General features: G+C 35.4%; 6 protein-coding genes across 9 annotated transcripts; 4 read left to right on the top strand and 2 right to left on the bottom strand.

Annotated features, from left to right (window-relative positions):
- Positions 1 to 5,948: 5,948 nt before the first annotated feature.
- On the top strand, positions 5,949 to 15,141 carry LOC131160265 (pentatricopeptide repeat-containing protein CRP1, chloroplastic). 3 transcript variants are annotated; one of them, XR_009137977.1, is made up of 7 exons: positions 5,949 to 7,254; positions 12,248 to 12,400; positions 12,541 to 12,612; positions 12,856 to 12,958; positions 13,072 to 13,100; positions 13,360 to 13,527; positions 14,382 to 14,570. XR_009137977.1 is itself a non-coding variant. In XM_058115725.1 (5 exons), exons 1-5 carry the CDS (start codon positions 6,010 to 6,012, stop codon positions 14,731 to 14,733), a joined length of 1,632 nt encoding a protein of 543 aa, XP_057971708.1. In that variant the 5' UTR covers positions 5,949 to 6,009; the 3' UTR covers positions 14,734 to 15,141. The 3 variants fall into 3 exon arrangements, 2 of the variants coding, with proteins under 2 accessions (XP_057971708.1, XP_057971709.1); XM_058115725.1 differs by lacking the exons at positions 13,072 to 13,100; positions 13,360 to 13,527; positions 14,382 to 14,570 and adding an exon at positions 14,675 to 15,141; XM_058115726.1 differs by lacking the exons at positions 13,072 to 13,100; positions 14,382 to 14,570 and having other exon boundaries at positions 13,360 to 13,791.
- Positions 15,142 to 19,564: 4,423 nt separating this feature from the next.
- On the bottom strand, positions 19,565 to 22,908 carry LOC131160266 (late embryogenesis abundant protein At5g17165). Its single transcript, XM_058115728.1, has 2 exons — positions 22,463 to 22,908; positions 19,565 to 20,210 (listed from the first exon to the last, which is right to left on the bottom strand). Exons 1-2 carry the CDS (start codon positions 22,594 to 22,596, stop codon positions 19,916 to 19,918), a joined length of 429 nt encoding a protein of 142 aa, XP_057971711.1. The 5' UTR covers positions 22,597 to 22,908; the 3' UTR covers positions 19,565 to 19,915.
- Positions 22,909 to 55,149: 32,241 nt separating this feature from the next.
- Positions 55,150 to 58,573, top strand: LOC131160264 (protein MET1, chloroplastic). Its single transcript, XM_058115724.1, has 6 exons — positions 55,150 to 55,391; positions 55,529 to 55,744; positions 56,134 to 56,300; positions 57,876 to 57,957; positions 58,043 to 58,111; positions 58,247 to 58,573. The coding sequence occupies exons 1-6, from the start codon at positions 55,266 to 55,268 to the stop codon at positions 58,415 to 58,417; spliced, it is 831 nt and encodes a 276-aa protein (XP_057971707.1). The 5' UTR covers positions 55,150 to 55,265; the 3' UTR covers positions 58,418 to 58,573.
- Positions 58,574 to 83,822: 25,249 nt separating this feature from the next.
- LOC131160263 (uncharacterized) lies at positions 83,823 to 102,399 on the top strand. Its single transcript, XM_058115723.1, has 3 exons — positions 83,823 to 84,150; positions 95,402 to 95,604; positions 101,773 to 102,399. The coding sequence occupies exons 1-3, from the start codon at positions 84,055 to 84,057 to the stop codon at positions 102,110 to 102,112; spliced, it is 639 nt and encodes a 212-aa protein (XP_057971706.1). The 5' UTR covers positions 83,823 to 84,054; the 3' UTR covers positions 102,113 to 102,399.
- A 1,507-nt stretch (positions 102,400 to 103,906) lies between these two features.
- LOC131160262 (cell division cycle 20.2, cofactor of APC complex-like) lies at positions 103,907 to 107,180 on the bottom strand. Its single transcript, XM_058115722.1, has 6 exons — positions 106,821 to 107,180; positions 106,321 to 106,605; positions 105,413 to 105,682; positions 104,748 to 105,329; positions 104,437 to 104,650; positions 103,907 to 104,335 (listed from the first exon to the last, which is right to left on the bottom strand). The coding sequence occupies exons 1-5, from the start codon at positions 106,911 to 106,913 to the stop codon at positions 104,519 to 104,521; spliced, it is 1,362 nt and encodes a 453-aa protein (XP_057971705.1). The 5' UTR covers positions 106,914 to 107,180; the 3' UTR covers positions 103,907 to 104,335; positions 104,437 to 104,518.
- Positions 107,181 to 115,933: 8,753 nt separating this feature from the next.
- LOC131160261 (altered inheritance rate of mitochondria protein 25) lies at positions 115,934 to 143,851 on the top strand. 2 transcript variants are annotated; one of them, XM_058115721.1, is made up of 11 exons: positions 115,934 to 116,676; positions 118,037 to 118,123; positions 119,696 to 119,737; positions 120,140 to 120,184; positions 122,817 to 122,882; positions 123,159 to 123,215; positions 123,312 to 123,373; positions 138,115 to 138,235; positions 142,776 to 142,850; positions 142,953 to 143,059; positions 143,574 to 143,851. In XM_058115721.1, exons 1-11 carry the CDS (start codon positions 116,158 to 116,160, stop codon positions 143,602 to 143,604), a joined length of 1,212 nt encoding a protein of 403 aa, XP_057971704.1. In that variant the 5' UTR covers positions 115,934 to 116,157; the 3' UTR covers positions 143,605 to 143,851. The 2 variants fall into 2 exon arrangements, 1 of the variants encoding a protein (XP_057971704.1); XR_009137976.1 differs by lacking the exons at positions 142,953 to 143,059; positions 143,574 to 143,851 and having other exon boundaries at positions 115,940 to 116,676; positions 122,817 to 122,995.
- Positions 143,852 to 144,179: the final 328 nt, after the last annotated feature.

Here is a 144,179-nt window from a genome sequence, read left to right as displayed (position 1 = left end):
GAATAGAGAAAAGAGAAAGAGAGCAAAGTAGAATTTAAAAGAACAAAAAAAAACAAACTAAAGAAGAAGAAGGACAAGAGGAGAATGGAGAAGAGGAGAATGGGGAGCCCTAGGGGCTGCATCCTCAGAAAGAGGAAGAGAAGGGTTAAATAGGATAGGGGGGAAAGCCCTAGACCCGGATAGGAGACCCGACCCGGCAACTTGACCAATTGGAGTTGACCCGAATTGCTATATTTTTTTATTTTTTTTATTTTCTGTTCATCGCAAATCTGACTCTTCTGGAGCTCATAGCTCAAAAAACTCAAAACACAAAAGTTGTAGATAATCCTTTCCTCTTTCTCCAAAAATTTGAATCGTCTCAATCGGAGCTCCGACGGAAAAGTTATTCATGAAATACGAACAGGTGTCGGTTTTGATTCCCGGGAATTTTCCTATGACAACAAATTACCAAAACTTCATAAATAGTGCAATAAAGTTCAAGAATGATGATTTTGGCACTTTATTAAAATATTGGACAATTTTGGATATTTAATTAAAAATAAAAACCGTAAAGTCCGGGTTAAACATCCAATTACGCAGTTTCGGCGCATAATCAATAGTGCTTGGGCTCTTTCGAGGGAGTGTCCTTTTGATCTTTCCTACTCGACATCTACTCAGTCCAATCTTTTCCTTTGATCCAGTACTTCATGTATTCATCCCTTGAACTTGTACTAAACATGATCTGCAAAGATGGAACGCACTGGCAACAATAAATAGGTTAATATCTTCAAAACACATTAAACATGATTATGTAGCCACCAAGGCCAATCAAAACAAGCAAAACAACAATATTTGTTATGTTTATGGCAAAAGTGGGCATACTACTTGAATTTACAAATTTCGAAAACGTCGACCTATTCCTTAATCTAATATAGTTGAGGAACCATTTGTGGCTATGCTTACTGATATAAATATGGTCTACAATATTGAGGGGTGGCGGGCAAACTCAAATTCTAATGGACATGTTTGTTATGATAAATCTTGGTTCAAAATGTACACTCCTCTTAAAGAATCCAAAACGATTATACTTGGTGATTCACATACCACTCATGCACTTGGTAGTGGTTTGGGATTAATTCCAAATGTTGATAAGGATTTTGATAAGTGTGAATCATGTAGTAAAGCTAAAATAATAAAAGGGCCTCATAAAAGCATTGAAATAAATATCAAATTATTAGATTTAATTCACATAGATTTGTGTAAATTTGAAGGAATTTTAATTCATGGAGAAAATAGATATTTATCACTTTTATTGGCATTTTTTTTCAAAATTTACGCATGTTTATTTGTTGAAAAATAAAAGTGATGCTTTTGTAAAATTTAAAACCTTTTGCCTCGAGGTTGGAAATCAGTTCGGTAGAAAAATTAAGAGAGTTAGAAGTGACAGAAGTCGTGAGTATGAATCTTTAGAATTCAACTCATTTGTAGAATCCTTGGGAATTATCCATGAAGTTACTCAACCTTATTTGCCCACTTCAAATTAGTATATTTACCATCGGGTTGTAAAACCAGAGGGTACAAATAGATCCTTAAAAAGAAACTCAAACCGGATGGGTCAATATACAAGTATAAGGCTTGTCTTGTAGCTGAAGGCTATAAACAAAAAGAAGATCTTGATGTTTTTGATACCTTTTCTCCAGTTTTCAAAAGTACATCCATTAGATTGTTAATTGCGATTGCTACAAGTTATAATCTACAAATGCATTAAATGGATGTGAAAGCTACTTTTTTATATGGGGGCCTAGATGAAGAAATTTATATGGACCAACCCGAAGGCTTTATGGAGTCTGGCCAAGAAAACAAAGTGTGTAAGTTAAATAAGTCTCTTTATGGCTTAAAATAAGCACCAAAATATTGACATGAAAAATTTGACTCCTACATGATTGAGAATGGATATAAAATAAATGAATCTAACAAGTGTGTCTACCATAATCTTGGGAAGATTCACATGTTATTATTAGTCTCTATGTAAATGACTTGCTCATTTTTTGTTCAAATTTGCATGTCATAAATAAAACAAAAACTATGCTCAAAAAATATTTTGAGTTGAAAGATTTAAGTGAGGCTCATGTTATTGTATGCATGAAAATTACAAGATCTTACGATGGTATATTTCTTGATTAGTCTCATTAGTTGAAATTTTTTTGAATAAATATGACTATGATAAGTGCAAGCATGTTACTACACCTTTTGATTCAAGTAATCACTTATCTTCTATTGAGAATGAAAATGGAGTGGTTAATCAAAAGACATATAATAGCATTGTTGGTAGCCTGAGATATGCAACTGATTTAACTAGACCTGACATTATATATGCAGTAGGAATACTTAGTAGATCTTTGATCAAGCCAGGTAGAGAACATTGGAATTCTCTTGAAAGTGTAATGAAATATTTAGTTGATATCAAAAATTATGACTTGTTTTTTACTAAGTATCCTACTGTACTTGAAGGTTTTTGTGATGCTAATTAGAATGCTTTGTGAGGTGATTCTCTCTTTACCTTTGGTTATATTTTTACTTTAGGTGATGGTGTTATTTGCTAAAAATCTAAGAAAAAAAAAACAATAATAGCTAACTCAACTATGTAAGCTGAGTTTATTACTTTAGCGTTAGCTAGTGAGGAAGCAAGTTGGTTGAGAGATATATTGCATGAAATTTCTTTTTTGGGAAAAATCAATACCACCTATCATAATTAATTGTGATAATACTGCTGCAACTGGTAGAGTGAATATTCGTAATTATAACAGTAAATCTAGATCCATAATAAGAAAACACGATACTATGAGATCATATTTGAGTTGTGATATCATTAATGTGAGTTATATAAAATCTTCTGAGAATCTTGCAGATCCATTAACTAAGGCCTTAGTAAAAGATAGAATGTAGAATACATCGAAGGGGATAAAATTAAAGCCCGTAAAATTATGAACCATGCATGAGGATACCCAACCCAAGGACCATGGATCCTGTAATTAGGTTCAATGGGAAGAACGAATCATATGGTGGTTGTAAGAAATGCACTATTATTTTTAAACTCATCCCTATAGTGTAAGTGCATTTATCTTGTAACGGAGGACACTGAGTTTTTAAAACTCTTAATGTTAATATGTGCCTCTTATGAGTGGGGTGTTAGAGTTACAAGAGCATCTTTAACAAATTTCACTTATATGAGCATAAGAATGGGCCGCTCTTTATTAGAATTGGGCTTATTCTCAAATATGCTCATGAAACCAGGATTAACACAAGGTCGAAACGTGTTGACTGTTAAAGCTCATGTCAACACCTATATGATTTTGTGTGAGTTGTAATACTTATTTCCCTTAAGCGATCATTGTTCAAGTCTGAGGCCACTACTAGCTCTGGAGTAAAGGTTATTGTTCATTGAGTGAAAGTTTAATGTAAAGCACACCTTCATTATGCATAATTATTCATCTTGAATTGTTAAATTCTCTACGTGCATGGTACATACATAATATTAAAATGAGGGGGGAACTGTTAGTATATTTTGATATTATTATTTTATATATTATCTTGGAAAAGATTATGTATATTGGAATGGGTTATGTATTTACATTTAATTAGGTCATTCATTTATGTATCTTATAAATTCATAAGATTAATTATGAGAGTATATCTTAAAATTAGGTGTGTACTTATTTAATATTTATACATCTTATTTATTAAGTGCAAGGAGAATGAAAAGTCATTTTATGTCTATAAATAGAATCTTAAGGCATTAGAATTGCACACCACTCTCTTTACATCATTCATCATGTCATCATTCTTTCAATTTTAGAGAGTTTGACAAGTGAAGAAAAGTGTTTTTTTGTGTAGCTTTGAACTCCTCCATTTGTGCAAAATTGGAAAGAATCATACAATTCAAATCGGGTTACTGTATCTTAGGGGAGATAAGTCTTGAGGAGTTCTCCTGCACCGATTCATGGGTTGAGTTAAAAAATTACAGAGGGCTTGAATTTCCTTAAAGAGAGCGAGATATTCGTATCTCAGCCTATTTGTAAATCGTGTTTATATTTTATTTTTATTTGTGTTTAAATTTTATTATTTTTATTTTATTAAATTTCCTAACATTTGGTTATCAAAGAAAGTGAAAAATAAAAAATATATATATATTAAATTAATAAACATAAATTAAATTATTTGCACCATTAATATTTTTTAAAAAAATTTATCTTATTAGAATAAATTTCATTTTTTTAGTAATATTTGATATAGAGAGAAAATTTAACAAAAAATGAATTTTCTTTTATTTTTTTCTTTTCTTTTCCTAACCAAAATTTTTAATTTTAAATGGACCCTTAAAGTTAATTTATAGGATAAATATGCATTTATTATAGTTTTCACATTTCATAACCCACATATTGTATTCATTTAAAAATATATGTGTGAATCAACACTTATCAAATCACTATCTAATTAAGTTGGTCAAAAAATCAATGGCTGGAAACTAGAATTTGTTTTTTAACCAAAAAAAAATTATATTTTACTTATGTATTTTCAATTATTAGCATTTGCTTAGAAGAATGAAATCGAATTTATCACTTGATTTCATCATTCACTTTATTCAACTTTTTATTTTGTTCATCCGTTGTCTCATTCCAATTCACAAACAAAACATTACTTTAAGTGACTATATTTCTTTTAAGGCAAAATTATTGACTTCCTTTTAAATATGACAAAAAAATAAAATATGTCCTAAAGTTTTAAAAATCTCATTAATCTTACTTGATATTTTAAAAATGTCACAAACCTCCAATGAGATTTACCAAAAAAATACAAATCTTCCCTCAGAATATTTATCTTTTTGCAAAATATAAAGAGAGATTTATATTTTTTTTTTTTTTCAACAAATCTCAGGAAAGGTTTTTAGAATTCTCGAAGCTCTGGAGAGGTATGATTTTTGAAATCTTAAGGAAGATCAACATTTTGTTTTTTTTTTGTCAAATCTCAAGAAATGTTAGTATCTTTTACCTTTCTTGTTACAATTTGTTGTTGCCAAAAATTGAACCACTTTAGTAAACGGTCATTCAACCGCAATCGCCTAAAAAGAGCCAAATGAGGATGACTTGGACGACTTGGGGTATACTCCGAGGAATCACTCCGATGCCAAAGTTAGGGGATGGGAGGTACATATTACAACAGTAAGTAAAGAGTAAGTGAGAATGAAATCCTTACCTCCCCGTGAGATCACCTTTTTACAATGGTGGAGACAGATCCTCCTTCAACTTAGAATTTATGAGAGTGTCATTATGCTTAGTAGAGTTATGAGTAACTTAAAGGCGATTATGCATGATATCAATAGTAGCTCTTATAACCGTACCAAGGGTTACAGATAACTTAAGGGCAATTATGCGATGCATCAAATTGTGTTCTTATAGTTGTTTAACCTATGAGCGTATTTATCAATTTTTGGTGTATTAGTTGCCCCCTACACTCTCAAATATTCGAAATAAATTTATTTCATTTGAGAGTTATAATTTGAACCGAACCCTAGGTATTTTAGCTCTATCGAAGTCAGCTATAGGCTTTCATAGCCCTCCCCCAAAACCTATCGGCCTAACCTGAGCCGATGAAGGGGTCACTTTGGCTCAACTGAGCTGATTGCAAAATAATATGACTTATACCGAGCCGATACTCACACTGTTTAACTTTATCTGAGCCAACTTCCTCATTATTTGGCTTGATCTGAGCCAACATGCTCACTATTCAACTCAATTCAACTTTCAGCTCAATTTGAGTCATATGTCAAATCGGGAAATATAAAATTAAAAATTATTAAAGTATACAATATAATTAGGTTTTTATTTTGAACAATCAATTATGTTTATGAATTTTAAATAATATAAAAAAATAAGTTATATGAATCAATTTTCGCCTACATTGGTATAATCCATTTTAACGTTTGCTATACTCCATATTTTCTGCTGCAGCGAAAGCGAAACAGGGGAGACCATGGAGATTCCACTCAAGCATCCTGATAAATCTCCTTTAATTCCTTTCCTTCACGCCATCTCTCCGCTTCCCACCTTCTGTTTCCAATCTCTTGGAAGTCCGGTGAAATGCAAGATCTTCAATGCCCTGCATCATCAGATGCAGCGCAGCAGAGAACTCGTTGCGGTAGCAAAAGAGAACATTAACGTTTCAATTTCAACCAGCATAAACAACTCGAATGATTTCCCAAACAAGACTAGAATCGGAGAGGAGCCTTCTTACGATTTCTATAACAACTCAATTAGCAATTCTTGCAAAGCAGGGGACATTGATAGTGCTATGGCGTGTCTTGCTCGAATGGAGGCTCTGGGGTTTCATCCCAACCCTGTATCTTACGCTTGCTTGATTGATGCTCTTGGGGTTGCGGGCAGGACTTGGGAAGCTGAAGCAATCTTTCAAGAAATGAATTCTTCTGGGATTATGCCAACGCAGAGAGTGTGTAATGCCTTGCTCAGAGGGTATTTGAGAAAAGGCCTCTTAGGGCTTGCGGACAGGGTTTTGACTGTAATGGCTGATTTGGGTATTAGAAGGAATCAGGAAACATATGAGATACTGCTGAATTACCACGTCCATGCTGGGCGGTTGAAAGATACATGGTCTACTATCAGTAGTATGAAGCGGGAAGGGTTTCCGATGAACTCATTTGTGTATGGTAAGGTTATTGGTCTTTATAGGGATCATGGGATGTGGAAGAAAGCGATTGGGATAATAAAAGAGATAAAGGAGATGGGGGTTTCACTGGACAATCGGATTTATAACAGTATAATTGATACATATGGGAAGTATGGTGAATTAGGTCAAGCCTTACAAGTGTTTGAGAAAATGCAGCAAGAAGGTATAAAGCCTGATATAACAACATGGAATTCTTTGATTCGGTGGCATTGTCAGGCTGGGGATCTATCTAAAGCTCTAGAGTTGTTTACTGAGATGCTAGAACAAGGATTATATCCTGACCCAAAAGTTTTCGTTACCATCATTAGCCGTTTGGGCGAGCAAGGGAAGTGGGCTATGATAAATGAGAATTTTGAGAAAATGAAACGTAAAGGGCACCGAGTAAGTGGGGCGATTTATGCAGTTTTGGTTGATATTTATGGGCAATATGGGAGTTTTCAGGATGCTGAAGAGTGTGTACGTGCTTTAAAGGTGGAGGGTCTTCAACCCTCAGCTAGCATGTTTTGTGTGTTAGCAAATGCTTATGCTCAACAGGTGTGCTACTGTGCTCTCCCTTCATTTCTACCTCTTGAGTCCACATCTCTCTCAATATGCTTAAAGAAAGTGCTTGGCGTGTTTATGGCAGTCGGTGGTATGAGTCCAATAATTGTTTACTCTTAGTATTTTTTGTTGTTGTTAATTGCCCACACCAACAATCACCTAGGTTTGGTACCAATTGTTGATCACCAACAATTAGCCCTCAGAAACCAATTGTCGGTGCGAGTGTGCACAGCGGAAAATCTCACACGAACTCTCACAAACAATCAATTGAACAAGCAAACAAACACTCGATGATGAACTATACAAACCTAGCAATCACTCAACAATAAAAGTCAATGAAAGCAATAACCAAAGAACACAAGAATTTACATGGTTCGGTGATTTGCCTACGTCCACGGGAGCAACTGCTATTTTCACTATCTCAATAAAGCTTACAAGCCCTAATCAATCTAGGGTTACATAATAATGAATATATAATGATCTAATGCATATAGAAGATCTATAGTTAATCTAAAACACTTCCGTAGCGATCCTCTGAAGGAAATTCTTCCGAAAAACTCCCAATCTACTGATCTCGAATTCGAAAATCTGTGACATCCAGGAGTGAAACCGTCGACAATTTGAAGCCGATAAGAACACCTTGCAACACTGCCTGAAACCGTCGACGGTTACACCCCAAATCATCGATGGTTTGCCCTCCAGGCTGCATCCTGTATCTCTCTTTTGGTCCCTCGCTTCACGGTTCTTTCCCCGGTACATGCGTTACACTCAGAATATGAGCCACATCTCCAACAATTTCCACCTTGGCGAATATTCACTACTTAGGAGAAATCTGAAAACATAATCCCCACTGCTCTACTCAGGCTAGTAGATTGGGACTCGTCTCTCGTCTAACACCTGGAGACGTAAACCAAGTCCAAGTTTGGGCGTTGTAGTAGGAACTCCACCTAGTTGAACACCCAACTCCTTGAATGATCCTCTAAACCACAATGCTACCTTGGCAACCTCAGCCACTGCCAAGAACTCCAATCTAGTTGTAACCAGTGTGACCTGAGACTGTACCCTGGACTTCCAACAAGTAGGTTTCCCACAACGTACCCCGTTGTAAGCCTCCCGTCATCCAAGTCTCCTGTGTAGCCTCCATCCACGAACCTCGCAACAAACGGATCACTTTGTTATTTGCCAAAGTACCCCATTGGATTGGCATTGGAAACCTTTGACACGTTCCAAACATCACTGTCCGTCCTCGAGTACTGAGCGGTACATTGTTTACTTAGATTCACCAACGGTGTTTTGGTGACCAATTTAATATCAACCATGCTAAATCTCTCCAACACCTGATCCCTAAAACCATACTGAGATAATCACAATCTCCCTATAGTTTTGTCCACACAGCCACCCTGAGATAACCCCAATTTCTTTGCAGCTTTATCCTTGAGAATCTCCAACCCAGGAACACTCTTAGTAGTACCTAAAACCTTCATGTCAACTTCCTTTCTCAATAGAATCCCTTAATGATTTACCTTGATCGGAACCTTCCCAACAATCGGCATGTCGCTCACATAAAACAATAGAATACTTGCCCACTTGCAGACTATCTCCTTCTCACCCTCTGGGAGCTCCATCAACCCCCTCGTCTGATTCTTATACAATAACTTCATCTCCTCCACCATGGCACCTATCCACCTACCCTTCCCTTGGCCGTGCACTGCCTCCTGAAAGGTAATGGGATCCTTTCTAATAGTGATGGTTGAATAAAACATCAGATCAACCTGGGCGGTGGCCTAATAGTGCCTCTAAGCCCATTGTGATCTTGTTGCTCTCCTGAGCTTGAACTCCCTACATCATGACCAATGTCATCTTTGCCCTAAGTCTGAAACTCTACCTGCATCACAATCTCTTTTTTGCTCCAGTTTATCATGTGATACTGCAAGTCTCCTAAGTTAGAACTTCTTGCACTTCTGCCCTAAGTCTCCAACTCTACCTGCACAACATGCTTGTTGCTACTACTGCAGCTTTCTGGCACCCGTTTCTCTTCATCTACCTGAGTTTGCTGTCCCATGAGTTTAACACCGAAAATCATGTCCTGACCAATTGCCTCCCCATTTGTGATTGGATCACCCAACTTGAACCCAACTTTCTTTTATACTAGAAAGATGCACTGTCTAGACATCACACCAAACCTAGATCCCACCTCACTAGAATCGTGCATGGCTTGACCTCCAAACTCTCTCAAATCAGAGAAGTCTACCACACGACCTGTCCAAGCCTCCCCTGCAACTCTCTCATCTACTGATACCTTTGGCGATCGATTAATCGAGAATAATGTCATACTCAATGACTTTACCTAGAAGTCTCTTGCAAGTCCTACAAACACCATGTCCTGCTCACAAAATTCCTTGAACACCAGTGTACTCAACACCAATATCTGACCTGAAGAACTCTCTCCCAGTCTGGTACTCCACCTCAACCACAAGTTACACCTAGCAAACATCTCCAACTTGTGCCGCATGAGATACCCCCAAACATTTCGTGATTACTTTACGAAATACCCATGTCCAACCCATGATGCTACCCTCACTGGTCCCCAAACATCCATATTAATGTAGTTAAGAATACCCTCCATTTTGTGTGTGGTTGTATTACACAAAACGGTATTATCTGACTCAGAACTCTCAGCTGCAGCTCCACCTACAACTGTGTTACCCTAAAGTGTATAGAGATTCCTTGCTATCCTCTGTCCCTTCATCTCTATCAATACGCTATCACACACCATCATCATCCCGCCTTTAGACTTGTAACTATACCCGTTACAATCCAAAGCACCTAATGATATCACATTCTTTCATAGATCGAGTACATGTCTTACCCCACACAATGTCTTTACCACATCATCATACATCTTGATCTTGATATCCCCCATTCCGACAACTTTACAGACTGCACCGTTTCCCATCAGAACGGAACCAGGACTCACCAATCTATAAGTGGTGAATCGGGCTTTGTTGGGTGTCATGTGAAAAAAATATCTCAATTCTAGGATCCAAGAACCCGTGAGGCATTCTAAACCCAATAAAATAGAAAGCATCTAACAATCACTGCTCCCTGAATCCCCTTCTTCAACTACATTCGCAGATTTTGACAAACCCTCTTGAGTTTTTCCTTTTCCCTTCTCCCACTCCAGACATTCCGGTTTTATGTGCCATAGTTTTCCTCACTTAAAACAACAAACATCCTTCCTCCTTGTGGACTGAGTTTTATTACCACTCGATCCACTCTAGGACTTGCCTCTCCCACGATCTTGATTAACCTTCGCCACGAGCCCTTCACCATGTGAACCCTCATCGCTGGCCTTTTTTACTTTGATGGAACCCCAGCAATACACTCATGATGTCCTCTAACTCCAGGGTTTCTTTCCTCCAAGTCAGCGTCGTAACTAGTTCTCGTATGTAGGCAACGTAGGTAGGGAATTCAGTAGCATTAACGTTTTGTCCTCTTCCTCGAACTTCACATTAACTCGCCCCAGATCACTAATGATCTAATTAAATGTGTTGATGTGTTGAGTTAAGTCCGAATCCTCTGCCATCTTAAGGCAATATAATTTTTACTTAAGATACAGCTTGTTCGTCAGTGACTTGGACATGTAACGGCGCTCTAGTTTCAACCAAACCGCTGCAGGTGAGTCCTCATCCATGATGTGATACAACACATCATCAGCCAGACATAACCACACGAACTCTCACGAACAATTAATGGAACAAGCAAGCAAACACTCGATGATGAACTATATGAACCTAGCAATCACTTAACAATGAGAATCAATGAAAGTAATAACCAAAGAACACAAGAATTTACGTGGTTCGGAAATTCGCCTACGTCCATAAGAGCAGCGGCTGTTTTCACTATCTCAATGAAGCTCACAAGCCCTAATCAATCTAGGGTTATATAATAATGAATATATAATGATCTAATGTGTATAGAAGATCTATAATTAATCTAAAACACTTCTGTAGCGATCCCCCGGAGGAAATTCCTCCAAAAACTCTCAATCTACTGATCTCGCATTCAAAAATCCATGACATCCGCGAGTGAAACCGTCAACGGTTTGAAGCCGAGAAGAACACCTTGCAACACTGCCTGAAACCGTCGACGGTTACACCCCAAACGGTCGACGGTTTGCCCTCAAGGCTGCTCCTTGCATCTCTCTCTTGGTCCCTCACTTCACGGTGCTTTCCCCGGTACATGCGTTCCACTCAGAATATGAGCCACGTCCCCAACATTTTTCTAATAAAGGGTCACTTGTTAAGGAACTATAAAAGTTATTTACATAGCAATAAGTGAAAACTGCTTAAAGTGGTAATGCTAAAGGTAATGGACATCTGTTAACAGGACTCTTAATGTTAAACTAATTTATGATGAGACTGCTTACGCAATGATATTTCTCTGTAGAACATCCAATCATCTTTCAGATTATGATTATCATCATCATTATTTAAGAAATCCGAATAAGGTAAAAATATGACGTGGAAAATAGCATTATTTTGTGTTACATCTCAGCATCTATGATCATGGTACCTAGAAGTTTGGGATGGTGGGGGTCATGGGTTGTATGTGTGTGCTTCAAAACTGAAGAATGGAGTATGCATGTTGGAAAACTAACCCGATGAAATATGATAATGCCAAACATCTAAAATAATAGTAGATGAACCTCCTTTCATTATTTATTTATTTTTATTTTATTTGAGCCTCATCTGGCTAGTTGATAACTTGTGCTTGAAACAATTGTCAGATTTCCTGAATTAATGAATACAACAACAATGACGGTTTTTTCCTTTGGACGTCATAGTCTGGCCAACCAATGTACACGTAGTTAAGATTGATTCTGTTATATGCAAATAATTATGCTTCCATTCAGATGTTTGTAGCTATCTACTGTAGGAACACATAAAACTTCCAATAATGGTTTGTAATTATGTATCCCATGCAGGGATTCTGTGAGCAGACAGTGAAGGTTCTTCAGCTCATGGAAGCAGAAGGTATTGAACCAAACCTTGTAATTCTGAATGTTTTGATCAATGCGTTTGGCATTGCTGGAAGGCATTTGGAGGCAATATCAATCTATCACCATATGAAAGAAAGTGTAAGCATTTTCCACTTGGATTTTATGTATATGACTAAGCAAGGAAGGTTGAGTTGTAGGACCTTTGGACTTTTTGTTCCATTCTTTCTTTAGATACTTCTATTTCTATGTTTTTAACAAGGATCTTGTTACTTCCAAAGGGTATAACTCCTGATGTAGTTACCTACACTACACTTATGAAGGCACTTATGAGAGCAAAGAAGTTTGATCAGGTATATATACCCTCTACTCTCAAGCCATTGTTCATTTTTTCATTTATGCTTTGAATGCTGAGAACACAGAAAAAGGAAAAGTGAAAAGTTGGACTATTATAACAGACAGTTGGTTTTCTAATTCCAAGTTTCTTTTCCTATTACTTTTTAGCAGTCAAGTGAAACATTGATCAATGATAAATCAAAGCCAAATATTTCATGTAGCCATTTGACTCTATATCATTCATATGTTTTGTTGACCAGGTACAAGGGATTTACGAGGAAATGGAATCCACAGGATGTACTCCTGATAGGAAGGCTCGGGAGTTGCTGCAAACTGCATTAATGATTCTGCAACAGAGATCTTGTAAGTACTACCCAGTCTGCAGCATGCCTATCTTTGATTTTCATCTGTCATGTCTGTAAGTATTACATAGTCTAGAATCCATCTAACACTCGCAATAATTATGATCTTTGTAGGAGTTCATTGTTATGATGATACAGCTCATGTATGCATTTTGTCCTTCCCTCTAATTGTTTATTGATTTGTAGGTGTTGCTTATGATATATTCCCTCTTCTGATGTGTTTCTGTACATTTTGTCCCTTCACATTCCCCATATGCTTGAATAGCCTCATTTATTTATTTATTTGGAAAATTTGGCCTTCATGTTCTTGCATGGCCACCCTCTGATACCTCAGATTTAGGGAAAGATGCTTTGGTAATTGATATGAATATGATATATTTTATAAAGATGGGGTTTTTACAGGAGTAATTGTAATGCAAGGTGGAGACTTCTGACATGTACGAGTGTATACTTTGAAGCATTCAAGCATTGGCTCACTTGCAGAAGCTTCACTTAGTTCAAAGCATCCAAGGATATGATGCTGATTATTACGATCACAAAGTGATGTGGAGTATGAAGCAATGTTTTTGGGTAAAATATTTTCGTTTTTCTGGATAATTTTGATAGAAGAACTTGCCTTCAAAAGTAAAATTCAGAGTCATTTGTTCTGAATTTATTTTACCTTTTACAGTATTTTGGTTCAAGATATTCAAGCATAAATTGTATATATATGCTTAGGGCATATGTGAAAGATGTGCATGCATGCATCTTATGGGTATGTGTGTATCATATTCATAGTTGTTTTCCATATTAAAAAAATTTAGTAAAATAGTAGTTTGTTTGGGGCTTCATTTTAGCGTCGCCTTTTCTCTGTTGAAAAAGAAATAAAGTTGAAAAAAGGAGGGACACTAATCCAATGTTTTAGTAAGTTCCCATTGTTTTTATGTTAATAACATTATGTTTTAGAACATTTCCATTGCTTTTATGTTATAAGCATGCAAATTTGACACAGTTCAAAAATTGTGCAATCTATAATGACAAAGGAGAACAATTAGCTTTATTTTTCCATAAAATGTTGCAATGACATAACTTAACTGCCATGTTTGATCGAATGACATTCCAAGCGCTTGCATAATTTTATTGCGACCATAATGTATGCACACCATATCCAATAGCACCTCCATGCATATTTCTTGACTATTTCAGTTCGAATCTTGGAAGCGTGTAACACTTGGAAAATCTATATTTTTTCCATGCATGTAGGCCAATGCAATTGGGACCTTTTCAAATTTAATTTATTATTTTGTTATTTTATTTCTATTTCTATTTTTTGCCTGTATTGGTCATTCCCATTCATTAATCTACATTCCTTAAATGAGATAACCCTTCCAAGGTTTATAGTTTTCCACCTTTAGATGAATGCTGAATCTCTCTTGCTCCATCAGATGTGGGGGAAATGGGAAATTAGTGCTGTTGTCTCATAAGGGGGTGCCAAAAGAAACAGGTCATTTACCTCCGTGCCATCAGGGAAAGAGGAAAAAGAAAAAAACCGACAAGGGTAATAATAGTAGAAATAAAAATGCAGTCATCCTTTGAAATTAAAAAGTAGGGAGTTCAGAGCACTTGTCTGCTAGTATTCGATCTGAAATCCATACATTAATTCCCACACATAAGATATGCGTGTTTAGGAAGGAGCGTTCATTTATTAATTTATTTTTTACCTTTCTTTGTGGCACAGGGTGGCACCAACACCATGTTATTTCCCTAATTCTGCTGTCAAGTAAACGCCAGAGTTGATGGACAACAGAGATTTTTTGTGCTAAAGCTTAGATTAAGCAGGCGGGGACCTGAGGAACATTCGAGTTATGAAGTACAAACACTTAGCTTAGCTGGATTCTCAGTTCATGTAAAGGAAGAAGTTGAGAGATCGACTTCTATTGATCGACCCATTGATTCCTTGCCCAGACTTGCAAGCCCTTCAAGAGGTGGTATGAGACCATCAACTTGTTTGACTATATTTAGAATTGCATTGCTCAAGTCTGCAGAATGAAGGAAAACAAGACAAAGAAAGGCAGTAGAAGGAGAATGGGAGGAGGAGGAAGAAGAAAGGGTGTGTATATATACATCAAGGCTATTTTTTTAGCTCCTGGCTGTAATATGTACTCTCGATATTTTGAAAAACAGATGCATTTCAAATTTGTGCTGTTATATGTTTTGTTTCTAAAGATTATTTCTTTCGATAATGTGTCCAAGAACTTGAGTGAGTTGCCTCAATTCCTGATTGGTATAGGTTTTTGCCCTACCATTTTGATTATGAAAAAATTGTGCTTGGAGTCCAAAGTTTTAAGGAATAAAGGAGGACATTATGAATCATGCCATGGACTGGCTTTAGTGTATTGCACAGCCCAATGCCTTCTACCCAAAAACCAACCCTCTCCGAATCGAGTTGACGCGATATTATAATACACCATCAATTTAAAACTTGTACCGAAGTAGGTCAATCTTATTATAATTGTTCTCAAGGTTGACTTAATGGGGTTTGAATTAGTTATAAAAGAAATATATGTATAATACATGTATATAGAACGAAATCTATGTATCGCAGAAAATAATATTATCATAAAACTTAAATTAGGTTGAATTAAATTTGCAACTAGTATTGTAAAATTTATATTGACTTGTCAAACCATTTGAAAATTTATTTATATTTTGATTTGTCAGATGAAAGATAGATTTGAGCTAGCAAAGTAGAATAGTTATAGAACAATAATAAAAAATACAATAAGGAAGTAAGGGACGGGGAGGGTGGGGTTTTGCTTTTGTCACTGGCAGTGGCTGCCACCCAATGAAGGAAATGTGGAGATAAGGGGATAAGGTTTGTTGATAGATTTTGACACTCTGTTTTGTTTTGCTGAAACATTGTCCCTTCAATGCTTCTTTCACACTTTCTTCTCTAGCAATGGCATTCGTTATATTTTAAAATAATAAAAATATGTTGTGTTATCATATGATGTTATCCTTCAAGAGTTTCAACACAGAGGCATAATTTACATTTTTTTTTTGAAAAGTACTTATCAATAAGAATTTTTAGACAAAAAATAGTTATTATAATTGAATTTTTTTTTTAATTTTAAATGTTATAAAATGACAATTTTTTTTTACATAAAATAACTACAAAAAATAAAATTTAAATTTAATAAAAACATACTATGTTAAGAGACTCATAAATAACATATTAATTAAGAGGATAAGTTCAAGAAGTATGAGTTAAACTACGTTTCATCACTAGTAAAAGTGCAAATTGGCCCCCACAGGCATGACGCAATGAAAAGGCATCAGCACGTAAGAAGGAGTATTAGAGGTTCAATTTCAGGTAAATACACTTACGGAGCCAGCGGTACCCATGGATGGTGAGAATTTACTCTGTGAGCCAGCGGGGACCATGAATGGTTAGAATTCGTTCTGTGAGCCAGCGGGGGACCGTATATGGTGAGAGTTTTCTGTGAGCTAGCGGGCACCGTAGATGATAATGGAGATGTGTCCCGAGGGTCGAGTTGGCCGAACGTCAAACTGATGTATAGAAGTCGTATCCGCATTCCGAACTTTACCTGATCAGCGAGACCTAGGGGGAGAACGCCGATCCGTAGGTTTGGTACCGCACCAGGGGATCCGAAGGGTTTGTTGGTGGCTGGAGTTCCAATGTAATAAAAAAAAAAAGTGCAAATCGAATTTGTTGGCTTGGTTTTCATTTTTTTTTCTTTAATTGTCCTTTAGCCAATTCCTTGATCAAGCTCGGGATAGTTTTATAGCATATTTGTGGAAAGAAAATATGAGCTAAACCTAGCCATAGAAAAGAAAACCCTAAAAAGAATTTGAGAAGTATGAATTAACAAAGTTTGAGCAAGTAAACTACCAAATCTAAGTCATTGGTTTGGTTTTAGCTAGGCCGATCCTTCATTCAAGCTTGGAATAGTTATATAACATATTTGAAAAATAAAATGAGCTAAACAAAGAAAAAAATGAGAAAAATACAAGCTAAACAAAATTTGAACAAGTGCAAAATCAAATCGAGTTCAAATCTTTAGTTTTGGTTCTATTGTTGTTCCCATTTGCTAAGTCAATCCCTAACTTATCACTAAGAAATAATTTTTGTGAAATATTTAACTATTTGTAATAAAAATAATTCGTAGCGTCCATTCTCATATAAAATATAAACTCATGGGGATGTGTCAATATAATTAATCTTTTCTCTTTATAGGAGATAAAGTTATAAAGTTGAATCTAACAAAACACTACATTCTATAAAATAAAGAAAGATAGGAGAAAGAAGAGAACGTAAAATGTGGATGGTGAAATTCTTCCTACTCGACTAAAAAACTTATGAAGAAAATGAAAGTATTTTTTTATTTTCACCAAATCAATATTTAGAAATAGAGAAAATGGATGCTTGTACACTAATTTAAGCAATACTTATTCCTAAATTTTCTTTATATTCTTTTTATTTAACTAGGCCATAAAAGGAAAAGAAAAGCAAACTTCCTTTCCCCTTTTCTTCCCCACACGTACTTTTTTTTCCCTCTCTTTTATTTCCTAAAAAAGCACTTTTTTTTCCCTCTCTTTTATTTCCTAAAAAAGCACAACGTCAACATTTAAAAGTTCCGTATGGAGTTTTTCACTGTTCAAATAAATTTAAATACCTTTCAATACCTGATTACTTTTTTTCATAGTTATTTTTTAAAATAAATATAAAATTTTATAAAAAAAAAAAATACGCACGTAGTACCTGCTCATCGCTAGTAAAAGTTTAAGGGAAAAGAAAAAATACAACAGACACAAAGTCTTTGAAATATTTTTCTAAAATTTAAAGAAAAAGAAAAAAAATGTTCAAATAAAATCTCATTTATGTATATTATATTTTTTAGAAAAATTATAAATATCTTAATATAACAACTTAAGCTTTTAAATGAAACAAAAATTTAACATAATATGTATCCATTCGTTGTCAAGACATCATAAAAGTTCAATTATTATTGCTCGCATTTATAACCTACCTATGAAAGTTTCATATTTTGATTTACATTTCCACGTTAAATTAATCAAGCTACATGTATATATATGATTAGAACTTGATCCATATTGTAAGACCACAATTTAACAAGAAGTCATAAACTTTTAATTACATAAAAGAAATAATGGAAGTAAGTAGAAAGCTTGAACTTTTTTTTAAAAAAAATCTTAATATGATTTAACTAAACAGTATTTTTCTTCCCATACATCCAACCATTAAGACTGATATTAAGATCTTATTTATTTACTTTGAAAAGGCAACGTCATTGGAAGAAAAGAGACAAGTAAGCAAGTTGAAACTTCTAAAAGGGAATACAAGAAAAAGAAAAGAAGAGCTAGAATGGAAGAGAGCAAGCATCACCTGTTAGAACCGGAAGAGCCCATGGGTGGGGTTGATACACATGTGTGAACACCAACTTGACCTAAAAGTTTAAGCATATTGGATCTTGAGACCAGTCATGTATATAAGCACCCATCATCCACTCAAATTTTCCAATATCGGACAAACTCGCAAGTAAAATTTTCAATAATCTCCCCCTCGCTTGTGAGTTTCAAAGACTCCCCCTTGAACGGAAACTATAGGATTGCATTGCACGTGCTTCCAAACCAATCCTACCTCTCACGTTTTGACCCAATTCGGATTCATCCTCAGCCTAGATAATTTTTATTGATCTCGACCACACACTTGATCCTCCGACTATTAGCACGTCAGTAGAATTAGTTTCATATCTCAACTTTTTACGATGTTGCTAACCTAGAATTATGAACCGTTAACTCTAATACCACTTGTTAACACCAAAAGAGCCCATGGGTGGGCTTGATATACATGGGTAAACACCAACTTGACCCAAAAGCTTAAACCTATTAAATTTTCGGTCCAACTATGTATATAAGCATCTATTATCTACTCAAAATTTTCAATGCAAAACAAACTCACAAATGAAATTCTCAACATTACCCTCCCATCTCGAGAAAAATATAAAAGAACTCCTCCCAATTTAGATTAGACAGAGAAATATTAGATCTAATCCAATAGAACGGATTTAATAAACATACATCACACATAATTAAGACCGTGAAATATTTCTCCTGAAGATTCTCTCATTCCTCTCTTTCCATATCTGCAAACAAATAGCTGTCGAAATTATTACTTTCAATCTTCTAAAAAAACCCCTTAAAATAGAGATTAATTATTCAATTGTTAAATATAAAAGGTGTTCAACTGCTCACAAAAAATAGAATAGAAAGGGACGAAATGAAATAAAAATATTTTATCAGATTTCTTAATGGTCTATAAACTACATTCCATTCTCTAAACCAAACACGACCTAATAGGAAAAAATGAAGGGATGGAAGGGCAGACTACATCATCCCAATTGACATGGAGTGGTCAAATGCAAAAAAAATCCCGAACACCATCCTACCAAAAAAAAAAAAAACATTTAAAAAAACATCTATATCTACCAAAGCTAGCCCAATGAAAGAGAACATGCAGTGCACACTCAAGAACTCACCAACTTCCCAATATTAAAACAAGAGGAAGAATCACAAATGAACCAACTTACCAAAACGTACATACGCATTACCATAGTTGAGCAACTCATCATGAGAAGCACAAAATACAGCCATACATACACAATGACCAGACCACCTGATCTCAGCTCCTCGCATAATACATTCAAGACCCAGCTAAATTCCATATACATGCCATACATATACTTGACCCAATAGTACTCGGTACGAGCAGACCAGGTTCATACAGAATACGTGCATTCGTACATACAGAATTAAGTGTTTATTTAATTAGCACTGCTCTGCTCTAAACTAGCTAATTAACCGTTGATCTCCTCAAAATCGTAAGTTCTATAGTAGTCGATCTTGTTGAGAAACGGTTTATACCTTAAAAATATTCTCAGGGTTGCTGAGGCTTTTCCAAATCCTCGAGGGGGCGGAACCAGGCACTCTGCTCCAGCACCGAGTCCTCGCCACCTTTTGCCTTCCCCAGAGAGCTGTGGATGCCACGCTCACTGCTGCCCCCACCCGCCACCGGAACCTGCTCGGTGTGGGCAGGGCCAAAGACCCCGGTCTGAGGGTGCGGGGCCCAGTACTTTTCAGGTTGCCCAGGCTGGATCACATCATCCGGGACGATGGTTGGGCGGATTTGATCGTCCAGGTTCTTGTCGTAGGCAGAGAAGTGGACAGTCCTCCTGCATGCACAGGGTTTTAGTATCACCCCTATGTAAGTATGATCCTTGCTGGCTGGCGGGCCATTCAACTATCAACCATTAATATGATCAATGAGCGAACAATGTGAACGTAATGGAATGAAAATTTTTTGAGAAATAATCAAAGAATATATAGTCGAGAGAACCAACAAAGGATCCAAGAGAAATTTGACAATTTAATCATTACACATTTACCATTCAGAAATTTTGAATTTTCCTTAACCAAAATACTCAACACAGCCATTTTTCTTAACCATCACTTGGTGCTGTAACTGTGCTCATTTTCTACTGCTTAAACTACTAACATGGGAGATAACTCATCCTTCATCTCATACCTCTTCTCACCTACTATACCAAGGTTTGGATTCAGGATCTAATTTCTAGCATAATATGCAAACTTAAAAGCAGATAAAATATGTACTTTTCCGAGTACTTTCATTGAATGTTGAGAAGTAGAAAACACACTGCACTTTTTTAGTAATTTTACAGAAATAAAAATTGGAAATGAAATGAAAACGGGCTTCTACAACTAAACCGACCCTAAATTCCAGAAGGTGGCAATTAAGGCTCTTCTAAAGAAAGGATGACTCTTTGGATTTAACCATCTAAAGAAAACAAGAACTTTATGAAATTTGGGAACTCAAGCCTTTCATGTTCAATGAAGCCCTAGCTAGGTCTATTAATGCCCATCATCACCTCCTTTAAAATGGCAAAGGCCCACCATGTTCTGCCTGTCCCCTTCCTCCAACAATCACATGAATGTTGCAACAAAGAACAATAATGCTTTCATTCTGAAAGCCCAAAGAGATTGACTAGCTAGCTAGGGTTAGGTGTGAAGCATGTGACATGAGGTGGGTAGATATTCAACCCACCCACCGGCGACCGATGGTCATGTGATTGGCATGTGTTACTTAGATCGGTCGCACACCAAATGAAATATTAAGAAACAATGATACGATTTTGATTTTTGAAAGCAGTCAAAACAAAACAATAAAAACATTCTGTTTCGTGTTCTAGAGTGAACATTTGCCAATGGATCAACTTAACCAGACATGGTGGGGTGGCCCTGTCTAGGTCCTCTTTTGGGATGACTTCTGATAGATTTACAGTTCAGCTCCATCGAATTAATGCAACCACACAAAAACAAACAGAAGTATGGAGTGAAAAGAAAGAATAGAGAATGTTTGACCGAATATGATCATGAGTGGAGTCGAGAATGATTTTGAATTATGAGAATTGCGTCCCTCTAGATTCTTCCTCCTCCTTCTCTTTCAAGTTTTTCAAAATATTCTCTTTCCAAATCCTTATTCCATTTTCCCCCAAACAAAGGAATCACAAATTGAAAGGAAAGCTAATTCACATCAGCAAGCAGCAGAGACTTGTTCAAAGCTAACAACACTTGGGGTCCAGCTTAAAGCCTAGAATAGTCTATTAAGAAAACCCAATTTTAAAAATATATATATATAAATAGTTGAAAATTGCAGCCTTAAATTACGGGAATACCCCTGACGGACAGCTGTCCGTGGGGGGGCAACCGGGAATTTGCGCTTTGCTTTCTCGTGAACCTGTCCTAATCCTGTTATCCAGGCACCACCAAGTACGGTACCGGGTACCGAGTACCGTGTACGAAATTATAATAACAAAAAAAAAAAGTGTTTTTTTAATTCCAAAAAACAAATAAAAATAAAAATAAAAATAAAGATAAAGGGTACCAGAGAAAGCAAGCGCAGACCCATCTTCTGGATTACAAAAATGGAAAGGCTCAAAGGCGTTCAGAAGTTCAGATCGCCATTGATATGACTGTCTCGAAACAACCATCTTCCCAGCCCCTGTTTGGCGGCTGAGAAAAAGGAGGAAATTGAAGAGAGGGGAAAATCACCCTTTTGGGCTTTTCCTCAGCAATCAACCATAATATCTTACCCAAATAATCTTAGATATTTTTTCCTTAGATATAGCGAAGTGATGTCTTAAATTCCGCTGAGAAAGGCGTTAAGACCCTAGAAAAATACCATTTACCATTGAACACGGCAGGAGGTGGAACAGAGATTTCCTTTCCCAGGAAAATTCAGTCGAATTCCAGAAAAATTAGCTCAAAAAAATCACCTGATTAAGCAAATTAGAAACCCATAAAAGCTCAAGTGTCCGCAGGAAAAACCGCAGCACAGGCAGCAAAATTCCCCAAGGAAACAGGAATTAATTCGCATTAATTAACCAAAAAGCTGAGCTGATTTTACCTAACAGTGGTACTATGAGCAGAGGCGGAGACGGGGGCAAGCCGAGTCGGATCGCGCGAGTTGCCGCTCCGGATCTGGTTCACGAATCGCTTCCCGAAACTCGCCAGTCCCCGACTCTGCGAATTGGCGGCCATGCAATATCTGTGGAAGGAGAAAGTAGCGGGCGAAAGTAGAGTGAGAGAGAAGTAGGAGTAAGAAATGGGCGTGGTTTCTTCCGTGTCGCCAAAGCCAACTTATATACAGAGAAAGCGAGAGAAGAGAGGGAGAGGGAGAGGGAGAGGGAGAGGGAGGTTCGCGTTTAGCCTGCCGAGGTGCGCACCTACCCCCCCACTGGGCAGTCCGTGGTCCGTCCCGACGGAACCGTGCGGTCTAGACGTTTACCGTTGTGGGTAACACGAGGACCGGACCCTGTTGTTATTATTATTTATTTATTTAAAAAAAATTGTGAAAAATGATACGGGCTTCCAAATTCCTTTTCTTCTAATTTTTTAAGTGCACGAGGAAGGCACGTATTTAAAATAATTGTTTTTTTTTTTTTACAATTCTCAAGCTTGAAAGGGTTTGAGAATTTGTGAAATTCATCCTTAAATTTTATCCTTTAATTCAACCATTAATATGGGTCAACTTTGTGTATGTTTTTCTGGAAGGTATTATTGTAAATTTCATGTTTTACAAATTATATTTAATTTGTATTTTTACTTTTTTTCAGGACAACAGATACTTTTTGTAACGACCTACTTAATTTACTACATAATCAACCACATAAAATACCCTGATACCATTAACTTATAATATAACAAAGTCAACCTGAACTCGTGGGTAACGGAGACACATTTGTCATACACAGTGGACACCTCAGCAGCAGTAAATATAAATTTCATCCACCCAACCATAAAATGTAATATCAAAGTTACTTACATTCCACCATATTTATGTAGATATATATACAATCCTCAAAAACACCAAGAAATAAAACTAGGATCTTACATCAAAAATCTACTAACCCTAATTCAAAACTTACCCTTCTAGCAGGGTAGAACAACTGCCTCAACAGCGCGGAGCTCGGTCCGTCTGTCTTTCTGGGTTCCCTGAAATGGTTTAAAATTAGGGTGAGACACCTCTTAGTAAGGGAAATAAACTAAAAACAGTTGTGTGATAGCAATAATATTTGCATGATGTAATAAATATACAGTACATATTACATGTCTCAAAACACTGATAATATCATAATTGAATAAACATACAATTTCATAGTCATACTAAATCATACTGTATCTCAATGTTCATAAAATCATCTGTTATAAATAATAGTTCTGAAATATACCCGAGATGAATAACTAGTTAGTGTCATGTATTACCCCCCATGACGAGTTGTGTAGCCCAAAGGTGGGACCCGATAATGGCTGGCTGACCACTGCCAATTTAAAAATGTCTGTAAGTACGATGAGTTCGCCACACCCTGGTCTTGACTGTTAGGTGGATGTCTACAACTCTACACTGAAAGTCACATTGACTATCTATCTCCCACCCCCTCTACTAGTAAGGGTAGTTAGCATAAATCTGAACTGAACCGTATAGCTATGGTACCGTGCTCTTGAAAACTAATCTGAACTATCATCTGGGTTCTAATAACATATAGTACATGATCATATACTGTTTTAATATAAATATATTGATAGCATTTTCTGAATTCTGTTATAACATAAATAATCATGACCTTGCGCCGAATAACATACATAACTGTGGCCTTATGCTGGCTATCAATCACATAGATATTGAACTGAGCATATGTATTGTTTATCATATATTCTGAAATCATAATTTCTTGTATTATTCATGTTATTTCTGAAAATAACTGTAAACATGTTTTTTCTGTAAATCGGACTTAACATAATACAATATACATGAAATAATATTCATACCACACAAATTGAATAAAATCATGAATTCTGTTCTGAAATCACATTTTCTGACATTTTTACACTAAAAACATATTCCTGTGTAACAACAATATTTTCCCAAATATACTCATACATAATACGTGCTTTCTGAAAATTAATCTGCTATTAATTAATAATAATTTTTATAAAAAATTACTACTTTAGTTTACTCTCTTACCTAACTACTGGAAAGCCCATAAAACAACTAGTCTTGCACCTGCAGGCTTCTCCACTGAACACCCTGAAAACAATATTGCCCCAAATAAAACTTCAGTATTTCTTCAAATGCTACCTTTTTTACAATTGTAGGAATGTCAAATACTCAATGAAAAACCTTATCCTGAACCTGGGATGGAGTCCAAGTTAGCCCCACCAACGATCTACTCCAGCAGACTTGAAGAGAACTTCCCCAAGAGTAGCGTGGCGGTTTTAGATCGTCGATCCGGCAAAGAACGGACCCAAAATCTTATAGAGAAGGAAGGAGAACCGAAGAGGAAAGAGAGAGAGAGAGAAGTTTTTCGCATGAGTTCTACGGTGAAAATCGAGTTCAAGCTATTTATACACTTGCACTCGTCGATGAGACACGTCACCTCGTCGACGAGACCACGAAGCGAGTTTGTCGACGAACACTTATTCCTCATTAACGAAATTCAGAACTGAAAATAGCCCCTCGATAACTTCTCATCGACGAGACACGTGTCCACATCGACGATCCCATCAAGCGTGTTCGTCGACAAACGCAGCCCAAATTTACAATTTCATTTTCTTTCCTCCTCATATTATTTAATTAATATAATTCACTAGGTCTCTACATTCTCCCCTCCTTATAAAAATTTCGTTCTCGAAATTTACTATTCATGTGGTTCACCATCCCCTAAAGTCAAACAGTTTTCTTATTTATTACGTACCTACACTTGTGGCGGAGGAATACCGTAGTTACATTCAGAGTTCTAGGAGATTACATATATAAAATAAAATTCCCCTAAAACTAAAATACTACTTACTAACTAAATTACTACATGTACTGACTAACTTGCAAAAGAAACATTTCATAACCACTTACACTTTTCTGATTATAATTGAACCCCACTGAATAAATGTGGATATTTCTGTCTTATCTGTTCCTTGAGCTCCCAAGAAGCTTCTTTTATTGCGTGATTTCTCCACAGGGTTTTACTAGAGAAATCTTCTTATTACTCAATTCCTGCTCTTTCCTGTCCATAATCTGTATTGGTACGTCCTCATAAACTAGTGAATCAATGAACTCTAATTCACTATAACTGATTACATGAGAAGGGTCTGTGACGTATTTCCTCAACATGGAGACATGGAATACGTCGTGTATCCTGGACAACACAGGTAGTAAAGCTAACTTGTAGGCAACCGGCTCCACCTTCTCTAGAATCTCGAATGGGGTAATGAACCTAGGGTTAAGTTTACCTTTTCATCCAAATCTCATAACCCATTTTAACGGAACTATTTTCAAAAACACATGATCACCAATATCAAACTTCAATTTCTTGCGGCGGGTATCGGCGTAACTCTTCTGTCGACTCTAAACTGCACTGATTCTATCTTTAATGAGACGAACCTTATCATACGCTTGCTATACTAACTCTGGTCCCACAACTAGTCGTTCTCCTATTTCATCCCAATATAGAGGAGAACGACACCTTCTACCATAGAGCGCTTCAAAGGGTGTCATGCCAATGCTAGCCTAATAACTGTTATTGTGCGCAAATTCCACCAGCAGCATGAATTGAGTCCAACTACCCCCAAAATCGAGCACGCATGCTCAAAGCATATCTTCTAATATTTGGATCGTCCTCTCAGTATGACCGTCTGATTGAGGATGGAACATCATTCTGAAAAATAACTAAGACCCTAGAGCTTCCTGCAAACTCCTCCAAAATCGTGACGTAAAATGCAAGTCTCGATTTGAGATTATAGACACTGGCACACCGTGAGAATGGACTTGTAGAGACCCAAACCTTCAAAAACTGGATTCGTTGACGAAGGATCACATTCGTTGACGAAGGATCACATTCATTGACGAAGTCCTTCAGAGCCTCGTCGACGAAATTCAGAGCCTCGTCAACGAGAGAATGCCGAGGGGTTTTGGGAGGTTCTCGGGAAATCCTCATCGATGAAATTTAGAGCCTCGTCGATGATTAGTGTGGTGGATTCATCGATGAAGATGCCACCTCATCGACAAATTGGACCGGGTCAAAGGCCTTATAAATATCCCATTTGAGTTGCTTAGGGGTTAAGCTTCTCCCAAAGGCTCTCTCTCTCTCTCTCTCTCTCTCTAACCTACGAATCTCTCTCTCTCTCTCTAGGATTCTTCACCTTTCGTCGTCCGTTTCCAAAAACGAAGGGTACTGCATGGATCAGAAGAGAAAACTCTACAAGTTTAGCGGATCGAATCGTCGTTTCGAAGATTTTCGGGTTTTTCCCAAAAGTCAAGGTAGGGATCTGATCTTAGTTTTGATTGAATATTTAGATAAAAATAGAAAACATAGTAAGGTTACGTTCTGTGATTTTAGGTTTTCAGCATCCCGGGTTGTCGATTTGGACTGTGTTTGTACGAAGTTTCATTTCGAGTATAAGGTAAGGGGAATTTGATTACAACAGCGTTTTTAGAAAATTAAACCGCTAAAAAGCTAGTTTATGTTATTATGTATGATTTAACTGCTTATTTTCTAAATTTTACCAAATAGAAATGTCAGTTTTACGATTTTATAGTTTTTGGTAAAAACAAGGATTTTGGGCGTATGATCTCCAAATCCTACGAAAATCACTTATTTACATTTATACTATAGTAGGAGATGTTCGAATCATTTACTTATTCATTTAAATGATGTTTACTTGATTTCCATCATTTAGCGGGTTTTTGGATTAAACTTGTGTGATATATGTTGACATGGAAATGAATGGATTTTCTATACTATTGATATAGAATATGGGAACGAAGTTCCAATTTGTTATACTAAGAATGTGATAAACGGAGGCCGGTGATACACTGAGTTGAATCAGTAAACAAAGAGGGGTAAAGTGAGTGGAAAGGCACCGGTTTGAACCTAATGTGATTATTTGAATTTGTGAAAAATACTAAAATTGCACAGGTTATTGTTTTGCTATAAATTATATATATGATACTGGAACTACAACTTGTGACTAAAAGAGGTTGAAAGAAACTTCAGTAAAGAGGGGTTGAAAAATACTCCAGTTCGGGGGTTGAAATAAACTCTTAGGGCTAGGTAACGATGCTGGCAGTGCAATGGACCCATACATGAGAAATCAGTATGGGTACGTTAGATGCCTGCGAGGAGTTAGTAAGCTGCTGGTAAAAATAAACTAGGGGCGGTCAAATCATAAAAGATGCTCAGCTTTTGTCTGGACGAATAGGACACTGTCAAAGGCAATCAGTGCACAACTCGTGCCACGGGGTAAAATAGGCAAATTGTCATACCAAGCTGGAGTTGTTTAGATAGTCATATGCATGATTTAAATACTTTATGTGCAAACAAATGTTATATGATACAGTATTATAAACAAATGTATTGAATGTATGAGTTCTTATAAAAATGTGCATATATGCAATCACACACTGTTGTAACTCTTTCTTCCTTACTGAGAGGTGTCTCACCCTATCATACAACCTTTGTTTTCAAGTTCATCAGTGCGTCAGTCCTAGTAGCTAAAGGGACTGGGGAGATTATTTTGGTCAGCTTACGTAAGCATATGAATCTTGTAGTAAACTTAGATGAAGTTTCTTTTTAGAGGGTTGTAATAATGAGAATTATTCTGTATCCGAATTTATGTAAATTATGGATGTATTAGCAAACTCTGGTATAAGTCTAGTAGAAATCCCAATGGATGTTTATGTTTTTCCGTGACATTTACATCATGATTATGTATGATTTATACCCGAATGTCCCTGTTTAGGACGAGTTGTTTCCATATCTTGAACAGGTATAGGTATTTGAAATAAGTGAGTGACACTTGGGTCCATATAAAGGGCCGGGTCGTTACAGGACTATTTCCTGAATATAAATCTCTACCAGTCTGTTAATGGAGTAGCTGATCTTGATGGGAAGAAAATGGGCAGTCTTGGTCAAACGATCGATAATCACCCAGATTGCATTTTGGCCATGCAATGCCAACGGCAGCCCTGAAACAAAATCCATAAATATGTGATCCCATTTCCACTCTGGGGTAAAAAGTGGTTGCAACTGGCCTGCTAGCCTCTGGTGCTCAGGCTTTACCTACTGGCACGTCAAACACTGTGCTATGTACTCGACAATCTCTTTCTTCATACCACTCCATCAATAAGACTTTCGCAGATCCCTATACATTTTCGTGCTACCGAGATGAACTTTCTATAAAGATCTGTGAGCCTCTTTTAGGACGGTCCTCTAATATCAGTATCAGTAGTAACACATAATCTAAAACGGAACCGTAAAGCCCCGTCATTTGTAATACAAAACACCTCACCCTGACCACCCTGTACTCTGACCATTACCTTTACTAATTCTAGATCCTCTTTCTGAGCAGCTTTAGCCTTTCCCATAGAGTAGACTGCACCACTAAGCTAGTAGTACATAACTGAGGATCACTTTTGACCAACTCTATGTTGAGTCTCTCCAAATCCATCATGATCAGATACTGAATCTGTGACGACCTGCTTAATTTCCATATTTTTTAAAAAAATATAATAAAATCAATATCACAAATATCAGTTCAACAGATCATAATCCACCTGGACCTGTGGGTACCAGGGATACATCAACACACATAACGGAAGCCTAAGCAGCAAGAAACATACACTCACATTATCATAAATACGAAAACATTCATTGCAATACCATAAATACTAGAGTCACTATAACCACTGTATTTCAGTATATACATCCCAAAAACAAGATCTAGGGACATTTCCCACAAAATCCAACTATCCCTACTAACATTTACCCTTCAAAGAGGGTAGGCAAACAACACTAGATCAGCGGGGCTTTTCCCGCTCTCCTATCTAGGGCTACTGAAAAGTTTATAAAATTTTAGGGTGAGACACCTCTCAGTAAGGGAAATAAACTAATATCAGTGTGTGGCAACATGAGTATTCCGTGTTATACATATACCATACAGAACGTATTCAGTAACTATTTTGTCAAATCTAGGAAAACATATATATCATCAAAACATGGCAGAACATACTACATTTTCATAAACATATTTCATCTCATATAATAATAATACAAAAACATTCCTGGTAGGTTAGCTGGCTATTGTCATGTATTACCCCCACATGACTGGGTTGTGTGGCCCAAAGGTGGGACCTGACAATGGTTGGCCGACCACTGCTAAGTCAAAAGTACAGTTTGTAAGTCTGATGGGTCTGCCAGACCTGGTCTGTACACCAGGGGCACTCACACACTTCTTATAAACTACATCGACCATCCAATCTCACACCACTCCATACAGCGGCGTTAACACAAATATCATGATCATGATGACTATGGGCACATAGCAACGGTACCGTGCAAGTGCTAGCTTAGACCAAGCCAACCAGGTTTTGATATCATATAAGATATACTGAAACTGTGATACATGGATATTTCATATCATTAATTATCAAATCAATCATATCATTTTGCATATGTATGTATATCATGAAAATCATCGGCCCGTACGCCGGTATTACACATTTTACCATAGTTCGGCTCGTACGCCGGCAAATCATGGCACAACCCGTACGCTGGCAAATCACATCCATAGCTCAGCCCGTATGCTGACAAATCATATCATAGCACAACCCATACGCTGGCAAATCACATCTATAGCTCGGTCTGTATGCCGACAAAACATATACATAGCTCAGCTCGTACGCTAGCAAATCAAACACATAGCACGACCCATACACCAGCAAAACATATAAAAATCTTGGCCCGTATGACGGTTTTCCATTATAAAAATCTCTATCATTAACACATTCCCAGAAAACAGTGTTTCATAACAATTTCTACTCATGCCACACTAAACAAGTTTTTCGCATATTCAATATACCATCATTTTCAACAGTGTTTTCTCAAATATAAATCATATATATGAACATATTTACTTTCCTGAAATCAAATGCTATATATACATACATTTTATCAAAAAGAACTAGTTTAATTTATCCCCTTACCTGATTCCTGAAAAGCCCTTAAGAAAATCTGTCCCGCACCCGCAGGGTTCCCAACTCAACACCCTGGAAATGAAAACTCCTAGTACTAGACTTTAGTATTTTTACGCGTATATCACTTCCTACAACTGTCAATTAACCAAATACTGAGTAGAAAGTCTTACCCTGGATTTGGGATGGTTTCCAACTCAGCCCCACCGACGATCCGCTTTGGCAGACTTGCAGAGAACTTTCCCAGGAGCGTCGTGGTGGCTTCAGATTGTCGAATTGGTAAAAATTCGGCCTGAAATCGAAGAGTGAAGGTGGAGAAACCGAAGGGTAAGAGAGAGGGAAGTTCTGCACAGGAAAAATGACTGAAAATCACGTTTAATCCCTATTTATACTGCGGGATTCGTCGATGTGCCACGTCATCTCGTCGACGAGTCCTATAGAAAATTCGTCAACAAATTTCAAGCTTCCAAAAATTCTCTCTCTTGATATCTTCTTGTCGACGAATCCTAACCTCGTCAATGAGTCACCTGTATTCGTCGACGAGGAGCTGAAAAATTCTCGGGATTATCCTTTCCAAAATGCAATGTCATCGACTGCCTCCTTCTGTTTCCGGTTTCCATTTCCCTTTCTTTTATTATTTAAATACCATTATTCATCAGGTCGTTACAGAATCTCTATATCTGCTAGCGCTGGTCCCATAGACTTCCCGCTCAACGCATCAGCTACCATATTTGCTTTCCTTGAGTGGTAACTGATTCTGCAGTCAACATCTTTAATAAGCTCCGACCACCTTCTCTGCCTTATGTTCAGTTCCTTTTGAGTGAAAAAGTACTTTAAACTCTTATGGTCGGAGAAGATTTCGCATCGCTCGCCATACAGGTAATGCTTCCAAATCTTCAATGCATATACTACTGCAGTCAATTCAAGATCATAGGTACAGTAGTTCTTTCCATACTCTTTCAACTACTTGAAAGCATACGCTACCACCCTACCATGCTGCATCAATACACAGCCAAGTCCCTTCAAGGACGCATCACTTTAGATAACATAACCCTCACTCCCTGATGGAATGATCAACATTGGTGACACGACAAGCCTTTGCTTCAATTCCTAGAAGCTCTGCTCACAGCTATCATCCCATTCAAATTTGATGTTCTTCGTAGTCAGTCACGACAAAAGTCCTGATAACGTTGGGAATCCCTTAACAAAGCGATGGTAATAACCACCACCCCCAAGAAACTTCGGATCTCTTGGACGTTCCTCATTCTAACCCAATTCACTACCGCATCAATTTTACTAGGATCCACAGAAATTCCATCCCTTGAGATGACATGCCCCAAAATCGCAACCTTCTCAAACCGAAATTCACATTTGCTAAACTTGGCGTACAACTTCTTTTCTCTTAGCGTCTGTAACACCTGCCTCAAATGTGTCTCATGCTCCTCATAGCTCCTCTAATAGATCAGTATATCATCTATAAAAACAACAACAAGCTAGTCTAAATATTGGTGGAAGATTTTATTCATCAAATCCATGAATATTGTAAAAGCATTCGTCACACCAAAAGGCATAACAAGAAACTCATAATGCCCATACCTAGTTCTAAAGGTTGTCTTCGAGACGTCTTCCGCCCTAATCTTCACTTGATGGTAGCCTAATCTGAGGTCAATCTTAGAATAAACCTGTGTACCATGGAGCAGAACGAATAAGTCGTCTATATGGGTTAAAGGATACTTATTTTTGATTGTCGCCTTATTAATTTCCCTATAATCTATACATATCCTCATGGACCCATCTTTCTTCTTCACAAATAACACTGGAGCTCCCCACGGAGATACACTGGGTCTTATAAAACCCTTATCAAGCAAATCTTGCAACTGATTCTTTAATTTTGCCAATTCTACGGGCGTCATTCGGTAAGGTTCTTTAGAGATTGGCGTTATACCTGGAAGCATATCAATAGGAAAATCTACCTTACGATCAGGTGGCAAGCTTGGTAGCGCATCTGGAAAAACATCTGTAAACTCCTTTACCACTGGCGTACTAGTGAGCTTCAGTTTGTTCCTTGACATTTCCGTCACAAAGGCCATGAATCCCTGACAACAACTCAAGAGAGGAGGAAGAGAATATATTTTACAGTATTGATTTTTATTCAAGAAAATATTTTTAACATGAAAATTATGTGGCATGAGCTTATTTTTACGTTGCATATTTCACAAAAATATGAGTAAAAATCACATGAGTTGATATTTATGTTGCGTATTTCACGAAAAATGAGTAAAAATGAGATTTTCATGATATTATTGTAATTTTATAAATTCTATAATAAGATGTTTTCAAACCCCCTTATGGCACAAACGATACAGAAAATTACGAATGCTCGATACCACAGCTTAAACTCTAAACGAATCATAGTGTACCCACACTGTTGGTAGAATGATTTTATATGGTAGTAGATTTCTCCTAAGTGCACACCTGGGTTGGACCTTAGTTTATTAGGGAAAATCTCACTTAATGATAATGTAAGTTGATTTAGTTTGGCCGGCCAGTCAACTAAGTCTAGTCTTCGGACCGCACAACCCAGTCATGGGGGTAAACATGACTTACGATTAACAAGCCTAAGGGTGGTTTTTACAATACGTGTATATACATATTTAACTACGTATACAGAGCTATTGATGAATTGAAGGAAAATTATATGTTTATGTGAACAGAGACATTTTTGTACCTAGATAATGAATTAATAAGGAAAAGTATATATATACATGATTGAGTATTATAGTTATAATTTTAAACGTTAAAAAGTTCAGTTTAACAGTTATAGTATATGATTATAAAATTTTACTGCTATAGATGATAGTAAAGGCTTTATACAGAAATTTTTAAATTTACATTTATTTTAAAAGTAGTTTTGAAGTTATAGTATTAAATATTGTTTTACGAAATTAAAATATTATGAAAGTTCATTTTGGCCACGCACTAATAATAATCTTATTTATTTACTGAGCGTTGACTTACCCCAATTATTACTTTACATTTTGAATAGGGTACTAAAATTTGGTATAGTAGTGCAAGAGCGGGAGTAGAAAGAGTATAGTAGAATAAAAAATTTAGTATAATACAATTTAGAATTATGTTTGTGTATTTTAGAATTTTAGAAATTTTCATTTTAATAGTTGAGACATATATTTGAAATAAAGCTAATTAGTGCTCTAGTAATAAAAATAATTTAGATTTATATGCGTCTGTTGAAAAATTTATATGTAAGAACCCACTCAGGTTCGGGTCCTTATAACTCTGGTATTTTATTTGAGGATGTTTAATCATATTCTGCTACTTGAATGATATTTATGGTGTCAGAGTTAGGTGAATGGAACACATAACACCCCGTGCCCCACTTGGCGGGTTTGGGGCATCACAAGTGGTATCAGAGCTTTAGGTTGTTAGGTTCTACAGATTCTAGGGCAGATTAATACCAGAGTATAGGTTTGAGTTAGGACGAGGATAGGAATGGGTAGATTAGGATACTGGTAAGAAATTTTGAGTTTTGTTTCGTGGCCTAGAGGTAGAAACTCTTTGATGGTCTTTTGTGATTTTTCGAATTAGTCGCGAGTTTTAGAAAATCATGGTAAACCCATCAATGGTGATGTTTTCGAGCAGAGAGATTGGAACTTGAAATTTGAACTCGAAGATTAGGTTAGTTGATAGTGGAGACAAGTTTTTGAAGGAGAATCTTGGTAATTTAGGTGTTGTAATTTGACGATTTGTGGTCAATTTGAGTGTTTGATGTTTTTAATTGAGGATTTGAATGTTACGTAACATATTTATGCATATCTGTGGAGTATATTGAATTTGTCGTATAATGAAGGTCAAGTAATGTTAAGGTTATGTAAAATGATTGATTAGCAAATTTCGAGAACAAAATTTTTATGAGTGGAGAATGTAGTAACCTAGAAAAAAAATTAATTAATTAATTAATTATTAATAAATTGAATTAATTAAACGAATAATATGACATATATATATATATATATGTATATATATGTATATAATAATATAATATAAATTAGATATATAAGTAAAGGTTATAATATATATTGATATATATGTATGAAAAGAAGACGAGTCATCCTGAACTTTCAGGATGATTTGAAATAAATCAAAACAAAACCCCCCAGCGCACTCTTCGTCTCTTTCTCTCAGTTCTCACCACTTTCTCTCCTTCGTCCAACTTTCTCTCTCTCTCTTTCTCTAAGATTTCTCAGCGAATCATGCGCAGATTGAAAAACGGGAAGTATCCCTAAGTTCCAAATTCAACCACCAACATTTTAACCAAAGTGGATTTGTCGTAGGAGCGTCGTAGGCACCACTCCTAGGATAAGATAAAAGGAATAAATTATGTCAGCAATTTTTTATCATTTAATTGATTAAATTGTAATATGAGATTACAGGAATTATATACACATTTTTCTGAATATTCTGGCATATGGAAATTGGATTTTGAATTATTATTATTATTATTATAAGTTAATTAAATTGGTGTTTGTGAGCTTAGGAATTTTAAATGATTGTTATTTTAAAGTTGAATCGATTGAATTAAAGTATTTGATTTCTGGATTATTGTAGTAGATTTTCTGAATGATTTGACCAGTTAAAATTATTGGTTTGATTTATTATACGTATTTTGTAAAGAATTAAAGTGAGTAGGGTTGGTTATCTCCGTTTTTCCTTTAAATACATATTTTGAGTTAAATAAATGATGGAGATAATTAAACCTGTATTTTTGGTAAAACAGATATTGGGTATAAAATGACCCGTTTTCCAGTAGTTTATATAATTATGAGAAACACTCAAATCATGTGGCATGAGAAAGATATTTATTGATTAATTAAAGTTATGAGTTTATAGTTTGATATAATGATTACTGGAAATGTGTTGATGATATATTATTTTCTGGAATGGTTGAAAAGAATGCATATATAGTAAATAATTATGGTGGCCTATAGACCACGAGTATTGTTAAATTATAATGTATGGTTTAGAACTCTGATGGACCATAGATCGCTCGGTACCGCAATTAATGTAATGAACAGCTTAGTGCAACCACACATCTCGGGGAGAGTGTTGGTATTAAATAGTCGAGTGGGTCAGTGAAGTGTAGAGTTCCCACCTAGAGTCTAGACTAGCTATGGGATGGTCATTCGTACTAACTGTCATACAGTATAGTTGACTTAGCTAGCCTGGTGGCAGGCTGGCTAGGGCTAAGTTCAGCCTACGACCGCACAACCTGTCATGGGGGGAAAAGTTGATTCTGTGAGTCTGATCTCTGTTTTGATGCTAATGAAACACCGGGAACTTATGTATGTATTTACCATGTGCACAGGTCTATGATTGAGATCACACATAAGGGACAAAGAGCACAAAGTCCAAGACGGATTATATACATTCTGTGATACCCCATGGAAGAAAATCTTAAAAATAATTAGATGTTACTACTCATATCAACAAGATGCACCTTTCTTTTCAAGAATCTTCCCATAAGAACTCCACAGTTAAGCGTGCTTGGCTTGGAGTAATCTTTGGATGGGTGACATTCTAGGAATTTTTCTCAGGAAGTGTGTGAGTGAGGACAAAACACACTGAAAATGACACGTGTTGGTCTATGGGGCCAGTCATTAGTCCGACAAGGCCCACCCCCTATTTTCAGGTCTAGGTGGAGGAGGAGAGACGCAGTGCTCCCTGGCAGACCCACATTGGGGCGTTACATAATGGTATCAAAGCAGTTACCCAGCCAGAAGTTGTGATGAGATTCACATCGCCTGAGTTTGTAAATGTGGGTTTGCAATGAGGACTTTGCATTCTGTAAGTGGGGGAGAATGTGATACCCCATGGAAGAAAGGCTTAAAAAAGATTAGATGTTACTACTCATATCAATAAGGTACACTTTTCTTTTCGGGATCGATAAACCTGTTGTTTATGATCATATGTATGTTTTGGTCACTTATTTGGGAAAATCTATTGGGTGAAAATGTGAAATTTTCGAGTTACAGTTTTCGAGAAAATTTGGGGGTTTTGAGTATCATCTCTATTTTGTTGGAGAAATCGTATGTTGTATTAAAACTGTAGTATTGAGATGACCGTACCCATATTTGTATTAAACTGTATTCTTAAACTGAAAATGATATGATTTTCTGTATACCAAATAAGTGTGGAATGAACTGTTGTATGTAAAATGTTCCAAGTTTTGTAAAAATAGCTAGGGATGGCTAATTACTGTACGCTGATGAGTATAGGGACATGAGTTCCAAAATTGTTCCAAATTCTATAAATCAGCTAGGGGCGGTTAATTACCGTACGCTGAATTAGCTTGGGGCAACTAATTACTGTACACTGACGCCATGTCTCGACTAATTACTGTGGATGAGAGTATCTGGCTCTATATCCGAGGGTGTGAAATATCACTTGTTCTTTTCGGCTGGTCACCGATGGGTGTGCGCTACACCGTAGTGGCAACAATATCGCTGTAAGGCTACGGTTATTGGGTGCTCGTATTGGCAATGTTATCGCTGTGAGGCTTCGATTATTGCATGGTAATTGGGTGCTTAGTGTGACGACATTGACTGTATGTTTGGGTATGGTAAGTGAGCAAACCGTCGATAGTTTTTTTCTACGGGTAAGGGCTTATAAGTTAAGTGTTTGTTATAATATTTCATTTCAACTCACATTTTCTCTCTCCTAGGGTTTTCTCTCTCACTCTCTTATGTCTCTCTCTTTCTCTCTCTCTCTCTCTCTCTCTCTCTCTCTCTCTCTCTCTCTCTTATAAGCTCCCCCGGGTCACCCTCTTGCTCTCCGATCCTCTCTCCCTCCTCCCGACTTGCAGGTCCATGTTCCTCGGCCGGTTTAGAAGTTAGGGTTTCGGTTCTTCAAAGGTTTTAGGCAGATTTTTCAAGAACAGGTGAGAAGACTAGATCATGTCAGCTATTTTTGAAATATGAACCAATTAAATTGAAGTATATGATTACAGGAACAGTATATATGGTTTTCTAAACAAATAAGACATATGAAAATGATAGTTTTGATTATTATACATATTTGGGAAAAACTAAAGTGAATGGGTTGATCATCTCCTTTTTCCAGTAAAACATATTGTTTGAGTTAAATTAAATCCTAGAGATGATCATACCCTTGTTTTCAGCAAATTACATGTTGTCGGGCAGTTTATTATATTATGATTTATCAGTCAAAATTGTGTGGCATGAGAACAAGTATTATGGCATAATTATGCTCGATACTTTTTGTAACGCCCCAATCTGGGTCTGCCAGGGAGCACAACGTCTCTCCTCCTCCACCTGGACCAGACAACAGGGGGCAGGCCTTATCGGACTAATGACTAGCCCACAGACCAACACGTGTCATTTTTAAAGTGTTTTGTCCTCACTCACACACTTCCTAAGAAAACTTTCCAGAAGGTCACCCGTCCCAAGATTACTCCAAGCCAAGCACGCTTAACAGTGGAGTTTTTATGGGAAGGCTCTAGAAAAGAAAAGTACACCTTGTTGATATAGGTAATAACATCAAATCCTTTTTAAGTCTTTTTTCCGCGAGGTATCACATTCTCTCCCACTTACAGAACGCAACGTCCTCGCTGTAAACCCACATTTCCAAACCCAGACAATGTGAATCTCATCACACTTTCGGTTGGATAATGACTCTGATACCATTTTTGTAACACCCCAACCTAGGTCTGCCAAGGAGCACAGCGTCTCTCCTCCTCCACATGGATCAGACAACAGGGGGCGGGCCTTATCGGATTCAGTGTGTTTTGTTCTCACTTACACACTTCTTGAGAAAACTTTCTAGAAGGTGACCCATCCCAAAATTACTCCAAACTAAGCACGCTTAATCGTGGAGTTCTTATGAGAAGGCTCTCGGAAAGAAAGGTGCAACTTGTTGATATGGGTAGTAACATCAAATCCTTTTTAAGCCTTTCTTCCACATGATATCACACTATAACTACAGTGATATAGTAAGTGCAACCACACTATTCTAAAAGTGTTGCTATTAGATAGTCGATTTGGCCAAAGTAGAGTAAAGTACCCCTTGGAGTCCGGACCAGTTAGGCAGGCAAATCGTACTTCAGGCGATAGTTTGACTTAGCCTGGTGGTAGGCCAGCCATGGTTAAGTTCAATCTTCGGACCGCACAACCCGATCATGAGGGTTTATACATGATATGCTATAGTATCCGGTCAAGAAGGTCCTTCTATGCATAAATGTAGATTTAAGATAAATGGGTTATATTGAGCTGAATGTATGTATTTTAAATAGTACAGGTGTGAGTATAGTTTCAAATGCCATTTCACTTACAATTAAGTATATGAAGATCATTTGTTCACACTAAAACTCATGACAGTCACATACTAATGATAATCTATTTCGTCTTACTGAGAAGTGTCTCGCCTCATTAAACATTTTAACATTTCAAGAAATTTAGGGAGCCGATCTTAGGAAGTTCTTGGGGCAGGGCTAGATAGTTTTTGGGTTGAAGTAAGTTTTGTGAGTATATATATATACATAGATACGTTTTGTGATCTAGGATGTAATATGAATGCTTGGGAATACAAGTGTAAATATGGTGGTACTAGAACTTTGGTATAGTGTTTGAGGTATAATATATATATTTCCACCGCTTGTTGTATATTGAATTATGGACAGGTGTACCCGGTACCCCACTTCGGGTTTGGGTCTTTATAGTAATGGTATCAAAGATATATGTATAGATAATAGCACTTCGGGCCCTACCGGGTTCGAGGCACTACAATGTTCCCCTTTTAAATTTTCTTTCCATTTATTTTTTTCTATCCCATTTTATTTCGCAAACCAAATGAAAAATATTTTTTTATTATTATTATTATTATTTTTTTTTTTTTTTGGCTCTGCGTTTGGAAGGATAAAATTTAGATTTAGGATCTGGATTTATGTTGATTATGATAAAATATAGTATAAAATTTTACTCAATTATTTTCAAATCCAAATTCAAATTCCGAAATCGAATATTAGTAATTTAAAAAAAAAAGTTGTCTTTTTTAATAATAGTTTTTAAATTAATATAAAAAATAAAACTATTTTGTTCAACCAAACAAATTATTTATTTTCTATCTTTTTAATATAAATATTAAAAAATTCAAAAATAAACTAAAGTCTTTATAAATTTATAAAAATTAGAAATAAAAAATAAAAAATATTTTTTGCAAAGAGTCGGACAATCTTTGGGATCAATATTACACATGTAATGAATACTTTAAAAAATCAGTGTAAATATTGCATCGACAAGAAATTATCATATATATATATATATAGGACTTAAACATTTTACTTGTTTTTACTTAATTTTAATTTTAAGATCTAAACTTTTAAAATAAATTTCCCCAATTATAATTGAAAAAAAAAGTATAATTCCTAAAACAATAGCATAGTAAAAGTTTCATTAAATATAATAAATTACTTGTCATTCACATCAAATTCTTTTAAAATTGTATTAAGTCTCCATCAAAAAATATTTATAAATATATATTGTCAATTAAGAGTTGGTTAACGGCGTTAACTTTCTTGACGAGGATAATGACGGAATATTCCGTTTGACCTGCAAAAGTCCATTCCGGTTTGCGTATTCGTTATTGATCAGCTTTAGTTTTTAAGCCGCAATTGCTGGCCGGTAGGCAGTAGTCGGTCGAGGCAGCACCCGGTTTGACGTCAAATCGCCCCCAACTTCCGCCTACATACTCTCTGGATAACGATGATCCATTGCGAGTGGAACCGAGGAAGGCCGCGTTTGCGTAACCGTGTTTGCGTAACTGATAAAAAGAGTTTTTCTTTCTTTTTCCATTGCGACACATCCCAAATTCCAATTGGGCGTCAACTTGGCAAGAAGTTTTGTGCATTACCACTTTTGGCATGGTTAGAAACCCTAGATGATTATGAATATAAGTAGCTTTTTAAATGCCTTTTCTCTATTTTTGGATGCTCCTTACCCTACCAAACACGTTATACTTGACTTTTATTTTTAAAAGGAAAAATTACGAGAAAAATGGGTTCAAATTTATCTTAATATAAAATGCTCGATGACGCGGCTTTGTGTCATCATAGGCCCACGTGACAAACCCTAATGGGATAAGATAGTATAAGGTCTATGTTTTTCATTCTGATAGGCTTGATACTTGGCTCATGATTATTTGAGCTTGTGTTAGTATTACTCACGTTAATCCCTTCTATTGATGAAGACCTTTAAATAAATAACTATATATGTAAATGAAAAACTTTAATCAATCAATATGAATTCAATTCTTTCCTATTTCTACTTTCTAATTGTGCACTATTGTGACCTAATCGGACTAACTCAAGTGGTAAGGGTAACTTATGACTTTGGTGACTTCAAAGTCTCGGATTCAATTCTCCATTGAGGCATTATTATGCCGGTAAATTACCAAGGGCACGCGTCAATGGGCGAGCGACTTTCACTTGTCGCGTTTGGTGCCACATCATTGTGTCTAAAGAATTTAATTTTTCTTTTAAACTTTTTTCGTTTAATAAGGTAGAATGAAAAATAAAATGTGAGAAAAAAAAATAGAAGTTAATTGCGACCGGTTTAAATAATTTTTATTTTTTTTTAGTTTTTAAAATAATTATAAAATTTTGATTTATTTTTCAGTTTTTTAATATTTTTATTTAAAAACATAGAAAATAAATGATTGGTTTGTTGTGAAAATATATTTTTTTTTATTTCTAGATTTCCAAATAATTATAAAAAACCTAATTTTAAAATTTTTCAAAAATTATATGAGAATATTAAAATTTAGAAAATAATAAAAATGATTTTCAATTTTTTATACAATTTTAAAAAAATGAAAAAACAAGATGGCGTGCTTTTAAATATTTTAAAATTTAAAATTGGAAAATAAAATTATTTCTACAAGTGAATAGTATTTAAATATTTTATTGTTTTCTAAATTTTATATGAATATTGTAAGACTTAAAAATGAGTTTTTTTGGTAATATTTAAAAAATTTATAATAAAAAATATTTTACATAACTAAACATGTCCTTTTTTTTATTTACAAGAATATGCCTTACACAAATACTTTGTAAAAGGGTATTTTAGTTTTCTTTTTTCTTTTTAATTTGTGTAGTTGTGAAAGAAAAGAGTGAGTATTTCTACAATTTTCTCTCTATTTACAAAAAAACAGATAAAATTTATAATGTATTTAGTGGAATGTTTTGAAGATTAATATTTTAACACTTTAAGCATTTGGATAACCCTTCACGACTAGAAGTGCTAAAAGTGATTCTATTATTTGTGGTAAAAGTTTCAAGTTAGAACTTTCTTCTCATCACAATATTCAATCGCGATTACAATAAAAAAAATACAAATGCATTGGGAATCATCACTCAAATTTTTAGTTGTAATATTAAGCATATATTTAGACTATTTGTTAAGACTTAGGCTTAATTTGATCTCCTATGACTTTTTAAACGAAACTTTTTAACAGGATCTCATGAAAAGAAACTTTTCAAGTAATTGTAAAAATCGTTTGACCTCTTTGTGAAAGAGAAGTTGTTGAAAAAAAAAAAAAAAAAAAACCAGTGTTTAATGTTTTGTAAAATAGTTATAAGTTGACTAAAATATTTGAAATGACTAAAATATGTATACCAATTTATGAGTATTTTTGTTGAATTATTTATCAAAAAATAAATTTAATATTAGTAACATAAATTTTAGAAATTAATATGTATGAATAATATGATTTTAAAGGGCCATTATAAAAAAAAATATTTTTAAGAAAAACGATATCGTTTCCAATATGAACCCTAAGTTTTTTATTTGAGTAATAAAAAAAAGGGAAAAAATATGACCGGGAGAGGGCTGGAGAGGTGAGCAAGTAATTTTGTAATATTAAAAAATTATTAGGGATATCCATAAAATAATATTATTTTTAACTTTTTGCTTTTAAAAGTTTTAAATTCCTAACTTTTAAAAGCTTCCCAAAAAAGCTAAAAGTTAATTTTAAAAGTTAAAAAAATTATTTACATAACATGATAGATTCAATTTTTACTTTTAAAAAGTAAAAAGTGAGGCGAAAAAGGAAAGCCAAACTCACCCTTACAAATTGTAACTTTAAAGAATCTTTTAAAAAGGAATTTTTAGAAAAGAGTTAATTGAGATGTTATAAAAATAATTTGGTCGCCCTATAAAAAAAGAGTTAAAAAGGTTGTAAGTTGGTTAAGAGAATTTAAAATTACTAAATGGATATGTATTTTTAGGAAATGTAATCAATGGATAATAATTTTGTAATATTTGAAAAAAAAAAAAAAGGCTAAACACAATAAGGAAATAAAATAATTTGTGAGAGAAAAAACTAACAATAAGAAAATTTAACAATTTGTGAGAGAAAAAACTAATTTTTAACTTTTAAAAGTTTTAAGTTGATATATTCTAAAAACAACTCAAAAAAAATTAAAAATTGATTTTTTTTTAAGTGTTGAAGAAGCTACTTTTCAAATAAGTCATAGCTGAATTTTATTTTTAAAAAGAAAAATTTGCAAGAAAAGGGGGGTCAAACTTATTTTGATGGAAAATGTTTGAGGACGTGGGCTCGTGTCATCACGGACCCACATGGTAGGTACTAATGGGATGAGATAGTAGTTCATGTTGTTTATTCTGTCAGGTTTTATTGTATGGGTTCATGATGACACGAGCTCGTGTCATATAACATTACTGTATCATAATCTCTTCTATTAATAGACATTAAATAAGTAGACAATTATGTAAAGGAAAAAGTTTAATCAATCAATTAGAATATAATTTCTTCCCATTTCTACTTCCTAATTGTGCATTTTTGTGGCAAATTGATAGTCATATATATAATATACACATGTAGATATCCAAGCTTGTTTGGTATTGAAATGAAACTTATAAGGTGTAAAAGGAAAAAAGAAATTAATATTTCTTTTACACTTTTTTGGTTTAATAAGATAGAATTAATAAAAATGTGACAAAAGGAAATAAAAGTTAATCACGACTTGTTTAAATAGTTTTTATTTTTTATTTTTAGTTTTTAAAATAATTATAAAATACTAATTTATTTTTTAGTTTTCTAATATTTGTATTGAAAAACCTAGAAAATAAAGGATTGGTTAGTTGTGAAAATATTTTTTATTTATAGATTTCTGAATAATTATGAAAAAACATTTTTAAATTTCTAAAAATTTATAAAAGAAAGCAAAATTTTAGAAAATAATACAAATTTAATTTTTTAATACAAATTTAGAAAATTAAAAAACAAGATGGTGTGCTTGTAAGTATTTAAAAATTTAAAAATAAAAAATAAAACTATTTGTACAAGTAAATAGTGTTAAAATTTTTTTTTTTTAGAGATTTGGTTAAAAGTACTAATCTTTCATAATAAGCCAAAGGAGGGAGTATAAGTACCTCAAATATCAAGTTGTTGGAGAGATTCTTGGTATTTTTGAAACTTAGCAAGGAGAAGACTATATTTTTTTTTCGGTCAAATCTCAGAAAATTTTTAAAACCTTAGGAGAAATTTATGCGTCTTTGTCGAAATCCTAATTTAAAAGTGTTTGTCTATTTACAAATATAGATAAGTCGTGCATGTGTATGTGCACGTGTTGCTAATACCTTCTTCTCGATTCCTTCTTCTCCTTATTCCATAACCTAAGCTTGGTGACAAAGGAGATACCAAGGAAAGATGTATATCTCATAAAAGTTCATATTTCCTATAATTTGATCGTAAAAGGAATGGTAAAATGGAATGAATGATTGATACTAGCTAGCGGATCAAAATACAACAATATAACAAGTAGAAAAGTAAAGAAAATAAAATAAATAATGTTGTCCGCAGATGCGCAGCAGAAGCCTTTCACACTCTCACGAATTAATTAACAAACAACTAGTGTAATCACTCAATGATAAACAATACTAAAGAAGCAAATACTTAGTAATGAGAAGAACGAAAGCAATAATCAAAAGCCACTAGATTTACATGGTTTGACAATTTGCCTACATCCACGGCAACTCTGATTCCCACTATCAATTATGTCAAGCTTACATTAGGGTTACAAAACATTGACTATATATGAACCCTAAACGTACAGGACCCTTAGATCCTATCTAAACCGTCCCTATAGCGATTCTTGGAGGAAAAACCTCTGATCTACCCAATCTACTGACCTCCCGATTTTAATTACGTGACATGCGCCGACTGAAACCGTCGACGGTTTAAGCCAAATCGTTGACGGTTTGAGGCCAAGAAGTAGTCCCTTACATTCTACCTGAAACTGTCGACGGTTACAGCCCAAACCATTGATGGTTATCCCTTTTCCTACAGCCTTCTCTCTTGCTCTTGTTCCTCGCTTCACATAGCTTTCCCGGTACATGCGTTCTACTCAAAATATGAGCCACATCCCCAATATCTCCACCTTAGCGAATATTCACCACTTAAGAAATCTAAAAGTATAACCGCTGCTCCACCTAGGATAGTAGATTGAGACTGTCTACCGTCTAGCACTTGGAGATGTTGATCAAGTCCAAGCAATGCTTGAACTTGTCTATTGTGACCAGTTTCGTTAGCATATTAGCTGCATTGTCAGATGTTGAACCTTCTCAAGTATAAGTTCCCCTGAAGCAATCAGTTCCTTGACCTTGTGATACCGCGCATCAATGTGCTCTGTCATCGCATGGCACACCTGATTCTTCACCAAGTAAATGGTACTCTAACTATCATACTACAACCGAACTCCATCTTACTGGACACCCGGCTCTCTGACCAATCCTGTAAGCCACAATGCTTCCTTGGCAGTCTCAGCCACTGCCATATACTCCGACTCAGTAGTAGATAAAGTTACGAGTGACAACACCAGACCTCCAACAAATAGGTCCTCTGACAAGGGTAAATACGCACCACGTGGTAGACTTTATGTCATCCAAGTCTCCTGCGTAGTCAGCATCCACATACCCTACCACCGACGTATTACTATGTTGTCCACTAAATATGATGTCATATCCGAGTGTACCCTTTATGTACTTAAGAATCCACTTGACAATATCCCAATGCTTAACCCCGAATTTGTGAAGAACTTGCTCACCACGCTAACGGCACGTGCCAGGTCCGATCTCGTACACACCATGGCATACATCAGACACCCCACTGCACTAACATAGGGGACCTCCGACATATCACAAACCTCATCGTCTGTCCTTGGGCATTGGACAGTAAACAACCAAAAATGAGTCATCAAAGGTGTGCTCACTGGCTTAGCATTAGCCATGCTAAACCTCTCGAACACCTTCTCCACATAGCCACCTTGAGATATCTATAGTCTCCCTGCAGCTCTATCTCTGTGAATCTCAATGCCAGGTATCCTCTTGGCGGCACCCAAGTCTTTCATGTCAAATTCTTATCCCAACAAAGTCTTCAATCGATTTACCTCGATCATGTCTTTAGCAGCAATCACCATATCGTCAACATTACAACAGTAGAAATATGAGTGACCCATCCACAAGACTCCTTACATAGATGCAACAATTGTACTCACACCTCTTGTAGCCAATACAGGTCATATAGGCGTCAAACCTCTTGTACCACTGCCTTGGAGACTTCTTTAGCCCATACAGTGACTTCTTCAGTTTGCAGACTAAGTGCTCCTATTCAGGTTGGCTAAACCCTTTTGGCTATGTCATGTAAATCAACTCCTATAGATCACCATGGAGGAACACCATCTTTACGTCCATCTACTTGAGATGCATATCATGTTGCGCCACCAGTCCCAACACTACCCTAGCGGAAGTGTTTCTAACCACAGGGGAGAATATTTCTTCATAGTCTACTCTTTTCCTCTACGAGTGTCCCTTTGCTACTAAGGGAGTCTTGTACTTCTCTATTTCCCTTTCTAAAAATGCTTCCTTCTTCCTGTATATCCATTTGCATCCAATCGCCCACTTCCCACCTGAAAGCTCCACTAAGTCTCACGTTTGGTTCTTATGCAATAATTCCATCTCCTCTACCATAGCACCCTATCCAGCTACCCTTCTCCTGGCTATGCACAGCCTTTTGAAAGGTAGTAGGATCCTTGCTGCTAGTGATAAGTGCATAAGACAACAGATTGTCAAAACCGTACCTGGGGGGTGGCCTAAAAACACATCTGGGTCTGTCTACAGTTATGCTACGACGCAATTGTTGGTCATCTGAGCTAAAACTCATCCTTTTCTAAACACCGTCATGTCCACCTTGAGTTTTTGACTCCACCTGAACCACTGATTGATCTCTCGGGCTAGGACTCCCTACATGTCTACCCTGAGTCTCCAACTCTACCTGAATTGCATGTTCATTGCTGCTGCGATTTTTTAGCACTTATTTCTCTTATTCTTCCTGAGTACGCCGCAACATAGTTTTCTCATCGAAAACTAAGTTCCTACTGATCACCACCTTGTTTGCCACTGGATCCCACAGTTTGAACCCTTTCACGCCAATCTGATATCTTAGAAAGATACACCATCTAGACTTCGCCTCAAGCTTAGATCTCGCCTCACCAGGAATGTGCGCATAGGCTAGACACCCAAATACTCTCGATCCAGATTAGTCTACCTCGTTACTTGTCCACACCCCCTCAGTAACTTTCCTATTCTGTGATGCCTTTAATGATCTATTTACCAAGAAACAAGTCATACTAACCGCCTTAACCTAGAAATTCATGGCAAGCCCAGCATGTAACCTAAGGCATCGAGCCTTTTCAACTAAGGTTCGACTCATCCTTTTCACCACACCATTTTGTTACGGTGTCCGGTGTACTATAAAATGCCTCCTTCTGCCATGTTTCTTGTAAAACTCTCTGAAACCCGAGTTTGTGTACTCAATTCTATTGTCTGTCCTGAGGAACTTGATCTTTCTCCTGGTCTGGTTTTCCACCTCACCTTTCCATAGTTTGAACTTGGCAAACTCCTCTGACTTGTGTCGTATGAAGTAAACCCAGACCTTTAGTGAGTAATCGTCGATGAAGCTCACGAAATGCACATGTCTCCCTCGTAATACCACTCTCATCGGTCCCTAAATGTCCGAACGAATGTAGTCTAATACTCCCTTCGTCTTGTGTGTGGCTGTCATGAATTGAACTTGATTCTGCTTCCCAAACACATAGTATTTGCAGAACTCCAACTCACATGATTTGACCCCCTTTAGAATATTTCTCTTATGAAGCTCCTTCATTCCACGCTCACCCATATGCCCTAAACGCATATGCCATAAAACTGTATTGTTAGACTCATACTTTACGGTTGCAGCTCCACCGACAAACTTGGTTGTCACGACCTGCTCATTTTACTTTTTTTTTTTTTTTATATGATCAACATTATAAAATCAATACTACATATCCCACAATCCAACTCAGCAGGTTACCATCCACCTGGACCCGTGGGTACCAGGGATATAACAAAACATCTAGCAGAAGCCTACACAGCAGAAAGTATAAAATTATATACATCTCATCATAATGTGCCCAATACATACCAGAGTACTATAAACACTAACTCTCAATATATATACATCCCAAAAATGGAATCTAGGGACAATTCTCACAAAAACCTAACTGTCCTTACCAAAAACTTACCCTTCGCAGAGGGCAGATAAACAACACTATTTCTGCGGGGCTTTTCCCGTTTTCCTATCCGGGGCTCCTGAAAAGTTAATAAAATTTAGGGGTGAGATACCTCTCAGTAAGGGAAATAAACTAATACTAGTGTGTGGCAACATGAGTATATGGTGTTCTACATATACCATACATAACATACTCAATACTGTTTATCAAATCTGGGAAAACATATGTATATCAAAACATGGCAGAATATACTGCATTTTCATAAACATTTCTCATCTCATATCATGATAATGATAATAACATAAAAATCATCCTGGTGGGTTAGCTGGCTGTTGTCATGTATTACCCCCACTGACTGGGTTGTGTGGCCCGAAAGCGGGACCTGACAATGGTTAGCCGACCACTGCCAAGTCGATAGTCTAATCTATAGGTCCGATGGGTCCACCCAAACTAGTCCGTACACCAGGGGCGATAACAGCACACTTCTCGAAAATAACCACATCGACCATCCAATCTCACACCACTCCATACAGCGGCTTTAACACAGATATCACGATCACTGGGATCATAGACACATAGCAACAGTACCATGCAGGTGCTAGCCTAAACCAAGTCAACCAGGTTCTGATATCATATACATATACTGAAACCATGATACATAAATATCTCATTTCATTTATTTTCACATCAATCGTATCATTTCACATATATACATGTATCATAAAAATCATCGGCCCGTACACCGGCAAATCACATAGCATAGTCCGTACGCTGGCAAACCACATAGCACGGCCCGTACGCCAGAAAATCACATAGCACGCCCCGTACACCGGCAAATCACATAGCACGGCCCATACACTAGAAAATCACATAGCATGGCCCGTACGCCGGCAAACATATCCACACACACACACACACACACACACACACACAGACACACACACACACATATATATATATATATATATATATATATGTACAAAAACATCTCGGCCTGTACGCCGATTTTCCCTCATAAAAATTCACATCATCCACGTTCCCGGAAAACAACATTACACAATATTTTTACTCATGCCACACAGTAGATTTTTCACATACTCAATATACGATCATTTTTACAGTATTTTGCTGTAACGACCCAAAAAATAAATAAATAAAATAAATAAATTATTAATTAAAAAAAATTTATTATTATTATTAATTAATTATTATTAAGAAAATTAATTAAATTAATAAATTTAAGGATTTTGGATATATATATAAATATAAAAGTATATATGTAAGTATATATATATAAAAGTATATATAAGTAAGTATATATATATATATATATATATATATATATATTAAAGAATGGATAAAGGAGAAAGAAAGGATAAAGGAAAGAAGAAAAAAAAAAAAGAGAAAAGAAAAGAAAAAAAAACGAAAACCTAGTGTGTAAGTTTTCTTGCTGGAACAAAATAGAAGGAAAGAGGAGAAAAAAAAAATTCACGCACACAGAACAGATAAGAAAGGAAAGAAAGAAAGAGAAAGAAAAAAATTAAATATATTCTCTCACTCTCCACTCCTCTTTCTTCTACGATTTTACGGCCGATTCTCGCCCAATTGGAAATCCGAAGATATCACCGAACTCCATTCTTCGCCACCGATATATCTACCGAAGTGGATTTGTCGTAGGAGTAACGTGGGAATATCTCGTGGGGTAAGCCAAATTCTCATTCTTATCTCAATTTTTCTTAAATTTTAAGCCAAATGGGCGATCGGACACCACCACGAGAATCTAGGGATGATTCTCTACAAGTCTAGCGGAATGAAATTCTCGTGGGGTTATTGTAGAAATAGTCCAAAATTAGGATAAATGTGTTATTTAGAAATTAATTATCATTTAATTATTATAAATTAGGAAATGTTAAAATAATATTTTATTGGGGTTGATTTGATTGAATCAGGGTTCGGGTGAGCGTCACGGGTATAAGTTTGGGAGCCCTGCAAGCGTAATTCAGGGAATCAGGTAAGGGGGAATAAAATTATATCAGTATTTTATTAAAGTGAACCAATTATTTACAAGCATACGAAATTTATTATTTATTTATATGATTTTCAGAATAGTTTGATTACTGGAAAAAAAATGATTATTTGGTTTACGGTTATATTTGGGATAATTGTTTATGATATTAAATTCGTGTGACATGGGAGTAATTTTCCTAATAAATTGGATATGAATTACTGTGGTATTTGGGTTTGCATGTGGGGGTGTTTGAAATGATTATGGTAAGATGAATGAGTTGTTATGTTTGATTCCTGTGTGGAAATGATTTAATGCGTTTGTGTGAACTAACTGTGTGGTTATTCGTATGCATCTCAATATAACGTTGGCATGAGGAGGTTGTTATATTGCCTATATATAAATGATGATGTGACGTTGGCAGGTCGAGGAGCTCGTCATATCGTTATTTATATGGGGTAGGACATTGGCAGGTCGAGGAGCTTGTTCTACTGATGTATGACGGGTAGGTCATGGGGATTGGATACTGGTGAATAATGGCGCCTGTGTGGGCCATGTTATATACCCTGTGTGGGTAGTGGTGCCTGTGTGGGCCACGTTATATCCTGTGTGGATAATAGCGCCTGTGTGGGCCATGTTATGTACCCTGTGCGGTTAGTGGTACCTGTGTGGGCCATGTGTAGATAAGAAGTACGTAGGTGCCTATGTGGGCCACGTATTGACATGTACGCAGTTGCTCTGTGTGGGCCATGTACTGAGGACATTGGAAGATGAAGTATGAGATGCATGATTCCTGTGTGGATGTGTTGTGTGCATGTGAATTTAATTATAGCATAAAAATAATGATATAGCATATTGTGAATGCATGTGTGTGCATGCGGCGAGGTAAACATACCACCGGGAGCTTGCTGAGAAAGACGAGTGCTCTGTTAGGTAGTTTCTTGGTATCAGTGCAAAGGGATGCTACTTGTATGGGCGGGTAGACATCCTGATCCTTGGAAACCTTCGCCTTTAAAATAATAATTATCTGTGGACTAGCGGCGAGGTAATACTTCACCTAAGGGCTTACTGAGTAAGGTGAGTGCTCTGATAGGTAGTTTTTAGTACCAGAGCAGAGGGAAGCTACTTGTATGGGCAGGTAATCTTCCCTATCCTTGGGGACTTTCGCTTGCATAAAAATTATGTACTTGTGCATATTGAATGTGTGTGTGATATTGGATGTCGGGAATGTTATTAATGGTACATTTTCTCAGTTGTTATTGATGTTATATAAGAAGCAGTTTATTTTGAGTTATAAATATTAAAACTCATTTGTCACACACTGTTATAATTTATTCCACCCTTACTGAGAAGTGTCTCACCCTAGTGGATTAACAATTTTTCAGGTTCTTCTGGAGACCGGGTTTGAAGGCCTAGGCTGGGACTGTTTGTGATAGTTTCTTTTTGGGATATTGTGAGATACTAATATATGTATAGATATATTTGTACGGAATTACGTTTTAAATGCTGGTTGTGGATATAGATATTTGGATGTTATAGTGTTGATTTTTAGTTGTTATATAGAACTCTGGTATTTATTTGAGGTTATTTATTCATGTGCTGCTGCATGTATGTTAATTATGGTATCAGATACAGGTGATTGGAACACGTGGCACTCGAGCCCCACTTGGCGGGTCGGGGCGTCACATTTGCAAATATAAAACATACGTATATATAAACATATACATTTTTCATAAATCAAATGATAACTATATATATGTATAAGCATTTTCCAAAAACAGTACTAGCTTAGTTTATCCCCTTACCTGATTCCTGGAAAGCCCCTAATAAAATTGTCCCGCACCCGCAGGGTTCCTAACTCAACACCCTAAACATGAAAAATCTCAGAATTAAAGTTCAGTATTTCAAAGTATACAATATTTTCCTCAACTGCCAAAAACCCAAATATTGGGTAGAAAGTTTTCACCCAAAAGCGTTCAAGTTTAACACCTAAGGGGTTCCCTGACCAACACTCTAAAACTGAAAACCTCCAGTATTAAATTTCAGTATTTTCATGCGCACAACATTTCTTCTAACTAGCGCAAGACCAAATATGGCTTAAAAAGCCTTAACTCAACTTTGGGATGATTTCCAACTAGCTTTCTCCCATGATCCACTCCAGCAGATTTGGAGAGAACTCCGCCAGGAGCGTCGTGGTGACTTCGGATCATCGATCTGACGACTGGTGGGGCCGAAAATGTAGAGAGAACCGTAGAGAGAGAGAGGTTTCGTAAAAAAATAATATCTCTCCCGGATTTTTCATTCTTATAAAATAGGATTTCGTCGACGAGCCCGACCTTCGTCGACGAGTCCTTCACAAATTTCGTTGACGAGACCCTGTGTTCGTCGATGAAATTCAGGCTGCCTCAGAACCTCTCTCGGTATTTACTTGTCGATGAGCCCCCTGTGTTTGTCGACGAATATAGGGGATTCGTCGACGAAGCCCTAAAACTCCCCCTTTTTGTTTTTTTTCCCTTCCGAAATGCAATGTGAAGTCTACGGCTTCCTTCTGTTTCCGGTTTCCATTTCCCTTTCCTTATTATTTAAATTTCATTTTTAAATTCGGGTCGTTACATTGGTACCCTGCAATGTGTATATATTATTTGACACTCTCTTCCCTTCATTATGATCAAAACGCCTTTGCTCGCCTTCATTACCCCACCTTTGGATTTGTAACTGAACCTGTTACAATCCATTGTGCCTAATATAACCAGATTCTTCCTCAACTCTGGTATGTGTCTCAAGTCACACAACGTCCTCCCACACCATCGTACATCTTGATTCTGACATTCCCCATCCTGATCACTTTGCACATTCCCCATTAAAACGAAACGAGAACTAACCAATCTGTACGTAGTGAACCAATCCTTGTTGGGCGTCATATGATAAGAACACACTGAGTCCAAGATCCAAGAATTTGCAAACTCATCCAACCCCAATGAAACCGAGAGCATATCACCATCACTGCTCCTAAAGTCTCCTTCTTTTATTACATTCGCCGTTTTTGATGAAACCTTTTTGGTTTCAGCAACCCCCTTCCTCTTCTCTGGATACTCGAGTTTATGTGCCCTATCTTTCCGCACTTAAAACACCGTATGTCCTTTCTCTTCACGGATTTGGACCAAGCCCTATGGTTGCTCAATCCACCCTAGAAGTTGCTCCCCCCACGATCCCGATTCCCCTTTGCCATAAGCCCTTCAGCATGTGAAGCCTCATTGCTAGCCTTCTTCTTTTGGTGGAACCCAACACTGCCCCCGTTATGTCCTCCAACTCCAGGATTTTTTCCCCTAAGTCAATGTCGTAACCAGGTTTTCATATGTAGGAGACATAAGTAGGGAATTCAGTAGCATCAATGCTTTATCCTCTTCCTCGAACTTCACATCAACTGGCTTTAGATCACTAATGATCCGATTGAATGTGTTGATGTGTTGAGTCAGGTCCGAACCCTCTGCCATTTTAATCCAATAAAGCTTTCGCTTAAAATACAACTTGTTCGTAAGCGACTTGGACATGTACCGACTTTCAAGTTTCAGCCAAACTGTAGTCGACGATTACTCATCTATGACGTGATACATCATGTCATCGACTAGACAAAGTCAAATTGATAATGAACACAACATTTGCTTCTATCTCCTTCCAACTTGCGTTGTTCATATCGTGTGACTTCTTTCTATATAGAGCCTTCACCATCCTTTGCTGCACTAGCAAGTCCTTCACCCTCCTTTGCCAAAGTTTGAAGCTCCCAGTTCTGTCAAACTTGTTAACATTGAACTTCATCAAAGAGACCCCAGCCATTGTGAACCAATAGCTCTGATATCACTTGTTGTTCGCGGATGCGCAACGGAAGCCTTTCACACACTCACGAATTAATCAACAAACAATCAGTACAATCACTCAATGATGAACAATACTAAGAAGCAGACACTCAATAATGAGAAGAATGAAAGCAACAATAAAAAGACACAAGATTTACGTGGTTCAAAAATTTACCTACATCCACGGGAGCAATTCTCACTATCAATTATGTCAGGCTCACATTAGGGTTACAAAACATTGATTATATATGAACTCTAAACGTACATGAACCTTAGATCCTATCTAAACCATCCCTGTAGCGATCTTTGGAGGAAAAACCTCCGATCTACCCAATCTAATGGCCTCTCAATTTAAATTATGTGACGTAAGCCGACCAAAACCGTCGATGGTTTGAAGCCGAGAAGCAGTCCTTTGTATTATGCCTAAAACCTCCCTCTTCCCGCAGCCTTCTCTCTTGCTCTTATTCCTCGCTTTACGTAACTTTCTCGGGTGTATGTGTTCCACTCGAAATATGAATCACGTCCCCAACAAATAAATTACACACAAAAATGTGGTATGACAACATAGCCTATAATCGTGGGCGCTGCAATGAGCAAAATAAATCTCCTATAATGGAAGAATACAAAGGAGATGATTAAAATTATATAGCACTCACGCATCCTAAATTCCCAATCATTCCTGTCATGCCATACAAAATATTTTTTCACTCTCAAAATCTTAAACAACTCCTTAGAGAAGTTTCCTAACGATTTCAAAGCTATCTCCTTTTTGAATTGCATGGTAATTTGGAATTATTTTCTTTTCTAATCACTGACCAGTTCAGAATAGATTAAAAAAAAAAGCAAACAATTTGTAGTTTGGGCCAAGTGAGGCCTAAAATGTTGGGAGGAAGAAGAATAAGAAGAGCTGATTTCTCACCACACCACAGTATGTTTAGAATAGGTGGCTACTGGCTTGTACACTTGGCTCAAGGGGGCGTGTGGTTCTCATGGTTTGGTCCATTCTCTTTTTCTGTAAAAGGTTATCTGCTCTTCCTTTCCTGGCCACAAGTGCAACTAGTATGTTGTGCCAACACAAACCCATTCTTCCTCCTTAATTTAATATCTCTCTCTCTCTCTCTTCCTCTGAGTGTTGCAGATATTGCATTCTCACTGGTCTCAAATATGTCATCAGCTGTGGTTGCTGGTGCCTCCTCTTCCTGCTCTGCTGCGTTCACTAGAAGCCACTCCACCAAAGCTACTCCATTGAATGCAGCACCAAAGCCATACCCTGCTGCCTCACAAATCCAGGTGCATATGAATTAATCCTCTGCTAGCCCCATCTTGCATTCATCTCAATATCCCCATTAATACAGAACCATCTCTCTCTCTCTCTCTCTCTCTCTCTCTCTCTCTCTCTCTCTCTTACAGTGTCTCATTGAGTGCAGAAAACCAGTTTCCAGGGCCTTTCACTTCAGGATGCCAAAAGGGGTTTCTCCAATTCTTTCATAGCTGAGAAAAAGAACACCGATTTGACCCTTTCAAGAAGGGTTCTTGAGATTACAGCAAGGACAGCCGGGGCTTCAAAGAGCATAGAGGTTGAGGTTGACAAGCCTTTAGGCCTCACTTTGGGTCAAAAGTCAGGTGGTGGTGTAGTCATCACTGTGAGTTCTGTGATCCATTTCTACGTTCTTTCACTTTTTTCCAAAAAACATATAATAGAATTAGAGAGAGAGAGAGAGAGAGAGAGAGAGAGAGAGAGAGAGAGAGAGAGAGAGAGTCTGTGTGTGTAGATACAAATCTTTTCATTTTCCAATTCGTACTGATCCATTCGTTCGGAGAACTATTTACTCGATTGCAGACATTTATGCAAAACCTCTAACGGAGGGATGAATAGTTAATTTTGAAAGAACTTATTGTCAAATTTTTTCCGATGTGAATCTATTTGGTTCCGAAGGAATAACTTGCATCAGTACCTCAATTTCAATTCAAACATAGTTATTTGGTTCTGAATTTGAGGGATTATTCTTGGAAATGTGTGACGATGTTATAGGGCGTAGATAGAGGTGGTAATGCTGCAAGAGCAGGACTTAAGGTGGGTGACCAGGTGCTCTACACCAGCAGCTTCTTTGGAGATGAACTTTGGCCTGCAGATAAGCTAGGATTTACCAAAACTGCAATACAAGCAAAGCCAGACTCTGTCTACTTTGTTGTTAGCAGGTTCTCTGTCCTTGTCATCTTTCTTTATTCATTGTGCTTCTTCCATTCATCCCGTTTGGAACTTGAAAAGCAATAGGGAAAGGGAAAAAAATTGAAGGAATCGACTTTTTAATGTTTGGTTATCAAGTAAAGAAAGTATGATATATTGTAAATCAATCCAAAGAAATTTAATTTTAGACATCATTAGTCTTTGATTTTTTTTTTTCATTTTTTAAACATATTGAGAAAAAATTATTCTTAACAGTATGTGATGTAAGAAGGAAGTATAACAGAAGATTGATTTTCTCATTATTTTTTTCCTTTTTTTTTTCTCTAACAAAATTGTTCATCCAAACGAAGCCATGTGATCGAGAGAAAACTCTCTGTATAACATTTAGAGTGTATAATATATCTTCCTTTATTTTCTTCTCTCTATTATGGTTCTGCTCCTTTACTCAAGACTTCATGGGCATTTCCAATGTACTCATTCAAGCTTCATATTATTATTATTATTATTTTATCAGCAGAAGTTCCCTTTCTTTGTTTTCCAGTTTTTAGCTCTGGATGCATATCCCATGCATTGTTCATTCGCTCGCCTGCAGCCCGGGGGGGTATCATTGAGAATACTGCTTCTATGTTCATCCCACATTGAAAAATTGAGTAGATAATGAGTGCTTATATCTACTGCCTGATTTAATTTTTAGCTTGAGTTGATGCTTACTCATATGCATATACATTTATACATAGATATATATATATATATATATATATATCAAGCTTGCTCATGAAAATTCCCCAGCCCTAATAAGTGGCATTCCAGCTGACAGTTCAAATTGGGCTCAGACTTCCATATAGGATCTTGAACTGTGTGATGTTCTCAAAGAGCTTGTCATTTTGTATAGAAGGTGACTCCTATTTTTAGTACCCATATGAACTTTAAATTTAGAAAACTGCGAAGTTTAATTTTTAACTTGCTGGGGTAGTTAAGCACTGGGTTTGTCCACTTGTAGTTTTTAGGGTTTATCCAATCCATTTCATTCTGATTCGTATTTGCCTTCACAATCATTTTGGCAACTTTAAGTCATTGTTTGTCATGCTTACCAGAAAAAAAGTTATTGTTAGCGATCAACAGAGTCAACATAATTATCCTTCATTAGATGGTTCAAACTGAAAGCCCTAGTCAGTAAGAAATCGGTAATCCATTGTTAGACAAGGACTATAAAAATCTCCAACAGGAAACCCTGCGGGGAAGAGATCCTAATGTACAAAGGATTGCATCTAGTTAACATTGTACCACAGCATTTGTCACTGTTTACAAATATTTTGCCATTTGGCCTCTTGGGTATAGCTTAAATGTGACTTGTTAGACTGAATGTTTCTGGTTCTCTTCTGTTTGAGTTTCATTTTCTCACTTGCATTGCCTTTGTGTCACCTGCTTGACTCAAAACTTTGGTCATGTACTATTTAGTTCTTTCAACAATTATGCAAAGGATGAAGAAAATTCGGTGGTTTTGCTGGGTTTCTGATGTTTAGTTTGATTCTTTTGAAGATCGTTTTTTCCTTATCGACCATTAACTTATGCACCGTCTGATGCAGAGGGGCAGAAGTAGATGTAAAACGGCTACCAAAGCGCCCAGCTCCTCCTCGCTTCGGGAGGAAGCTAACCGAAGTTCAAAAGGCAAGCATGCTTCCATAGTCACCATAAGGTTAAAACTTTACATATCGTCCACCCACACTATTGTTAATGTTTCACCACAATGCAGGCTAGAGCAACTCACATATGCCTCGACTGTGGTTACATTTACACCTTACAGAAACCTTTCGAAGAGCAGGCAAGCTGATTCATTCTCTTCGTCTTGAGCGATTTGAACTTCTAATTCTTTTGATCAATAGACTTGGTTATCTTTCTACTTATAGTTATGTTGTTCATTTTCTGATGCAACCGAGGACTTCTTCTTTCGGTGCAGCCGGATACCTACGTATGCCCTCAATGCACAGCCCCAAAGAAGAGGTTTGCTCGATACGACGTGAACACCGGAAAAGCAATAGGTGGGGGATTGCCTCCCATAGGAGTCATCGTTGGGCTGCTTGCTGGTGTTGGTGCTGTTGGAGCTTTGCTTGTTTATGGTCTTCAATGACACAATCTACTCATACAAATTAAATTTTAGTACACCTTAATCTTTCCTCCCCAAAAGAAAGAACATGTTGTATTGCTCTTTTCCTTTCAGTATTCATTGTTGCTTGCTAAGAGATTTTGAGTCAACATGAAATCATCTAACTGGTCCAAAATCCAATATCGAATTGTGCTCGATTGGTGGAATCAAATTATAGCGTTTTAAAAATATTAAAACTTCCAAATAAAATCAAAATTTTGATCACATTGATCACAATCCATTTAATATAAACAAACTTGATTACGAAACTGTAATCTAATTGCCGAAATAATATGTTACAATGTCACGCAAATTCCAAAATTAACAACCATATAAACACACACACACACACACACACATATATATATATATATATATATATATATATATATATATTATATCCCGTATGGTACAATTATATGAAGCCCGAAAAAAGTATGAGTGTGATTTTTGGACAACGAAACGTAATACTTTCCTGTATCTCTGTACAGGATGATGGAAATTAATGGAGGAAAGAAGTGTATAAAATTTATAAGGTAGTTTTTCTTTAGTTTGAAATTTGCATCTTAAATTTAAATTTACATAAATTTAAATAACACAATATAAATAATATTAAATTTCTTTCAAGTCTACAAAACCCTAATTTAAAATGACCAATTAATCAATTCTTAGGTTTGAAATTAGATAGAATTGAATGGATTTTCTCGGGAAATGTGGTGGCACAGTTTGACTATCTCTATGAATCTTCGGAGAAAGTCAAGGTCATAGTCTCACAAGGCAGTCTCACGTGGGCATTTTGACAATTGACTCGTAGGAATTAATCTTTTTTTTTAAAAAAATTATTACTCTATTTTTTAAAAATTTTCAATATTTGTGTAAAAAAAATTAAAATGAGTTTATATGTGCCAATTCAATTGTGAATAACAAATTTATTTTTTTTTCTAGCTTTTCAAATAATTTAAAAATATCACATTATTTTTAAAAATTTTGATACTTATATTGAAAAAAAATAAAGCCTATTGTTTTCTAGCTTTCTATATAAATATTTAAAAATTAAAAATTAATATGATATTTTTGTTGTATTTATTTGGAAATTAAAACAAAACAAAACATTTATATTTTTATGTTTAGTGATTATTATATTCTCTTCTATAGGGTACCTTCTTAGCCCTGTTTGAAACTCAGAATATATTAAGGAAAAAAAAAAGGAAAATATAAAGGAATCCTCATTTTCATGCTTGGTTATCAAGAAAAATGAGGAAAAAAAATAAAAAATATACAATCTATAGGTAAAAATTTAATTTTACACATTATTAATATTTTTATTATATTTTAGTCATATTAAAATGAATTTTTTTTATAATATTTAATAGAGATGAAAAATATAACAGACCTTAAGGGTCCATTTGGATCAAGGTTTCTACCTGAGAAAAGAAAACAAAAATAAGGGGAAAACTCATTTTTCCTTATATTTTCCATTTCTATTAAATACTATCAAAAATAAAAGTTTGTTTTAATACGAAAAAAATAAAAATAAATAAAATATTAATGATGTGTAAAATTAAATCTTTGTTTAGAGATTTGGTATATTTTTTATTTTCTTTCTCTTTTTCCTTAATAACCAAACATAAAAATGAGGATTCCTTTAAATTTTCCTTTCCTTTCTTTAACATTTTCTAAGCTCAAAATGGTTCTAATGTTTATACTATTTTGACCGTGGCAAAAAAAAAAAAAAAAATCTTTGCTACCCCAAAAATATATACTTGCATATAATAAAATGGCGTCATATAAGCAATGTCAATCCATACAAAATGACTAACTTTTATTAAATATATATTTAATTCTACAATTACCATGGTAACAAGTAAAATATTTGATAATATAATCCTATGTCATGTCATTACAGGCTCACGGGACAGAATTTAAGTGAACAAAATAATATCAAATTTATATTGTTCCGTTCAAAACAATTCTATCATATGAACTTGTGATGACATGTATCGTGTCATATAGCATTATGCAGTAATAATAATGAGGATTAGCTTTGATTACCTTTAGAAATTATTAAATCTTCTTTTAAGGATCTTATCATTAAAGTTGATGGTAAGCCCAACCTTCTCCCACTCTTATTAAATATTAAAGCTAGTTTTCTTGTCATTTTCAAAAAACTATGTCTTTTTTTATTATTTTTTTAATTTCACATCATTTAGATTTATATATATTTTTATTAATATGGTGCTTGGATCATAATGACAAAGAGATAAATCAATTTTGAGATAAAATAGTCAAGCTTGGTGAAAATATTTAAGAATTGGGAATGAAATAGTAATTATTGTTTCCAATTTATAAATCTTCTTTTTAAAATTTGAAAAACGAGGGATCAAATGGGAAAGAAAATGAATCAAAAAATTTATTTTTGTTACGCCCGAATTTTTTTTTTTTTTTTTTTGATTGAAAAAAAAACCCAATTAGGAATCTAACTTCATGGAATTTGATTCTATTTTTAGCACTGAGTTTGTAGGGAAATTTTTATTTGGATTTAGAGCAAATTCTTTTGTTGGGCGATTTGTTTATAAGAGAATAATCTCTTCTAAAGTTTGGTAGAAAGATACGGTCTTGTTTTTAAGTTTTAAAATTTTGATAAATTTCTCTTAAGATTTGATAGAAAAATTCGAGTCTCTAAGGTTTTGAGACTCTCATTGATCACCCTACATATTGATTTTTGGGATATTTATATTGCATTTCAATTTTTTTAAAACCAAAACATTTTTTTCACTAAATTTGAAGTTTAAAATAGGTAAAATTCAATAAACACCCCTTGAGTTTTTCAAAAATGATATTCTACTACTTTGTTCATAAACTACCAAATAACCCCTGAGTTTTAATTTTGTTGGCAGAATAAACTTTCGATCAGTTGACCATTAGTTAACCATTATGAATATATGAAAAGAAACAAATTTAGTTATAATAAAATGATATTTTTATAATGAAATCTATTTAATTAATTAAATTAAAAAAATTAGTCAACATAATGTCTTAAAAACTAATTAAGTAATTGAAAACCTAATTGATTATCAAATTAACTAGTTTATCTGGTCTAATCATTTTAGATCAACCAATTGACATAATCATAACAAAAAAAAAATCATTATTTTAATTTTTTTAAATATATAGATATATGAAAAAAAATCACTAATAAATCATAAAAGTACCTAGTAATTATAATACTATAAAATGTTTGTTAAATGTAACTGTCGTGACGTCCCGGACCCGACCCAGAGAGAGAACCGCTCTCTCTTGGCACAAAGATGTGGGTTCCGGCTGCAAATAAGGGAAAATGAATGTGTAATTAAAAATGTGATTTTTTGTGGAAAACATATGTGAAGGAGTTGTCACTAACCTTTTGAAGTGCGGTTAGAACACTTGATTGCTACCCCGTTAGGGGTAGAATCGGTCTGCATCACCAGAGTTGGGCTCGGGAGCACGGTTACGCGAGGGGAAGGTATTAGCACCCCCTACGCCTCCGTTCTTATGAACGGTACCAAATTAATAAAAAATTATCCCTGAAATAAACTTGACAAGCCTTTCAAAACTACTCCCTTTCAAAAATCAAAAGAATGAAAATACCATATAGGTATTCCCTCAGAGTCAGGGCAATCCAATACTCTGAAAAGTTTATGCCTTTGGTTGCAATCATCGGGAAGAAAAATTAAAAATAGGATACAAAATACACTCTGGGGGTTTTGAAATCTGTAGGTTTTTCTAAGTAGAAAAATACTATTCCTGGAGGTTTTCGAAGTTTGTTAGAGATGAAAATGATTTTTTGTGCCTAAAGAGATATTTTTGCGACTTCTCCTAAGTGTGAATGAGTACATGCATGCATGTGTACACGTGAAAGTGGGCATACATGAATGCATGCATGCATGTGTACGTGGGAAGTCGAGTGCATGCACATACATGTGAGGGTACATGAATACATGCACGAATGTGTATATGAGGAGTAGCATGCGTGTGTATGCATGCATGTGGAGGTGTGTGTACATGTGTATATGCATGAGTGCGTGAGTGAATGCATGTGAGTGTGTACGGATATGCATGCGTGTATGTGGGAAATTTTAAATTAATGGGTAGTGGGGTATGTGTTGGTGTGTGGCAGGGTGTGTAGTTGTGCAATCAGTGTGTGTTTAAGTGTGTGCTACTGTGTGTGTGTGTGTGTCTGTGTATCTCAGTGTGTGAAGCAGTGTGTGGATTTGGAGTATATTTGAGTATGTGAAACTGTGTGTGTAGGAGTGGGTGTTATAGGGTGTAAGTTCCTGGGAGTGTGCTGTGTATACAAAGATGTGTAAAGACCGTATGCGTTTGCAGTAGGAAAAGCTGTTGAGTGTTACTGTGTGTGTTGGCAGCAGGAAGAGCTGTGGGTGCATGTTGTGTATACAAACGTGTGAGTTTTCTGTGGGTAACGTGGCACTGTCTAAGGTCTCAAGTGCCACATACGTGAACTGGGTGCATGATCAATCATAAACACACGGGAAGTAAACAAATGCCACTGTGAGAATACCAAGCCAACGGTGAACTGGGTGAGGGACAGGAAGGAGTACCTGAGGATCGGGTGCTTTGAAATGAACCAACCTCACCGAACCATAGCAATCGTAGCTCATTGGGTAGCACGCAGCAAAGAGAGCTCGCAGTTCGCCAAAAATGAACCTACGCTACAGCAGCGCATACGTGAGAGAGCCAAAAGTTGGATTGAGGCCAACGGAGCCTGCCGGCTGCCGTGCGTGACTCGTTATGCAACATCGCACCGAGGAGGGGCTGCGGGAGGAGGAATGGCTACGGTGGAAGTGCTCGGTTTTCTTTTCTTTTAATGGCTGTGCTCGTCTAGTCGGAACTGGTGTCTCTGAAAAATGAAACCCGAAGATCAGGTGGCGTTCAAGTCTGCAATGGAGAGCAGCGGCGGGGGAGAGGTGCGGCTGTGAGATGGGTTTCCTTGGTGCTTGAGTGGCCGAGAGGGAAGAGCAGATGGGGGAGTGCTCGCGGGGCGCTGTGAGTGAGGTGGAGGATCTGTTGCTGCTGGTGAGGAGTGGTCCGATCTGGTGGCACGAGAATCATTCTTTGGAATTGGTTAGGACTGAAATCCGTTTTCCTCATTAATCTGTTCCTTTATTCCCGCGCGCATGTGCCAATTCTGTTGAAGGCTCCACCGTTAACTTTTATTTCTTTGTATTTTCTTATTTGCTTGGTATTTTTCCTTTTTGTATCTTATTCTTTTAAATTTCTTATTCTTCTTTTTGTCTGTTTTCCTCAAAAGAAAAACCTGAATTCGAAAATCAAGACCTGGCTCCCGGAATTTGGAAGGACCCGGACTCGGAAAGACGAACTCGGTAAAAATTCACTTTAAAAATTAAACGACTCTTCTCCTAAAAATTTGAAAACTTAAAAAAATTTCGAGGCTCAAACTGAAACACCGCACTCGGTTAAAGATACCGGGACTCGACTAAAAGCACTGGAACTCAACTAGAAAACAACGAGACTCGATCGAGAACACCGGGACTCAATTTGAAATACTGGGGCTCGGTAGGCATACTAGGACTTAGTTTTGAAGTAAAACGACTTAACATTGAAGACTCAGGACTCAACTTAAGACTTCGAGACTCAATTTAAAATATCAAGGCTTAATTTACGACACAGGGACTCAATTTAAAGTAGGGTCCTCCAATTTTCGGGATTCGAAGTCAACTTTTATTGCACCAGGTCTTCTCAAAAATGGTTTTGGTTAAAATTGGGGTGTCAACAGTAATTTTCATAAAAAAATTAATGACTGAACACATCATAAAACAAATAAAATATAATTTAATACTTTTAAACTCAAATAACTTATCAAACATAATGTTAAAAAAATGATAAAGTAAAATTGTAAAATTTGTTCTTTATAAATTAAAATTATAAAATGGGATGTTAGTTCTTTTGTGTGTAAAATATGAATGCTAAATTGATAAAGAAAACTCAAATTATTATTAATTGGTTGTCTGTCTTGGACAATTCACTTGAATTTTCTAAATTTTATTCAAGTTTTTATGTTATTAAATATAGTATTCAACAAAACCCAAAAAAGCAAGTAACAAACCCACCAATAGTCTAATCCAAATCAATTTTTTAAACTATATTTTATTTGTTAAAAATATGTTGTCATTTAATTTTCTAAATTAGTTGTATTATTAATTTATTTTTCATAATTTTAGTTTTTAAAAATAATAATTCAATTATGTTGGCATGCTTATGTCAACTAATTGACCTGACTTAGTCATTCGGCATTCAATTCACTTATAAGTTTAATTTTCAAAATATATTGTACTCATCAATTTTTTCAACTTAATTGTTAAATTAATGTCCTTTTCTTAATTTATCTTATCAAAATAAAATGGAAGGATAATATTATTATTTTATTAAAGATAAAATTTAATTTTTTTCACTAAACTTAATAGTTGACTATCGACCAACTAACCAAAAATTTATTTTGTCAATAAAAGTGAACCTAAGGTGTTTGTGTAATTTTTTTTTAAAAAAAAAAATGAGAGGGTGGAGTATCATTTTCTAAACAAGTGAGTAGGTATTACTAAATTTTACCCTTTTAAAATAAGATTTTTCATGTGTCATAAGATGATAGAAATGTGGAGTTTAACGCATATATTTGCACTTTAGAGAGAACAAATACAAATAGAATTGTCCTTGAAACTTCCTTTGAGATTAATTAACCTCTTTTAAGCAAACTTTCAAGGAGGGGGAAGCAAGTTTCTTTGCCCTATTTTATAATGTATTAAATGACAACTTTACCCCTTTATTTTTATTTATTTTTTTATTTTTTAAGATTACGTTGTGTGTCCTGGCTCTCCCGACTCATCCAATTATGACAGTGTCTTCGGGGTACACAAATTATTCCCACGCTTATGGAAGTCGCTTCCACAACCCGCAGGAATAAAGCAGAATTTGATTAAGCAATAGGAATTGAGCTAGGACCTCACCATCAAGCGGTAATCCCCAGCACGCTCTTTCCACTGATCCAATGCCCGGGGGGCAACTTTACCCCTTTATTTTCTTTTAGAGAGAGAACTTCATCATTTCATTACAAGAGAAAATATGATAGCTTGCTGGTGAGAATTTTTAAAGTGTCAATAGTGCCTCCCATAATAAAATATGATTAATTAAAATTTGTAGCCTTGATACACCAATGTTGGGTGCATTTTGACTAGTAGAAATACATGTGCCATAATGTTATTAGAAATAGACACTTAGATATCTAAGGGATCCTTTGGTATTATTGTCAAAAATTATAAAAATAAAAAATCTGAAATAGAAACTAAAAATTGACAACCTGTTTGATTAATATTTATAATACTAAAACAAATTAAAATTTTAATTAAAAAACACACATTTTCTTTTTAAATCAAATAATATTCTAAAGATATGATTAAAATAATAAAATTACAGAATAATACATATTAAAAATAGTATAATAAAAATAAAAATTATTTTGATTATTTTACTTAATTGTTTTACTTTCAAATTTTATCTAAAATAAACATTCTATTGGACATTACAATTGAAAAAGAGTACAAATATCTTGTAATGGTATTTACTATTATTTTTTTATTTTTATTTTAATTATATTTAAATTTATATGATCATTTTATTTTTATTTTTATTTTAAAGTGCATAAAACGAATGGTTGAATCAAAAAGAAATAATTTTGGATGTTAAATTTCTGGCAACAGATTGTCAAAACAACTGAAAGTCATAAAATCTAATTTTTAATTTTTCTATAAACACAAAAAAATAGAAAATAGAAATAGAAAACTAACAACATAAATTAACAACATAAACAAAGAAATTTTTATAAGTCGATTCTTTACCATGCAGAAATAGAAATGAAAAGCAAAAAATAGCAATGATACTAAACAAACCCTTAGGTCTTTTACGTCAAGAAAACTTAATTATGACTCTACTTGGAAATGTTTTCTTGTTTACTTTTATTTTTATTTTTTCACTTTTTTAAAGATATGCCCTAGCTTTAGATATCGTTTAGTAGCAATCAAAAAGAAAAAACTGCTTATAGCCCTTATCATTTATAATAAGTGACCGTACAAATGAATGTCATTTGACATATTATAGAAAAGTGCTTATTTACAAAAAATAATAATAATAATTTAAAAGGCAAAGAAAAATGATTCTTATTTTCTTGTCAATTCGGTGTTCATCCAATTTGGCATTACGGTGGCATTTTAAAATGCCTATTTTGCCCTAACTTCTCAATTCCCTCTCTTCCTTTTCTCGCCGTCAATTATTTTGTAGTCCCATTTTCTCAAATATCACAAAGCAAAATGTGATACGATGAAATAAGAATGCAATAGAAACAAAACAAGGAATGAGTTACCTACTCCTTGACCTTCCGGCACTAGGTAGGATCGGCGATTACTAGCGATTCCGGCTTCATGCAGGTGAGTTGCAGCCAACAATCCAAACTGAGGATGGGTACCTTCCACATATAATCCAGAATGACCTCTCCCATTATGCAGTGCTATGAGTCACCTACACGGCAAAATCAATGAGGAAAATGCATTAAGATAAGAGTCATTTTACAAGATATCTTGAATACGAGATTTTATTTTTGAGACTGCTCCATGTTGTATGAAGACATTATGTAGTTAGCTTCTAAATTCAAAGGTCATAACTTTGTGTACACAGAGAGCATAATTTTTTTTTTTTTTTTTTTTAGGGTACCTCCATTTATTTATTAATAAACCCTCACTTTTGGAGGAGAAATACCGTGGTTACAAGTTAAAATCAACCAACCAAATTAGGACAAATAAAATTAAACATAACTAACAAATGAGATAAAAATATAAAAAGAACCAAAAACAAAACGAAATACACCAAACGAAACTCTAGAGATGAATTAATGACGAACGGAAACAAGACCCCACCTATCCATCCGAAGGATACCTTTCAGATAATGTGGTAGAAGGTGCTGTTTTTTGTAAATTAAATTGTTTCTCATTTCTCCTTCTTTAGCAAGAAAATCAGTCGCACTATTGTCTTCCCTATATTGATGCATCACCATGACATTCACTCCTTCTAATTCTACCACGAGCTCCTCCCAAAATTCCCAAAGATATCACAAAGTACATCTACCTTTTCGAAACCAATCAACTACAATTTGCAAGTCACTTTCAATAATCACATTAACATAATGCAAATATTTACACAAACGTATTCCTTCCCTGATTGCTTTTAATTCCGCACTATTATTTGTATCATTGCCAAAATAACTTGAAAAAACCGCTTTTACCATGTCATGGCAATCCCGAATAATTCATCCACCTCCTGAAGTACCCAGATTGCCCCTACAACTCTCATCACAATTAAGTTTTATCCACCGTATTAGAGGTTTAACCCATGAAATAATTTTTCCAAACCTATCGCAAACTCCCTGATGCTTAATTTGAAACTCATTCAAATCTTAATGTCCGAGTTCTTCAATTTTTGAAAAGAAATGGTGCTCTCAACAATAAAACTAACCCAAAATTAAACACTTCTCCACATCTGATCTGTACTTTGATAAACTCCTTCCATTCTCGTTTTACATTTTCGATTCCAGAAGCACCATGTAATCAAGCATGGAATCAACCAGATTAAAATACCTTTAATAGACGATTTTTTTGCATGGTGGAACCAATTTGCCATTTTATTTTTCCAAGGAAGAGATCATTGGAAAGAAATCCTCAATGCCACACTAGCCCAACGTCAAACCTCTGAAGTCACCTCTCCTAAAGAAAAAATATGATCAATGTTTTCCTGGCTTCTCTTAACGTAGTAATCACAAGCCGAAGCCATCGATATTCCTTTGGTCTTAATTCTATCATCTACAACCAAGCATTTAAACCAAACTCTCCATAAACACATTGAGATTCTTCTGGGTAATAAAGAATGTCAAAACTAGTCATTCTACAAAAAATTATCACTTCTACTCCTCACTGCCTCCTAAGCCGTTTTTGTAGAAAAGTAACCATTTGGGGCAGGCTTCAACACAAAAATATCCTGCCCACTTTTACCTGCCGGCACTTGTTGCAAAATTTCCCTTATTTTATCAACACCAACCAATTCCCATACTAAATCAGAGTTCCAATTATTATTTAGCCAGCAATCCTTAATACACAGTTTCTTGTTCAAAATATCCTCAGTGCTCACAGATAACGAGAATGATGACAGCCACCTATCGAACCAAAAAGAAGAGTTCCCACCTCTCACCAAAATTTTAACATTATCCGTAACTTCTAGAATGGTGGTCATAATTGATTTCCAAAACTGAGAGTCATTTGGTCTCCCCTTCCTTATTAGTAAATGATCATTTTTGCAATATTTAGCTCTGAAAAAGTCTGCCCACAGATTGTTAGAATTGAGCAATATGAAGACAAATTTCATAAGAAGAGATTTCTGAACTTCCTTAAGATCTCTCAAGCCCAGACCCCATTCTGAGGAAGGTTTACAAATTTTCCCCCAAGAGCGCCGATGAATCTTCCTTTTATCTTTCTCCTCTCCCCATAAAAAATTTGAAAGAAGAGAGTTAATGCGAGAATATGTGACTTGCGAAATCTTAATAACAAACATCAAATGAATAGACATGCTAGACAACACATGTCTTAATAAAATCAATATTCCACCTTACGAAAGCAACTTAGATTTCCTCCCTACAATTTTCTTTCTAATATTCTCCACAAGAGGCTCCAATGTTATGGAAGACAATTTTCTAGACACCAAAAGCGCATCCAAATATGAAACAAGGAATTTACCTTCATGAAACCCGTGATTTTCAATAAACCACGCTTCCTAACAGGAGTGATGTATTTTGAGAGGAACAACGCTAACTTAGTCTTACTGATTTTTTGACCCGACCACTTCTCATACCTTTCTAGAGCGTAAACTAAATTTCTCATAGACTTCTTCCCATCATTCACAAAAATAAGAATATCATTCGCATATAACAAATGCGAAACCAATGGGGTCCCAATCGGATGATTAAATTTACCAATCCGACCAGTCTCATAGTTTTTCCTAAGTAACCTTGTCAAAACCTCCTCCGTTATGATGAATAAATAAGGAGATAGTGGATCTGTAACACCCCGACGCCGGAGGGTCTGGGATATTAACTTTTTACTACTAATTTACAGCGGAAGCAAAATAAACTCGATTATTATTAAACTAGAGTACTAATTATCCATATTACAATCACTTATTTTAAAAGAAGAAAATTACATAAGCATAAATATCTGGCATCATACTAATATTTCTAATAAATCTTTATTTTTCTAATCCCCACCTACATGCTTGCTAAGCCTGATTTCCGACATGCCCTTCAGAGTTATCTGAAATAAAAATATGATTGGAGTGAGACGACGCTCAGTAAGTAAATAAGATTATTATTAGTGTGTGGCCAAAATGAGTTTTTTTAAAAAAATTTGTAAAATAATATTTAATACTATAACTTCAAAATTTCTTTTAGAATAAATATAAATTTAAAAATTTCTGCATAAAACTTTTGTCATTAATTACAACAGTAAAATTTTATAATTATACACTATAACTGTTAAATTAAACTTTTAACTTTAAAACTGTAAAAATATTTAATGATAAACGTACATATACTTTTCCTTATATGTTTTCCTTAGATCGTCATTTAAGCACCAAAATGATCTTTTTCACATAAACTTACACTTTTCCTTCAAATCATCAGTAACTTTGTACACGTAATTAAATATGTATAAACATATATTATAAAAACCACCCTTAGGCCTATTTGCCGTAAGTCATGTTTACTCCCATGACTGGATTGTGCGGTCCGAAGACTGGACTTAGCTGGCTGGCCGACCAAACTAAATCAACGTATATAATTTTAAGTGAGATTTTCCTTATTAAGTCCTGGTCCGGAACCAGGTGTGTACTTAGGAGAAATCCACTAACATAAATAACCACTCTGTAAATAGTATGGGTGCACTCTGATCCATATAAACTTTAAGCTGCGGTACCGAGCATCTGTAACTTTGAACTTTCTTTGCCATAAGGGGTTTTAAAATCATCTTATTTAATTTATGCAATTTAAAATAATATCGTAAAAATCTCATCTTTACTCATATTTTCATAAAAAATGTAACGTAAAAATAAACTCATGCCACACAATTTTTGTGTTAAAAATATATATAATTATATTTTTGAATAGAAAGAAATGCTGAAAATTTACCCGAGGGGAGTAGAACATTTCTTAACCCAAAAATAGATGCAAGTATATTAAAAATAGAACTAGTATAATTAAATATGCGTAAAAAATAAACTTATGGAAATTTTGTGGAACTAATTAACATAATTGAAATTTACTTATAAAATAAACTCGGGTATAAATTTTAAATAAAAAAAAAAACTAACATAATCAAAATTTACTTACCTTCTTCCTTACGAACACTGTAACTATCTTTAAGAAATGAGATCGGAAAGAGTGGGTGATTGAGAACTTATTCAAAAATTCTCTCTCCAGCACAAATTCTTTCACTCACTAATCCTTCTCTTTCTTGGAAAATTGTTGTGAAAAATGAGTGTTGAGAGCTTCCTATTTATTGGAAAATCTTGGGGAAGAAATGGAATTTATAAAAGTGTGGGGAGATGGATGAAATTATAATTTTTTTAAAATTAAAGAATGGACAAAAGATGGGCAAGGTATGGGTTGAGTATGGGATGGGGATGGAGGCCATGTGGGAGTGCTTGTTACCATTCCCATTAAATAAATTTTTAATTAATCACTTACCTAATTAATTAATCAATTAGTTAATTTATTATTTTATTATTTTATTATTTTTCTTAATCATTATTATCATTATTATTATCATTGTTATTAATTTTGAACCATTTTTAGTATTTATTTTATTATTTATTTTTGAATAAGAATTAAATTTGAATTTTGAAAACTCATGTGGACCTCACATGGTCTTGTGGGCCCCACACCACTTCGAGACCCAAACGGATCCTACGTAACTCCAATAATCTTTATACGATTTTATTACCTCCACACAGCTTCGAGACTCGTGTAAACCTCCACACGGTTTCGAAACTTATGTAGGCCCCACACAGTCTTGTGGGCCCCGCATAGGATACTTATATTATTATTATTTTATCATATATTTTTACAAATTATATCAATCAAAACATTATTTTATGTACTTATTTACGTATATAAATAGTGTCTTGTGGTTTCGGGACTTATGTGGACCCCACATAGTCTTGTGGGCCCCACATATGATACCTATATTATTATCATCTTATTGTGTATTTTTACAAATTATGTTTATCAAAATACCATTTTATGTATATATACTTATTTACGTGTACAAACAGTGTCTATCCTGTTTATTCTATGAAATTTCATTTTGACCAGGCCGACCTTTAGGGAGCGATTGAGCCGCAATGGTCTCTGAGCACTTGCTTAGACAAAGTCTTTTTTAGGCATCAAACATGGAATCAAAGATCCTACAGAAAAATACTTCTGTATTGATATTAACTTAATGACCATTTTTATTATTTTATTATTATTGTACTTTAATTATATATATATATATATATATATATTTTTGGGTCATCACAGGATCCTCTTACCACAAGCCTCTTGTAGATTGAAAAAACCCCTTAAAGATTCCATTTATCAAAATAGAAAACCATGGAGACTCCACACAATTTTTTATGAGCACGCAAAACCTCTCGAAGAAACCAAAAGTCTTAAGTACCTCCAGAAGAAAATTCTAATTCACTCTATCGTAAGCCTTAGCCATATCTAGTTTTATCATCACATTGCCGCCAACTATTTTTTTGTGCAAAGACTAAACCATTTCTTAAGCCAATGTAATATTTTCAAAAATACTTCGCCTAGGAATAAACAGAGAGCATAACTTTTTTGCTCATTACATTGCATCTGGTGCAAACCATTTTTAGTTCTTAATCTCAAAAGGAGGACCATATAAACATCTTGTTACATAAAGTAGGGGCGTGCAATCGGTTGGTTCAACAAATTCAGCCAATTAATCGAATTTTTTTTGTTAACCTCACCTCATAATCGAACCGACTGAATTGAGTTCTTTAACCGAATCGTACCAAACTGAACCGAATTGTCAAGTAATTTGGTTAACTAAATAAAATTAAAATTAATTATAGAAAATATATATATATATATATATATATATATATATATATATATATATATATGAATGTATAATTTGTATGTCAAAATGGGAATGACTGAATGGAACATTGGAAGTTTAAAATAATATAATTTAATAATTTTATATTTAATTATTAATTAATTAAAATTCGAGTAATTTGGTTAACTAAATTACATTTTTTCCATAATCGAACCAAAAATTGAATACCCGAATTTATCCCATTCTGAAACCAAATCAAACCCAATTGACCAAATCAAACCCAATTGACCGAATTCAATCGATTAGGTTAAAATTGAATTATGCTCTCCCCTAATGTAAAGATCACTGCTCTCTAAGGGTTTGGGCTTAGTCTATATAAGTAAAAGTTTAAAGGGGTTTTTTTTCAAAAAAAAAAAAAAAAAAAAAAAAGATTTCTGAGAAGAAAATTTTGATAAACTATTGTAGGGATTTGCCTTCTGTGAGTGACATGTGATTTAATATTATTGCCATTAATATTGTATATCAGTATATTAAATTTAATTTTTATTTTTAAAAGCTTTGGTTGATGATTAAACTCTAAAAGTTTAAATTTAAATTTAATTTTTTTTAGATGTGGTTTTGGAGTTGGAGAGTCTCTTGTTTTGTTCTCATATGTAAAATTTGATTTAGTATCTCAAAGGCTGTAATTAGTACTTTGACAAAATTCAATCCTTGATAATCCTTAGCAATTCCGTAGTTAGCAAATCTCAAATTGTGTTTATGAGTGTCTAGTAGTGGTTCAAGTTTTATGGTCAGTATATCATAAAAATTTAATAAAATTTCAAAAGTCAATTATGACTAAGTTGCAAAGGCCTGTTTGGCATTGTGATTAATAATTGTTGTTTGTAGTTATTGCTATGGTTTCTAGTTGGAAAGATTGAGTTAGATTAATTTATAACTTTTCCAAAAGATCTTGCTTTTGAAAATTCTAAATTTTTGGCAATTGTTAGCTGTAAAAGTTAAGGGGTCATTTGATATCACTATAAAAAATTAAAGAAAATAAAATAAAAAATTAGAAATAAAAATTAAAAATTAAAACCAGCAATCTGTTTAATTAACATTTATAAAACTGATATAACTTAAAAACTTAATTAAAAAATGTTCATTTTCATATTTAAATAAAAAAAATGATTAAAATAATTAAATTGCAAATAATACACATTAAAAAATTACTATAATAAAAATAAAATTTATTATAATTATTTTACTTAATTGTTCTACTATCAAAATTTACTTTACAATAAAAAATTTATTAGACATAACAATTGAAAAATAGTAAAAGTATTTTGTAAATAGCTTTATTATTATTTTTTGAAATTTATGTCTATTTTTATTTTAATTATATTTAAATTTATATGTTCACTTAATATTGATTTTAACTTTTAAAATGTATAAAATGAATAATTTAATTCAAAAAAATAAAATGAATAATTTAATTCAAAAAAACTATTTTCGATATTAAAATTTCTGACAATAGGTTCCCAAAACAAGTAAAAATCATAAAGTCTGATTTTCAGTTTTTTAAAAACCTACTGAAAACCAACAATAGAAATAGAAAACTGACAACAGAAACAAATAACTTTTTATAATCTGTTTTTTCACTATGAAAAAATAGAAACAGAAAATAAGAAATAGCAACGATACCATACTTACTCTAAATCATCACCAAGCACATAAAAATCAAAATTTAACATTTGTTATCTATTATCAGGCATTTATGTTATAATATCTAAGATATTTGTCATGCCCCGAACCTAGAAATAGAACCCAGGGGTGATAATGTAATCTAACATGTCTCTGTATCCAATAAAATCATCCAAAGATATAGTACAATGAATAAGGGTTCGACCCCGTGGGGTTCCCAGGCATATACATTCATATACAATAGAATACACGCAGCGAAAAAATGTCATTCTATACATAATTGGTACCATACTAGAGTCTATACGACATGAGTCCAAGCTTCATATCACAAAACATAACCCGATTATCAACCATATTCCAAAAATAACAACCCGAGAACAAAAGTCCTAGCACTTACCAAAGCGCTATCCGCGGTACACCGACCACTACGTTCTTACACCAAGAAGCTAGCTCCGGTTACCCGAAGGATCTAAAAATATGTATGTACAGTAGGGGTGAGACACCTTTCAGTAAGGAAGAATACAAGTTATATCGGTGTGTGACATTCGAGTGTTATCATGATATACAACACATACACAGTTAAATACAATTCTAGTACTAATTTCACAACAGTGCATACAGACACACACACACATGATCAAGCAACCCGGTGTCGTCACACTTTTCAGCTCGAAGCCGGCTTGCGATACCCTGCGTCAGCTCGTAGCCAACCCACAGTACACGGTGTTACTGGCACATGGCTAGTCCCAGACTCCCATGGCATCGTACCAGCACAAACTGGTGGATCCACACCATTCGGTGATCAGCCGGTAAGGCTCACGCCCTCGGATATAGAGAGTGACACTCTTGCCAAACATGGCCTAACGATTTCATACGTTCGCAGATATAGAGTCGGACACTTTCAGTACCTGGAACAACTCAGAACCTAGTTCCAATTGCATTCCACAAAACACAGCTATGCATGCTCATATAACCAAACATACCACGCCCATTTGGCAATCTAAAATCATGGTTTTCCAAACATATATAGTTTAAATAAAGTCAAGGCATGGTCATCCCTATTACACAGTATAAATCATCATATACATACGGTTTTCCAACAAAACCAGGGATGCAACCCAATACCCCCTTTTTCCCAAAACTGTAATCATGAAAACCCCATAGTTTTACCCGTTAGATCCCCCCAAATAAGTAACCAAAATGCACATAGGACCGTGGATCACAGTTCCACTGAGTCTAATTTAAAAAATAACCGACATAAACTAAATCCCCTTACCTTTACCCTAAATAGCAAATCCCGAACTCCAAGGTCCCTAAACAGCGAACCGAGTTCCAAAACCTACAACGTACAGTACAGAATATACTCATGACTCCATTCTCTACAAAACTACTAGAACAGAAATGAAAATCGAGCATTACCTCGGTTTTTCGTCAAAACCCGAAAATGCCGGAACCGAAAATCCGATTCGTAAAACTTGTAGAGAATCCTTCCACGATCCTCGTGGTAACTTTGAATTTACGACTCTCGTTTCCCACGGTGAAGAAATCTAGAAAGATGAAGAGTAGGAAGAGGTTCGAGAGAGATAGAGAGAGAAAATGAGATTTCTTAACTGAGAAGTAATGAAAATATCTATTTATAATACCCTTGACTCAACCGTTCTTGTCGACGAATTGCGTCCTCGTCGACGAGGCCTTATAATCTTCTCGTCGACGAGACCATGACCTCATTGACGAGCCTGAGATTTCTAAATTTCTGAAACCCCTCGGCTTCTCCTCGTCGACGAGCCCTTGAAACTCGTCGCCGAGTATCCTTAAGACTTCATCGACAAGGCTTGCTTAATTTACCTTTTTACCCCTCATTTAATTAATTAAACCCACCTATCACAATTTAGGTTCTTACAATATCATCCCATGATTCCAATGGATCACTTGAGATACCTATGCATGAACATAGGCTTCTCAAGAAACTATGATTCTTCTATTTTGTTTATAAGCATACTACCAATAAATTTATGGGCATATGACATTTTTGGTTTATTCCAAGGAATAATAACAATAAAACAATTTTTTATTCCCAAAATATTCTTAAGTTGGACAAATGATATTTCATGAAACAATAGTGCATGTAAATAGTTTTTATAGTTCAACTCAACTAAAACTGCAATATAAAAAAAATTGTCAACTGTATTATTCAAAGGCTAATTAGTTCAATTATTTTTCAAATAAGTGGGGTATTTTTGGATTTTAAAAATATAATTAGGGTTTTTTATCGCTTTATAATTTTTGACATTTCTCCCAATTAGTTGTGTGGACCATAAAACGGATACGTGGAAACCCGATACGTAATCCAAAAAAAAAATATGATACTCACCTTTTAAAGTAGGAATAAGGATGCTAGCACTAAAAAGATTTGTGGAAATACCTATTTCAAAAATGAGATTTCTGATTATAAAATATGAATCAAACGTGGTAATATTTTGAAATTATTGAGAATTTCAAAGAATTGTGGTTGAACGCAACATAAAGGATCTTTTGGTACTATTGTAAATAAAAAACTCAAAATTAAAACTAAAATCTAAAAACTAGCAATATGTTTTGTTAGTTTTTTCTAACACTAGAACAAATAAAAACCTAATTGTTTTGTCCTTAAATCAATTAACAATTAAAAATATGATTAATTAAAATAATTAAAATGTCATATATATTATAAATTTTAATATATTACAATGAAAATATAACTTAATTAAATTTATTTTGTTAGTTGTTATATTTTAAACTCACTTTTTATAGTACTCCAAGAACAATCCTATTGTATTTAACAATTGAAAAATGATACAAATAATCTTTTGGATGACTTTTATTAATTTTTAATTTCACATGCATATTTTTATTTTAATTATGAATTTTAATTGAAAAATATTATATAGAAAAAAACTTCTTAATTCATAAGATCCAATTTCGAATATTAAAATACTATTACAATAAATTTTCATGATAACTGAAAGTTATAAAATACGTTCATTGCTTGCAAATGTAATATCAAATAAATTTTTTTCCAAAGGCTAGCAAGTTGCATGCCTAGTCACTTAAAGTTTACTAAATTGCATATTAAATCATGATATTTAACTCACTAACATTCAAAAAAAAATTGCGACTTCATAAATTTAATTGTTATTGCCCTAACTTTTACCATATCATAGACTAAAAGTGACTCAATTAGGTATGAAATTAATTTTTTTGTTTGAATTCTACGAAATTAAGTGTGGGCTTAGTTTAATATTTAGGAATTATTGTGTGGCAAATTTTATTGGGTAGATATTTTCCATTCCGTTTAGAGGGGAAAAAGTTGTGTATTCAACTATTTTAGATAAAAGAGACGATACCTCAAGTAGGGTTGTGCATAATTCGGTGAAAACCAAATTAACTGAAATAACTGACCAAATTCGGTCGGTTCGGTTCGGTTAATTTTAATTCGGTTCAATTCGACCTTATATTTCAGTAAAATTGGTTATTCGATTTTCGGTTCGATTATGAAGAAATTACATTTTGGTTAATTGATTTAACTGAATTTATATAATTAATTGATAATTAAATATAAATTATATAATTTATAATTAAGGTTCCATAATTATTATATAATTAATAATTAAATATAAATTAAATATTGAAAGCATAGAATCATATTTATTTACCATAATTAATTATAATTTGATTCGGTTAAATTTAGTTAATTGAATTAACCAAAAATTTGGTTCATTTGGGTAAGGTTCGGGTAAGAATGGTTGTTTGATTGGTTCGATTATGATGGATAGTTAACCAAATTTTTTCGATTAATTTGATTAACTGGTCGAATTGACCAAACCGACCGATTGCACACCCTTTGCCTCAAGTACGAACTCTAATGAAAAAAGAAGAGGAGCCCACTTTTCACCTCATCTTTATCTCTTAATTTCGTATTTATTTTTTGCCCTCAAAAAAAAAAATTCTTCACATCAGATCAAGACACTAAACTATATATGTAAATAACCTAAAAAATCTTAGTAACGCCGTAAATAAAATAACACCTAGCTCGCTTCCCTCCAACCCCAAATCCAAATTAAAACTATAAACAAACTAACTAAACACCATAATAATTAATTTCTCCCCCTTAATTGTGCATTCCCTTGATTTCGCTCACCCCCACTACCTTAATTTGATTTCATTTCTTACTTAATAATAACCTCATCATTATATAACATTAGTAATATAATATAATATATAAATATTTATAAATATGAAGTACATGCCATAATTAACAACCATAGTTACTTGTATTATATACTATTCATTTAATTTCATTATTATCCTTAAGGGTTCTGCCATTTTTTTGTGCCTCTCCACTTATTCACAATCAAACTACTATTTATCATTACCATTTTTATCCAACTAACATTGTGCTTGATTACTTAGTAATAATGATGCTTCAATTTTTTATTACTTTTCTTCATTCCCCATTATGTGCCTAATTTCAAATTGCTTTTGCATAACATGATAGCAATTTGAATACTCCATTTTTAATTAGTAAATCAATGCATACCCAAATGCCCCCTTCAATTGATTGGATCTTTATTTGCAGGCATTGGCCCTAGAGGTAAGCATTCGATCGGTTCATTGAATTTAGTTAATTATCTGAATTCATAAAAATAATTTGGTTAAAAAATCTCATTAATCGAGCTAATCCAAGTTCCATATTTAACAGAACTCAAAACTGATCAAACCAAATTTCGTTTAAATTGGTTAACCAATTTAATATTTTAATATATATATATATAATATAGATAATATATATATATATATATAAGATTTTAATATATATAATATATAATAAATAAATAAATAAATAAAATTTTAGTGTATTTATAATATATAAAATATTTGAATATATATAATATATAATTATTTATTATTAATTTATACTATTTGGTTAATTTTATTAACCGAAGTTTAATGAAAATGAAAATCGAATCGAATCGAACCGAATAAATTTTTAATCGAATCGAACCGATCAAATTTACTTAGTTAATTCGGTTTTAACCGAATTATGCAAACCCCTAATTGACCCTATGTTTGGAAAGTTCTTATATTTATATTTGTATTGGGTTTTAATAAGATATAATATAAAATTGTATTAAAATTTGCCCAAATTCGTCAAAATCCATATTTGAGGTCCGTTTTAATCAAAATTCACAAGTTTTGTAATTGAAAGTCTTGAAATAGAGACTGATAAATTTTTGTTGAAATCATGGCTCCAATGTAAGAATTGAATTGAAAATTTAGATTTTAACATATACATGGATGGATTCTGTAAAGATTTGAAAATTTAAAATGATTAAAATAATTTAGAAAAAAATAATAAATAAAATAACAGATAAATAAATAAAAAGAATGGTGTGGAAAAAAGAAAAAAAAAAGAAAAAAATTTAAATTAAGATAAATTAAATAATTAAATAACTAGTTGTTAAATTAAATATTATTGTATTGGATTTATAAAAAAAATAATTAAAATAAGATATATATATATATATATATATATATATATATAAAGTTACTGACAGAATGAAGATAACAAGAGGAAAGAAGAAAGAAGAAGGAAGAAGAAGAAAGAAGAAAGAAGAAAGAAGAAGGAAGAAGAAGAAAGAAGAAAGAAGAAGAACCTGGAGCAGAGCTACACGCCCCCTCCCCTCCTGAATATTTTTCCTGCGTGCCACTCCTCCGTCTCCGCTTCTCTCCTTCTCTCAATTACTTGACGAGTTTGCGACGGATCGGGAAATGGAAGGTGCCGTTGGAATCCTGGTTCCGCTGCCGACATTTCTATTGGAGCAGATTTTTCATGGAAAAGGTTTAGGCATTGCTCTTGGGGAAAGGTAATTTTTTCTCATTTTCTCAATTTTGCCGTTAATATGTGGTTAAATCGACGAACGAACACCTCTACGGGGTTCTAGTCGTTGTCATCGTCATTTTGACGCATGTAATTTTCCAATTGGGGTTTTTTAGACCTTACTCCAAAACGAGAGTGGGATTTGAAAAATTTGGCAATTTGGCTAAATTTAAGGGTATTATTATTTATTTAGGAATTATGGCCCTAGGAAATATTTAAATAATATTTTATTCACGAATAATTTATCAGAATTAGGAATTTAATTTCAGGGTCCGGGTGAGTACCGCAGGTATTTTTCGAAATCCCTATTGGCGTAGTTCAACAAATCAGGTAAAGGGAAAAATATATATTAAATCAGAATTTTTATGAATTTAATGAAAAAATAAATTGTATTATATATATGTGTAATTTTTCAATATGGGTAAAATGTCAGCTGTTTAAATTATATATATTTTTAAGTTTGAGACTGTTTATTAGATATGTATATGCAAAAATGAACTCATGAAAGTGAGAAATATTTTCAAGATAATTAAGTAAGAAAGGAAAGGTATTTTTAATATATAAACATTAAATATTGGTTGGCTTATTTTACAGACAGTGCATGAATTTTATTATTAAATTGTATGGCATGAGAATCTGTGCAAATATATGTTAAATGTATGAGATGCAGGTTAAGTAAGTAAAACCATGAAAATAAAATATGATATGGACAATGTTGCCTGTGCGTGTTAATGTAATCATGTAAACAGTTGAAAGATGTTGGGTAAACAGCTGAAATATGCTGGGTTAAACAGCTAAAAGTGGCTGGGTAAATGTGTCACAGCTAAAAGTGGTAAGGGTAAATGTGTCGCAGCTGAAAGTGGTTAGGTAAATGTGAAACAGCTGAAAGTGGCTGGGTAAATGTATAACAGCTGAAAGATGCTGGGTAAAACAGCTGAAAAATGTTGGGTAAAACAGCTGAAAGATGCTGGGTATGAAATGAAATAAAATGAAAAGGGAAATGAATGAAATGGAAATGAAATATGAAATGTGAAATGTGAACACTGTAAAATGGGAAAGAGTCACTTAAAGTGAAATACAATGCAATGTTAAGTCATGAATATGAATAGATGTGGATAATTAAATAATGATAGAAAGAATGATGTATTATGATATTAGAAATATGTATGTACATAGAACATGTTACGATTGGGCAAGACATACCTTTCTCTCGAGGGCTTGCTGAGTAAGGTGAGTGCACTAGTAGTTACAGATGTGGCAGTAGCCACATAACGTACTAGGGTAGAGGGAACTTACTTGTATGGGCGGGTAGAATTCCCTATCCTTAGAGCCTTTACCGATAAACTATTGTTGAATGCGTGAGTACGAGATTAATTTATCACTTGAGAGCTTACTGAGTAAGGTGAGTGTCCTGGTATGTTTAAATTGTGACCTTCGAGTTGCCAAATGTATCAGAACAGAGGAGTGCTACTTGTATGGGCGGGTAATCACCCCTATCCTTGGGAAATCTCGTGGGTTAAATATTCGCATGTGTTTGATTAGGATTAGGGAATGATTTTAAAAATTATGTTAAGGATTTTCAAATGTTAAATATTATGTTATATATAAACTCATATTGGCCACACACTGTTTTAATATATGGTTTCTTCCCTTACTGAGATGCGTCTCACCCGAATATAAATTTATCTTTTTTTCAGGATTTCATCGAGATCGAGCTTAGAGAACTCGAGGTTCTATAACATTATTGGGAAATAGTAAAAGAAAATGGTATATTTTTATGTTAATTATGATATACAAATATTTATATTTTACGTCATTATATTTTAAGTCTGTGGAGAAAAATAAGTTGTGAACATACTGAAATGTTTTGGAGATATATGTAATTATGGATGATCAGGTATAACGCACCAGACCCGGGTTTAAGGGTTCGGGGCGTTTCAGATTCATTTACAAATAAACTTTCTTAATCCTATGTTTGCATAGATATTAAATTTAGAGTTTTATTGAATTTGAATAAAATATAATATAAAATTAAACTGAAATTTATCTAAATTCACCTAAATCCAAATCTAACGTCTGAAATCCATATTTCCAACTACAGCACAAGAATTAATTACGAATTGTATGAGCCCCTAAAGTTGCTATATTTTTTTAGGGGACAATAAGAAAGTTGCCATTTTAGGAGATGATGGAGAATTATGAACAGATTTTATTAAATAATTTTTCTATGTTTTGAGAATGTTGAAATTAAAAGGTTGGAATGCTTTTATGGAAAGGTGTCGGAGAATTTTTTTTGACATTAAGCCACCAAGAGGCTCCAAACTCTCAATATTAAATTTTGTTTCAAATAAATTCTTATTGGTTAAATTTTTTCATCCTTCGAGCTACTTATTATTAATATATGTTGTTAATGAGTTTTAATTATTTCGCTATTACTTAACAACTTTCCTTATAGGAGGTTTCTGTATTAGACTTATTCTCTACTTTCTCAAACTTGTTAGTTTATAAACTATGTTATTTATTTTTAAATTATCGAAAAGCTATATATAATTAATTTCAAATATAAGAGTTTTAATTAATGTTTAGAAGATGATTATTTGACTTGATAAGGAATATTTTTTTCCTTATATACCCCAAGATTATATTCAAGAAACAACATATAGATTTTTAAAACATGGTCCGTAACAAATAATATACCCTAATCAACATTCCCTAAAGCTCATTATTTTTTGTTTGGTCACAAAAATACCTATATATTGATTAAAAGATGAGACAACATTTAACCATTATTATTTTTATAAATTAATTAATTCAAGTACTGAATTTTTAAAATATCTTCATAACTCCTATTTTTTTAAATAAATAAATAAATAAAAACCAACCCCAATTACATAAATAAGTAATAAATAACACATTTATTATAATAACCCACTTAATTTAATATACCTGTTATTACTTGAAAATTGAACGATCTTCAAGAATTGTTCTTTGATCACAACCACCTGAAAAGAAACAAATAAGAATAATTTGGAAGACCCGGGGTGTACCTCGGGGCATCACTCTGATGACTAAGTAAGGGGCTAATGAGAGATTTTGAATTAGAACAGTAGAAATAGTGAGTATGAGTGAGATACTTTACCTCTCTCTATGATCCACATTTTATAGTAGTGAAGACTAATATTTTCCTAACTTGACATTTATGAGGTACCATTAGGGGGTTATGAGTAATTTATGAGTTGCACGTAATTCATGCAAGTAACTTTCAGACGGTTATGTAACCCATCTGCTTTCGTAATCGTCTTAGAGATTATTAATAGTTTAGTGGGAGTTTCGCGAGACACCCGAGGATCCCACAGCTGATCTAACAATGGCTTGCCTTTATGGGCATATTTGTAAATATGGGGTACTGATTTTGGTTGCATCAATACCCACTTCAATTTATTTTTTCGTGAGGTGTATGTGTTTTTCTATTATAGAAAAAGCTTCTTGAATATGCACTGTAAATCAAAAAACGCCAAAAGACTTTAAAAGAAAAAAAAAAACCTTAATCCACAAGGAAAGGACATTTAAAATGCTTTCACAATTCATAATTCCCAAAATGGCCCACACAAGCCAGTGAGAAGCCATCCTTGCCCACCTAGAAAACAGAAATGATGGTCACCACCTTTAGACTTTCTTAGACGCAAGTCATGATTTTGGGAAGAACCTCACATTCCTCATCCCCACGCCCAAATTGAGTGTATCTTAAGAGAGAGAGAGAGCGAGAGCGAGAGCGAGAGAGAGAGAAGAGTATGGAGAGAAGGGTTCTTCTAGTGTGCACTGTAGCTGGCTTCTTAGGGTTCGTCTCAGCTGTTCTGGGTTTTGCTGCAGAGGCCAAGAGGATTAAGGTAATGGCGAAAAAGGGCTGTTAATGTTATTGTTTTTTGCTTCTTTGTTTGTGTTTTGAAGCTTTATATGGTGCGTGCATTCATAAGTGTATGTGATGGAGTTGAGTTAGGTTTTTATTTGAAATGGGTTTCATTGAAATGGTGTTTTGCTGCCTTATAAGTTTGTCCTGCTGCTGTATAGTTTGTTTGGTGCTTGCTTCGTCTTGCCTTTGTAGAAATTTTGTCTCATTTCGTGTATGTTTTGTCTCTATTAGGTGAGTGGTTATTATCATCTTTTGGGGTGTGCTGTATTTGATGCAAATGGCTTGAAATCTTCAGTTGGATGATTCTTTGGCGCCGGCTCTCTGCTTGGGGGCTCGGAAAGCAGAGAACATAGACAAAACCAAAAAAGAAGATCACCTTTTTACTATTTTGAGATTTTTAAAAAAAAAAAAAGATGAAAGGATAAGAAGAAGAAGAGCTCAACTTTGTCAAATGATTGTGTTAGGCTCAGGTGAATTTACCTTCTGTTTTTCTCGTGTCCTCAAATCATAAAAATAATCTTACACTCTGTTTGGGAGGATAGGTTTTGGACTTGGATTTGGATTTGGATGGATTTGAACAAAATTCGATGAAATTTTATATTACATTTTTTTCAAATCCAATCAAAGGTCTTTACCGAACATAGTGTTAGAGTTTTGATTCTGTTCATTCCCTGCAATTGCTCCTCTACTAAGCAGAAAGTCAGTTGGGGTGTCAATGTACTCTTTGGTTCTTATGCAGTTGTACTTAAATGGATCCCTGGAATTGATTTGAGCAATTTAGCATAATTCTTTGTGAATTTCATTATTCTTCTTGTGTTCTGACTTGTGGTGAACATATTTCCAGTTCCATAATATCAGTGTTCACTGTTCAGCTTGAGTTCCTATGTTTTTGTCTTCAAAAATACTGAAATGAGATTAGTTCATAAATCCTATTTTTTGATAAGTAGTAATGTATTAGGACATGCAGAAGGGGAGAAACTTTGTACGCAAGAAGGATTCGATTTACTTCTTCGAAGACAAAAGAAAAGGAATAGAAATAATAAAGATCAAGATCTGCGATTCAAAATATAAGAACTTCCAAAAAACACCCAGGATATTAAAGAAGGGGTGAATGAACATCCAATGAAATAAAGATTGCAACAAGTTCCTCTTCACTCGTTTGCAAGAATTCTTCTTGTCATTGAGAAAACAATTATGTTGGAAGCATGGATTTCGGATTTTAGATTTGGATTTGGGTGAATTTGGATGGATTTCATTGCAATTTTACATTGCATCTTATCCAAATCCAACACAAATCCAAATCCCAGACCTTTCCAAACATAGGATTATTACATTTTCAAGCCTAAGGTTCCACATCAAGTGAGGAGGAATAGCATGCCACCCCAACCTACTCCCACGCCTCCCAAATTTTGCATCTCACATTTAAGTTTGTACACAGTTTTTGGCACTACCTAATGCATGCCGAAAAAGAGAAAATACCACTTCCTTTGGACCAGGAATCTCTGGAGCTTGGTTGTTTCCATGGTTAAGCATAAATGAGTCAAGGTAGCTTCGGTTGAGGGTGAGATTTGGGCTTGGAAAGGGAACCCCTCCAACAAGACCAAAAGGAAGGCTCTTTCCCTTATCCCCCTTGCTATATTTTAGGCAGTTCGGAAAAAAAAGAAAAAGAAGGGTTTTCGAGGGGACGGTTTCTTCTATGCAGACTGTCTTGGAGAACTGGATGTCTATAATCTCTAGTTGGCATAGTGGGAGGCCCAAGAGGGATTTCCCTGCTATTCTTGATTTTCCTTGATGTTCTTCCCTAACTAGTGTATTTTTTGTTATTTGTTGTTCTCCCTGTTCTTGGTCGACATCCCCTTAATGCCTTGCTTTTTCTAATATTAAATTTTCTTTGCTGATAAAAAAAAAAAAGCAATGAAACAAAAGATGGTCCCATGTTTCAACATATTTTTTGCACAAAAAACACCAACAACAACATGCAACCCCTTCCCCTTTGCAAGTTAACTTTAATTGAAATACTTGAGGAAGCTGTCCAACAAAAAAGGACAACTTCTGATGGAATCTGAGAATGTTAGATACTACTACGAGGAAAAAATGTTTTCACATTCTTTAATAATTGCAAATAATGAATTTTACCAACCCAAATTGTTTCACAATGTTTTGAAGTCGGTGCATGTATTGATTTAATGGGCAAACAACAACCCTTGGAGCATAAGTGGCGAAGAGCTAGCATTGAGGTGCTAAACCTTCCAGCACGTGAGCTTATGGGAAGATCAGCCTATTATCCTCAGAATAGCTTTTGTTCATTAAGCAACAACCCATTCCCTCTGCATCATCCAATCTCTAAGATCAAAATTTTTACCTGCAAGATTAGTGGGTCTTTAGGTCAAGCTCCCTTATGCGATTGCATCGGGCTGAGAAAATATTTGCATGCATTTGTTACTATCTTTTGGGAGTTATTAGACTTACATCCCATAGAAATCATCTGCCTAAGACTATTTGTTGGCACATAGAGTGGTAACTTATGTTTGATTGAGCTCCCTTGAAAGGAGGCATTCTTTGTCCTCTACCTAAGATGCGCAAGCATGGTCAGACTCCTATCTTGTAGAAAAAAAGTGAAGCTTCATGGGGTTTTATTTTTCATGCGATTAGTTCTTAGCAAATTAGTATTTTGCAACTTGTGCAAGTGCTGGAATCGGCATATTCACAAACATGCCTATTTCACTAAGCTCCTCTTCAAGACATTGTCTAAATCATTATACCTTTCTTGGAGCTTGACATGGAATATCACTGCCTTAGGAATGTTATAGTCATGATCACGCTTGCGGAGGATTTCGTTGTTGATTTTCCTATCTAGGCTATTGTAGCGACCAATGTTGGCTCCCAATACACGGTCTTACAACTTTTCCTAGACCATAATTTTTGTTATTAGTCACTGGGGAAAGCTACTCATTGTGACCCATTTTTTGAGGAGGCATCTCTTCTCTCGAAATTAGGAGGCTATTTTGCCTAATTTCCTAAGAGAGTATTGTCTCATGCTCGAGGTTTTCTCTATTTACCCATTTGTGTTTGTTTTGGGCACAAGTACCCTTTCATTGAAAGGTTGTCACTCATTTGGTCATATATTGACTATTTTAGCATTGTAGCACTTGGTGCACAAACATTAGCTCGATGCCTTTTCACACTTTCTTATCCTTAAAAAGCAAGGTCACCTTACATTCTTGAATCAATCAACATATTTGGTCAACCCAACCTCTTGCATCCCATTGAACCAACTAGGGTTAGTAGAGATTGTCCACCGATTATGCCTTTTATCCTAATCTCATTGGATTCTCATTAATGTCTGCATTACTAAAGCAGTCAAATTGACATTCTTGCTTACACCTTGGTCCACCATTGCTTTCATCAATGCTTCCCTATAAAGGTGGAATGACTCCTATCAATGCATTTATACATTTGGTAGTGTTGGTATATCGATCGACCCCTCACTGTTAACTGGGATGCTTGATCAATGAGATGTTACACACTCTTTCAAAGGTGGATGCATCCACATAAGTCTCTTGGCTGTCTTTTCTCCTGTTCCTCCTTTATCATTGGGCAATTATTTAGGGTAGGGGCCTTGGCAGGTGATCCAGGCTGTTTCCCTCTTAACAATTTATCTTACTAGTCAAATTTGACCAATGTTATTTTGAGGTTGTTAGAGCTTGATATACATTTTTGGTCCAAAACCTAACAGCTTAAGCGTTTAGGTAAAGTGATAATCTAACATGGTATTAGAGTTGGTTACTAGGAGGTCCTGGGTTCTAGTCTTGTTGCCTGCGTTTATTATGTGGTGTTTAAAAAAATTATTGTATTTCTTGTAATGGGTTAACTCTATTATGTGTTACTCTCTCCACATGCTGTTGGGTTGCACGTGTAGGGGAGTGTTAAAGCTTGATATACGTTGTTGGGCGCTCAACCTAACAGCTTAAGCTTTTTGGTAAAAGTGGTTATTTAATAGAAGTCATGACTAGTAATCATGTTTATCTCAATTTGACACTGGTTCGCAAAGAAACAACCCTGTACCACTAGTGTCAAGTTTTGCCTTAATATTTTTTAGGAAAACTAGCTAGCTCTAGGTTCAAGTGGCACTTCACCTCTTGACCACAATTCATTGTTTGATTCTTCAACGTCACTTGGTTTGGTCCTTCCTTTAGTTTCACACAATCTTCATCCTAGTTATGGATAGATTATTTGATTTGGGTCCTTTTACGATCTCCTTTGAAAGCTTGCTCTTAGGAAGTGGGAACTGCCCATTCTAACCCTTCTTAAGATTTCATCCACTAACGCAATGTTTTTGGTTGGCTGATGTTGTTTATCATCATTTGGCTTTTCATTTGTTTTTCTTATTGATGGTCATGTTAATAGAACTAGCTTGAGAATTTGGCACAATATGAAAAATCTTTTACAAGCAGGGAGCACATTCCTAGAGATAGTAGGGTGTGGGGCTGTTGGTGTAAGTAGGGATATATTTCGAGTTGAGTTGAATCAACATAGGGGGATACTCAAACTCAACTTGACTCGAGAATTTTGAATTCAAAACTTTACTTAAACTCAATCGTTCTTAAAATGGTTGAACTTGAGCTCTACTTGATTAAGCTTGATTTGATTGCTAAATAATACTAAGGTTGTGTTTGGGGGCATGGTTTTCAAGATTTGGACTTAGACTTGTGTGGACTTGGACGAAACTTAGTACGATTTTATATTCCATTTGTCAAAATCCACACAAATCTAAATCTAAGGTCCAAAATCCAATTTTCCAAACATGGGGTAAATGCATTTATAGAATATATAATATATAGTATTAAATCTATGTTTAAATACTAAGTCAGTATTAAATCTATGTTTAAATACTAAGTCACCTAGAGTGTGGATTGTTCCCATATATGATATGCCCTGTAATGTGTAGCATTAGGGGTTGTGTATACTTTTGGATATATTTTGGTGAACAATGCATAATTAGAAAGGATGTTGAGGTGTTTTGAATCTTGAACATATTTTCTTTTGTGAAATGATGAATAATGACTGAAAATAGAACTATAATGTGATAATTCTCCATGTTAACTAATAAATAGTTTATTTGAAAGATATTGAAGTAAACTTTGGGTCACTAGATTTAGCTTTCTAGAATGGAAAGGTACCATGTTTTGGAACGTTCACACCAATTCATGGTTCGTTAGGGCTTCTGCTAACTGGTGTATCCTCATATGGTGGTCACCTCTCAACAATTATTCCATCGTTTTAAGCAGCCTCTGCTGCCTTGTTGTTTCTACCCTTTTTGGTATCTTACTAAATGGACTCCTCCCAATTGGGGAATCTTTTTTATTAATAAAACTGACCTTTGTATTCATCAACAATCTTATTAGCAGTGAGTAGATAGAAGTTTTGTTGGTTCTTACCCAAGGATGGCCCTCTTTGTAGTACAAGAATACCTTCAACTGTTTAGTTATCCATATATGAGCATTTGCCTCTATTGTAATAAATAAGGATCCGTGTCCAGCTAGCTTTCTATTGCAGAGCCTTGTATCATCTCTTGTGTGAAGCAAGAGATCTTTCTATCATCCATGATGGCCCTACAAAATCCCATTCTTCAAGAAAGAATCGCTATCGCCAATGATCAGGGCATAAAAGAACTGCTAATTGCCAGCCATCCTTATTGTAAAGCCCATGCCATAATTTGGCCATTTTTCTTTTATTTCCTCTTCAATGAACACACTGTCCTCCTCACCTTTTATGAATTTAATATTGTTGCAGCCAAAAATTGACCAAAAAATGTAGATTGATCTTTGACCTTGAGCACCTGCAAAGAATCGAACAAGAGAGGCTTGGAGGACCTTTGGTGTACTCCGGGGGATCACTTTGATGCCTAAGTCAGGGAATGTAGGAGGATAGGATTATCGCAGCAATAAGAAATGGATGAGGGTGAGGTGTCTTACCTCTTCTAGGAGTGGCTCTTTTATAGTAGTGAGAGACATTCCTCTGTTGAATTCGATATTTGTTGGTCAATTATTGTGATGGTAGGGGGTTACATTTCCCATTAAAAATATTTATTGGGAAATAATGAGGGTGCCTCGATCTTGGTCTTCTTATTAATGTGCCCTATTAATCTTGGCTATATCAAGTCCCCCCTCCCCTACCTTTACGCTCGAGTTTTTAATTATATTTTCCTTGACTCGAGAGTACCTAGAGATGCCTGATCGTGTAGAAAATTTTGGCCCTACTCTAGCCATTTGGATAGTTTGGACTTGATCCAAGCCGTTTAGGCTCATTTGGTTCAATTCGAGCTATTTTTAAGATGATTCGGCTTATTCTAAGCCGCCCGAGGTGTATTCGGCTTAATCTAAGCCGTTTTAGAAAAGCATGGCTCAATTTAAGCCGTTCTAGAGAAGCTTGGCTCAATTCGAGCCGTTGTTGCGATGTATCAGCTCAATCGATCTGTTTTCATGATGTTTGGCTCAATTCAGGCCGCTTTCTGGACGACTGGCTCAACTCAAGCCATTTTCGGTGAATCGGTTCAATCGGAGTCATTTTCGGGACGCTTGGCTCAATTCAAGCTATTTTGAGAATGCTCGGCTCAATCCAAGCCTTTTTCGTGAAGCTTGGCTAAATTTGAGTTGCGATCATGGCTTATTGGCTCAATCCAAGCCGTTCTTGTGAAGTTCGGCTCAACCCGAGCTACTTGTAGCTGGTTTTGGTTCAATCCAAGTCGTTTTTAGTGGAGCAGCTCAATTCGAGCCTTTTTTAGCGGTTTTTGGCTCAATTCGAGCCATATTCCCTTTTTCCGAGTTGTTTTGGCTTTAATTGAGCCTTTAGAGTTTATTTATTTATTTTAAAATAGCTCTATTCCCATCCTCATTCCTCACACTTGGAAAGAAGAGGCTGCTCTTGAGGTATGTTCCCTCATTCTCTCCTTTGCTTTCTCCTTTTCTTTGAATTATGTTTTGAATGTTTGAATCTTCATTTGAATGTTCTTGGTTGTTTTTTTGCATATTTTTTGATTTTTTTTCAAATATTCTTGATTATACTTAAAATTTTCTTTGCGTGTTCTTGAATGTTCTTCGAAACTTTTCAAGAATCTTCTTTTTGATTCCTTCAACGGATAAAGATGTTAATTCTGTTGCTATTCTCTCTCTAGCATCCTATTGTCCTTTGTAATGGAACCTTCTAGGCTCAATCTTCTATCCTAGTTGACGTGAGGAATGCCAAGTCTTGCTTAACTCAAGATGACTTGAGCTGTCTGTGTACCTTATATTTTATCCCAGACTCTATTCATCTTCGGCTACCCTCCAGTTTTGAATCGGCTCTTCAGCCAGGTTCAGATGAGATTTGCTTATATACTGATTATTTCAAAGTTGGGCTCAGGCTGCCCTTTCATTCCTTTATATTTGATGCTTTGCGGTTTTATAACTTGTCTCCTGGTCAGCTGGCTCCCAACTCTTATCTGATCCTAGTTTGTTTTGCTGCTTTGCTCATCCGTAAAGGTTCCAGTAAATGAATTAGATGAATAAAAAATAAATAAATAACCAGAAGAACATGATGAGAGAGGTGGGGAGAAGGGAAAAATTACTCCGCTAAATTATTCAACAACACAATTCATCTTCTAGCTACTTCATTAATACAACACCAACAAACTCAAAAAGACATGCTTATCCATCTTATATTGTATGTGAAATTATCAATGCACAACAATGTTGGAAAAATTCTTGAGATTCATGGTGACCCACGGGGGGATAGAGGTAAATCCTGATAAAATCCAGACCTTAATGGAAATGCGTACCCCACAAACCAACAAAGATGTGCAAGTCCTCCTTGGAAAAGAGGCATCACTAGCAGGTTTGTCTCTTGCTCAAGGATAAGCGCTTATCATTCTTCAAAGAATTATGGAAATCTGGAAGGTTTGAATGGGGTGAAGAACACGATAAATATTTTGCACAACTAAATCTATACCTCGACTCTCCACCTCTTTTGACCAAGGCAGTTGCAAGAGAAGATTTGTACTTATACTTGGCTTTTACCCGCAATGCAGTGAGTTTTGCCCTCGTTCTGGAAGAGGGTAGACAACACAAACCAATATACTACATAAGCAAGGTTTTGTAGGGGGCTGAAATCAATTATTCGTTAGCAGAGAAAGCTGCCTTCTCAGTCTTATCTTCAGCTAGGAAACTGAGACTGTACTTCCAAGCCCACAGAGTCACGGTGTTGACTAACATGTCTTTTAGACAAACTCTACAATGCTTGGAGTTATCAGAAAGGATGAAATGGTCAGTCAAGTTTGGGGAGTTCGATATCCATTACAAGCCAAGGCGAGCAATTAAGGCACAAGTCTTAGCCAACTTCATTGCCAAAGAAACTTTCAAAGACATTGAAAACACTTGTGCTAGACACTGCACGTGGATGAATCGTCTAATAGCAATGGTCGAGGTGTAGGGTTAATTCTCACAGTACCCGATGGGGCTGAAGTACCATATACATTGAGGTTGGAGTTGACTGCAACAAATAATGATGCAGAATACGAGGCTTTGCAGGCAGGGTTGTGGCTTTCTACATCCCTTGGGGTAAAAAAACTGTAGGTTGTCAAGGTCAAAGATTAGTACACTTTTTTCGATCAATATTTAGTTGCAACATATATTACCAAGATCTCCACACATCCAGCCATTTCTTTTCATTGCATAATAGGTTTCTTTTATCGTCCCTTTTTTTCTTCTCTTCTTCTGTTAATAATTTATTTTTTCTTTTTTTCTATAATTAAAAAAAGGCGTTGAGCAATTAAGAAACAACATAAGCAAAAAAAATTAAAGTTGTCTGTGAATTCTAGGATGGGTGAGTGGTATAACACTAAAGGATAATTTGAGGAACGAACTTATTCACAATAAGTTAGGCATAACATCAGTAGAAGATAAGATTAGGGAGGGATGGCTTAGATGATTTGGGGCTTTTGGGCATTTGAAACACAAGCCAAGTTGAAATGCGCTTTGATGGGGTTAAGTACAAAGCGAAGAAGGGTCAAGGGGAGCTAGCAAATTTAAAGTGTTCAGTGAATTATGATAGTAAGGGATTTAAAAGGGGTTTTCTTGGTTAGGAGTACTATTCAGTTATTTTTTATTTTTTTATTTTTATTTATAATTATTATTATTCCTTGTTTTGTTTCTATTTTTTTTTTTTTTTTTGTGTGGACCTCTTGTTCCCTTAGGTTGTAACTTCTCTTTCTTAATCTAATATACCTTCTTTTATTATATATATATATATATGTATAAAAGGGGCATACCTAAAATAACTTGGGAGGAGATAGTGAGTAAGGATTTAATATCCTTGAATCTATAAAAAAAAATGGTCCATGATTGCATTAATTGGCGGAAAAGGATTCATATAGCTGACCCCACCTAGTGGGACTAAGGTTTGGTTTTGTTGTTGTTGTATAAATATATATATAAAGAAACGTAGGTCAAATAGTGCACTAGTGAAGAGTGAGCTAGAAGGGGTAGGATTAGACCAAAAATATCATGAAATGAGATAGCAAGGAAGGATTTAACAGCTCTTGATTGGGCAAGAAAAATGCCCTTGATCGTTTGAATTAACGGAAAACGATTCATATAGCTGACCCCACCTAGTGGTACTTAAAGCTTCTTCTTGTTGTAATTATTAAAAATAAAAAATAAAAGAAAACTGTGTTATTTGGCCTTTACATGTGGCCTTTAGTAGTTTTATGTCTTGTTTGACCACTTGAAATTGGTAGTTTGTTGAGTCTGAGTGAAGTTTCAATCCAGAGTCCTAGTGTTATTAGCATTGGAAATCTTTTGTCATTCTTTCTGCATGTCTACTTGAAGTCAGAAGTAAGGGTAATTATTGGAATTTTGTAGTGGTTATTGATGCTCTTGTAGGAGTGTGATGCAACCTAATCTTAAGTGCGAAGTGGAGAGAATTAACAGTATATAAGCAACTATGTTTACATGTATATGTTTTAAACTCCTTTTACTTCAAAAGTAGGAACAATATAGGGAAATGTTATTTCTTATTGACGCTCTTGAAGGACCATGTGATGCAAATCTACCGTAAGTGTGATGCTTTGGAACTTCTCCTTCCTCCTTTCTTCAATATCATCATCATCATTAGTATTATTATTATTATTATTATTATTATTATTACTATTTGTTTTTAACTTTTGTACAGCTACTTATTTCAAAACCTTAAATAACCTTTGAATATAAATCCAATTACATTGGGTTTGCGGAATGTCTTTTCCTAAGAGTAGAATGAAATAAGAAGGAAAAGTGATAAAATTTATATTAGGGATACAATTATTTAGAATAAAAGTTACTGCTGCAAAAGCTTATATTAACATGGAATAGGATAGCAATAGCCATCTCATTGTGAAATTTGGGAATAATTATTCCTTGTCTGTTCCATGTTATGGATTCACAAAAATTTTCGCATTATCATTTGCTTAACGATGACAACGCATTTTCCTTCATGAGCTATCAAATTCTTGTGTTATGACCGCACTCTTCCTACGGTAGACATTCTGCAATCCAAACCTGACCTATTCTCATAGTCCTAAACCTTGTCAAACATCAAGCCTTTTCTAATGACGTAAAACTTTACATCAGGTGCTTTACTGAACTTCAAGCAGTGTTTTTGATAACCAGTAACTTATCTGTCATTAAAACTAATCCTTTTTTTTACCCTATTTGAACTATAGAATGTAAACCCAAATTTTGAAGATTCAAAAGCCACAGTTTCCACAAACTATAGCCTGCCAGCTAATGAAATCATAAATGGCACTATTCAGTTTGATGTTGTTTTCTGACATCATCCAGTTCACTGATAGTGTTTTACAGAGTGAAAAAAATTATTCATAGTGGGCCATTAGGTTAGTAACGGAATCAACTCCTCCCCCCCCCCCCCCCCAAAAAAAAACTAAACTGGGCACCAAGACCATCTTACATCATATTTAGATTATTTCTAATGTTAGTAATATACACAAATGTTAATGCTTAAATTTATCTAATGGTTCGAACTGTTTTTGGTCATCTTTATATTATTCTTTGATGTTTGTAGTATAAACTAATGGTACAGAGGAAAAAAGATAAGGAAAGAAGAAAATTAATATACTGAATATCATGGTGTTATGATGAGACTAATGCTTGTAGCGTCTACTGGTTTGAACTGTTTTTTTCTTTTTGAATCTGCAGGTTTCTCAGGTTGAGTTCTCCTCTCCATCTGTATGTACGTATCCCAGAAGTCCAGCCATGGCTCTTGGATTAACTGCGGCAGTGACCCTTATGATTGCTCAAGTAATCATAAATGTTGCTTCTGGGTGCATCTGTTGCAGGAGAAGCCCTCACCCTTCAAATGCTAACTGGACATTAGCACTAATTTGCTTTGTGGTGTCATGGTATTTCTCAATTATGATTCAGTGATTAAACTTCTGATCTGGTGCTCTAGGTGTAACTTGGTAGCTCCATTGGAAATTTTACGAATGAATAAACATAAAATAGATCACTGTAGTTTCCTTCTTCATGAGTGTGATTGCTTAGGAATCCCTAGATGTGACCGTCTAGGTTCTTTCCCTTCTTTTAGACTTTCTGCAACAAGCTATTTTTGATTTAGATCAATTATAGAACCTATCACATCGGTCGCAATAAATCTAAATCAACTCTTAAAACCATATTTGATATTTGGCTTTTTGTCTAAAGCAAATGCATTTTTTCTTAGGAAAAGGATTTGGTATTTTTCAGGTAATAGGTGAAATTTTTAACCTTTACATTTATATCTATTTACAAGTTTTTCCTAAAGAAGTTTGGAATTTCTTGAGGAGCCAAAGAACTGAAGGAAAACTGTTTTTGGAGGTAATGAAGGTAACAGTTCTAATGAAAATCAAGTGTATGTGTTAAAGATGGCAATAGAGCTTGACTTTGGAGAAGTTCATAACAGGAAATGAAGAAAAAGAGGTAGGTTTTAGAGGTTGGCGGGGTTGGAGAAGATTAGTTTATTGGTAAAATTTTAAATTCATTTGGTTGGAGTACATTAAGAACATAAATTTCTTTTACTGGGCTGGAAATGTTCATATGTTAGGCAGGTAGGGATGAATTTAATTTTGTTCTGAAAATTTGAGAGATCATGAAGAATATTGACGAATTAGAGCAGAACATATTTTCCGATTTGAGATTCTGAAGACCAGGTTTAGATGATCTAAAGGTTGTGGAGGTTGTTTTCCTTAGTACTAATGATGGGATATTGTGATTGTGAGGCTAGTGGGGAAGATGAATGGATAGAATTTTGCATAATATACAATGGAAATACACTTTTTAATGCATAACTAATTTTTGGGATATTTTCGCTTGTTTTTCTCTTTTATTTTTTATTTTTTCTTGTGTGCGTCTGTGCTTTTACCCTTTGGGTGATTGAGGGAACAGGGTTAAAGGTTATTGGGGAGATGATATTTCCAGGGTCATGAATGGGTTTTTTAGGGACCAAATATTCTCAAATAAATAAATGATGTGCATTCATACATTTGTAATATAAGAAAGGTGAATTGGTGGACATCAAGGATTTTCAGTGCACTGATCTAACTAAATGTGTAGGGCCACCTCTACAACAAGGTCAGGATCAAAGAATGGATTCAATATTTAGGATGCAGTGTCTGCTTACTGACTTGATTGTATGCCATTGAGGCTGATGTCATTCTAGATATTCTCAAATATATGCTTGGACTTATAAATGTAGTGAGATTCCAATCATAATTGTCCGCTGCGTGTTTAGAAGGCTTGCGATGATCTTTATGAAGATCTTTTTTTGTCTCTGTGCATGTGTGCTGCACATGTGCATGTGTGCATGAGCATTGAGCAACATCTGGGATGTGTTCATGGTATTATAGACAATGCAGCTTGTGAGAAGTGGGGAAAATGGAATTTCAATCCTATATTCTTGATTTCATTTTTATTTAGTCCTAGTTGGGGATGCATAAGGCACAGGCCACATCTGTAAAACCAATGCATGAGGGTATGGCAAAGGGCATGATGTATGTAGTCTTACCTCCACATTTGGGGAGGTTGTTTCCAAGTTTGGGTTTAACACCCGTACCGCAGTGCAAGGCACGGACCACATCGCTATGTTTGAATCTGTATTTTAATTGTGTACTATGTGTTATTTGAATTTTGAACGATTAATTAAATCTGCGGTGAGTAACCTGATCAAGTTCACTACAAAGTAAAAGTACTTGTACTTTACTTATAAAATAGTTAATTCCCACACAAGACAATCTTAAAAGGAGAGTGTGGGTGATATTAATAAAGAAGGCTTTCGTGCCATATTAGTGGTTTAAGGAGGACAGAGTGCATGCCTTGCCTCCACATTTTGAGAGGCTATTTCTATGAAACTGAAACCATGGCCTTCACATTTTAATTTAAGCCAGTGCTTGTGGACTGAAGCTTGCCCCAAAAATAGAGCAATACGATAGAAACAAAAAAATTTATACAACAACAACAATAAACCAAGCCTTAATTCCACTAGGTGGGGTGAACTACATGAATCCTTTTTTGCCAATTTACACGATCATAGGCAATTTCCTCTAACAAATTTAGGGCTAGGCTATTAAATCCTTACTCATTATCTCATTCCAAGTTATTTTAGGTCTACTCCTACCTCTTCTATTCCCCCTCACAGTAACTAGCTCACTCCCTTCCATATCTTATTTTCTATAGGAGATATGCCTAACTTACCGTAAATATGTTTATTCTTTAGTTTAACTCTAAATTTTCGAATAAATCTCATATTTTTAGCTGTTTTCTCATTTATCTATTCTAAATTTAAGCCTTCTACTTGGTTTCATTAAGTAGCTTACTAAATTAACTTTGCCTACCTTTCTCTTTTGTCTTCTTCCTTAACCAAGACAATATCATCCTCACTTTTTATACATTTTACATTACCCAAGTCGTTCCTCTTTCTTCTCTAGCTCTAGAAAGTTTAAATATGTCCCTTTCCCCTTCTTTTGTATCTAATCTAGCATATAAATTATTAAATGATCTATTTTTAGTTTCTCTAACAGTCTTTTCTGCATTTCTTTTTTTTTTTGCATCTACAAGAATGAAAGTTATGTAGAACTTTTTAACAATATGTTGTTGAATTTTTAATGTGTTTTAACTCGCAAGTGCACGAATCTATAGTAAACTAGTGGTTACGAGGTCGATCCCACAGAGACTTGACAGAAAATTCAAGAGGACAATTTTTATGGGCCAATTGCCTAATGCTAGTCTAAAAATTTTGAATTTTTCCTGAATTTAAAGTAAGTGGTAAATAATGAAAGCAAGTAAAATTATTAACAAACAATATATAAATATGCACCAAAATCCTAGAATCCACCTAATTAGTCAATCCCAACAGTTTGCCCATTCAATAATCTAACACACAATATCTAGAGGCTAATCTAGAATTATGGAATATATGACATTTAAGTTCATTCAAGATACTAAAAACATAAATAGAGGCATCAAGTTAAGAATTACAATAATTCTTTATTAGACCTCTCGGTAAATATAAAGAATAGAACAACCTAATTAGTTCATAATGATTCTTTGTTAAACTTCTGGTAAACACAAGAATAAAATAACCTAACTAGTCAAGAAATCAAAGTCATGCCAAGAAATTCAATTTAAACAATAAATACACCAATTTTTATTGAATGGAGAAACAATTTAGGATTCAACCAATTTAGGCTTCATCCGGATCCGGGTACAATGAAATTAGTTGCTCATCATGAGGTTAAATATCACATATTTGGGAAGGGAAAACATTGAGAAAAGGGAGAAAAAACGCTGATGTGCTGCTGCTCTCTTTTTCCTAGCTTCGAATCCCCTCCTTTTATAAAACTCTGGTTGTCCTCCCTTCTTCTCTCCCCAAAACAAGATCATCCAAACCCCCTCCTTTTCTGCTGTCACCTTGATGTGCGATTTGCTCTATCGATATCTTCCCATCTTCGAAAATCTTCAACACGAAAGTTGTGGGATTATTTCTTAGCTTTCCATAGATACCAAGATTGCCCTTTTTGGAGTTTTCTAGCAAAAGTTATGCTCCAAATACTGAAGGCTGTTTCAGGAAATTCGGGAGAGGAATTTGAGTTTGAAAAGAACTCTTGATGTAGGAAATTTGAATTTGAAAAGGAAAGTTTTCTCCTTATCCAATGACTCCTTTAATTTATTTATTCCGCTGCGATCAGCTCTATGAGCACTATCCAACAAGCCTAATATTGAATATTTTTGCAGCAACTTTTTCATACCCATTTATTTAGTTTAAGCTCCAAAATACCTGAAATATAAGATAAACTAAAAGTAACTCAAAAATATAATAAATATGCATTAATAGACCATAAAGCTCATCCTAGCAAACTAAGTTAGCAGACCTAAATATGCATATTTAGGCGCACATCACAATACATGAAATTAAGCAATTCATTGTTCTCAAAGGGAAGTGGGCCCTATTGTTTGCACTTTCTAAATTCATTTGTCTTATTTGCTTGGCAAAAGGAATTTGTGAAATTTTTCTGTGTTTAAAGCATTTTCCTTTAATGTAACAGTCATACTGCCATAGAAACATTCACAGATATTCAGTAGTAGTATTACGAATTTTTATTTTTTGGTGGTATATCTTGCGTCGCTTGTGGGTGTTGGCAAATGGTGTTTTTTGTCACCTTTCTCTGGAAGACTTTTGGTGGGATTGGTTGGCCCTATTACATTAGGCATTCTTTGTAACTAGTTTCTATTAATTTAAAGGGAGGATTTCTTATTCTCCTTGTCTTTTCTTTTTTCTTTCTCTTACTCTTTCTGGTTTTTCGATGTTCATTCTTCTCTTTTAATAAAATTCTTTTTTTATCGAAAAGTATTATAGATTTTTTTTTTTTTAAACAAAACAAACAAGATAAAACAAACTTGAAAAGTAAGGAATTATAAGAATTCATATTGCTTGAAGGTAGTGAACTGTTAATGTTATGTTTATTTATTTATTTTTATATATGTATTATAACTTTTTATGGATAAAACATTTTTACATGTATGAAAAGTAGTGTAGAAACAATATGAACTGGTCTAAAGGGATTGCCATTTTATTCTCAACAGCTCCTGAGATCCTATGAATTCTCAACTCAATATTTGCAATCCTTAAAAGGGATATTCCTTCCATCAACTTCTTCAAGAGTTATGGCAAAGGCACTAGTAGACCTTCTTGAGGACTAAACCTTGTTGGTCCCACATCCTACCAAAAGAACCTCACAACCACATTTTTTTCATTGTAATACTAAACCCTAGGACATTCTTCCCCAGGTCATGTGAATTGAGGATGAAGGTTGGTTTTCATCACCCTTTGTTAGAGCTTGATATATTGTTGGCCCACAACCTAATAGCTTAAGATTTTAGGGAAAGTGGTAAGCTAACACCCTCTACCAAGTCACCCTCTACCAAGTCATGTGAATCTGAGGCACTCATTCATGATCCATGTGCACTGCTGAGTTTGCATCAACAGGCAATGCAGTCGCTTTGTGCAAATGTGTTGCTTTAGCTTGCTTCCAAAATGATTTAAGATTTTATGGGGCCTTTGGTGCTGTAAAATATTAGAGGTTCCAGATATCCAGTTCATTTTTCTGTATAAATTGTTTCAGTGGACTTCTTCAATTAGTTATCACTTGCATTTCAAATTATTTTGTCACTTTTCCCAAAACAAAAAAATGTCTTATCTTTGAGGACTACTAGGTTCTAAGCAGGATGTTTGAATTCAAAATAGGTCCTGTATTAGTTTCATCAGACAAGGGTGTTGGCTGATGCTGCAGACTGTTGCACAGATCTGATGGGCTGGGTTTCTTTGGTTGCACTAGAGCAAAGTGCTGTTGTATGCACCTCACGCCATTTCTTTACTTCCAAGTATTGATATTTTCTTTATGTATTAGAGATAAGTGCACGCATGCGGAGGGTGGTGGTGGTGTCAATAACCTTTATCTATATTTTCTTTAAATAGGAGTTAAACAGACAAGGAAAAAGATAGGGGGTTAGATTTTGTGTTTCCAACTTGTAAATTTTCGCAAGTTTGAATGCCACATCATACACGTTTTTCTTGTTGGAGTTGATACTTTTGAAGAACTCAAATTACCCCTTAAAGACGATCTGCTATAAGGTAGAAGGCCTTATAGGCATTATCTCCAATTATTTGTTTGATGTGTAGTAATATCTCATTTTCATGGCTTCCTGCATTTCCTGCTGCTTGGAGTATTTGGCTTATTTGGAGAGCAGTGGGTTTTGCTCATGTTCTTTGAATTGTTTTCTAATTCTTTTAGGCATTTCAGAGGATGAGGATGCTAGAGTTTTGTGCACGTGTGCGGTCTGCTGGTTTGAGATGGAGATGATTTTTCCTTCTTTTGTACAAAGACCATCTTAAAACCTAGTGGCTCAACTTTTCCCTGTAGAGAATTTGTTTATCCAACCTGTTTTTACAAATCAATTAGATTTTTTCACTCTGGTTTTCTTCAGTGATGCTTCTTGTTTCATATTGGTTAATGATGCTTGTGCCAATGTTAATGCAGGTTCACATTTGTTATTGCGTTTCTCCTGTTGTTGACTGGCGCTGCCCTCAATGATGAGCATGGGGAAGAGAGTATATACTTTGGCAACTACTACTGCTATGTTGTGAAACCTGGAGTTTTTGCAGGAGGTGCCGTCCTGTCTCTTGCAAGCGTTGCACTTGGGATTCTTTATTACCTGACCTTATCTTCAGCGAAAAACGTTGTTGATCCATGGAGCAATCCTGCGATTCCTCAAGGTGGCATTGCAATGGGGCAGCCGCAGTTCCCACCGCAGAATGCTCAAGCTCAAGAACCGGTTTTTGTGCATGAAGATACTTACATGAGGCGGCAGTTCACTTGATTGGTAAAATCTCCCAATCTGCCAATTCTGGGTAGCTTAACTATCAGTGAGAGCATTGGTCGGTTTTCTGGAGGCATTTTTCTCCGATAGCATTAGCATACTTTCTTTGTTTTTTTTTTTTCCTCACTTTTCCTTTTATCTCTAGTGCTTGCAACAAGAATATTATCAGAATGGTTGTTAGAAGCATAAAGCAGTTCATGGGTTGGATGGTTGGAGGCTGTGTTCCAATCTGATGTAAATATATCAAGAAAATTGCAGCTTGAAAAAGTTTATAAGCATGTTTTTTTTCTTTTTTAGCGCCTTCAAGTTAGTTCCCCGCTGACATTTTTTGTGATTGAATAGTGATTTTGAATTTTCATAGTGATTTTGAAAAGCGATTTTGGATGGTTGGAGGCTGTGTCAATCTGAGGTGTGATCACGAAGATTGCAGCAAGTAAGTTTGTTTGTCTGTTTTTATTGTTTTTTAGTTGTTCCCCGCTGACAACTGTTTTTTTTTTTCGTTTTTTTGTTTTGATTTTTTATGCATGCCTTCAAGTGTTCCCGCTGACATTTTTGTGATTGAAATTTAGAAAAGCCATAGAATGTGTGGGAATCGCAGCAAGGGAAAAGAAATTATGGGGCCAATTAAATTTTGATATTTCTAAACTGAAAAATTGCAAACGCCAATCAGAAGAATTTTGTTCTGTTTTTGTTATTTATGATTACGAGATTTTTAACTGCTTGCACTTTTTTATCACTTATTATCCAAAATAAACATTTTTTCCCTGTTTTCCAATAGCCTATTAATAGAGTTATCAATTTAATTAAGATTATGATTGTACCTGGTGACACTCATTTCTACGACATCTTTGGGAAATGGCTGAGAGAACTGCGACAAGAGTTTTCAATTAGTTAACATTTGATTTCCAGTATCATTCATTGGGAAATGGCTGAGAGAAGTGCGACAAGAGGTTTCAATTAATTAAGATTTGATTATGATCCAAGTATTCAATTGTTTGGAGAGAAGTGCGACAAGAGTTTTCAATTAATTAAGATTTGATTATGATCCAAGTACTCTCAATTGTTTGGAACGTCACCCCTCATTTCTATGACATCATTGGGACTGAGAGAACTACAAAACAAGAGTATTCAATTAATTAACATTTGATTTCCAATATATATCATTCATTGGGAAATGGCTGAGAGAAGTGCGACAAGAGTTTTCAATTAATTAAGATTATGATTTGGCTGAGAGAAACTGCGACAATTTTTTGATTATGATTCCCAAGTACTCATTTCTCTGACTATCATTGGGAAATGGCTGAGAGGAGCTGCTACAAGAGTTTTCAATTAATTAACATATTTGATTGATTATGATCCAAGTACTCAATTATTTGGAACTGGCTGAGAGAAACTGCGACAATTTTTTGATTGATCCACAAGTACTCATTTCTCTGACTATCATTGGGAAATGACTGAGAGGAACTGCTACAAGAGTTTTCAATTAATTAACATATTTGATTGATTATGATCCAAGTACTCAATTTTTTGGAACTGGCTGAGAGAAACTGCCACAAGAGTTTTCAATTAATTGGGAAATGGCTGAGAGGAGCTGCTGCAAGAGTTTTCAATTAATTAACATATTTGATTGATTATGATCAAAGTACTCAATTTTTTGGAACTGGCTGAGAGAAACTGCGACAAGAGTTTTCAATTAATTAACATATGATTATGATCCAAGTAACCCCCCAATGGCTGAACGTAGGGATTTTTTTTTATTTTTCTAGTGCGACATAAATGCCAGTGCCTCCTTCAGATACGAAACTGAGTTGCTTGTATTTTTCTTTTCTAATTTTCCCCCATTTGTATAATCAGAAGTAGATTAGTAAGTTGTGAAGTACAAGAGACAAAAGGATTTACGTGGTTCGTCACATGTCAGTGACTACGTCCACGGGCGAAGAAGAAAAGCTTCCACTAAGAACAATATAAGGTACAATACACACACATGTACAATTCCCACTCATTTGCTTGGGCTGTACACCAAAGCAATGTGTTCTGTTTAGAGGATCCTACCCATCTTGCCTCCTGATACAAAAAATCCTATATCCACCACCACCTTTCACACTATATACAACAATCACTCCACCCACAGATCCTTATTCAAATTGCCCTGCTCTTAGAATCTTTCATTGTTCTCGAACAGATTCCAATTGTGCATAAACAAACAACACCATTTGCCAAAACCTGTGGGGATACATTTAGAAAAAAATGTTGGTATCAAGCAAAACTTAAAAGGAAGATACATTTGAAAATACATTTGATAGACATTGGATCCATTTATTTACCTCATCTGCTCCAAGCATTAAAAGATATGCAGACGAAGAATCGAAATATGTACACACAGGCTGCCCTTTCCTTTACATGAGTTTAACGGATGCCACTCAAATGAGAAAATGGCTCAGGATTTCCCTTGGGTGCAGGTTCTGGAGTCCCAAACACATGCCAGAATCTCAGAGTCTCATCCCCAGCTGCAGATGCCACTGTAGATCCATCTGGGCTCTGTACAAAAATAAACATGAAATGGCCAATTTGAGTATGAAATTCAAAGAATGAAGAATCAAAATTTCTTGATTCATTAAAGTTCATATGTCAATACCTGGGTCATGAAAAGAACTCTGGAGGTGTGACCAGTAAGCTCACCAATTTTCACCATTGATGGATATTTCCAGAGAGTCAGCTGGTTCTGAGTAAAACCATGAGAGCTTAGCAGCTCACGCTCGTTCTTGTTCCAAAGAAGAGCACAGACTTGTGACCCGGTGTCCACCGAGTTCAAACACGCTCCTGTGTGGGTGTTCCAAAACTTGATGCACCGGTCACCTCCACCACCGCCTGATGCCAGTAAGTTGGCCTGGAAAGGGCACCAAGCAAGGGCTTTAACAGCGGCGGTATGGTCTTCCATCCTGTGGAGCCAGTGGGTTGGTGAGTTTGAAGAGGCCATGGACCTGTCCCATATGTGGAGGAGATTATCGTTCCCACCACTCGCTAATTGCTGCCCTGAAGCTGACCATTTCAAACCGCAAACCTCTTGGTTGTGTCCTCTGTAAGTTGCAACAATGTGAGATCGAATTCTCACATCATTGTTAAAGATTTGATGATCCATTCCACCAGTGGTGAGAATGTGATTGTTCCAAGCTAGTGATCCCACTCGTGCTTCATGGCCACCTTTCAGAGTTCTTAGCTGCAAGACCATAGAAGCAAAAACCATTAGAGAAGAAGAAGAGAAAGGAATCATAAGTTTAAGGAGTAAAAACCTATACAAACCTGACGTTTAACCTTAGAATCCCATAACTGGACTTCACTATTGTTCATGCCAATGGCAATATGCTGGCCATCAGGAGCCCAGCTGACACTTGTAACAGGACCATCTTCTTCATCAAGGGTAACAAGCTCATCAGTGGAACCATTGGACCCGTTCCACAGATATACTGTGTTACCAAGAGCAATCGCAAGAATATTGTCACTACCCCAGTCTAGCAAGTTCAAGTAGTAATCATCCACAATCTCAGGAGCGTCCAAGGTCCTCTCAGAAGTCTGTACCAAGTTGAAGCAGTTAAAGCACAACACTAATGTAAAAACAACATGACAAAAACAGATCCAAAACAACCAAACACATAATTCACAAACAAAACACCCAAGTTCAAACTTGCATAAAATGCAAATTTTTAAAGATGACTGCCACTGTTCAAATCATTCTCTACAAGTACTTAGCCAGTCTCCAAAGTTCACCGTCTTCTAACAACTTTTAAAAGCTACCTAAAGCTGAATTTACCAAACAATTCTCCAAAGTACAACTTCATTGATACTGAATTTGGATTCAAATGAACCCAAAATTTTTTTCATAAAGTAAACCTAACCAAAACTGATCGAAATTGACCAAGCACAAAATTCACAAACAAAATACCCAAGTTCAAACTTGCACGAAGTACAAATTTTTTGAAGATGTCCCTCTTTTCTAATTACTCTGCAAGTATTTAGCCAATCTCCAAAGTTTTACCATATTCTATCTACTTTTAAAAGATACTTAAAGTTGAATTTACCAGAAAAATTCTCTAAATTACAGCTTCACTCATATTGCTTTTGGATTCAAATGTACCAACAAGTTCTATAGCTACAGATTAAGTAATCCTAACCAGAACTGATGTGAAGCTAGAAGAATAATGTTTACCCACCTGAGGAATGTGCCTCCGAGGCTTTGCAGGCTTGGACTGCTCAACGGAAGAGAAGAACTCGCGCGGGATCATCTCAACAGGAGTGGGAGGCTTACTCTTAAAGGCGAGGATTCGGGTCCGGTTCATGTTCAAGGTCTCAGCAAGGTGCTTCCTGTAGGCCTCCCTGGACGGAGAGCTTGCGGCTGGGTTTGGATTTTCCTTACCTATATCTTTTCTCCCCTCTGTCAGCATGTATCGCGCGTAATCCAAGTCCATTGCAGATCGGTTTGGGATGAATCTGTCCAACTGGAAATACCATAGAAATCCGAATCAGTAAACTTTTGCACAATACCCAAGAGCCAGAAAAAACCCTAGATTTAGAATATCAATTGGGGATCCACAATCTGAACGATGAAAGCAGATTAAAAGCGAGATCCCAAGTCAGAAAGATAAAACCCTAATTTCGGAAATATTGAACCACCCCATAGATTATGACGAACGCAAGAGTAGTATGTGCATACATTTTCTTTGGAATTCTTTTTGTGAAGGAATTGTTCTTTGAGGGGGAACCGGGACTGGGTCTTGTTCGATGAACCAATAGATCCTGCATCCATAATGTTAAAACAAAAATACAAACACAAAAAAACAGAGAAAGAAAGAAGAAAATAAAGAAGAAGAATAATGCAAAACAATAAAATTAACCCTGCAAAACAATAAAGATGAAGCCCTGCAAAACAAAAAAGATGAAGCCCTGCAAAAGAGGAATGAAATCAAACTACAAATTGAAAGAGAAAATTTTCGAGCGATTCGTTGTGTAAACTGCGCGTCAGAGAGAAAGAGAGAGATGAACTGGATGGATGAGCATTGGGCTATTTATATATTCTTGTTCTTCTGCGGTGTGTATTATTAAAAACCCTAAAACGGCGCTGCCCTTCAAGCGATTCCAAAACATCCCAACGGCTATTTTTTCCGTTGTAATTTCTATGACAAAGATGCCCCTGCCTAGAATTTTTGTTTTTTTCTTTCAATAAATTGAATGACTGCATAAAAAAAATTCTACAGTTGGGGCATTTGAGTAATTTGAATGAAGGTCATGTCATTACATATTCAAACTTTTGGTTTTTTTTTTCTTTATTGGAAAAAAGGGAAAAAAGAAAACATTAACTCTCCTTAAAGATTTGGCAAAAATAATGACCTATCTCAAATTTCACAAAATTTTTATGAAATTTCAAAAATCTTACAAACCTTCCCAACATTTACTTATTTGAACATTTATATTCTTAAAAAAGGTTTATTATAAGGAAAGATTTATATATTTGACAAATCTCAATGGATGCATTTAAAAAATTTTAAATTTCAAAAGAGTTTTGTATTTTTTCCAAAAAAAAATAAAAATATTATACTCATTATTATATTTAAACTAAGTCAAAATTGTATCCTTGAATCTTGAATAATTTAAAATAAAATATTTATTTTAGTCAAAATTGTTTAAATTTAACAAAATATTTAAAATTCAAAAATCTGATAAATTATTTAAAATATGGCATGGTAGACAACTTAACCTAATAAATTTTTATACAACGGGCCTAACTTAGTATTTTTCTCTCCTTAATTACGTCAAATTTTAGACAGTCAATATATACTCATTATGAGAGTTGAGACCCTTAAAATTAAAATTTTCAAAATTTAAATAGATGAGTGACATTTCATTTGTGTAGTGTAGGATAGTATCTTTTCATAAATAAATAAAAAAAAAAGAAAATGAATTAGAAAAAAAATTTGAACTCGTACCCTTAGTGAAATTACATGTATACAATAAAAACTTAAAGAATGGAACAAAAGTGTCACAAAATTTACATTAGATTATTTTCACTGCTTGTCGTACAAGTAGAGTCTCTTACTTGGCAGATATTTTTATATTGTGAGAATTAATAAATTCAATATATTTCAAAGTAAAATATGTCACCACGTATTCTCTAAAGTTATATAAAAATTATATAAATTTAAATTTTAAAAAAATCACATAATAAAAATATATTTAAACTTTAGTCACGTAAGCATAACTAAACGATATCGCCAACTTGCTTGTATATATGACATACCACATGTATTTTATGCTTTAAAATATAATATTATTGGTACATCTATTTATAAAGTTTACTTTTATATTATGTTACTCTATGTGCCAACTTTAGATATTCATTCCTAATCCAATTTGCTAAATTTAGGTCAATATTTATTGCCTAGGATTGCCTTAAAAATAATACCCTACTCACATTATTTTTCATTCAAAAGAAATCCAAACACAAAAATAACTCTTCATTTGGTATGTGGAAATGATATGAATTGAAGTTTTGTTCCTTGATTTTCGCTTGGCCTTTCTTTAAATTTCATTCTTATTTTTTTCCATTTTAAGGACATAATAAATGTAAAATATCAAATATTTCAAGGGAAATTTCATGAACTACCCATAAAATAAATTAGGGTTCGGGAATAACTGAGGGAAATTTTTGAAAAATATTGTAGTGGCAAAATAAGACAGAGATTAGATGGTTTTAAGAGATTCAATTGTTTAGTTATTAAATAAAAGGAAGGATAAAAAGATAGATAGTTTAGTAGGATTATCTATATCTAACGTTTCAATTCAAAATATTGAACCTAAACTTAAAAAAAAAAAAAGGATAAATTCTTTATTCCGAAATGTTTTGATAGAGAATAAAACTATTAGTTGGATACAACCTTATTTAATTTAAAATTTTCTATGTTGTTTGTGTATTTATTGTTTTGATGTGAGGCACGTAATTATGATTGGATCTACTTTGCTACATGTTCACATCAAACCAATAGGCATACGAACACGTAGACAAACATTACATTATAACTTTTCGTATATTGTGAGGGAACGAAAAACCAAATGTAATAAAGTTTGAATATGTACTATAGAGACTCAGAAAATATAATATTAAAAATAAATAAGGAAAAGAGGAAAATGGGTTGGAGAGGAAAAAACTGGTGATGGTTTTCTAGAGTGTTAAGAAAACCGTTAACGGTTATATAGTTTTACCGCAATCGGGTAAAAGGGTAACACTAAAAACTGGGTAAGGTTAAAGACAAAACCGGCGACGATTTTCTGGGAGCTTAAGAAAATCGTCAACGGTTTTTGCCAGGGACATAATGCTATTAAGGTTGCATGGTCATTTTTTTTTTTGTAAATTTTAAAACCTTCTCTCTCTCTCTCTCTCTCTCTCTCTCTCTCTCTTTATTTTCTCACTCTAGAATCGCCCGATCGACAATCAGACTCCGTATCTAAGGCCTAGTGGTGATTCTCTTCAATTTAATTGGAGCACAATTATGTTCTAAGGATCCCAAACACCATCCTAAAACTGAGGTGAGGAAGTTGTTTATGATGTTGATTGGTGTTTTATTATTTAAATGGGTGTATAGGTCTAGGAATGTGAATATGAGCATAATTATGGAGTGAATTGATAAATTGGGATTTGTGGAATACAAGGTTTTGGTGTGAACGCCGCAGGCGCGGGTTTAGGATTCTTGCGGGCGTTTCTTTAGGAAATGAGGTAAGAGTGATAAATAGTTAAATATTTAATGTTTCCTTGGTTGAATGGAGTATGTGGGTCTGAGGAAAATGTGAATGTGATATTATTCTGAGATTACATGATTTCAGGGGTTTTGAGTTCTGAACGCCGTGGGCGTGAATATAGTATTTTTAGCAGACTTCTTGAGAATTAGGTAAGGGGAATAAGTTACACCAATTAATTTTCAAGAATTCTATTAATTAAAGTGTACATGTGTTTATGGGTTTGAATTTTACAATGGTGGTATATTTGTGAAAATTTCGAAATTTGGGTTACAAGAAAATTTTACAAATGATATTTATTATTTTCATATAGTAGGAAAATACAGTTTTACCTGTATAGTTTCATTAAAATTGTGTGGCATGAAAAATATCATATATAATACAGAGATTTAATATAGAGTTTTATACAACCTTTATAGTATCATGATTATATACAACTTTTACAAAACCATGGTTATACATAGCTTTTACAAAACCCTGATATATAGTTATTGCAGAGTAATGATTTATAGTTATTACAGAATCATGGTATTATAGTTTATTACAGAATCATGGTAAAACAAGTATATACAGAAATAGAATTATATAGTATCATATCTTTGATGGACCAGTACAAATTACAGGGTACAGTACCGTTGCTAACACAGTATAGAGTGCAACCACACATCTCAGATAGAGTGTGGAATGGAACAATCGAGTGTGCCTAAAGGAGAGACACAGGCTCCCTGGCAGTCAGGTCTAGGTTGAGGAGGCCAATCGTACTACAGAGGTTTATAGTTTGACTTAGCTTGGTAGGCCAGCCAGAGTTAAGTTCCGCTTATGGGCCGCACAACCCGAGCATGCGAGGTTAATTCATTTATACAGTTATTCATCTAGGGAAGCTTTCAAAATTATATAAATATATATATATATAGTTTTACAAAGAGCAGAAACTACCTATTACAGTTATAAGTATGTTCAAATAGAAAGTTATTTTAAAAGACATAGGTGTGAGTTATGATATGTTTTACATTGAAATGTTATCTGACACAGTTGAGTTAATAATTATGTTATTCATGTAAAACTCATTTGCTACACACTTGATGTAACTTATTATGTCTTACTAAGAGGTGTCTCACCCCAGCTTTCCAAACATTTCAGGTGATCCAGATAGGTGTGTGAAACGTACTCCGAGATAGAGGGGACTTTTGTATTGCCCTAACTGCAGGGTAAGTTTTTGAGTTGGGAGTTGTATTTTTTGGGTATGCCCTAGGGCATTGTGTTCGGTTTTGGGAGATGTATATTTATATTTTGGTAATTACTGAAATTTTGTTATGGCAAATAAGGTTGTTGACCTTTTGAGTTCGATCCCTGTTTTGATACTGACAAAGTACTTGGAACTAATGTGTGTACTTAGTACTTGAACAGGTTAATATTTCAGAACACACACATAAAGAGGATTGATGGAAGCGTGAGGAACATAAAGATTATACCGCTTGACGTATTCCATGATAAGAGGAGCAAAAGAAGAAGAAGAAAAAGAAGACAAGAAGACATTTATTTCTCTTTGTAATTGCATTTAGTTTTTCTATTTGGTGTGTAATAATGCACGACATGCATGGTATGAATGAAAGCTTAATAACGACTGTAGACGGACCATAGGGAAATCAATGACCATAGAAAAGACTTGGTTGATCGATGCCAGGATTTTTAAGCTTAATTAAAAAGCCTTGGCCGTAAATTGACCATAGGTTCCCAAGCACTTCATGAAAATCCCTTATAGTGAACAAAGGTGACTTATAAATAAAATCAGGATCTAACTTGAGCTTTGAAAGGGCTTTGGGCGACCGAACTCTTAGTTCAAAATTGGTTTGGGCGACTGAAAGGGTATAGAGTCAACATGTTGACTTCTCTCTGGCGACCGAACATAAAATGAACTGATTGTCCATGGTCGACTGAACTCAAAAAGTAACTTTTCCTACTATCCTCGGGCGATCGAACTTGTAGTTCAAAATAGGCCCAAGAGACTGAATTGAGGAGTTTTGCAACCCGAACCATGGACTAGCGGCCCAAAGTCACGAACTAATGGAAAATCTTCGTAGGATCAACCACCTGAACTTCTCTCAGCCAAACGAACCCAATGCAATCCTTGTGTCTGTTCGGGCGACCGGACCAATGGACCGGGCGACCGAACCTCTCAGGTTCATTAATTTTAACCGCAGTAATTAGGGTTAAAACTTAATTAAACATTTTTTTAAAATCCCTAATATGTACCTAATGGTAAAAAATTCTCCCAACTATATATACCCACTCATTACTCAAATTTAAACATAAGATTAGATTGAAAATACTTTGAAAATATTTTTGATTTTTTCATTCCTTTATACTCTCCTATACTTATTACATTGAGAATCTTTCAAGAGAGATTTATTTTAAGCATTCTTTTGGGCATTTATTTTACAAATCAAATATCTTTTAATTCTCATATCTTATTTATTTTCATATCATATTTTGAGAGTGTTCTTCAAGTTCCTCCCACATTATTCTTTGATAAATATTTTTGGTAGAGAAATATTTTCATTGCTTTGTGAATCTTGCACATCCATTGCAAGATTTAAAGGCTCACGTGCTTGTGATTGCAAAAAAAAATTTTTGAGCCAAAACCCTAGGTTCTCATGTACTTTATTTGAAAAATATTTTTGGGAGAAAATCATTTTTATTAGGGTTTGAATCTTTGAAGTGTTGTTTATATACATTTAACTCAAAGATTGCATGAGATATTTTGAGAAAATCACATACACACTTAGCTTATATTTCATATCATGTGTGAGTGCATTTGAGCTCCATATTGTACACATCAGCTTGTATTAGAAGCATTTGTTTGTACAAAAATTATTGATTATCTATTGTATTCCCGATGGGTTGTCGGAAGAGGGAGACTAACTCTGTGAATAGTCCCAAACTAGTTTAGACCCAGTTAAAAAAATTAGGTGCACCATCCTGTAAGTTGTTGTATTAGGTGCTACTCCACCCACAAGTGAGCAACCATAGTGGAATCCTTTTACTTGTTCGCTTGAGACGGGGACGTAAGTAGTATTGGCCAATTCCCGATAACATTTCTTGTGTCTGCTTTTAATTTTTGTAATTTAAATTTCAGCACTTGAATGTTTGTGTTTAATTTTTTGAATTTTTGATTGAGTTTTTTATTATATAGAAAGACCCTAAGTTTGTATAATACTGTTTGTGGAATCTGAATTAACCTAGGAGAATTTTTTTTTAATTACCCAATTCATCCCCCTCTTGAGAATACACCAATTCAAACAATTGGTATTAGAGTCTTGTTGCATAGACTTAAATGTTTTTGCAAAAAATCGCAATGACTCACATGGGTGTATCCCCATTTGGCGAGGGACAATCACCTACTTGTCCTCCTTTGTTTTGTGGTGTTAATTACACCCATTGGAAAATAAGAATGAGCGTTTTCATAAAATCTATAAATTGGAGGGCTTGGTAGGTGATTGATAAGGAAATTAGTATGCCTTTGAATGAAACTAGGAGATGCACCCTCCTAGGAAAGTGTGCAAGGTGTTGGCTCCACCCGGTAAGTGAGCTGGGGAATGTCCACCCCGGAATGACATTGTAAACCGTTTCTGCTCCACCCATAATTGAGCAGGGTTAGTGGAATCCTTGGGTGATATGCCCAAGGCGGGGACATAGATTGGTTTGGCTGGCCGAACCTTGATAACAAATATCGTGTGTTGTCTTTTCTATCTCATTTATATTTTTGCACTTAAATTTCTGCATGTGTATGCTTTCATTTATCGTAATAATTATTTGCATGAACATATCTATTTTAAATGAGATATGTTTCACGTGTATGTCTGCATTCATCGTTTTATTAATTTACATACGCACGTGAAAATGAGATATGATATGTGGTAAATCGGTGTAAATGGTTAATTTAACAAAAATGTTTTTAAAACCCAATTCACCCCCTTCTTAGGATCACACAAATTCCAACAAAATGCTCCCGATTATTTAAATGTTAACATGATATTATGTTATTAGTGGAATACTTTAAACACAAGAAATCGATCTTCTTAAGTTTCTCTCATAAACGGAAATTCCTTTGTCATCAAATTAAACTTTCATATATATTTTTTTGTCTTCTTATATAGGTAACAAAAAATTTAAAGCACACAAAAAAGGTTACAATGTCAAAATGACACTTTAAAAAAAAAAATGTTAGAAAGGTGCCAATATGATCAAAAGCCTAGAATGAAATTATATTTTTTACAATTTTACATTTTGTTTTGTTCAAATTTAATTGATTTTAATTTTATTATTGTTTTTTATCCTTAGAAGTTATTCCTTCAACTCCATATTTCTTAACACAACTTTAGTATTCTTTTAAAAATAAAATTTTGATGGCACACTTTCAAAACTTTAACAAATTTAAAAATATTATTTGTAATTAATTCGAACAATAAATTTGTAATAAATTGAATAAATATCTCTTCCAATCGATTTCTTTCTAAAAAAACCCTATAAAAAAAAGCGCCCTTAAAGATTTTTTTTTTCTCTTGAAGAAATCAGGAAAGACTATATTAGTTAATAGAGTATGTTAAATAATTCGATTTAGGCATTAAATTTTACACAAACTAAATCCATTACGTCCAATAGGGAGCACACATTAACAAAGTGAGAATAATAATTCTTTCATAAACTTCAACCAAGCCGCTCTTATTAAAGGAGAACAATACAAGACAACATATTCTTGCTCATGAACTACTTCACAATTACTATATCAATTACGAGACTCCTAAGATGGCTTCGAAGGTTGATCTTAAAATTGTTTCTATTGAGTGGACATTTATTATTCAAAATTTGCAGTTATTGGACTCGTTAGTAGTTCTTTAAATATTTTGAACGTAAGAAAGGTTTCAAGTGGCGAGATCCCATTTCCCGTAATAGGGGAAAGCTAGTAGCAAATTATGCCTCTTGTGGATGCAAGACAATTGAAAGTAGAAATCATATTTTTTTGGGTGTCATATTTAAAAAAATGATTTGCCGTTAGACTCTACAATATTTCAACTGCATAAGGTAATTTTTGAAATGAGAAGAGGAAACTCATTACTTATCTGCTCTTAGAAAAGGTCTTCATGCAACAAAAACAAAATTAGTCTAGAATGCCACTATGCATCCATCTTGAAAAGCTAGGAATGCAATATTATTTTTGCAATCCATACCTCAATTCCAACATCATTATTCAAAAAGTTCTATTTGATACCTATGATAGATGTTACAACTTTTATGCGTACATGGAGTTTGTACTTTTTTCATTCTTCTTTGTGTGTTGGCCTCTATTTCTTATCTATATTCTTTTCTTTGAGCCAATAAATTCACCTTACCTTTCTTTAAAATGCAAAAATTATTATCAATATTTCATAAGACTCACCAAAACCAAACTACCTACCATATTAATCAACCCAAGCCATATCTTTAACTGTCCTTCAATATTTAACAAAAAAGATATCTAAAAGAAATTATCTAAAAAATGTAACTTTGTACAAGCTATGCCTAAGAATGATTTAATCATCTGATGACAAAGAGATTAGTTGCAATTAGGAGTATAAAAAAAAGTTAACTTGCGAAGTACTTAAGTTCTTTTGTAACTTGATTCAACGTGAGTCTACTTAATTCAAACTTGAGTTATTTGATTAGTTTAATAAGTTGAGCTCAAAATTTGTTATGCCACTCATAAGTTTAACTGAAAATTTGTAATTTATTAATTTTTATAAATGATATAATATATATAGTATATATATTACATATTTTGTATATGCATATACTAATTTATTATAATCAATTGAATTTAATTGAGCTATGCTCTAATTTTAAGAATTTTTAATTGAGTTTGATAATTTTGAAATTAATTATCTTGAAATTAAGAATTTTGAGTCGAAATTTTTTTAGTAGAATCAAATTTAAATATTACTATATTAACTTAACTCGATTTGAATTCGGACCTAATTGTTAAGAGGGGAAGGAGTTGAAAACTTTATTTTATTTTTGTAATTTTTAAGAAACAAAAGTCTGCAAAATTGTTTTCGAATTGATTTTTGAATACTCAGTTCACCCTGACATTTTTCGTTTCCTGCTTCTCCGCCATTCTTGCTGCTCGTTGACCTTCCGAGTCCTGCCTCTTCAATTCCTTTCTGCTGGCAACTCTCTCTCTCTCTCTCTCTCGCGCGCGCGCGCACGCACACACGCACATAGACGACATGCGTTCCTTCTTCAGGATTGCCAAATCCCATGGAGTTGGGATATCCAAATGGTATGGTTTGGGGAACAAACATCATATTGGATTTCTTGATGCCGATAAACTTCGGTCTTTTTATTCTCTTCAATCCCAGATCGAATCCCTGCCGGCAACACTATTGCGGCAGTCCCTTGTTGGGGCTGCGGCTATGAGTGCCAAGGAGAGATCAGTCTCAGCAAGAAACTCAAAGCACAGTGCCATGGTATTGTCTCGCCAGTTTGGGCAAAGTGGCCGCGACGACATCGACAAGGGTACCCTATTGAATAGGGATTTTCTGGTCCAGCTTTGGGATGCAGACAGAAAAGCGAGAAGTTTCAGAGCTAAAAGGAAACGGAAGGTTGATAAGCAACCCCTTTTCCAGCACCCATTTGGGAGATGGTTTTCCGGCGCTTCCATTGCAAAAGAAAAATCTCGTGGCCGGAAGCAACCACCTCCCAGTGAGCCTGTCACTGGTTTTCTGAAACCAGAATCTCCAGAGGAGGTAAATTTATTTTAATATGATTAAAAATTTAAGAAAAATAAAATGTTAATTATGTGTAATATTAAATTTTGTTGTTTGTTGCATATTTTGTTTCCTTCCCTCGCTTTCCTTAAGAACTAAATATGAATGAGTGACGGGCTTACTTCTTGTGTAATACAATCAAGCCTTAAGTCCCGCGGAGTCGGCTATATCAATCCTTTTTCGCCACGAGAACCATTTCTTTTTACAGATTCAGGGATCCTCACTCACTATTTCCTTATTTTAGGTCTACCCCTTCTCCTGCCCCCTATAGTAACTAACTCACTCTTCCTCACTAGTGCACTATTTAGCCTACGTTGCAAGTATCAATTATCAATACCATCTGAATCGTCCCTCCCTTATCTTGTGTAATGCTTTTGTTTATTGTGCCTGTTTGAGTTGTTATCATTTTCTTTTATTGCAAATTGAAATGCTTGTTGGGTTTAGAGTTGGCCCTTTAAGAACAGGAAAAGGGCATGAGTATGAAATAGGGAGAGTTTGCAACCAAAACGTGAATAAGTTAGTGCCAGAATTTTTATTTATATTGTTCTCCTTGTAATTTTTCTGTTATGATGTGTAATGGGTTAGTGTTGTTTCATAATGGATATAAAAGGACTCAAGTATAAAAGAGGGAGAGTTTGCCACTTAAAATGTTAGTGTCCCTTCTGTGTTAGCTTCACATAAGTTGGTGCCAGAAATTTTCTTTTATATTATTCTCCTTGAAGTTTTCCTATTACGATGGGAAATGAGTTAGTGTTGTTTCTCAATGGATAAAAGGGAAATCAAGCATAAAAGGGAGAGTTTGCCACTTAAAACGTTATAGTGTCCCTGGCTGGTCTTCTGTGTCTGCTTCAAATAAATGATGTAATTTTCCATGGAGGTAGACCATAATTTCCTCTTTGATGGATGCAAATTGTTATAATTGGCTGCGACATAATGTTTTGCTGCATGTTTTTTATCTGCTCATACTTAAGCGAGCTTCTTAAGGTCTGTTCAAAGACCACTTGAACCAAAAGCTTAAGTTATTAAGGAATACACAAACACCACATTGGTTTGTAAACATCTTGCTAATGTGCAGCCTTATTGCTTATAGAGAGGGAGACAAACAGGTAATGACACAACAAATGGAGCAGTGAGGTTTGAACCTAAAAGCTTCAGATACCACAGCTTTAATACTGTGTTAAGCTACAGCTTGCCCCCAAAATTTTAAACTGCTAGGGAATTGACCTGCAATATATATCTGGCTAACAGGATCTTAATGTTCTAAAGTTAATTTTTAAATGTTTGATGCTGCTTATTATTATCATGTGGAGATGACTTGAGATTTTCTTAATTTTTTAAGGTTCGGATTGCGCCTCTTCTTGCCAGGTCCAATTTGGTGATTACAAGGGATATAGAATGGGCAAATCTTGCACTTGGCTTTGAGCAGGTGAACTTCTTACAAGCTATTAACCTCCATTTTTCTTCTTAGTCAAGAGCATATTATGTTTACTAATAATCTTGTCATATACACATTAGTATGATGTTTGAAGAGGGCTGGGATGTCTATTTATCCATTATTTTTTCAAGTTCTTGCTTGAAGAGCAATTTTAAGTTGGCTATTAAAACACAGGATGCACATTGCCAAATTCAATGTTTGAATATTTATAGTGAATAATTTCTTGATTTATTCACCAAAGTTTTTCAAAAAATGACTTTTTTTTTCTTAATTGACTGCTTCCCTATTTAACAAAATTTTTAAAGATAAAATAGGATTTTTTTACTAGGAAATAATGGTACAAGGAAGGTGATGACATATCCTCGTTTAAAAAGATAAAATAGGATTTTTATTAGGAAAGAATAGTATAAGGAAGGTGATGACCCAATTGAGTCGATTAATCACCTGGGAGAGCTTAATGCTGTTGTTGTCCTGCAACATTCTCATCTCTTTTAAAAGCTGGAACAGGATGAAAGTGAAGTCACCACCAATGCACCAAGGCCACCTTTTTCCTGACCTCATGCAATCCAACCCATAGTTTCCCTCTCCTTCCATCATCAAAACAAACCATAAATTCCTGTTAAAACCATCTTGTGTTTTGTCTACTATAAATTCAAGCAAGCATGAAAAAACAGGGAGCTGTCCTACTAAAGCTTCTGCCCTATTTATGACCTTGCTCCCCCACAGATTCTATATGCCACCAGCTGTGCCATCTGCCACAAGTGCTAGCAATTCCAGCTTTCTGCCACTCAAAAGAGATTGAGCAAAAGTTCTATTCATGCCCTCTACTTTAGCTTAAAAAATTTCCTCCCTTTGCCCTCTCCAACAGACCAACCCCTCCCCTGGGAGCTTCTTCCTCATAATCTAAAGGACCATGCCAGTCACCTAATTTCTATCCCTTGGCACCTTTGAGCTTCTTCCTCTGCTCCTGCATTTACTTTGGCTTCCTTTCTGTGTCCTCCGTGGATTTGGTAGTAGTTCTGAAATTCCATCTTCATACCCAGTGACCCTGGAAATATTCTGAAACTTGTCAGCATATTTTGAACCCATCTGGATTTAACTGTTTGGCTTTTCCTCCATTCCACCTCTTCCCCCATTTTCATTTCCTAGTTCTGATCCACTGCTAATGGTGAACAGGTGGTGATATGATTAGTTCAATCACTTTATTAAGTTCTATAAAACACGGATTGGTTGACTGCTCGATTTGTTATTCAGAAAAAGGGGAGGGATCGTTTGAGCTGGCTCACAATTATGTTAAGATAACTATCTTTTATTGATTTAATAGTTTCAATTCCATTCTCATCCAAAAGGTGGGGCTCCATAAGTGTGGGGCGGGGGGGGGGGGGTGGTGGGGGAGGATGCGGTGGTGGGCATGCGCGTGTGCATGTTTCTCTTGCTCAATAACTAGTGAATCCTTATGTGCTTGATTCTTGGATTTCTTGAGCACTTTTTTTTTTTTTTTTTTGTTCGTATTTACTTCCCCCCCTTATTCTTCATTAGTAACTGTGCTTGTTGGAATTGCAGGAAAACCGATATGCAATAGTAGATGTGTGCTACCCCCAGTCAGTAAAATTCTTATTCCCTTTATCCTCTTTAGTCCATTTTGATTAAGGATATTGTAAAGTGAAAAAGGGAAAAAAAAAGTGGAAGTAGATGATCTTCCATTGTATTTTCTCTTTTTATTATAAAATATTGAAAATGGATATTTATTCAAATAGAAGATAAGGAAATGGAAGGTTGCTGACATTTACAGTTTCTTATTTTCCTTGATAACCAAACAAATGGAAAATTGATTCACTCATATTTTTGTTTCCCTTCCCTCACGTTTTCCAAATTCTAAATGGAGCCTTAAAAATATTCCACTTGTGTGTGTGTGCGTGTGTGTGTGTTTTTTTTTTGAAACATAAAATGCACTATTTCTCAGTTCGTACGTATACCAATCCTCTGATTCTTAATGTTGCTTTTCAGCCTGTGGGCTATATTCGTGAACAGAGTAATCTGATTGCTAGACAGGTATTCTATTTGGTCTTATTTGTACTCTTTAAACTTCAAAAACTTATCATCCGTTGTTTCTGTGGATCATTTATATATTTGTCATGCTTTCTTGTTGTGTCTATTGATGTGGCATTATTATCTAAATTCTGCAAAATAATGTGCATCCATGTGTGTGTGTGTGTGTGTGTGTGTAGTTCTCTTAAGAAAAGCATGCAAGTTGCGTGTTTATTTCTTTTTGTTTCATATTGTTCTTACATGGACTCTGACATTGTCAATCAGCCACTTCTCTGGGCTTCTTCTCAAGGAGTGAAGATTAGTTTTTAGGTGAAGGAAATTGTTGATTTTCCTGCTTTTGCTGACGTTCATGGAGTGATCATTTTACACCTTGATCATATTTCTTTGTTTCTCACAAACATAGATTTTTTTTTTAATGTTTGAAGTAATCCATTCTAGATTATCAGTTGAACTTTCATTGCTGGCGAGGCAACGAAATGACTTCGTTTAGTGATTATCTGAGCGTAGGTAAGAGCCATTAATTTACACATGATATCAATTATTATGATATTGTGCAAGCCAAGCAAGCAGCATTGTTAAGTGCTTGATTTGACGATTCATTTTAGTTTGGATAATGGAATCTTGATTTGATTGGTGTTGCATCAAGTGGTGATTGCTGATTCATCTATACTATGTGTTGAAGCTTGATAAAACATTGTTGGTGCCCAACATAATAAAATAACTTAAGCTTTTAGGTGAAGTAGTATTCTAGCATGGTATCAGAGCGATTATTTCCAGGAGGTCTTGGGATCTAGTCTCATGAATCTTGTTGCAGACGTTTATTTTGTGGCGGTTAAAACAATTATCTAATTCCCTCAAATGGGTTATTCATTGCTGCATGTGCTAACTACCCTGTGGGGGAGTCTGAAAGCTTCATATACATTGCTGGCCCACAACCTAACAACTTGAGCTTTTAGGGAAAGTCGTAATCTAACACACGAGTAGTGTTTATTGTTTTGTGGACAAAAATATCGCTATGTTTAAAAATAAAACAAAATATTGTTTTTAAAAAAGTAAGTTTAAGCAGAATTATAAAATTATATTTTGAGTATTCATTTTAGACAAGTTAAGATTTGAACATTAAAAGTATTATGCTCAAATTTGATTTGCTTCTGATACCAATTGAGAATGATTTTATTTCTATTGTAAATCATTATATATTTTAATGCATTGAAATTAGAAAGAACACCAGCGGCAAAAGAGCGCTCTGCTGGGCTGACGCTGAGAGGCGAAACCTAGGGGAGCAAATAGGATTGGATACACCTGTAGTCCTAGCTGTAAATGATGGATACTCGGTGCTATGCATATTGACCCTGGCAGTGCTGTGGCTAACACATTAAGTATACTGTGTGGGGAGTAGTGGAGTAAACTTGCAAGAATGAAACTCAAAACGAATAGCATATTTTTTCTCAGTATCAGGATCACTTCATACCCCATTGAGTTCGCCACCATAGAACTCTACAGGTACACTTACTTGTTTGACACTACACTTCAATTCTGCCCTTCTAAAAGGAACATTGGCACTAACAATTCTGTCTCCATACCAAAACGACTGGAAATGTTTCAAAAAAAGTAGGCATATGGTGTGCAAAAATTTTACTGTTAAAATTTCAGTCGAGGCATGAGAAAGGCGAGGAGGAAAAGATATTAGTGCAAATCACACAATTCGCATTGATCAAATTATCAAAGAAAGAATAAAATTTTTGGATCTTGCAATTATTTTACTTTTAAGAATTCAATAATTTGATTTTTGTGACGAAGAGGAAAAGGCATTTTAGTGCAAATCAAATAATCAAAGAAACATTACTTGCAGGGATGGTTTTGAATTCATAAAAAAACAATTTATATCAGTATAATACTCACCCCCATGTGCAGTTCCCATTGCAGGACATTTATTTTTCATTTGGTTGAGATTGCTAAAGCTTGTTTGCTTAGGATCTTTAATGAGAAGAATTTGAATTATTCGTGGCTGCGTTGACACATTTATGGGAATAATAAAGAATGGTTGATGATCCACCTAATGGGATTAATCCGTACTTGAACAAGGGTTGCAAAGGGAATATGGTGGTGAGGTCATGGTTGGCAAGAGCCATATGAAGGTTGTGTTTAAAATTGGAGATAAATAGCCGCAGTTTTGATTGCATATCTATGTTAGATGGACTGAGGTACTAAATCTTTGGTGCATGTCACTGTAGAATCTTTGATTTCAGTTTTTTTTTTCTAATCTCTGAAACATATGAACCAATTTTAGTATCATACTTATTGCGGTAAGATGAGATGTATGTGAATCCAGTCTCCCTCGTGGTGGATTTATCAGAGAAATAGGCATGCAACCATATCAGATGATTTGGGGCAATAAAAGCAACATTACATGTTAAATGAGGATGAAGTAATGAACAGAGAATTAGTAATACGCCATTTTGCTTATGAAAAAATGAAGATGAACAGTGTTTTGGAGTCCTGCACAGTTATTTAATGCTTTTCCCATGTCATATTTAGAAATGCCAACACGGAATTCATTATCATGTCTCCTTTTGACAATTACTGTCTTTTAGATACTCTTGTGCTAATTGTGATACCTTTAACCTTATTGCAGTTACTTCGCTCAAGACGCCCTTTCGTTGCATACATAATTGATGCCTTGGGTAACGAGCTCTTTAGGGTGAGAATTTTTTGCCTTTATTTATGCTCATTGGAGGCACATTGGGCTTGCGCAACACATGTAGTAGCTCACCACCCAAACCAACTCCCCATCCTCACCCACCCATTCCCAAGGTTTGAACCTGATTACTCCAACATGAATGTCCAAGATCAAACATTTGGGCTGTCCTCTAGGGGACTGTAGATTTATTTTGAACTACATAAGATTTTTCTAAATCCTTCAGCTTTGTATATTCTGCCTTTTCAGATTTATGGCTTACTTATTTCCTGTGCTTAGATTCGTAGGCCTTTTTGGTGGATTACCAGCTCAATTTATGCAGAGGTTGATGGCAGGGTATGTCAATTTTCAGCCAATTATTGTATATGCAGTTAACATTTTGGTAACTTTGCAGCTCTTTAATTTCAAATGATTTTATCCGTTCATTTTTAGGAAGTTGGTGTGGTTCACCGACGATGGCATCTTTGGAGGAGGATTTACGATTTGTACCTGGGGTAATATAAAATTTTGTTTCTTATTTTCTTTGATATTTGAATGTTAAGTGCAGTGATTTATGAACTAGAGGTAGAAGGAATATAGTTGTAGACTAATTGAGGAATAAGGACACTGGACCTAATTTGCCATGACTCGTTAGTTGATTGTTCATCTTGCATGGCAAAAGGTTTGATGCAAATGACTTTTTTGTTGTCAATTTCTCATAATGTTAAATTTTGTGTCAAACAATTTGCTGTTTTTCTTAATTAGTAATTGTATGAAGGCATAAGAATGTATGGGAGAGAATTTACCATTTAAGGGGAGAGAATTATGGAACTTGAATATATTTTGGTTAAAGAACTTCTTATTCAAATTATAAATTATATTGGCTAAATTTTTAATCAATGTTTTTCTATTGACTCGCTAACACTGAATGTGCCTTTTGCTTGTCAAAATACTCAATTGACTCATGGAATAACTGTTAACCTTCCTTAACCAGTGCTGCTGATCTACTTTTGATGTTTTTTCAGTCTTTTTAAAGAAACCGTTGACATGTATGTCCATAAATATAAAGATAAATATATATATATATATATATATATATATATTTGATAAACAAAGAACTGTATCAAAGATAGAAGAATTTACATAAGAAAATTAGAGATAGAAAGGAAAAGAAAAGACAGGGAGAATAAGATATCCTCCCTTTACATTTATAGAAACTAGTTACAAAGAATGTGACCTAAAAAAAGAACCAGACATAGTGTAATAGGGCCGATCAATCCCCTTGCAAGCGCCTTCTAGAGAAACATGATGAAATAAACCATTTGTCGTCACCCACAATGACGCAAGATATACCACTCTACTCCAAAGCAAATTGTAGTAGTAGCCACACCTTTGAATATTCTAGCATTCCTTTCCAACCAAACACACCAAATAGTAGCCGTATTGGTGCAATGCCATAGAGCTTTCCCATCCTTTCCTTTGACAAAACCCCTAAAAGTAATGGTATTAAAGGCCTTCAAAGCGTATGGACAGACCCAATTTTTGCCAAATATACCAAATAACTTATTCCAAATAGTCAATGTGAAAGGGCAATGAAGAGAGAGATGTGCACAAGTCTATTCACCCCTGATGTAAAGGACACAAATGTCAAGGATAGGGCCTTATTAGGTCTTCTCTTCTGAAGCAAATTTGTTGTATGAATTCTTTCTAGTATTGTAGTTCGATTGAAAGCTTTTATTTTTGAGGGAGCTTTAGCTTTCCAAATCAAACGATACAAAGCAAAAGGACCCATAGAATCAAAAGTCAAGTAGATGAAAAAAGATTTACAAGACAACTCTCTAGAAGGCCAAACTCCCAAACTCTATTATCACTCCCCAAATCAACATGAAAAGAATCATGCAATCTGGTCAAAAGAACCATCTCATTAATCTCTCTCTTATTTAGATTTCTCCCAAAATGGAAGTTCCAAGAATGTCCATCTTCTTGCAAAATAAGAAAAGTAGAAATTGGGGTGTCATGATGATTCAATAAATGAAAAAGACAAGGGAAAGTACTAGCCAAAAGCATCTCCCCCACCTAATGATCCTCCTTAAGCAAGTATGCTCCCCATTACCCTCTCTATAATGGACTTAAGGAAGAAACTAATTATAAATTTGAGATACAAACTTCCAAGGACACGAATAAGTAGAGTCAATTCCCACTTTAGCATCCCACCCATTTTTGTAGCATTCCAAATTTATTGCGAATTACCTTATGCCCAAGAGAATTAGGTTCTAAAGGAAAGCACCATGACCATTTCCTCACCAAAGAGATGTTTTTGGACACCAAGGTTTCCAAGACCCAAGCCTCACTCTCTTTAGGCCTACAAACAGTCTTCCAAACTACAAGATGATCTTTACTACCTTCTCCCCCAATTGACCATAAGAAATTTGTCATTAATTTCTTAAGCCTCTGTGCCAATCTCGCAAGGATTATGAAAAATAAAAAAAGCTAATACAAAGGGATGCAAGATAGACAAGCATAGATATGACCCCCTAAAGTGAAGAACGCTCCTTTCTAGCCATCTAGTCTCCTAGCCACTCTTTCAAAAATAGGGTCTGAGAAAAGAGTCCGCATTGGGATTACCACTAAGGGGGACTACTAAATAAGTAATAGGCCAAGTCAAAATGACACAACCAGCGAGCCTAGCAAAAGAATCTATGTTGAAACCAAGATACACCAGACCACTTTCTCAAACACCTGTATGATCGATTGTCAGCAAATTTATGTTATCTGTGAATTGAAGATGAGAAATGATGCAATTATCTTAGCCCACCTTGACTCCTCCACGAACCCTCTATCTACACCTCTCTCAATCATCCCACCTAAGACATCTACCACGATAGTAAAGAGAAAAGGAGAGAGGATCTCCTTATCTTAGATCCCTAGATGCACGAAACAAAGACTTGGCCTCGCCATTTACCAAGACCAAAAGATTACAGAAGATAGGCACCCTCTAATCCATTTCCTCTAGCTCAGGCCGAAACCTTTTCTATCTGTAATCCTATCCAAGAACTTCTAGCTCACCCTATCATAAGCTTTCTCAAAATTCAATTTCAACACAAGACCCTTCTTATTCCTACAAATAGCATCTTCAACCACCTCATATTGATAAGTATCAATATGATTTAAATTTATTTAATGCAAATAATCATTATGTATGCCTCTAAGGACTCAGTTTGTGTATGAAGGCCGTCCAATTGGAAGGATGAAAAGAAAAGCCTGGGCCAATTATATTTAGAAAGCCCTTTTGACGGAGGACAGCCTGTCTTTTAGGCCACCCATTTGGGACACTTATTTTTGGTGTAGATTTAGGAAGCTGTGTATGTATTGGACTTTTCTTTGTATTTTGTAATTGAGTGATATAAAAGGCATTTCTGAGGCACGCCTTGATTCCTTTTGAGGCTAGAACGCCCCAAGGTTTAGTGTAAAAGGCAAACGTCTCAAAAGGCGTGTGTATTTTGGAGTTGGGCGTACGTATCGACAAAAAAAAATCGCATTTCATGCCTCAATAGAAAATGCATATGCATTTTGGAACCCATTTGGGCAAGTTACAGAAATTCAGCTTCCCTAAAAGAAAATACTATCCTTCCCTTGGTTGATCTTCTCCGATGAGACAACTCCAACATGAAGACTAGGCTGTTGTCTCTCTTCAGCTGATCAAGTGTCACGATTGGGCTTCCCTCACTCCGACGAGACTCCTCCAACATGACGATTAGGGTGTCGTTTCTGTCTCTCTCCCCCCCTCTCTCTCTCTCCTTGCTTCAATTGTCGAACAACCTCAAATCTTCTTTGGGTATGCGCTTTCTCTTCTTAGGTGATCTTGACTTCTCTCACGATTATTCCATTCGGAGTTAGATGAGAGAGAGAGAGAGAGCTGGCTGAGTAAACACTTCTTTAACTAGGAAATGCAATGGTTGGGATAAAATATTTAAGTTCTCGATAGGCAGGTGGTAGTGGCCCTGTAATTCATAGACAAATACCCCGACAACTAGTTGACTCTTAAGTTGTTTTTCAGAAGTAAAAATTTAAGGAGTTTTTTAGGAGGGAAGTTGTTCTCTAACCTTAAGAAGTGCAACTTCTTACAATCGAGTTTGCGTTTTCTTGGTTTTGTGGTCTCTATGCAAGGTATAGCCACCGATCCTGATAAGCTTTGAGCCATTAGAAGAGTGGCCCAAGCATTGGGCTATTACTGAAGTTCGTAGCTTTTGTAGCCTAGCTACTACCTAGAGGTGATTTGTAAGCTGCTTCGACACCATTGTAGCACCCATCATTGAGTGTCTGAAGAAGGGGGAGTTTCATTAGACCCCTTAGTCTTTGAGGTGGCTTGTGATACCTTTTGGGTATGTATAGGTGGAGTTTTAAGGGGACACTCGATAGCATTTTCCAATGAAAACTCTCAAATGCTAAACAAAGATATAACACATGATAAAGAGTTTCATGCTGTGTTGAGATCCCTTCAACTTTGGAGATATTACTTGTTATCCCAATAGTACGTACCCTCTTTTGACCATCTTGCTCTGGGATATCTGAGTTCATAGAAGAAGAAAGGTGTAAAGCATGTTGAGTTCCTTAACGAGTATACCTTTGTTCTTCAATATTGTTTCGATGTTGACCATCTTGCTCTGGGATATCTAAGTTCATAGAAGAAGAAAGGTGTAAAGCATGTTGAGTTCCTTAACGAGTATACCTTTGTTCTTCAATATTGTTTTGATGTTGAGAATAAAGTGGTTGATGGAGTAGTAGTTATTCCCTATATCATGATAGTTGAGGTCATTGGGTTTGATCATTTGAAGGCTGATATTCTGTTGATCCTAATTTTGGGCTTATCTTTTAGGAGGTGAGTGAGGGCCAGCGTAGAGATTGTGTAGATGTCGTCATCCATTAAGAATACCTATCTAGAGGTACTAGGTTGTGCTTTCCTTGTGTGTTTTTTTTTTTTTTGAGATCTCTTGGTTTGGAATTACATGCCAGTCGGTTAGCTAGTCATCTTGGAATGGATTAAACTATTGCCTTAGTTGAGGATAGGTTTTATTTGCCTTCGATGAAGAGGGATGTTACTAGGATAGTGTCTTAGTGTCATACCTATCAATTAGCCAAATCAAGGAGACACAATGCTGGTCTTTATACCCCTCATGCGTTGCCACGCCTACCTTGAAGAGAGAAGTATGCGTTTTGTTCTTGGACTCCCTAAAACAACTTGGGGACATGATTCCGTATTTGTTGTTGTTGTTGATATGTTTTCCAAGATGGCACATGTTATCCCATATTCCCATGTAATAAGACTTCTGATGCATCTCATGTGGCTAAATTGTTCTCTAAACTCTAGAGAGGTCGTAAATTGCATCTATAGGGTCAAGTTTTCTATCTACTTTTGAAAGATGCTTTGGAAAATGTGTGGTACTTTCTTTATCTTTTCTTTTGCTTGCTACCCTTGAATGAAGTTGGAATTGTACTCTTGGTGACCTACTTAGGTGTGTAGTAGGAGAAAAACAGGCAATTGTAACTTGGTGGTATCTATTGTTGGTTTGCTTTTAATAATTTTGTGAATAGGTCCATGGTTGAGAGTTCTTTTGAGTGCATATTCGATTACAAACCCCGTGCATCCATCTTGTTCTTTTACCTCGAGATGCCCATATTTTAGAATTTGATCTTTTTGTTTATCACATATATGAGTTGCATGTTGAGGTTTGGCAAAAACTTGTCATAAGCAATATGGATTGCAAACTTGTGATATGCATTGTAGAGCTAGAGAATTTAATGTAGGTGATACCGTGATAGTATCATGGTTCACTTTAAACCTGAATGCAACCCTTGAAATTCATTTAAAAAGCTCCATAGTCCATACTCGTGCCATTGGTCCATTCTCCATCCTTAAGAATGTTGGAACTAATGCATATTTACTTGATTTGCCTACTCTAGTATCTTATGTGGAGGATTTGACACCCTGCTTTGTCATTTGACACTTATACAAGTTTAGCAACTCTTCAACCTCCATCTATTTCCATAGGAGATGGTGGAGTCTATTTTGGATGATGAGTTTGTGACATCTCCTTAGGGTGGTTTTCGACGGTACTAGAACTATGGAGAGGTTGTCCCGATTCAGATGCTACATGCTAAGGATGCTATCCATGAGAACGCTTATGAGTGTTAGTCATATTTACAGTCAAACTTCTTTTCAGTTGGGGGAGTATGAGGGAGGATTGCCTACATCTTTTAGGCCGCCCATTGGGCACACTTATTTTAGGCATAGATTTAGGAATTTGTGTGTGCATTCGACTTTTCTTTATATTGTGTAATTTCTTGTTCTATTGTGGTTTTTATGTAAATATGTGTTTGAGTTAGTAGTGGATATAAACACTGGGCTTGTAAGCTATTTTAACAGTTCTTGTTTGAGTCAGATTGCAGTTTCTCTCTCTCTCTCTCTCTCTCTCTCTCTCTCTCTCTCGTGCAGCATTTCCCCCCCTTCTCCTCCGTCCTCCTTCATCCCTTCTCGTCTATTCCGTTCTCCCCTTAATCCATTGCTGCCCTGCAGAATCCTGTCCTCCTTCTTCTTCTTTGTTTCTCGTCTCAATCTCTTCTTCTCCTCTTATTTCTAATTCTCTTCTATAACTCTCTCTCTCTCTCTCTCTTTGATTTTTGATATTCAATTGTTGTTCTACATCTCCTTTCTCAAAACTTTTCCATCATAATTAATTGAACACTTTAAATTAGCTAATTCCTTTAGCCCAAGGCTTTGGCTACACAATGATGGGTAGTCCATCTCCCGTCCAATACCCCTTCCCACCCCTCCCAGGATTGATTGTGAGATTTTTTATTAAAAGTCAAATTTAACCACAATGTCTCTAAGGAGATCATCTCTGACCTTTTTTTCAACTAATATTCAATCTTTCATGAATTTCCTAGAGAACAATCATTGTCATAAGAATCTCCTCACTTTCATGTTGCCTAATGGCAATGGAATAAGTTCAATAAAGGTTGTTTTGATGATTGGAACATAGAATGGATTGTCATTTGATGAAGCATCTCATTCTTTGTAAAGTAGTTAAAATAAAAAGTGAAAGGGGAGGGCATGCTTGAATGAAGAAACTGAATTTGTAGTTGGTATTGAGTATTGTCAAATAGGGTGGAGGTTATTAAAACTACGTAATCAAGTGGTAATAAGGGCATTCTACCTCCAAAGTATCTCATGCATTTGTGGTCAATTCTTTTCAAACTAAATACAAACAATGGAGATAATTACAGTGTCCCCTGAAAGTTTATAGAAGGGAAAGAAAGGATTGTACTAAGACTGAAGTCTTATTTTATAAAATATGCAAGGGGGTTTTGCAGTGATATGACACCATACTCATTGAAATCACGATTCCAATTGTAGGATGGTGGTAGGATTTTAATACTCTACAATACTTTATATTTTAAATTTTTTACTAAATTACTTATACTATTAGGCTTGATATTGTCCTCTATAATTGCACAAGGATGTCAAGGAATGGATAGCTTAGGAAGTGATTTGATTTATCTAATATTAACAAAATTATGAATCATTTTTTTTTTAGATTGTTCATAAGTCGTTCAAACTTTAGACCTCAATATTTACGCTGAGGATGTAGGCATGTATATGATATGTAATGCATTGGACAATAATAATGATAATGGTGATGATGAATTGATGGGCTTGATCAAGTTTGCCATGAAGATCTTAGTCGTACTGATGAACCAAATACCAGCATGAACATTGACACTATTGTTAATGAGACAGCTTGATAGTTTAGAGTTTGTTATTTGTTTGCTACTTTTCAAACAGTGTGCATGTTGTGTACTTGTTGACTTGTGTAGAATTTTTTTTTCCTTCTTGTCTATTAGTCAAGGGTGGGGAAGAAGATGCATTATTTGGTTAGTTGGAGGTCGTGTGTAGATCTAAGATGGAGATTGGTTTTGGTTCTTGGAAATTTGGTGTCTAAAAACATTGCTTTATTGGGTAAATGGCAGTGGCATTTTCCCTTTGAGGAGAACTCCCTTTGGCATAAAGTTGGCAAAAGTAAATTTGGTTTAAATTTTGATGAGTGGGATGCTAATTGGGGTTTAAGATGTTCTATGGAGAGCCCTTGGAAGAGTATCGTCTGGTTTGTCCTTCGATTATTCCTTATATAAAACATGTCGTGGCCAATGGGTATTTTCCTTGTTTATTTTGTCTCTTTTTAGCACATAATGATGTTATTGCTTCCTTTCTTACAAAGGGACTTATTGGTATTTCCACTTTCGTAGGCATGGTTTTAAATCGCGGTTGCGGTTAATGTAGCGTAGCGGTTGCGGGTGTCACGAGACGCGGGAGACACGGGTGTTACATAATGGGAAGCGGGCGTAAATGGTCGTGAATTTTTTTCACGCATGTACAACCATGACAAAATTGAAAAATGAGCATGACATTCATTAATACATGATTTTTAATGAATTTTGACTGCTTTTATTCAACCTACACATGCTTTGTAATAGAAAATATGATTTTTATATTAATTTTAGTGCGTTGTTTAAAAAAAAAAGCATATTTTTTTATAGTTGCATTTCTTTAATGGTAAAAAAATGTAGAAATATAATTAAAATGAAGAGTCAATTAATTAAAGACATAAAATTACTAAAAATGAGTTAATACTCAATATACACATACATGAATTTGAAAAATGATTGGTATCAATAGTGGAATACATGAATTCAATATTACAAATTTATAACATAGCACATGTCACCACCAAAAAGAATGACATGGAGGGTCTTCATAATCTGCATCTCTATCTTTAGATTAGGAATTATCTCCCCGCCCTTATGGAAATACATAGTTGAATATACCCATGTTTACATTATTTCGTTGTTGCTCTTGAAAATTTATTGGTGCTGAAAATCCAACTGATATAGGAGGTGCATAATCTCCTCCTTGACCATATCCTGAATAATATCCATAACTTGGTGCTGGGGCTGACTCTGGGTAGTGTGTAGAAGAAGACTGACTAGATCCATAAAGATGAGACGCATATTATGGATCATAGTTGGGTATTTTCGAAGGAGACAAGCAGAGTCGCCAAATTGGAGTGTCAAACGGTCCGTAACAGACTGCTATGCAGTGTAAAGGAGTGTAACATCTGTTACGGACTATTACGGTGGCGTAACGACCGTTATTGCCGTGATTTTTTTTCTCCCCACAATATCGGTCCGTAACGGTTTCAGTTCCCTCATTTTCCGTTACGTAATGACCGTTAGGTAGCGTAACGATCATTATTTAAAACCATGTTCGTAGGCATCAAAATGATAGGGAGCTAGAGGAACTTTCTTCTTTGTTGGTTTTCTTGGAGGGCTATCATCTTTTATGTGAGAAACATTGTTGGAGTTGGAGTTGGAGTTGGGTTTGGATTCTTCAGGTTTTTCCTTCAAAATATTTCTTTGAGCATTTGACCAGGTACTTTAAATCGTTCCATTCATCTTTTATTTGGAAATCTAAAGTCACCTCTAGGACAAAGGTGTTTACTTGGTTGGCTGTTTTGAATAGAGTTAACAATAACAATCTGATGCCGTGTAGGGTGCCTGTGAAGGTGCATCTCTGGATGTTTGTTTATTGTGTTTTGATAGCTCAGAATCTGCATTGCATCTTTTTTTGTGTTGTTATTTCTTGCGGATTTGGAATAATTTATTTTCTTCTTTTAGGGAGAATTGGGTTCATCCAAACTCGGTGGAAGAATTATGACATCTCCATTTACAGGTTTTTGGAAGAGTGGTTATGCTTTAATCTTGTTGATTTGGCAGTTTTATGGGGAATTGAGATGGAAAGAAATGCTCGCATCTTTTCAGGGAAGAGGAACTTTGGTACTTCGCTTTAGGACAAGATTCACTACTTGGCTTCTTTTTAGGCATTTGTAGCTGGATGTTTTAAAGGGGGGTCTCTCTTGGATCTGTAGAGAGATTGGAAGATGGTTTTTTATTTTGATTGTTTTCTAGCCTATTTTGTTTTTGTAGAAATCCCCACAGTTTAGGAGTCATGCGTGATCTCTATAATTAAGGAATGATTCTTGACTCTCATTTTAGGAATGTAGAGAAGGGGTGCTGGTCAATAGGGATTTCCGTGATTCTTGTATATTCCTTTATTCTAGGATTTTATTTCCTTAACTTAGTTGCTGGTTACATGTTATATAGTAGGGCATATTGTACAATTTTTAAATTAATATACGAACAAATATTCTTATAGTTTCAACGTGGTATCACAATTGGTTTTTTCCTAACCAAGCTAACTATGGGGGACGACTCCATCAACAGTTGAGAGTCGACAACCTCAGAGACTCAAATGAGTTGAACCAATGCCATCATCAGTTCGAATGGACTAGATGGCTCTTTTGTCCAATTATCGGCAGAAAAACTCAACGAGAAGAATTTTCGAGAATGGGCCCAGTCCGTGAAACTTGCAGTCGACGGAAAAGGAAAGCTCAGGTATCTTACCAGAGACTCAAAGAAACCTTATTCAACGAATGCTGTGGCACTCTAGCAATGGAGATCGGAGAAATCCTTGATTACCTCATGGCTTATCAACTCCATGAAGCCAACTATCGGGAAAAAATATATGTTCCTGTCCACAGCAAAAAGGTGTGGGATGCAGTTCGAGAAACCTACTCTGACAGGGAGAATGCTTCCCAAGTCTTTGAACTTAAGACACGCCTATGGTAGATGAAATAAGGCGAGAGGGAGGTGATAGACTATTACATAGAGATGCTGGCACTATGGCAAGAATTGGATTTAAGCAGCACCTCCAACCATGACCAACTACAGAAAATGATGGAGATGCTATCTGCTCTCCAAGCCTTGGGTCAGTCACCGAAAAATACTCCATTTGGTAATTTGGCACATAGAGGTAATTTCTCACAAGCCTTATACACCTTTCGTAATCATACACCTTGGATTATAGATTCTAGAGCCTCTGACCATATGACAGACTCTTATCGCCTTTTCTTATCATATACCCCATGTGCTAGTAATCTAAGAGTCAAAATTGCTGACAGATCTCATGCTCCTATTGCCGGCAAAGGGAGTATTTGGATTTCTAACTCGATTACTTTAGAGTCTGTTCTTCATGTTCCAAAATTATCTTGTAATCTTTTGTCCGTTAGCCAACTCACTAAGCACTCCAATTGCTCTGCTAAATTTATTTCATCCCATTGTGTTTTTCAGGACCTGTCATCGGGGACGACGATTGGCAGTGCTAAGGAATATGAGGGAATCTACTACTTTGAGGAAGCCAAAATGAGTGATCAGTGTGAAAGTGTTATTTGTAATTCTGTCTCTATCCCTAAGAATAGTGACCTACTGTTATGGCATTCTTGGTTGGGTCACCCCAATTTTCAGTACATGTGTCATTTATTTCCTTCGCTATGTTCGAATAAAATGTCTCTTGATGTTCAATGTGAAGTGTGTGAACTCGTAAAACACTGAGGAACTTCATTCCCAAAATCCAAATACAAACCCACAAAACCTTTCACAATCATTCATAGTGATATATGGGGACCTTCCAGGATTTCTAATCGCACTCACACAAAATGGTTTGTGACATTCATTGATGATTACACTCGTACTTGTTGGGTCTACTTGTTAAAAGAGAAGTCTGAAGTACGTTCGGTGTTTATTAACTTTTATGCCATGGTCCAAACACAATTTCACACCAAGATTCAAATCTTGCATACTGACAATGACACGGAATATTTCAACCACACCTTGGGTCTCTTCCTTCAAGAAAAAAAGGATAATTTATCAAAGCTCATGCGTTGACACCCCTCAACAAAATGGGGTTGCCGAACGCAAAAATAGACACATTCTTGAGGTAGCATGAGCCTTAATGCTCACTACCCAAATGCCTACAATGTTTTGGGGTGATGCTGTTCTAACAACCACTTACCTTATCAATAGAATGCCTAGTTGTTTTCTGTCCTATGCTACACCCCTTGACACTCTTCTCAAATTTTTCCCTACCTCTCGGCTGGACTCCAATCTCCCTCTTCGTTTATTTGGCTGCACTGCTTTTGTGCATGTCCCTCCTCATCAGTGCACCAAGATGGATCCTCCGGCCACCAAGTGTGACTTCTTTGGGTATTTTCCATCCCATAAAGGTTACAAGTGCTATGACCCTATTTCTCATCGTCTCTTTATCAGCCTTGATGTCACCTTTTTCGAGACCACTCCATTCTATCCCAAGTCTTCTATTCAGGGGAAGAATGTGAGCGAATCTCAAACTCGGAATAATTCCAATGGTGACATGTTTTTCCTAGACTTTCCTCTCACCAATCTACCATCCTCCTCCACTTCCTTGTCAGTCATAGAAGGAAACTTAATCTCAGGGGGAGAGATAGAACAACAGAATAACAAGGAGACACTAGTCAACTCATAAAGGCCGAAGCCAAGTGGTATTGAAAAACTCATACCCGAAGCACCAAGAGAGTCAGAACTGGTGGTAGCTCCGAGCAACCAAGAACCTCCCAACAACTCAGAACAGGTAATAGAACCTACTCGTAATAAATCTGATGATATTGATATGCCCATTGCTCTCAGAAAACATCCTCGTTCATGTACCCTTCATCCAATTGAAAAATTTGTGTCCTATAATACCTTGTCCATGGGATACTGTGCCCTTACTTCCAACCTTGACAGGGTCAAAATTCCAAAGAACATTGAGGAGGCGCATGAAATTCTAGAATGGAGAGAGGCTGTAATGTAGGAGATAAGGGCATTGGAAAATAATGGAATGTGGCAGGTTTATGAATTTGCCACGCGGAAAGAGACCAGTAGGTTGCAAATGGGTATTCACTATAAAATATCGAGCAGATGGGACAGTTGAAAGACACAAGGCCCGGTTGGTTGCAAAAGGATTTACTCAGACCTATGACATCAATTACACAGAAACCTTTGCACTCGTGGAAAAGTTGAACATTATCCTAGTGCTCCTATCCCTGGCAGCCAATCTAGACTAGCCACTTCAACAACTCGACATAAAAAATGCATTCCTAAATGGTGAGCTGGAAGGAGAAGTGGACGTGACATTACCCCCTAGATTCAGTAAAAGGGGCAAGGAAAACAAAGTCTGTAAACTGAGAAAGTCCTTATATGGACTCAAACAATCTCCCAGGGCATGGTTTGATTGATTTACAAAGGTGATAAAAGGAAAGGGATATTGTCAAGTATAGTCCGACCATACTATTATTTTCAAACAAAAAAATGGGAAGAAGACTATTCTGATTGTGTATGTAGACAACATTATCCTCACCGGAGATGACATTGAGGAAATGGGAAGATTGAAGAAAGTTCTAGCCACAGAATTGAAAGTGAAGGATTTGGGGCAAATAGGATACTTTCTAGGGATGGAGGTAGCTAGATCAAAGAATGGAATTAGTGTTTCACAACGAAAATACACCCTTGATCTCCTGACTGAAATAGGCATGCTAGGTTGCAAACCAAGCGACATACCTATTGAAGCTGGAAAAAGAATAGAAGATGTTGGGAAGCCAGTAGATAGGGAGAAATATCAAAGATTAGTCGGCAAACTAATCTACCTGTCACATACCAGACCAGACATAGCTTTCGTAGTAAGTGTAGCAAGTCAGCATATGCAATCTCCAAAAGACGCACACCAGGAAGCAACCTTCAGGATCCTTAAGATATCTAAAGGGATCTCTAGGGAAAGGCTTATTGTTCAAGCAAAGTGAACAAAAGGAAGTGGCAATATTCACTGATGCTGATTGGGCTGGCTCTACAGAGGATAGAAGATCCACGACTGGATATTGCACCTTTGTATGGGGAAATTTGGTCACTTGGAGAAGCAAGAAACAAAATGTTGTAGCAAGGAGCAGTGCAGAGGCAGAATTCAGAGCTGTTGCTCAGGGAATATGTGAAGGATTATGGCTGCGGAGGCTATTGGAAGAACTACATGCTGAGTTAAGAGTTACCTATCAAGCTGTACTGTGATAATAAGGCAGCTATTAGTATCTCTCTCAACCCTGTCCAGCATGACAGAACCAAACATGTGGAATTTGACAAACACTTCATTAAAGAAAAGGTGGAAGAAGGAACTACTTACATGACATATGTCCCTACTAAGGAGCAGATTGCAGACACATTCACCAAGGGACTACCTCGGCAACTCTTTGTGGATTTCATTGGCAAGTTGGATATTATCAACATCTATGATCCAACTTGAGGGGGAGTGTAGAAATCCCTATGGTTTAGGAGTCATGCGTGATCTCTATAATTAAGGAATGATTCTTGACTGTCTTATTTTAGGCATGTACAGAAGGGGTGCTGGTCAATAGGGATTTCCGTGATTCTTGTATATTCCTTTATTCTGGGATTTTATTTCCTTAACTTAGCTGCTGGTTGCATGTTGTATAGTAGGGCATATTTTAAAGTTTTTAAATTAATATACAAAACAGTATTCTTATAGTTTCAACAGTTTTCTCCTTATAAGACAATGTTATTTTCTTTGTACATTCTTTTCCCAACAATGAATTTATCTTCTTTTTCTATCTAAAACAGTATATTTTCACTTGCTGCCATGTGTACTGCACATAACTAATACATGTGTGTTAACTAGAGAAATTTTCATGTGATTTTTGGGTGTTGAAGACGTTTGAGGCAATTCTAACCCAAAGTTTTTAGGCCTAAGGGAATTATGGACTGAGGGACTCATATGATGTTATCATCATCATCATCATCATCACTTTCTTCTTCTCTACAAATTCTACAGCATGTTGGGACCTATTAACCCTGCCAGGAAACCTAATTCTTCATTCTAGAAACCTGGAGCTATTGTTGTCTTATCCTGTAATATGCCTTCTGTCCCTGAAATTCCTGCGGAGATATTTAATCTCTAACTTTAGCTACATAGACCTGCGAAGCTGGTCCTAATTTCAACCCTGACCTAGTGATGATAGTGTTGCATCCGGTTAAACTGTGACGTTGTGCAGGGGCTTGGCTTCACGAGCTTGTGATTTTATTATTGATATCTTTGCTTGCATCTCATTGTTACAACTAGAGGATATCAGCCGCCATCGTTTTGGGTATACCTTTAGTAGAAGTAACTTGTAAAAATCATGTGCTCTTTTCATTTGAAAATTGTGTTCGCCGCATAAAATGGTTAGATATAAAGCATCTCACAGTGATCATGTTTTAGTATCTTTGTTTTCTGTATTCTTTCCAGGGATAAACAGTTTGCAGTGGTTGAAAATCCTGGCCTCTGGAACTGGACATTTACTTTGAAGGACATTGATGGGAAAGTTCTGGCAGAGATTGATCGTAACTGGAGAGGTTTTGGCTTTGAGGTTGGCTTTTTCTCTTTCTTTTTTTTTTTTTAGGGGGGTTAAATTCCCTCTAGTGTTTCATTATCTGTCATGTAGTGATACTGATTCATTGTTTTATTTTATTTTATTTTTTTATTTTTTATATACATTTTATGCATCAATAACATTGGTCTTATGATGGGTTATATATCGGTGTTGGAATGGGATCCGAGAGCAAAATGCTTGTTTATAGCAGGCAGTATAAATTTAGTAATACTCACGGATCGCTTGATTTGACGGAATAGCTTTTGATTGAAATGAGATGGAATATAGTTTTAAATTTTGGGAATCAAGGGAATAGTTATTCCTTATATATTCCTAATTATTTCATTCAACATATACTAAGAAAGGAATAGATATTCCCATAATGAAATTTGGGAATAGTTATTCCTTATTATGGATTTATAAAATGTTTCACATTGTTATTTGTTTTATAATAATAACATAATTCATAAGAATAGGCATTTCAAAAACCAAACATAACCTAGAGTTTTGGGGATGGGAATAGTAATTAAGGACATAATTAGAGCAGTGTTTTTATATATCGTATATGGGATCCAACAATTACTTACTCTGGCAGCAGTACAAATGTAGTCATACTCAAAATTTGTGACAAGAGGCAATGAGAATGGTGATATTGGAATGGACTGCCTTTCACCTATTTTAATATGCTAGAGATGAGATGGTTGTCAACATCTTTATTGGAATTTTTACTGCCAGGTAGAGCTCCTCCCTAGTCAATGGCGACATGCACTAGTCCAGTACCAGCCACTAGAAGACAGCTAGGGTCCAACAAATTTTTTTGTTCCCCGTTTCCAATAGGAATGGGGGTGACCTTGTAAGTGGTGCATTTCAGATATGAATTCAAGCTAAATGGCACTACAATGAGTCACGGTCTTAGAATATTGCTATTGTGATACATGGTTTTATGATTATCACTTGGAGGGAACTTGGTTAACGTGTATTTGACTATGGAGATGTCAAGGGGATGGTTTTGATATGTCTTTGTGACGTTGTGATGGATCTAGATAGTATTTATAGTGGTGTTCTCGAACCAAGTTGTATGATCATTAGATGCTTGCTGGTTACTTATATGTGCATGAGAATACTTTGGAGACATGACTTTTGGGGAAACACCAAGTGTGCAGACTACCTCCCCCGGTACCTTTTGAGTACTAAGTGAACACTTTGAGAAGTGGTCATGGGCAGGTTGTTGACATCCTCAAGTGGTACCTTGTGCTATACTGTTGGGCAGTGTCATTCTAGATCCAGTTGGACTGTCGAGGGGTGTTTATCCCTTGTATCTGGCTTGAGTATCGTATGATTGTCACTTTCCCTAGTGCTTACGTGTGGATGGTTAATGATGGATACGCTGACAAAGGATGTTGCGGTGGGGATGAGAGTTACCTTTAGTGCTAGTGGAGTGTGAGTTTAACTTGCTTACTCGAGTCTGGGTTCCTCAGTGATGACCTTAGTTTGATCAAGGGTTTTTGAGCCGTGAGACTTGACCACTAGGTTAGACATTTGAATGTTTCCTCTGATAAGGATTCATACAATTGGGTTGGACTTGGCATAATCTTGCCACTGCATAGGTGTTACTCCTTGACACTTCAGGAAGATCTTGGCAAGGATGATTCCTTTTGGCTTGGGAATTTGTACGTTTGTGACATTTGGTATCAGAGCAAATCTCTCAATTGTGAATGAAAAACAAGATTGATACTGTGGGCTTTAACTCAATTGTGGGAATTCAGCTTGTAACATTGAGTGGGGGAAAGATAAAGTTACCTTTACGTAGGTTCTTGTCTCTCGCTTTTCTTTTATCATGTGACCTGTTGCGATTAATGAAGCCAAAGTTGACCTTCAGTTGAATATCTTGTGAATATCAGGGTGCTTGATTGTGCTTTGTACCCTTGATGAGGGATGAATGTTGAGTGAGGGAAACTAAGATGAGAATACTAGGTGCCCTTGAGGTTGGTATTGAGGCCACAGGTTGGGATTTGTCCTATTGTGGTTGGCATTGGAGTTTGAATGTTAATCCTTTGAGACTTTGTGGCATCCTCATTCCATAAGCAGAGGTGATACTGTTGGATCTGATGGAAATGGATGATTGAAGGAGTTTGGCCAAGGGTGTCTTTCATGAAACTTGGGAGTTCTAACCCATAGAGAGAGGTGACATTCTTAAATCTATCGGGAAGGATGAGTTATGAACACCTTGGATCGATAGTCCTTGAGCCACACAAGTGTGGTTCTCGGTTGGTCACAACGGTGATATATATCCAATGGGTTATGGACTCGAAAGGTATCACGAATGTTGCTTAATGGACTTCGTTGGAGCCGTAAGATGTTTTTATTATTTTAGTTCTAGTTGAATTCAGTGGAAATAAAATTTGTGGAATTGATGGCAGTGTGCTTGCGCCATTGGCCTTTCGGCCCTATTGTGACCCATGTCAATGGGTATTGGGATGTGTTTCGCCAAAGGGCATGTGAGCCATGTTGCCTATGGGCACATGAGCGTTGTTGGCTAGTGGACCTTTCTGTTTGTTGTTGTGCAAGTTTGTTAGCACAACCAAGCCAAAGGGTTGCCTTTCAAATAAAAGCTTGTGTCTGAGCCAAAGGGCAGTGGTATTAGAGTGTTAGCCACGATAGATTGTGATTGAGACCGGTTTGTCATAAGACAAGTGATTGGGAATCTGAGTGTTGGTTTGGGTTGAGCTTCGAATGTTTGAGGACACAGAAGATTGGTAATGATATTGAAGATTGTCACTTGAGGTGTGGTCTGAGCTTGAGCCTTAAGGACTTGAAGTAGTTCTCGTGGTGATCATACGGTTGGATGTTAGACCGTTTGGTTAACTTCATAATTGTGGGATTCATAAGTGCATAGGGTACATCGAGAGGAGTTGGGTCGTGAACCTTAGGTGTCGAGACCATTCATGTTTTGGAAATTCCTTTGTGTGAACTCATCCTTGGAGTTGTTTCATGAGACTCCTTGGGTGGGGACTTATCTTTGGAATGGTTTGTTAGAACTGCGATTGGATGTCTTGTTGAACATGGTAACCCTAGAATTTTGAGAGAGGTGGAAGAGACTCCAGGGTTTGGACTCATCTGGAGTCATTGGAAGAGTGTTGCTATCTTCAAAACTGGTGGAATGTTGGATGGCTGCCAGCTTATGATTGAGTTGTGACCTTGGGTATTGGAGTTCTTGGATAGAATTAGAGATCAAAGTATGGTACTTAGAGGAAGCTAAATAGGGTTTTAATTTGAATGGAATGATCACCTTGTGTTCAGAGTTGTGTCCCACGAGCATCATTGGATCAAACTGGGATCAAGTCTACGTTGTGATCATAGACAAGTTTGGCTATTGTGAAGAGCTTTGGATTGTGGTTGGTTTGAAGCCTCTTGCTTTGGGGTTCTAAGAGTGCTACTAAGTTAGATTCTACTTGTTCATCAAAGAGAAAATGTCATGATTTTTGAGTCTTGCGATCAGGACTGATGGTGGGGGGGGGGGGGGGGGAACTTGGTTAATATGGATTCGACTATGGAGACAATGGGGATGGTTTCGGTAGTCTTGTGACATTGTGGTGGATTCGGATAGTATTTATGATAGTGTTCTTGATCCGAGATGTATGATCATTAGATGCTTGGTGGTTACTCGTATGTGCACGAGAATACTTTGGAGACATGACTTTTGTGGGAACACTAGGTGAGCGGCCTTCCTCCCATGATATCCTTATGGATACTAAGTGAGCATCCTAAGGAGCTTGGGGGCAGGCTCTTGACATCCTTGAGGGGTGTCTTTGGCTTCCGCGTGGGATTGGATGCCCCATGGACAATCCATTTGAGAATGAGGTCGTGCGATTCTCTCGGCCTGGAGGTTTGATGTCTGTCCCTTCTTGGTTGTTGGCTATACTATTGGGCAGTGTCATTCTAGTTCCGGTTGGACTATTGAGAGGTGTCAATCCTTCATGTGTCTTGCTTGAGTAGTATGTGGTGTCACTTCCCCTACTCTCGACTAGTAGGTGGTAAGTGATAGGTATGTTGACATGAAGGACTGTGCTGTGGAGATGAGAGTTACCCTCCTCAGTGCTGGTGGAATGTGAGTTTAACTCCCTCACTGTTTGAGTCTGGGTTCTTCAATGACGACCTTAGTTGGATCAAGGGCTTTTAAGCTGTGAGACTTGACCATTGGGTTAGACATTTGAGTGTTCCCTTGGACTTTGTGTAGGCTTGCCGCCTCACGAGTGTGGCACCATGACACTTCAGGTAGATCTTGGCAAGGGTGATTCTTTTTGGCCTTGGGAATTTGCACACCCGTCACACAATGCCTGTTCTTAATCCAGTCATATCAACTGTGTTATGAGATATTTACTTATTAGATATATATACTTTAGGTGACATGGTTCCTTGTGGAATTAAATAATATATTAATTTTTTCTTATCCAATATATATATATATATATATATATATATATATATATATATATATGCATATGTATGTATATCTTGCTAATTGTCTATGTTGCAGCTCTTTACTGATGCTGGCCAGTATGCAATCCGATTTGGAAGTGCTGATCCCAGCTCCAAAACTGGACCTGCCTTGGTAATTGTGTAGCCCTGAAAATATGGAATTACTTTAATCTTTATTATTATTATTTTTTTATTATCATTTTAAATAATCTTGTACATTTCTTTTTTCATGCAGATTGAAGAATTAGAAGTCTTGCGTCCATTGACTTTGTCTGAAAGAGCAGTAGCTCTTGCTCTAGCTGTGTCACTGGATAATGACTATTTTTCAAGACATGGTGGCTGGTAAGCTTACCTTTAATTATAGTTAATTTTATATTTTCCTCTGTTGATAGCTTCATATTGTTGTTCTCCCAAATTTTTCAAAAGAGAACCCCTTGTGCTAAGTATTACTCGAGTTTACCAAGGCACTATAATTGGTTGCTTTCAATCCTTAATGTCTTTTTCTGTGGGCAACCAGTGTCTTGGCTTTGACACTTCGCACGCTTTCATACTTACTGATCAATCTGACTGGTTTTGTTTTCTATAGATATATATTTCTTATTAACTCTCCCTCTCTTATTTAACGCCCTTCAAGCGTGACATTTTGCTGCACCCTACAATTGATGAAAATCTGTTGTCTGGACGGCTTATACATCTTTTTTGGTCGATCGAGTAGCACCACAAGGAATTTTTTTTTTCTTTTTTAATTGTTTTGTCCTTTTTATTGTTTATTTTTTTTTAATTATTTTTTTGTGGGAGGAAAGGATGTTGGATTATTATGGCTGGCTATGAAATCTAACTCGTGGTTCTTTGTCAGGGGAATTCCTTTCATTGCGGTTGAGGAATAGGACTTCAGATTGCCACCGAGACTCCTTACCATGTGCTGATAGCTTTATTATTTTTATTATTTTTAAAATTTTTAATTTTTTCATTTCTGTGTGATTGTGAGGACCTGACATTTGAACATACAGATTGTATGCTTCTTCAACATGATTTACAATGGCTATTGCTTTAGTTGCCTATTGTTGCCATTTGCCCTTTAATCTGCAAGAGCTGCCTAAATATATAATCATGAAAGGGAAATATATTCATATATAGAGTGCTGGAATATATGATAACAAGATCAAACAGTTCGTCAAAGCACGAAATTGTTGTATTTGGTTGAAACATATTGTTTCTACATGCTATATAATTATGTATGCCATTCCTTTTTTAATTCGTTCTATTCTATTGTATCAGACATTGATTGAGTAGTTTTTGTCATGGGAAACGATTTTCTTTGAAGGGGAATGTCTTTCTGAGTATCCTGTGACCGGAATGCCGCCTTCAGTAGAAAATAAAGTAGAACATGCAATGGAAGGAAAGGAGAAGAAAAGATAGAGAGATTTCAACTCAAGTAGTTTGATTAAGCAGGGGAAAATGG

The sequence above is a fragment of the Malania oleifera genome, chromosome 7, assembly GCF_029873635.1.
Source record: "Malania oleifera isolate guangnan ecotype guangnan chromosome 7, ASM2987363v1, whole genome shotgun sequence".
NCBI lineage: Eukaryota > Viridiplantae > Streptophyta > Magnoliopsida > Santalales > Ximeniaceae > Malania > Malania oleifera.
Note: the sequence above shows the minus strand (reverse complement) of the source record. Positions and strands in the feature narration are given on the sequence as shown.

Bases quoted from the DNA above. Each gene is read 5' to 3' on its own strand.
- LOC131160265 (XM_058115725.1), top strand. From the start codon at position 6,010: ATGGAGATTCCACTCAAGCATCCTGATAAATCTCCTTTAATTCCTTTC. The intron at 7,255-12,247 runs GTGTGCTACTGT...TATCCCATGCAG, and splicing joins CAAATGCTTATGCTCAACAG to GGATTCTGTGAGCAGACAGT. The intron at 12,959-14,674 runs GTAAGTACTACC...TTTGTGGCACAG, and splicing joins GATTCTGCAACAGAGATCTT to GGTGGCACCAACACCATGTT.
- LOC131160264 (XM_058115724.1), top strand. From the start codon at position 55,266: ATGTCATCAGCTGTGGTTGCTGGTGCCTCCTCTTCCTGCTCTGCTGCG. The intron at 55,745-56,133 runs GTGAGTTCTGTG...ACGATGTTATAG, and splicing joins GTGGTGGTGTAGTCATCACT to GGCGTAGATAGAGGTGGTAA. The intron at 56,301-57,875 runs GTTCTCTGTCCT...CGTCTGATGCAG, and splicing joins GTCTACTTTGTTGTTAGCAG to AGGGGCAGAAGTAGATGTAA.
- LOC131160262 (XM_058115722.1), bottom strand. From the start codon at position 106,913: ATGGATGCAGGATCTATTGGTTCATCGAACAAGACCCAGTCCCGGTTC. The intron at 106,606-106,820 runs GTATGCACATAC...TGGTATTTCCAG, and splicing joins AAAAGAATTCCAAAGAAAAT to TTGGACAGATTCATCCCAAA. The intron at 105,683-106,320 runs GTGGGTAAACAT...AACTTGGTACAG, and splicing joins CTCGGAGGCACATTCCTCAG to ACTTCTGAGAGGACCTTGGA.
- LOC131160266 (XM_058115728.1), bottom strand. From the start codon at position 22,596: ATGGCCGCCAATTCGCAGAGTCGGGGACTGGCGAGTTTCGGGAAGCGA. The intron at 20,211-22,462 runs GTAAAATCAGCT...CTGTGCATGCAG, and splicing joins GCTCATAGTACCACTGTTAG to GAGGACTGTCCACTTCTCTG.
- LOC131160263 (XM_058115723.1), top strand. From the start codon at position 84,055: ATGGAGAGAAGGGTTCTTCTAGTGTGCACTGTAGCTGGCTTCTTAGGG. The intron at 84,151-95,401 runs GTAATGGCGAAA...TTGAATCTGCAG, and splicing joins CAGAGGCCAAGAGGATTAAG to GTTTCTCAGGTTGAGTTCTC. The intron at 95,605-101,772 runs GTATTTCTCAAT...ATGTTAATGCAG, and splicing joins ATTTGCTTTGTGGTGTCATG to GTTCACATTTGTTATTGCGT.
- LOC131160261 (XM_058115721.1), top strand. From the start codon at position 116,158: ATGCGTTCCTTCTTCAGGATTGCCAAATCCCATGGAGTTGGGATATCC. The intron at 123,216-123,311 runs GTATGTCAATTT...GTTCATTTTTAG, and splicing joins ATGCAGAGGTTGATGGCAGG to GAAGTTGGTGTGGTTCACCG. The intron at 123,374-138,114 runs GTAATATAAAAT...TATTCTTTCCAG, and splicing joins ATTTACGATTTGTACCTGGG to GGATAAACAGTTTGCAGTGG.